This window comes from Taudactylus pleione, unplaced genomic scaffold, assembly GCF_031769625.1.
Source record: "Taudactylus pleione unplaced genomic scaffold, aTauple2 ptg000061l, whole genome shotgun sequence".
In the NCBI taxonomy this organism is placed as follows: domain Eukaryota; kingdom Metazoa; phylum Chordata; class Amphibia; order Anura; family Myobatrachidae; genus Taudactylus; species Taudactylus pleione.
In genome coordinates this window covers 14487193-14631371 of record NW_028284463.1, presented here as the reverse complement: position 1 = coordinate 14631371, position 144179 = coordinate 14487193, and positions in this window count along the sequence as shown.

Below are 144179 nucleotides of genomic sequence, written 5' to 3'. Positions count from 1 at the left end.
AGTGTGTTTTATTCCTGTGGAGACCAATGTAGTGTGTATTATTCCTAAGGAGACCAATGTAGTGTGTATTATTCCTGAGGAGACCAATGTAGTGTGTTTTATTCCTGAGGAGGCCAATGTAGTGTGTTTTATTCCTGTGGAGACCAATGTAGTGTGTATTATTCCTGAGGAGACCAATGTAGTGTGTTTTATTCCTGAGGAGGCCAGTGAAGTGTGTTTTATTCCTGTGGAGACCAATGTAGTGTGTATTATTCCTAAGGAGACCAATGTAGTGTGTTTTATTCCTAAGAAGACCAATGTAGTGTGTATTATTCCTGAGGAGACCAATGTAGTGTGTTTTATTCCTGAGGAGACCAATGTAGTGTGTTTTATTCCTGAGGAGACCAATGTAGTGTGTTTTATTCCTAAGGAGACCAGTGTAGTGTGTATTATTCCTGAGGAGGCCAATGTAGTGTGTTTTATTCCTGAGGAGGCCAGTGAAGTGTATTTTATTCCTGGGGAGGCCAGTGAAGTGTGTATTATTCCTAAGGAGACCAATGTAGTGTGTTTTATTCCTAAGGAGACCAATGTAGCGTGTTTTATTCCTGCGGAGGCCAGTGAAGTGTGTATTATTCCTGAGGAGACCAATGTAGTGTGTTTTATTCCTGAGGAGACCAATGTAGTGTGTTTTATTCCTGAGGAGACCAATGTAGTGTGTATTATTCCTGAGGAGACCAATGTAGTGTGTATTATTCCTGTGGAGACCAATGTAGTGTGTTTTATTCCTAAGGAGACCAATGTAGTGTGTATTATTCCTGAGTAGACCAATGTAGTGTGTTTTATTCCTGAGGAGGCCAGTGAAGTGTGTTTTATTCCTGAGGAGGCCAGTGTAGTGTGTTTTATTCCTGTGGAGACCAATGTAGTGTGTATTATTCCTGAGGATACCAATGTAGTGTGTTTTATTCCTGAGGAGGCCAGTGAAGTGTGTTTTATTCCTGTGGAGACCAATGTAGTGTGTATTATTCCTGAGGAGACCAATGTAGTGTGTTGTCTTCCTGAGGAGGCCAGTGAAGTGTGTTTTATTCCTGTGGAGACCAATGTAGTGTGTATTATTCCTAAGGAGACCAATGTAGTGTGTATTATTCCTGAGGAGACCAATGTAGTGTGTTTTATTCCTGTGGAGGCCAATGTAGTGTGTTTTATTCCTGTGGAGACCAATGTAGTGTGTATTATTCCTGAGGAGACCAATGTAGTGTGTTTTATTCCTGAGGAGGCCAGTGAAGTTTTTTTTTATTCCTGTGGAGACCAATGTAGTGTGTATTATTCCTAAGGAGACCAATGTAGTGTGTTTTATTCCTAAGAAGACCAATGTAGTGTGTATTATTCCTGAGGAGACCAATGTAGTGTGTTTTATTCCTGAGGAGACCAATGTAGTGTGTATTATTCCTGAGGAGACCAATGTAGTGTGTATTATTCCTGAGGAGACCAATGTAGTGTGTTTTATTCCTAAGGAGACCAGTGTAGTGTGTATTATTCCTGAGGAGGCCAATGTAGTGTGTTTTATTCCTGAGGAGGCCAGTGAAGTGTATTTTATTCCTGGGGAGGCCAGTGAAGTGTGTATTATTCCTAAGGAGACCAATGTAGTGTGTTTTATTCCTAAGGAGACCAATGTAGCGTGTTTTATTCCTGCGGAGGCCAGTGAAGTGTGTATTATTCCTGAGGAGACCAATGTAGTGTGTTTTATTCCTGAGGAGACCAATGTAGTGTGTTTTATTCCTGAGGAGACCAATGTAGTGTGTATTATTCCTGAGGAGACCAATGTAGTGTGTATTATTCCTGTGGAGACCAATGTAGTGTGTTTTATTCCTAAGGAGACCAATGTAGTGTGTATTATTCCTGAGTAGACCAATGTAGTGTGTTTTATTCCTGAGGAGGCCAGTGAAGTGTGTTTTATTCCTGAGGAGGCCAGTGTAGTGTGTTTTATTCCTGTGGAGACCAATGTAGTGTGTATTATTCCTGAGGATACCAATGTAGTGTGTTTTATTCCTGAGGAGGCCAGTGAAGTGTGTTTTATTCCTGTGGAGACCAATGTAGTGTGTATTATTCCTGAGGAGACCAATGTAGTGTGTTGTCTTCCTGAGGAGGCCAGTGAAGTGTGTTTTATTCCTGTGGAGACCAATGTAGTGTGTATTATTCCTAAGGAGACCAATGTAGTGTGTATTATTCCTGAGGAGACCAATGTAGTGTGTTTTATTCCTGAGGAGGCCAATGTAGTGTGTTTTATTCCTGTGGAGACCAATGTAGTGTGTATTATTCCTGAGGAGACCAATGTAGTGTGTTTTATTCCTGAGGAGGCCAGTGAAGTGTGTTTTATTCCTGTGGAGACCAATGTAGTGTGTATTATTCCTAAGGAGACCAATGTAGTGTGTTTTATTCCTAAGAAGACCAATGTAGTGTGTATTATTCCTGAGGAGACCAATGTAGTGTGTTTTATTCCTGAGGAGACCAATGTAGTGTGTTTTATTCCTGAGGAGACCAATGTAGTGTGTTTTATTCCTAAGGAGACCAATGTAGTGTGTATTATTCCTGAGGAGACCAATGTAGTGTGTTTTATTCTTGAGGAGACCAAGGTAGTGTGTTTTATTCCTGAGGAGGCCAGTGAAGTGTGTTTTATTCCTGTGGAGACCAATGTAGTGTGTATTATTCCTAAGGATACCAATGTAGTGTGTTTTATTCCTAAGGAGACCAAGGTAGTGTGTATTATTCCTGAGGAGACCAATGTAGAGTGTTTTATTCCTGAGGAGACCAATGTAGCGTGTATTATTCCTGTGGAGACCAATGTAGCATGTTTTATTCCTAAGGAGACCAATGTAGCGTGTTTTATTCCTGTGGAGACCAATGTATTGTGTATTATTCCTGAGGAGGCCAGTGAAGTGTGTTTTATTCCTGTGGAGGCCAATGTAGTGTGTATTATTCCTAAGGAGACCAATGTAGTGTGTTTTATTCCTAAGAAGACCAATATAGTGTGTATTATTCCAGAGGAGACCAATGTAGTGTGTTTTATTCCTGAGGAGACCAATGTAGTGTGTTTTATTCCTGAGGAGACCAATGTAGTGTGTTTTATTCCTAAAGAGACCAATGTAGTGTGTATTATTCCTGAGGAGACCAATGTAGTGTGTTTTATTCCTGAGGAGGCCAGTGAAGTGTGTTGTATTCCTGAGGAGGCCAGTGTAGTGTGTTTTATTCCTGTGGAGACCAATGTAGTGTGTATTATTCCTGAGGAGACCAATGTAGTGTGTTTTATTCCTGAGGAGGTCAGTGAAGTGTGTTTTATTCCTGTGGAGACCAATGTAGTGTGTATTATTCCTAAGGAGACCAATGTAGTGTGTTTTATTCCTAAGGAGACCAATGTAGTGTGTATTATTCCTGAGGAGACCAATGTAGCGTGTTTTATTCCTGAGGAGACCAATGTAGCGTGTATTATTCCTAAGGAGACCAATGTAGCGTGTATTATTCCTGTGGAGACCAATGTAGCGTGTTTTATTCCTAAGGAGACCAATGTAGCGTGTTTTATTCCTGAGGAGACCAATCTAGTGTGTTTTATTCCTAAGGAGACCAATGTAGTGTGTTTTATTCCTGTGGAGACCAAAGTAGAGTGTTTTATTCCTGTGGAGACCAATGTAGTGTGTATTATTCCTGAGGAGACCAATGTAGTGTGTTTTATTCCTGAGGAGGCCAGTGAAGTGTGTTTTATTCCTGTGGATACCATTGTAGTGTGTATTATTCCTAAGGAGACCAATGTAGTGTGTTTTATTCCTAAGGAGACCAATGTAGTGTGTATTATTCCTGAGGAGACCAATGTAGTGTGTTTTATTCCTGAGGAGACCAATGTAGTGTGTTTTATTCCTGAGGAGACCAATGTAGTGTGTATTATTCCTGAGGAGACCAATGTAGTGTGTATTATTCCTGAGGAGACCAATGTAGTGTGTTTTATTCCTAAGGAGACCAGTGTAGTGTGTATTATTCCTGAGGAGGCCAATGTAGTGTGTTTTATTCCTGAGGAGGCCAGTGAAGTGTATTTTATTCCTGCGGAGGCCAGTGAAGTGTGTATTATTCCTAAGGAGACCAATGTAGTGTGTTTTATTCCTAAGGAGACCAATGTAGCGTGTTTTATTCCTGCGGAGGCCAGTGAAGTGTGTATTATTCCTAAGGAGACCAATGTAGTGTGTTTTATTCCTAAGGAGACCAATGTAGTGTGTTTTATTCCTGAGGAGGCCAGTGAAGTGTGTTTTATTCCTGTGGAGACCAATGTAGTGTGTATTATTCCTAAGGATACCAATGTAGTGTGTTTTATTCCTAAGGAGACCAAGGTAGTGTGTATTATTCCTGAGGAGACCAATGTAGTGTGTTTTATTCCTGAGGAGACCAATGTAGCGTGTATTATTCCTGTGGAGACCAATGTAGTGTGTTTTATTCCTAAGGAGACCAATGTAGCGTGATTTATTCCTGTGGAGACCAATGTATTGTGTATTATTCCTGAGTAGTGTGTATTATTCCTAAGGAGACCAATGTAGTGTGTTTTATTCCTAAGGAGACCAATGTAGTGTGTATTATTCCTGAGGAGACCAATGTAGTGTGTTTTATTCCTGAGGAGACCAATGTAGTGTGTTTTATTCCTGAGGAGACCAATGTAGTGTGTATTATTCCTGAGGAGACCAATGTAGTGTGTATTATTCCTGAGGAGACCAATGTAGTGTGTTTTATTCCTAAGGAGACCAGTGTAGTGTGTATTATTCCTGAGGAGGCCAATGTAGTGTGTTTTATTCCTGAGGAGGCCAGTGAAGTGTATTTTATTCCTGCGGAGGCCAGTGAAGTGTGTATTATTCCTAAGGAGACCAATGTAGTGTGTTTTATTCCTAAGGAGACCAATGTAGCGTGTTTTATTCCTGCGGAGGCCAGTGAAGTGTGTATTATTCCTAAGGAGACCAATGTAGTGTGTTTTATTCCTAAGGAGACCAATGTAGCGTGTTTTATTCCTAAGGAGACCAATGTAGTGTGTTTTATTCCTAAGGAGACCAATGTAGCGTGTTTTATTCCTAAGGAGACCAATGTAGTGTGTTTTATACCTAAGGAGGCCAATGTAGCGTTTTTTATTCCTGTGGAGACCAATGTAGTGTGTTTTATTCCTAAGGAGACCAATGTAGTGTTTTTTATTCCTAAGGAGACCAATGTAGTGTGTTTTATTCCTGAGGAGACCAATGTAGTGTGTTTTATTCCTAAGGAGACCAATGTAGTGTGTATTATTCCTGTGGAGTCCAATGTAGTGTGTTTTATTCCTGTGGAGGCCAATGTAGTGTGTTTTATTCCTGAGGAGGCCAATGTAGTGTGTTTTATTCCTGAGGAGGCCAATGTAGTGTGTATTATTCCTGAGGAGACCAATGTAGCGTGTTTTATACCTAAGGAGACCAATGTAGTGTGTTTTATTCCTGTGGAGACCAATGTAGTGTGTTTTATTCCTGAGGATACCAATGTAGTGCGTTTTATTCCTAAGGAGACCAATGTAGTGTGTTTTATTCCTGAGGAGACCAATGTAGTGTGTTTTATTCCTGAGGAGTCCAATGTAGCGTGTTTTATACCTAAGGAGACCAATGTAGTGTGTATTATTCCTGAGGAGACCAATGTAGCGTGTTTTATACCTAAGGAGACCAATGTAGTGTGTTTTATTCCTGTGGAGACCAATGTAGTGTGTTTTATTCCTGAGGAGACCAATGTAGTGCGTTTTATTCCTAAGGAGACCAATGTAGTGTGTTTTATTCCTGAGGAGACCAATGTAGTGTGTTTTATTCCTGTGGAGACCAATGTAGTGTATATTTTTTTATGTGGGAGCCAATGTGTATTGTTTTTCACTTGTCACGCATGCTGCATAGCCGGATGGTGTGCCTTGGCAATTTAAAAAACTGTGCCTCGAGCTGAAAAAGGTTGAAAATCACTGCCCTAACCCATTAGACGGTGATTCATGATCTCATGATTGCGCAATATAAACAGTTGGTGTTCACATAATGTGAACTATGGAGATGTATAATAGTTAATGAGTACTTCACTGATAAGAATAAATACTGTACATAAATATATGTAAACCACAGGCACTGAGATAATGCTTTTGTTTATGCAGAAAATACATATTTAATGAGATCACAAGCTGCCGAAAGAGGAAATAGAATTAAATATACAGTCGGGAATATCCCATCAGAGGTAAAGTATTGCCATAGGTTATGTTTTATTGGAAATGAGAAGTGACATGGAAATAAATTCCAGCTCTATAGAAAGACACCTGAGATGGACAATGAAGTTATAATACCGCCCCTGTATGTAGTGTCAATTCTAATATGAATTCTTGGTTTCCCAACATCTAATATCCTTGCGCTGGATTTGTATCTGTTTTACTCCACCTGAATAGCTGCTAGTCCAACTTGCCAGTAACCACCTGGCCCAATTAAACCACACACTGTAGAAAAATCTGCAGGTAATGTATTGCACTGCTGTAATATTGTGCTCCAGCACTCGGGGGGACCTCAGCCTGGCTGTATAAAGCAACACAAATATATAAGTGCTGTGCAGACCAACTCTAGATATGCAGCATAAGTGTAATACCACAAAAAAGTACAAAAAAAAAATGAAACATGAATACTGTGTCAAAAGATAATATATAATGTATCAAAAGACAAATATTTGCTATATTGCTCTAAAATAAAAAATACAATAGTAAAAACACATATAAAAATACACCGATGTATTGCTAAATATGATATCTCAAGATAAGAGATACAATGTGTCTGTATTTCAATAATAAAACCAAGTGTCACAGGGGCAAACGCAGGATTTTTATGGGGGGGGTTTCCATATATATAAATAATATATTGTGATATAGTCGGGGTAGGGGGTCCCTCTCCTGGGGTAGATGGACACCTCCTTACACACAGCAGCCAGGAAACAGCACACCGGTCCAGGGTTTTCGTGCAAGCTGGTTGGAACCAGTTTTATTGTGCAATATACACAACAAAATAAACAAAACATAAAAATAAATCCTAGCCCGTCTGGGCACTAACTAGACAGGTTATTCCCTCTCTACAAGTGGCAGGGCCTACTGCCTTACCATAAACACAAACACAGAACTTTCAAATATCACAGTGTCTCTGAACAAACCTCAGTGTCTGTTCTTCCCAGCATATGTGAGACACTGAACCAAAACCTAACACAGCTTATCTGAGCCACTTCCAGGTGCGACTACTAATCAGCCTGCTCTCATACTGAAAGGCCCAACACCTGGAATGGCCTGTGGATGGAGCCCTCCCTCTCTTCTCACATCCACACCCCCAAGGACACATTAACGGCTTTTACCAAAAGCCGACACTTCTGGTCTGTTTGGCATAACAGACTTTTCCTGGGGGTTTTAAAACACATATGAAATGAATCTGGGACACACATATATACCACTTCTCCAGTGCTTCTATCACTATATATATATATATATATATATATATATATATATATACTGTACATATATTTGTATACACATACATACATATATGATATGCACACACATATATGCATAGACACACACATATATACATACACACATACATATGTCACATACCTTACACACACACACACACAAACATATGTCACATACATTACAAAAAACTTACCTTGCAGCAGATCTGACAGGAACAGGATCTAGCAGGCTGCCACCATGTTATTAAGCCCCGCCCCCTCACTGCAATTTTGCCGCGATTCACAGGTCATTCGGGAGGGGGCGGGGCTTAAGAACACGTTGCCTACACTCCAGTCTGTCAGGGGGGTTTCTGGGTACTCAGAAACCCCCCTGTGTGCGCTACTGTGTCAAAAACCAGCCTTGAGATTCTGTAGTGATAGTCACTTGTGAGAAAAAAATATAAAAGTAATCCTCTTAATACATAGTGGTCACTGCAAGGAGGATATATTGCAACATGGAATCCTGTGTGAAGGAGAGAGAAACCAGGGTTATCCTGAATAGATGCACGGGAGCCGATATGGATATTAACAGAACTCCTTTATAAATTTTCAAGTCCCGGAATAGTCCAGTTAATGATATATTAAAATAGTAACTGTATATAATGAGTTTACCACAGACGTAAACCACAGCAACTGCCGGGTACTAACTCACGCTTCTTGAATGAAAAGCTGCAGCTCTGTATGAGTGGGGCCACGCTTGTCCGAGCGTCCTGGGGCTGTGCAGAGAACGGTCCTTCTGTGAGCAGCTGTAGGGGACTCGGCCGGGATCGTAACAGAGTGAAATGGAAATGGATTTAACTAAAAACCAGTAGGTGGAGTCCTTAACGCGTTTCGTCACGCCCACGTGACTTTCTCAAAAGGTATGACTCCACAGTCTCAAGTGAGCTTATTTAAGCTCCAGGGAGCATCAAGATTAACAGGTGAAGCTGTATAAAGTGGCCGCTCCTTACACCGGGTACTCCCCTCTATGCTTCTTTACCTTGGTCCGAGTGATAAACCTTCGCCACTTTATGCTCTTAGAATACCCAAACTGAAGGTTTATCACTCGGACCAAGGTAAAGAAGCTCAGAGGGGAGCACCTGGTGTTAGGAGGGCTGCTTTATACAGCCACACTGAGTTCCCCCAGGAGTGCCGGTGCACAATATTACAGCAGTGCAATACATTACCTGCAGATGCGGGCCTTGGAGCGGTGAGGAAACTGCAGGATAAACCAAGCTATTTAAGCCATTACAAAAGAGACGATACCTTTGGATACATATATCATACAGATGGGTAAGAGCACTTAAACATCCAGCATATATTGTATTAATGAGCGAATTAGAGACTATTTGTCTTGAACATTCAAAATTGTTGCCTTATTGTCCACACTATTTAAAGGCTCTTTTGGATACAAGCATTTGAGCATCACATGTGGCAGAAATACAAGCTACAATTGCTATTTTGCATGTTATTGCATTTTATTGTTTTATATACAGTGTGTGTGTGTAATGTAATACTATATGTGTTGTTTATGTGGTACATGTTTATTAAAAACTAATAAATAGAAATTTATTGAGAGAAGCCTTGTTCAATATTTTTAATTGTCTGTCAAGCAATACTATTAATGTTACTGATAGACACACCAACAGCACAGTCATATTCCTGATTTTTTCTAGACTGTACGTAGAGTATGTTTGGGAACTGGTTGGTTCATCTGTTGCCTTAACTCACTGGAGGCAGCGATGGCATTGGCTGAGCCTACGTTCTATCAGTTCACTAGGAACCAATGATTAATCGGTGATTACGAGGCACTGGATCCTAATAAATATGTGAGATACATTGTGATTAATATTGCCACACGAGTAGCCAATAATTGCACAGGGGATACATTTGTCTATTTAGCAAAGGCAATAAGAAGAGGCAGCTCCAGAGGTGGGGCTGCAGCAAAGTCCAAAATTAAAATAGGGGAGCCGCACCAACTGCCAGACGGACGGTGATGTTGCTCAATGTTTGGAGTGGCAGTTGGTGTGGCTCCACCATTTGAATTTTGGACTGCACTGCAATAATTCTTAAATCCTGCAAAAAATAAAAACATTCCCAAAGGATTTAGATCTTTTGACCATCAAGTACCCACGCTGTCCTCCATTAGCCAGTGCTAAAGATGGCATTAGCTGGGCGTGCAATACAAAAAAATTAAATAAAAATTTATAGGGGGGTGTTTATGTGTAGTTTTGCCCCCCCTATGTTTTACTTTAAATAACAAAAATAATATTCACCAAAAAAAACGTTATTCTAATTTTTTGGGAACCTGGAAGTGGAAGCCAGTTCACACATTTGGGTATATTTACTAAAGTGAGACATTTTAGAAGTGGAGATGTTGCCCATAGCAAACAATCAGATTTTAGCTATTATCTTGTAGAAGGTGCTAATTAAATGTTAAGTAGAATCTGATTGGTTGCTATGGGCAACATCTCCATTTCTAAAAACTCTCACTTTAGTAAATATACCCCCATTGTGCCTATAGCATGCTGACTGGCCTGGCGATTGATAAGGCTCCACTTACTGCTGCTGACCAGTGTCGGCGAGGATATAGGCATACCGCAGCTCGGCTGCCGATGTGACTTTTTTCTTTCTTTTATATTCGCGTGAAAAAGATTTTATATTTTTGCATTCAATGGGTCTTTTTTGGGTCAATTTGATAAATAGGCCCCTAGGTTATTATTACATCAAGGCCATGCTTCAGAGGTGGACGGAGTGACGATTTCAGATGTAAGCGCCTGATGCTTTCAGTCTGCACATGCGTCCAGCTCTCACTGCGCAGGTCTGCCCATGGTTAGCACCTTGCACACCCTTAGTTACGGCACTGCTGGTCACACCCACATAGCACTGGCCACACCCACACAACACTAGTCACACCTCCTGCAATTCTCACAATAGGCCCTTAATCATGTTCAACCCCAGTTAAGGATGGCTATCGGTGGGTTAACCATTATGGTGCAATCAGTGGTTAACATCGAGGGCAGGAAAACATCTATTGAGAATGATCGATGGCTTGCACCCATCAATGGCCATCCCTGCTGTGGGGCACGGCGGGCCTCAGACCAATCAAGTTTGGGTGTGGACCTTAGTGGTATGATGCAGGGGTGGGACTAAGCACTGTGCCCCTTGCATTCTAGGGGTGAAAAACTATTGCTGTCAGGATGGCATTGATGGCGGAGAACCACTGGATCCCTGCCATTGATGGCTAAAGCAGTGACCATTGGTGACAAACCATCAACGACCATCAATGGGCATCCTTAGCTCCAGACCCATGTGGCCCTTAATCCGGACTATAGCACTTCAGGGTGGACAAAACATGTAAAATAACTAAGCCACAATCAAACACATTTTAAAACGTCTTGTTGTTGACAGTTAAGACTTTTATTGGCACTCAGAGCTAGTAAAAGGTAACGTGATTTTTCCTATCTGTACCACCATTTCCTTATTATGTTACTAAATTGTGCCACTAAATCTATGATTATCACGCAAGATACAATACAGGGTGACATTGAATGACACCCTGCAGTCAGTAGAGATTTTGCAGAGTCATCCAGTGCGTTCAACGGACTTACATGCCACAAATTAAGGGGCGTAACTAGGTATTTGAAGGCCCCATAGCAAAAATGTATATAACACATGTAACTTTGACACAGAAGATGGGCCCCCCACAGCTCTGGGCCCCATAGCAGCTGCACCCCCTGCACCTATGGTACTTACGCCCATGCACAAATTCCATTCAGTGCCGGAGCAGGGCTCTGTGTCGCTCAGTACTGTCCCCGCCCCCAAAACACGCAACATCATGATGTCACACCAAGGGGGCGCGGGGCCCCCAGAAGCAGGAAGTAAGGCTCTACTCGGAGCGTTTTTTGGACGTTACAGGGTGATGTTCCAGGCACCCTACAAGACAAATGTAGGTGCTGTGGGGCAGCATTGGTGCCACCCCCGTGCCGTGGATGCTGGCACCATTTGCACTCCCCTAGTTTTGGCCCAGATTTCGTTTGTATGTGAGACAAATCACTTAATCAAATTGCCCGAATGTGATGCAATGTGCATCACCATATACTTGGCACTGCCAGTTTAATTATAGAAATTGTGTCATCAAGCTCCTTACCTCACCTCTTCTTTTCATACCATGCTGTAGCCTGAGCCTCATGCTCTCAGTTCTGATCTTGGCAAATTCTACTTGTGGTTGACTCGGGAAACTCCCAGCCCAACTCTCTACAAAGGACTTTTCAGAGCCCGCACACACCAGGATAACAATATAAGCCACTTGGCACGTTTATAGAAAGGTCGGTTAACTCAAAGCCGGGTAACTGAAACCTGATCGCTTGTGGGTAACATATACCAGGATTAATCTCTGAAAATGATATAGTGGTAGAGAACAATGTAACTGTAAGACAAAACAGCACACAATAACAATTATACAGAGTCATTGTGGATAAAGTTTATCTGAATAACAATAATAATAATAATAATAATAATAATAATAGCACTGGATAATGACATACGTATGAAAAAGACAATAAGAGGTGACATCTTAAAATATCTGGTGACTCAATAAAACAATAGAAGCAATGATTGTGAATTAGCAATTTCAAAATATGTAACAAGAAAACGATTTTGTCTATTGTGTGGCGCACACTGATAATATTCTTATATTAAAAAGATTAATTAGATATGCATTAAAACGCCCCTTTTGGAGACAAATAGAAAGAAGTAAATGTGAATTAGATTGAAATTGTGTAAATAAAGATTAAAAGAAAAAAACCCTGCTGTTCTTTTCTGTTCATTTTAAACAGAGATGTCTATATAATCATAAATGTGTTCAAGATCTGGGCTGTACATACAGTACAGCACAAGAAGTTCTCAATTATATATATATACTGTCCCTGTGCTTAACACATATTTCAGGTTGTAGGTAAATGCATAAATCTTTATCATTCGTATATCTCAACCTTTAATATCATTGCATGTATTCTATTTACTTCTTGGGACGGATTATCTGGCAATTTGCACACTGTGTTAAGATTATATTGTCATCCCTTCTCATGTGGATAATACGATGTGATCCTTCTATATTTATCAATGTTTGCATACTGTCATGCACTTTTCCAAAATATAGTCTATATGCACATAGGGCCTGATTCAGACCCACTCGCGAGCGGCTGTCCGCTCGCAAGTGGGTCGATGGTCTGCACTGAGCATGCGCACGACGGAGGGAGCTCCGTCGTGCGCATGCGCCAGACACGACGAGCGAAGGACTTTCCTTCGCTCGTTGTGTCCGATCAAAGGGGGCGTGCTGTCAATGTTGATTGACAGCACGCCCCCTTTGGTGGGCGTGCCGGGGGCGTGCCTCCCTGACGGGGGCGTTCCCACGGGAACGCCTCCCGTCAGAAGCCGGCCCACTGACATCACTAGTGATGTCAGTGGGAGTGATTTTGGCTCTGATAGAGCCAAAATCACTCCGGAGCTTGCGGTTGAAAACCTCAACCGCAGGCTCCGGCTCGCAATTTCGATGGTCGCGATGGTCACGACCATCGCGGCCATCAAAATGCACGCTCGTATAGCCTGTGGGTGGTGACCCACAGCTATACGAGCGTCCAGGAGGACGCTCCATGAAAATGGAGCCCGGCCCTCATGCAGAGCGTGCGCTCTGCTCAGAGCGTACGGCTCTGAATGAGGGCCATAATGTCAATTGTTTTAAATATTTTGTCGGTCTTCACATTGACATATCATATATAGGTATTTGTTGAGTTTTAGTTAGTTATATAACTTATCTCACTTGATTTTATTATAGCGATCTTAAGATTCAAACTCCCCAAAGCTTCTTAATGAATTCTAAGATCTTATTTATTTTGGCTCTTGAATAATATAAATCATTCATTCCTCTGGGTTTATGTCACATGCATGTATAGGTTTGCTGTAATGAATCCAGCTAAATATACTAGAGAGGTATGCGTGGTAACAATGTTGCCAATATCCACTGTGTTAGTAATTACCGTATATACTCGAGTATAAGTCGATCCGAATATAAGCCAAGGCACCTAATTTTACCACAAAAACTGGGCAAATTTATTGACTCGAGTGTAAGCCTAGGGTGGGAAATGCAGCAGCTACTGGTAAATTTGAAAAATAAAAATAGATACCAATAAAATTACATTAATTGAGGCATCAGTAGGTTAAATGTTTTTGAATATTTATTTCAAAGAAAAACAGTAAACTAGCTCTGTAAGTGGAAAAGAGAGTCTTTTTGTTTTTACTTTACTCTACTTTTATACATTCAGCTGAGACCCCAGTGGAAGCACATTCATTAGAAGCAGCGGCACCAAGCAGTTATGCTGCTCTGGATAACAGTGACCCCACTGTCAGGATGTGCGCATTGCAACTAGTGAGGGCATCTCGGCTTCTCTTCAGCACCCCTCACTGCTAACTGCTCTGGCGCACGGTCCACGGGGGGGGGTTTGCGGGCGCCGCTCACCTAGCTCACCCGGAAGCAGACAGACCAAATGGCTCCACAGGGGAGGGCGGGGGTTTGCGGGCGCCGCTCACCTGGAGGCATACAGAGCAGAGCAGGTCACCAGCGCAGTGCAATCAGACAGGGCAGCGTACCCCGGGGATATGTCACACTGCTACCGCTGGCCACCTCAAGCAGGTACTTTTCATTGTGATCCTGGAGCATCACTCGAGTATAAGCCGAGGGGGGGCATTTTCAGCACAAAAAATGTGCTGAAAAACTCGGCTTATACTCGAGTATATACGGTATGTAGCCCAGAAACATAGACGCATTCGCTTGTCTCTTTGCAATGTAAGCTTCACATCGTCACCCCGCTATTTCACATAGTAGTTAAATGACATTATAATGGGGGTTAGAATCAGGGCACACACAGCGGGGGTGCCGACGCGCGTTTCGCTGTCGTAGGCTTTTTGAAAATTGGCTGCAATTTAAGGAGCACCAGCTAAAATCTAATGCACTAAATTGGTCAAAATTGGTAAGAATGCGGGCTAGCATGGTCTTATACCTACAGGTACACTACATAAAATGCATGTGTCACAATACAGGTGCACAGATGTAATGGGGAAACTAACATTTGGTGAATAAGTGTTCTGGCCTATTGGGAACTTCCTAAATTTAAACAAGATGAAGCAGGCTCGTATTGACGGGTTATGTAATAGGTTCCGAGATTACAAAACCAGCCTTACAATTGATTGCTGCTATAAATTTAGTTGTGAACTTGCTGAATTCATGCCCGGTTCCATAATCTCAGAAGCTATCACATTATAACCCCCATAATGTTGGAAAGCTCTTTGCAACTGTAAAACCCTGGACTCAGGGCTTATCAGGGGGAGGAGCGGGTCCATAGAGTTGACTGACCAGTTGGACAGAGGAGCCTCTGCCGAGAGGGGGCAGTGTAACTCAGCCCCGGGTACTGAAAACTTTATTTCCCAACAAACCCAAGATTTGAGGAGTCAGGAAACTGCATCAGAGCCAGGCAGAAATTGGAGCTTTAGCAACAGAATGACAAGAACAGGGGATATGCAGGACAGTGGCAGAGGAGGAGCTAGGCGTGGCCAGAGATAAGTCTGAAGCCTTACCCAGAGGAGCCAGAGACCAGTGGCTGTATGTCTGCTGACCCTGGGAAAGGGAAAGAAACATGCAGCAAGAGTCTGGTGCGTGTTTAGGAGTCATGGAGCTGGTCAGAAGAAGAGAGGGGATTGGTATGAAATCCCGCCGGATGTGAGCCCGACGGATGTAATACTGACGCCAGAAACTCGGCAGGACTAGATCCCGACACGGTAAGTATCTCATCTATACCTAACCTTTCCCCCCCTAACCCAAACCCTCCGTTAGGGGTGCCTAACCATAACCTTCCCCCCAAGTGCCTAACCCGAACCTCACCCCAGGGGTGCCTAAACCTAACCCCCCCTCTCCGCACCCTAGACCTCACTCTCCTGGGGGGTGTCTAAACCTAACCTCCCCCCAGGGGGTGCCTAACTCTAACCCCCCTTCCCCTTGCTTAACCCCAACCCTCCCCCCAGGAGCCCTTAACCTAACCATCCCCCCCGCGGCTGCCCACTGCCGCTGCCCAGCTTACCTTTGTTTGGTATGCCGGGTGTCGGTCTCGCAGTGTAGGGCTAATGACAGGCGTCGGGATTTCCAAAACTATCATTAGTACCTTGCCGGCATATGACAGTCGGGAAGCCAGCAGTCGGCATTTCCACCGTTGGCTTCCTGACTGCATACAAAATAGGGACCCTGCACAGCACTCAGGGCCTGATAGATGGTTAGCGCACATCTCCGATGGTTGGAGATCTGTGCAGGATGTGTACTGTACATGTGCAGCCCTCCATGTGCAAGTTCGCTCGCAGAGCCTCCCAGTTTTGAAGGAGAACTTTTCCTGCGCAGCCCCGCTTTTCACCCTATTCAATTCCAAAGGACGCGAAAACGGGACCCGGCGAAACTCAAACAGGCGAAAGGTGCTGTCAGATTTGGGGAAATCAGCCTGACACCCCCAAAAGATGCACTAACACTGGGGATCAATGTAGGTGCCCCTGAGTAGCCCTGCTGAAGCTATTTGGGGTACTTAAATGCTCTCAATAGCTCCTAATTAGCGTCTTTGCACAAGTGGTGAAGAATAGCATTTAGCAGGGTTTTTTGGAGAAAATAACTAGCCCCAGCAAATTTGGGGTACATGAAAATGGGTGCAAGTATGGTTTAAAGTCACTAAAGTAAAGTTTAAAAAATCCTAAAAACGCACCTTCAGCAAGAACCTGCAAACAAAAAAACACCTCCCCCATACTTGCAGACCCCCCAAAAGCTTATTTTGCTAGTTTTTAAGTTTGTACCCCAAATTTGTACTTTTTCGCCCCCATTTTCAAAGTCATTTTTTGGGGTGTTCTTCAATTTCTTTTTTAGGATTTTTTTTTATGCAGTTAACCTTTGGGGGCCTGTCCCAAGGGTGCAGGGTGGTTTCCACGCCTTTGCACCCCAAAATCGCAATTCAGCACTTTTTTCCGCCTGCTTTCATAGGCGAATATTTTTCGCCTATTCCAATGCTTTGACTTTCCGCATAGGCGAAAAGTCTTTGGAATAGAATACGGGGATAAGTTTTCACCTGGCGAAATGACATCATCAGCTAAACTTTTCGCGGCTAATTGAATATGCCCCTTAAAGCGAGTATGGTACAGTACGTTTTTACTTTGGAGATCTATAAATAGTGTTTTATGGTGTATCCATCATATGTTATTGAAATGACTACACATTGTTGGCTTTCTGTTCATTTTATCAGCTATCACTGAGGGAAAGAATATTCTGAGAAGAAGCTGAAATCAACTACAGAAGGCAGTTATTGAACCTGCTAAAGGATATCTTCTCAGAGGTCATTTTGCATAAGGACTTTATTATACTATAGACATATGGTTTAGCGCCTTTGATCTCCACCTTTTGTTTTGGTTTGTATTTCTGTGATTCTCCTGTTTTTGGGGCAGGTTCTGGTGTTGATTGGGCAGCTGATAGAACCATTTATTGTATCCAGACCCTCCTCTTTTTATCTTACAATCAGGGGTCAGGGCTGGCGGCAGGCAAAAATAATCAAAACAAGCAGTCAAACAACAAGTAAAATAGCAAAGCAGTACAGTAACTCTACAGGCCCTTTCTTATGTTGGAAGATTTCTGTGGTCAACAAGGATCAGGTTATTTGAAACACAGGCCAGTGTGACCCAAGTGAAAGCAAGCAATACTTGTATATCCAGTTGGGAAGGCCTGCAAAACTTTTCTTTTTCTCATGACCAACCTAAGACATACAAGTGTAATACACTCATTTTGCGAATGGGTATTTGTGTAAAATTACAGAGGAGGATGGATTATATTGGGACTTTTATAGACTTCATTTGTTTTGAAAATAATCATTAATATAAGGTTTTCTATGTGAGGGCAATGTTGGAACCAATTGCTTTATTTCTGCTACAGTGTTTGACAGTCTTATGAGTTATTGAGCAATCCAAATAGCAAACTTCATTATACCTCACAGTCCTTGCTTCCTGATACCCTGCCCCCATTCGCTTGCCTGTTTTAATGCTCTTGGAACAAACTTTAATGCTCTTGGAACAAACAAAGCAGCTCTTTGGAGGGGTGCCCAAATTGGTCCAAAGCACAGGAAGCTAAGTGGCAATGTGAGGAGCTCAGTGTTTGTAGATAGAGGACGGGTGGTTGGAGCTGGTCCATGGCACTTTTAATATTATGTATATGGTTTAAAAGCATGGAGTCTTGTAATGAATATGCACACTAGTATTAGGCACAATTCTAGGTAAGTCCTACAAGTTTTATATACTGTAGTGCAACTTTGGTTCATTTTAGGGGCGTGGGTCCCCCTGGATTGCCTTTGTTGATCTGTTTCAGGGCACTGCATTATAACACATTTTTATTTTATAACATATTTTAACCCTTCACTGTTTGTTTATTATATATATACCTCACTTTTTATTTTCATTCTTTATATGCAGCAGTAGCTGCTCCTAACTATCTTTTTCACACTGCACTTTTCTTACTATGGCGGTGCCCTGGGGCGGCTTAGCTGGGCTAGTTTGGGAGTGTCCTGTGCTCTGGATTTGAATCGTAGTATGTTAGGGACCTACCCTACAGAGGTTACCTGGATATGGTGGGTAGGCCCATAACCTTGGCCAAGATTATGCTAAAAACCTCTATTGATTGCAAAATTTTATTACGTTTATATATTATTAATACTTTGGAGTTGTGCACCTGAGATTTGTTTGTTTTTGCACTTTTAATATTAATAAGCTGGCTGGTCCTTAGGAGAGGACCAGCCATCTGGAAGCAGGAAAGATTGATACCACCCTGACCATTGGCGACATGTCTCAATCAGCTTGCCCCTACAGGATAAAATAATATGTCCTGCTAGTCAACCAGGAAATTTCCCAGTAAGGCCTATGGCCAATCCACCAATGAAAATGAGTGACTTGTGTAGCCTAATAAACCAGCAGTCACCTATCCCAGCAGCAGATTAGTCCGTCTATCACAGCACTGATTGGTAATTTTGAGCACCTAAGTGTCAAGGCAAAGAGGGTAAACACAAGAAACAGACTGAAATGCAATTCGTAAGAAAGAAAATAACCAAACCTTTTGAAGTTCTCTACAGCGAAACGCGTTAGTTGGTCAGTTAGTGACTCATTGTAATGATTGTAGCAATTAATTACTCTCAAGTGACCTAAGAGCCTACCAGGATGGAAAGTTTACTATTGAGTAGACCGAAACATCTTTGCAACACTGTGGTGCCAACAAGGGCTCACATTGCAAGGAAATTGGTAACAATATTCAGTATTGTAACACACCATCATACGTTTACACCCAGTATACACACTGTCTGCATTATCAGAAGGCTCTCTATTGATTTAGATCTATCCAAATCCTCTAACACTTGTTGAATATGTATCTGAAGTTTGTTACAAGTACTAAAATAAATTCAGGTGGAGAAGAAATTTGACACATACAGTACTATTCTGGATTGCCATTTAGAAATATATATTGTATACAATACTGTTACTTGTTTGACACTACCAGGATATATATTTAGAACAATGCCTGACTTTTACTAGTTCCGTTAGCAGTCATTACAGCGTGTACATATGAACACTCGGATTTATAACATAAGAGCATTATATATATTTTATTAATCTCTTTTTTTCATACATTTATTTTAAATAAAAGGTGTCATTAGCTGAACAGTATATGCATTTCACGTATACATGTTTTATTACGTTTTTCTGAGAAAACGTGCTGGCTGAATATAATGTTTTAATGGCTGCTCTGGTAGCACCATCTTTCCGTGACATGTTCAAAAGGATGGTACATGAGCAGAGGAGAGTAAAGCTGCGTGGAGACATCGTTCCGAATATATCTCTGTAATATATCACTGGAAAGATGGCGTCTCCAAACAATTATGGGGGAGGGGGGAAGAGCATGTACAGCTGCAGTCACAAAACCCTTGATGCAGGGTGTGTGGCACCAATGAGCAGTTACATGATGTACAATAACCAATTATAAATGCTAAGGATGAGAAGAGCAGTCATGACAGTGTAAGGCAGTTCAAGGCCAGTCATGTGGTTCACGTAGGCCACAGTATTGCCACTCAGATCTCTGTGTGGTGTTGTGTAGTATATGGTGGGTTACTTACACTTGCCACAGACACTTCTGACAGCTCACTCTCTGGAGCTCTGCTCTGGAATTGTCAGTCTGGCAGCTTTAATTAACCTTGCAGCTGTTGCTGAAAGACCGGCAGCCTTCCCTGGCGATCACGTATTTTCATTTGTGAACATGCAGCTCTGCTTCAGGGATTGGTAACCCGTCTCAACTCCTACCGACTCTCAATGCTGTGGGTACACTGGGCCTGATTCAGAGCCGGACGCTCTGACAAGAGCGCTCGCTCTGAATCAGGGCCCTCCTACATAAAATTGGAGCGGCCTCCTGGCCGCTCGCATAGCTGTGGGTGTCCACCCACAGCTTATGCGAGTGGCCAAAAAGATGGTCGCGATGGTCAAAACCATCGCGACCATCGGGCTTGCGACGAGACCCTGCGGTAGGGTCTCGCTGCCACAAGCCCAGGAGTGCTTTTGGTTCTATCAGAGCCGACAGCACTCCCACTGACATCACTAGTCCCATGGGAACGCCTCCATCTGGGCAGCAACTCCCCCGGCACGCCCACCAAAGGGGGCTTGCTGTCACTCACCATCGACAGCACGCCCCCTTTGGTGCGAGCTCCCTCCGTCGTGCGCATGCGCACTAGGGCACCATCGACCCACTTGCGAGCGGGTCTGAATCAGGCCCTCTGTTTGGACCTGACTCAGAGGTGCCCGCAAGCCCGCTCTGATGAAAGATCTCACAATTTTTAGCAACTGTGCATTGTGTTGGTGAATAGAATTACCAGGCGCCAAGCAAGCACTAATCAAGTAAAAAGCAGTGTAGGCTGCTGCTTACCACCTGGGAATATTGCCACACTTCCCAACAACAAGAAATATATAAAAAAGTAGGTGGAATATCGCTGCACAAACACACATTAATCAAATGTATCGTTAATAATGAGACATTTTAATACATGATGATGTAAATGAAAATATATACTGGTGTATATCCAGATATCTAGTATTAGAGCTCTTATATCACAAAGGACATAATAAAATACTTACAACAATCTAATAGATATATCAAAATTTGCAGCAGCAAGGAAAAAAAAATACTGTTAATAAAAATTGGTGACAATCCTAAACAAAGATATAGGGCCAAATGTAATAGGGTGTCTGTTTTGGTAAATTGCGAGTTTGGTGCTAAACTCGCAATTTTTCACAAATCTCCAATGTAATGGAGTGTCTGTTCACTAAAACTCGCATTTTTCAGAGTTACTAAAACTCTCCATTCTCAAACTCGCATTCAGATGTTTTCACATTGAAAACAATCAACTCACCCAATGTAATAGAGTGTCTGTTTCAGACTCGCAAAAAAAAGATTACCAAAAGTCCCCAAATAATAGACCTGCTTCAGGCTAGCGAGTACATCCTGAGCAGGTCAGATTAACACAGAAACATGCACATATCCATGAGATATGTACATGTCTCTGTGTGTACTTATGTAAAATGTGTTTAAATAAAAAAAAAATGACGTGCACCCCCTCCCTAAAAGCATAACCAGCCCCGGGCTTTATAAAGCCTGTTCTGGTTCTAAAAATACAGGGGCCAAAATGCGTAGGGGGCCCCTGTATATTAAGAACCAGCACAGGGCTTTGTTGAGCTGGTCCTGGTTCTGGAAAATCAGGGGACAAAACAAGTAGGGGTCCCCTGAAAATTCCAGAACCAGCACCGAACTCTTTCTAGCGGGGGGATAATACCACAGCCAGGGAAAACCTTTCACCGGTTTCCCCGGCCAAAGCATTATCCCTGACCGCTAGTCAGTCCAGGCCGGGGATCCCTGGGGAGTTGGGTACCCCCCCAATAAAGGGGTACCCCTCTACAGGGCACCCCAGGCCTGGACTGATAGCCCGGGGCTATCCCCGGCACCCTAGGGCGGTGGCTGCTGGGTTGATAGTGTAAAGTGTAAAAAAAAGTTTTCCATATTGTCTTTAGTTGTAGAACCACAAGTACCAGCAAGCCTTCCCTGCATGCTGGTATTTGGAGAACCACAAATACCAGCATGCGGGGCATTACGGGCCCGCTGGCACTTGTAGTTCCACAACTAAAGAAATACGTAAATAAACAAACATACCCCGTGAAAGTAAAATTTTAATAATACATACATGCACACTCACACTCACACTCACACATACTCATCTAGTATCCGAAGTAATCCATAGGGGTGTACCTGAAAAAAAAATCCATACTCACCTCTCCTATGCGTAGATCACGTCCTCTTCTCCAAGTAGGCAATCCAGGGGTTAAAATAAAAAAACGCAAAAAATCCCGATCCATACGGACTGAGCAAAGGTATGTGTGTACACATACCTTTGCTCCGCGTAAATGACCGGGGCACACGTGTGCCCCGTCAGTGAAGGGGCCGCCAGCCAATCAGGGAGCATCTCCGTCGGAGCAGCTCCCTGATTGGCTGAATGCGGCCAGCCTGTGTCTCCCATAAACGTCTATGGTGAGAAATCCCCATAGCCGTCTATGGTGGGAACCGCTACATCGTAGCCGCAAGATTAATTGAGGTTAATCTTGTGGTTACATCAATGATACAATGTCGCGACATCGGGATTTTTTTTCGACACCTACCTTTAGTCCCGTGTCGGGATTCCGACAGCCGGCATTCCAGCCGCCGGTAATTTAGCCCTTGTGATATTTGGCATGCGGAAGAAAATGCAAAACTCACTTTTAATAGTAATGCCTCTTATGAGTTTAGTTTCCTCTTAACATACAGTATCTCTATATGTGATCCATAATGGCGGTTGGCGGAGATAGATTGATAAAACGGAGAATGTAAACGTTAGGTATAGTGAATAACAGATTTTAACAAAGATAAAATTTTTTTATGGGAGTCAGTTAAAATGTTCTAGTTTTTATTTTATTTGCTTGGTGTACACAAAGGCTGGAGAGATAAAGAGTTTGAATGAAGTCGCTATTCAATAATGATTAAAATAGCAACACGACACATGTCTAGTCTGGATCCTGCATTTACTGCACTTTAACAATTTACAATAATTACACTGGGAGAAGGTAATGCAGATAAAATACTACATTGCTTCTTCTTAGTATTTTGGGCCTCGCAAGCAGGTCGATGGTGGGGTACTGCGCACGCGTGGCGTGCGGCGCACGCATGCCCCGGAGCAAGAGAGAAATTCTCTCGCTCCGGGACTCACTACAAAAGGGGCGGCTGTCCATGTTGATCGACAGCTCGCCCCGTTTTGTAGGCGGGGAGGGGGGTGGCTACACAAACGGAGGCGTTCCCGAAGGAACGCCTGCCGTTTGTGGGAGGCACCTCTGACATCACTAGCGATGTCAGTGGAGAACTTCCTGCTCTGTTAGAGCAGGAAGCTCTCTGGGGCTTGCGACGGACGGACGAGACCCTACCACAAGGGTCTCGACGCAAACCCCGATGGTCGCGATAGTCACGACCATCGTGACCATCACCTGGCCGCTCACAAAAGCTGTGGGTGGTCACCCACAGCTTAGCAAGCGGCCAGGAGGCCGCAACCCTGAAAAAAAAAAAACATGGCCTGATTCAGAGCGAGCGCTCTTAAAGAGCGTCCGGCTCTGAATCAGGCCCTCTGTTCCATACTAGACCTGCCGGCTTTAAGGGGCCATTTATCATTTTATATTTGCAGGAAACACCTGTTTTCGGGGGGTAACAGCAAATATTAAGGTGTAGGGCTAAAAAACTCTCATGGGTTATACATAAACAAATGTATAAGAGAGAGGTGCTACCATATTTACACAAAGGTTATCAAGACTAAAAAACAAGAGCAGAACTACAGTGCACTACTAGGCAGATCAGATATGTCATTTATCAATAAAGCTGGTTAAGTTCTCCATACTGGATCATATAGTAATCTGCACTCCTGGACTGGAACTGATTGTTTCTTTTGTAGTAAAACAAAACAAAATCTGTAATTAGGATAATAGATAGCGAAAAGTGAAATATTAAAAATAAAGTGATAGGTGATTCAAAAGCGGAATATGCCATAGCCGTCCCCTATATTTATCCATTTACTAAGTTTGTAAGATGTTCATGAGAACAGAGGTTTGTGCGTTGATTATGTCTCCTGTAGTATAATAGTTTATGCTCTGTTATACCCACTATAATAGTACTGTACTGTATAGCCCCTTAATGAGCACCAGGGAACCCAAAAGAAATACCTGATTTCATATCTGATAATACAGAATAGGGATCTGTACGGTTACAAGCGCTAATGAAGTAAGAAAAATAATGCATAAAATAAAATCGATGTTTACAGCCCCTTTTGGGGGATATGTGATTGGAGCAAGTTGAAGGGGATAAGGAGCGATGTTGCTCCGTGTCCACACAATAAGTTCCGATCTTGGTCTGGTGAGTGAAGCCCTTGACAAAGCACCGGCAGTGGCGCGAAACGCGTTGGTCCAGTGAGGAGTGCAGAGAAGGAAGACATTTAGGAGAACCATCCGTTTTACCGCACGAGGTCCGGGCGTCTGACATCATCAAAACAGCACTGCGGCAACACACTATTTGGCTGGCAGAGATCCCCAGTCTGTGAGGACGGCAGACTCAGAGGTAGGGAAAGCGTTAGGGCTTCACTCACCAGACCAAGGTCGGGACTTATTGTGTGGACACGGAGAAACATCGCTCCTTATCCCCTTCAACTTGCTCCAATCACATATCCCCCAAAAGGGGCTGTAAACATCGATTTTATTTTATGCATTATTTCTCTTACTTCATTAGTGCTTGTATCTTTTATCTATATATATTAACTTTATCAAGCTGCTTACACTCCCCCCCCCTTTTTTTACATATAGCGCAGATCACTGATTTTTTATAGGGATCTGTACGGGATCCTAACCCTCCCCCCAACCCCGCTACTTACCTTCGGAATTCCGGTGGTCCGAATGACAGCGTTGGGATTCCAGGGGTCGGGATGACCACGCCGGTATTCAGACAAGTATCGGGATTCCGGCGCCGGAATCCACAAAGTCGGGATATTGACCACATCCCCAAGCATATATTCTTGGTTATCTTGTAAATGAGGATGGTCACACCCTTTAAATAATGTGGTCTGTCCAACTGACCCCCCAATAATAAACGTTAGCAAATGACGGAGAAGTTATCAGTAACCAGGGATAGTGGAAACCACAGCGTGTCTCATAATGAAGTCACAATATGAACTATGTTAGACGCAATTTCCCCACAGTTATAGACCATACTGGGAGATAATGGGCCTGATTCAGACCCACTCGCGAGCGGCTGTCCGCTCACAAGTGGGTCGATGGTGTGCACTGCGCATGCGCACGACGGAGGGAGCTCCGTCGTGCGCATGCGCGAGACGCGACGAGCGAAGGACTTTCCTTTGCTCGTTGTGTCTGATCAAAGAGGGCGTGCTGTCGATGTTGATTGACAGCACGCCCCCTTTGGTGGGTGTGCCTGCCAGACGGAGGCGTTCCCAAGGGAACTCCTACCATCAGAAGCCGGCCTGATAGAGCCCAAGGGAACGCCTACCATCAGAAGCCGGCCTGATAGAGCCAAAATCACTCCTGGCCTTGCGGTTGAGAAACTCAACCGCAGGCTTCTGCTCGCACTGGCGATGGTCGCGATGGTCAAGACCATCGCGACCATCATCCTGCACGCTCGTATAGGCTGTGGGTGGTGACCCACAGCTATACGAGCGTCCAGGAGGACGCTCCATATTTATGGAGGTGGGCCCTGATTCAGAGCGAGCGCTCTGGTCAGAGCGTCCGGCTCTGAATCAGGGCCCATATTCTTTGGTAATCACTGCCTAAGGGTAAATTAGCTGGAGTTCCATATATTATCTAATTTGTAATTATAGCAGGGCCCTCTTACCTTTATGTGTGTCTTTTCCGTATGTTTTGTATGTATGTATGTCTTTTACAACCCAGTCAAATGTTAATATTGATTCAAATTGTAAAGCGCAACGGAATTTGCTGTGCTATATAAGAAACTGTTAATAAATAAATATGAGATAGATAGATATTAGATATATAGATATGAGATAGATAGATAGATATGAGATAGATATAGATATGAGATAGATATTATATAGACAGTTAAATAGATATGAGATAGATAGATAGATAGATAGATAGATAGATAGATATATAGATATGAGATAGATAGATAGATAGATAGATATGAGATAGATAGATAGTTAGATAGATTTGAGATAGATAGATAGATAGATAGATAGATAGATATGAGATAGATATGAGATAGATAGATATAGACAGTTAAATAGATATGAGATAGATATATAGATAGATATATAGATAGATATGAGATAGATAGATAGATAGATAGATAGATAGATAGATAGATAGATATGAGATAGATAGATAGATATGAGATAGATATGAGATAGATAGATAGATAGATAGATATGAGATAGATAGATAGATAGATAGATAGATAGATAGATAGATAGATAGAAAGATATGAGATAGATAGATAGATAGATAGATAGATATGACATAGATAGATAGATAGATAGATAGATAGATAGATAGATAGATAGATAGATAGATATGAGAGATAGATATGAGATAGATAGATCGATATGACATAGATATTAGATACAGTACCTTGCAAAAGTATTCACCCCCTTTGCATTTTTCATGTTTTGTTGCCTCACAACCTGGAATTAAAATGGATTGTTTGAAGGTGTGCATCATTTCATTCACAGAACATGCCTAAAACTGTGAAGTTGTGGTTTTTTTTATATTGTGAATCAAACAACATTTAGGACAATATAACAGAAAACTTCAGCGTGCAAAAATATTCATCCCCTAAAGTCAGTACTTTGTCGAGCGACCTTTTGTGGCAATTACAGCTGCAAGTCACTTTGGATAAGTCTCTATGAGCTTGCCACATCTTGCCCCTGGGATTTTTGCCCAGTCCTCAAGGCAGAACTGCTCCAGGTCCTTCATGTTGGATGGTTTCCGCTTATAAATAGCAATCTTCAAGTCTGACCACAGATTCTCAATTGGATTGAGATCTGGGCTTTGATTAGGCCATTTAAACACAATTAAATGTTTCCCCTTAAACCACTTGAGTGTTGCTTTAGCAGTATGCTTTGGGTCATTGTCCTGCTGGAAGGTGAACCTCTGTCCATGTCTCAAATCGCAGGCAGACTGAAACAGGTTTTGCTCAAGAATATCCCTGTATTTAGCACCATCCATCTTTCCCTCGACTCGAATCAGTTTCCCAGTCCCTGCTGCTGAAAAACATCCCCACAGCATGATGCTGCCACCACCATGTTTCACTGTGGGGATGATGGTGTTCTTGGGGTGATGGGATGTGTTGGGTTTGCGCCAGTCATAGTGTTTTCCTTGGTGGCTGAAAAATACAATTTTAGTCTCATCTGACCAGAGCACCTTCCTCCATACATTTGGGGAGTCACCCACATGCCTTTTGGCAAACTCAAATTGTGTCTTCTTATTTTTATCAATAAGTAATGGCTTTTTTCTGGCCACTCTTCCATAAAGTCCAGCTCTATGGAGTGTACGGCTTATTGTGGTCACATGCACAGATACACCAGTCTATGCTGTGGAACTCTGCAGCTCCTTCAGGGTTACCTTTGGTCTCTGTGCTGCCTCTCTGATTAATGCCCTCCTTGCCCGGTCTGTGAGTTTTGGTGGGCGGCCCTCTCTTGGCAGGTTTATTGTGGTACCATGTTCTTTCCATTTGATGATGATGGATTTGATGGTGCTTTGGGGGATCATCAAAGATTTGGATATTTTTTTTATAACCCAACCCAGATTTGTACTTCTCAACAACTTTGTCCCTGACTTGTTTGGAGAGCTCCTTGGTTTTCATGGTGTGATGCCTCTTGCTTAGTGGTGATGCAGCCTCTGGGGTCTTTCAGAAAAGGTGTGTTTATACTGACAGATCATGTGAAACTTAGATTTCACAAGGGTGGACTTCATTTCACTAATTATGTGACTTCTGAAGGTAATTGGTTGCGCCAGAACTTTCGAGGGGCTTCATAGCAAAGGGGGTGATTACATATGCACATGCCAATTTTCAAAATGTTATTTATCATTAAATATTTTTATTTCGAGACTACATTGTACATTTTATTTTTTCAACCAATTATTACATTTATATGCATACTTTATCCTATGTTTATCCACCATTTACATAATTATTATTACATTCTTCACATTTATCATTTTATAATCTTTACATATTTCATAAAATTGTCATACATCAAAATATTTTCTCCCCTAGTTGTATCTTTTCTTCCTCATACCATTTTGTTTGTCTCGCTCCTTCTCTTTTAACAACTCATTTTTAACTTGTTCTTTCAACTGTTTGATATATAATACCCATATTGATAAAATCCTTTCACTTTTTTTTCTTTATCCTTTGACATTTCTTATCCATTCCATTCTGAATAAATATATAACTCTTGTATGCATTGGTGTTATATCTATTGGATTTTTCGATATCCATTGTGCTAATATTGGTTTTTTGTAGCTGTGATGATTTTACTTATCCATTTTTTTTCCCCTGTTGTCAATTTATCTTTGTTTTTTTTGTTTATGACATCCCATATTGCCCATTCTGACGTTAGTTCAACTGTTTGACCTAACACTGTTCTATTATACATTTGTACTCGTGTCCAAAGTGCTTTTACTTCCCTACATTCCCATATACAATGCATTATCCCCGCTTCAGGTTGGTTACATGTAAAACATTCAGAATTTAATGCCAGCCCCATTTTATATTTCACTTCTGGAGTTATATATGCATTATATAGTATTTTAAGATGCATCTCAGTGTATGCTGCCGTTGTAAGTTGTTTATTTAATTTTACTATATTTTTGATCATATTTTCTATGGTTATATCTGAGAATATCTCCTTCCATCTAGCTATTCCTACCTTTTCCGTTTCCATATTTATTATACTACGTATCTGACTGTATATTTTTGATGTTGAAATTACCTGTCCCGAGCGGCGGAGCAGCATGTCATCTAAACCATTTTCTAGACCCACACCAAGTGTTTTTGTGATTATAATATTAACATAGCTTCTTACTTGAAAATACATAAATAAGGACATTTCTATTTGTAGAAATTTCTCCTTAATGTGTTCATGTGTAAAAATTGTTTTATTTGTCTTATCAAAAATCTGATGTATATATCTTAGTCCTTGATTATACCATTTCATGTACAGTATATTACTAAGCCCCAAGTGAAATCCCGGATTATGTCCAATAGGTAAAAATAGTGATATATTAGAATTTAGACTATTTTGTGCTCTTGCCTGTTTCCATGCCAAATATGTGGTATATAGTGAAGTGTAAAGTATAGATGTGTAAAGATAAATCAATAAATGTTAATATAATGAGAAAGAGTTAAAATTACATAAATAATAGACAAACAAATATAAAAGTGATGACAAAATATCTATGTAAATTAAGTGGTGATGCCCTGAAAAGGCCCAGCCAAAGAAACTCCGGGGGCCCCACGCCCAAACGCTCACCCCAAAATAATTGTTGCTACCTAATAGTAGCACCCACTCTGGGTCATATAATTACAAATGAACGTACTGCATGATAACAGCACATGTATAAGCCGAGAGCTGACTCAGCTAGGAGTTACCCCAGAAACCTCCAAATGGCACTATAAGGACCAGCACATCCTCCCAATGCTGGCTCCCTTCATGCCTCACAAAACTGCAAACAAAAAGTATGGTGGTCGCTCACATCAGCTTAATGACATTGCACAGGTGCTTGTAAAGGGCGGGGTTTACACTGAACACAGAAAGAAATGGATTTGCCCTCCAGCATACTGCAGCAATATCAACAAAAATACTTGAATCCTACATAATAATAGAAATTCAGAGGTATTAGTTACATACATTTGCAAATATATTAATATCAACACTTAATTCACATAGATATTTTTTCATCACTTTTATATTTGTTTGTCTATTATTTATGTAATTTTAACTCTTTCTCATTATATTAACACTTATTGATTTATCTTTACACATCTATACTTTACATTTCACTATCACCTTTTTTCCCTTTTCGTGTGATGCCCTGGGGATGGTCCTTGGCTAGATTCTTTTGGGGTTCCCTGTGCCTCGGACATGAACCCCATAATATTAGGGATGCCAGTATAGAGGAGCCTTGACGCTGGCCTGGCGCTTATTCATATATTTGCAAATGTATGTGACTAATAAATCTGAATTTCTATTATTATGTAGGATTCAAGTATTTTTGTTGATATTGCTTCAGTGTGCTGGAGGGCAAATCCCTTTTTTTTCTGTAGTTCAGTGTAAACCCCGCCCTTTACAAGCACCTGTGCTATGTCATTAAGCTGATGTGAGCGACCACCGTACTTTTTGTTTGCAGTTTTGTGAGGCATGAAAGGAGCCAGCATTGGGAGGATGTGTTGGTCTGAATAGTGCCATTAGGAGGTTTCTGGGGTACCTTCTAGGTGAGTCTGCTCTCACCTTATACATGTGCTGTTATCATGCAGTACATTAATTTGTAATTATATGACCCAGAGTGGGTGCTACTATTAGGTAGCAACAATTTTTTGGGGGTGAGCATTTGGGCATGGGGCCCCCGGAGTTGCTCTGGCTGGGCCTTTTTCAGGGCATCACCACTTAATTCACAGATATTTTTAATCACTTTTATATTTGTTTGTTTATTATTTATGTAATTTTAACTCTTTCTCATTATATTAACATTTATTGATTTATCTTTACACATCTATACTTTACACTACACTATCACCTTTTTTCCCTTTTCGTGTGATGCCCTGGGGATGGTCCTTGGCTAGATTCTTTTGGGATTCCTTGCGCCTCGGACGTGAACCCATAATGTTAGGGACGCCAGTATAGAGGAGCCTTGATGCTGGCCTGGCGCTTATTCATATATTTTCAAATGTATGTAACTAATACCTCTGAATTTCTATTATTATGTAGGACTCAAGTATTTTTGTTGATATTGCTGTAGTCCTGGAGGGCAAATCCCTTTTTTTCTGTAGTTCAGTGTAAACCCCGCCCTTTACAAGCACCTGTGCAATGTCATTAAGCTGATGTGAGCGACCACCATACTTTTTGTTTGCAGTTTTGTGAGGCATGAAGGGAGCCAGCATTGGGAGGAGGTGCTGATCCTTATAGTGCCATCTGGAGGTTTCTGGGGTACCTCCTAGGTGAGTCAGCTCTCAGCTTATACATGTGCTGTTATCATGCAGTACATTAATTTGTAATTATATGACCCAGATTGGGTGCTACTATTAGGTAGCAACAATTATTTGGGGGTGAGCATTTGGGCATGGGGCCCCCGGAGTTGCTCTGGCTGGGCCTTTTTCAGGGCATCACCACTTAATTCACATAGATATTTTTAATCACTTTTATATTTGTTTGTTTATTATTTATGTAATTTTAACTCTTTCTCATTTTATTAACATTTATTGATTTATCTTTACACATCTATACTTTACACTACACTATCACCTTTTTTCCCTTTTCGTGTGATGCCCTGGGGATGGTCCTTGGCTAAATTCTTTTGGGATTCCCTGTGCCTCGGACGTGAACCCCATAATGTTAGGGACGCCAGTATAGAGGAGCCTTGACGCTGGCCTGGTGCTTATTCATATATTTGCAAATGTATGTAACTAATACCTCTGAATTTCTATTATTATGTAGGACTCAAGTATTTTTGTTGATATTGCTGCAGTGTGCTGGAGGGCAAATCCCTTTTTTTCTGTAGTTCAGTGTAAACCCCGTCCTTTACAAGCACCTGTGCAATGTCATTAAGCTGATGTGAGCGACCACCATACTTTTTGTTTGCAATAATGTAATTCATTTCATAAATTCCTCACCAAATTTTTGCATATATAATACTCTCAAAAGATGTAGCCATGAGACCCTATTGAAAGCCTTATTGGCATCACAACTAACTACAATGGTGTTTTTATGTTTGTCTTGCTGCGTTTTAGTTAATACTGCAATTAAGTGTCTCATATTATGAACGGATTTCCTACCTTTTATAAACCCTGTTTGTATAATCCTGAGGATGCTCCGAGAACCTGTACGGGCAGCAGTGTGACCGTCTGAAGTGTCCTAAGGATGCTCAGAGGGCCAGACCAAATGATTCTGGGGGCCTTATATGGCCCCCAGGCCTGAGGTTCCCCATCCCTGCACTATGGCTATATGGGTGTCATCCAGGACCCCTATAACGAGTGGAAAATCTGCAATTTTCCTAAACTCAGAGGCATCACAAGGGGGGTGCGGACCACACCCAAGTTCTCACTGCAATGGCAGTTTAATATAAACTATACAATGCTATAGAATGTTTTCATTAATGAAGAACTAATAGCCTAAAAGTAAAAGCCTAGTAGAAAATATAATATATTACCAACACAATACTCCAAAGTGGCTAGTCTAGATACTGCTGGTAGCAGCAAAATAGTTAAATTTAAAAATAAAAAAAATGTGGGGTCCTCTCCCCAAATCAATAACCAGTACTCGACCTCTAAGCCTGGTCTAATTTTGAGAAATAGGGGCAATGAACTGCTTGGGGTTCCCCCTATTTTTCAATATCTAGCACCAGGCTGAACCAGCTGGGGGTGGGGCTGACGCTGTAGCCAGGGTTGGACTGGCCCACAGGGGTACAGGGGAAATCCCCGGTGGGCCCCACTACCTGTGGGCCCACCCCTCTCTTCTAGATGTCAGGTTCCAGAACTCAAATGATAGATTGATACTCTATTAGATGGTCATTTATTTTATGGTGCAGGACCACTGACCAACATGGGGGTTTGGTTCCCTCCTATGGAAACTACATCAAGATTTGCTTAATGGTTAGCCAAGTGTCTGCGGTGGCTGGCCACACCCCCTCTGGTGGATGACCACTCCCCTTAAGCATGGGCCCTTACCACTGCATTCACCCAGTGGGCCCTTCATGCCCCAGTCCGACACTGGCTGTAGCAGGGAAACACACAGCATTGGGTCCCCCTGCCATAACGGCAACCAGCTCCAAACTGGTCAGCCCAGGGCTGGAATTTTTCAGAAAGTGGGGAGCCCAAAAATATAATGGGGTCCCCCCCTCCCGAGGAACAACCAGCACCACTGGACAGTGGGTGTGCAGTTAATAGTAAAAAAAGAATAGAGCCTTGTGATTGATGTGGTGCTTGCACTCTTTTCCTGCACAGTTGACATATTGGAATTAGTGAGTGGTGATTGGTATGTGTTGGGTATTGTGGGGGAAGAGATATATTAGGGATAAAAATTTAAAAAATGTACTCTCCCTAATTTTAAATGTTTCTGATATAAAGGGACATATAAGAACACTAACGCATACTAGCAATCAATGGGGAGCACTGGCAAGAGCAGAGGAGACAGAAGGAGAGCAGGGATCTTTTCTGCAGCTGACTACAGGACATTGCTAAGAGCAGAGGAGACAGGAGATCATGTGCTAGTGATGTCGGGCTGAAACAGCGCCCCCTCAGCCGGTGACCCTGGCAAGGGCCATCCAGGCCAATAGGAATATACGCTCCTGAGGGGGGACTAGGGTTAGGCACCCCCTGGGGGACTTAGGTTTAGGCAGTGGAGAAAGGGGGGTTAGGTTTAGGCACTCCTAAGAGAGGATTAGGGTTGGGGCTAGAAATAGGTTAGTATATACTTACCTGGGGACAATTGGGATTTCTTCCTCTGCCGGGATGCCGCTGTCGGGATTCCAAGCGCCGGGCATGGGTCCGGCGGTAAATCATACCGATTCCACACAGACAGCTGAAGGTTGCAAAATAAAAAAAATAAGTCATGGTAAAAAAAAAAAATAGACAAATAGACCTCGCCCAGCCTCTGGGTTGCCACATCAGGCCAGTTGTCTACTGGGTCCTAGTATGCGAACTCTACGATGGAATATTAAAATAAATTATGTGCTCATAATGTATAATTTACACTAAACCCTTCTAACCTTTTTACTCCTAGAGCGTGCATATAAATAGCATAGAATAAATAATTCCATCCATCCCAACATTCAAGGAATTTGGTGAAACATCTTTTAATAGTTGCTAAATTTGCATATACAGGTTGAGTCTCTCATATCCAAATATTCCGAAATACGGAATATTGCGAAATACGGAATTTATTTGGCATGACTGAGATAATGAAACCTTTGATTTTTGATGGTTCAATGTACAAAAACTTTGCCTAACACACAAATTATTAAAAATATTGTATAAAATTACCTTCAGGCTGTGTGTATAGGGTGTATATGAAACATAACTAAATTTAATTTCTGTACACAAACTTTGCTTGAGCCAAAAAATTATTGAAAATATTGTATAAAATTACCTGCAGGCTGTGTGTATAAAGGCATATATAACACATAAATGCATTCTGTGTGTATATTGGGGTCCCATTCTCAAGATATTTCATTATGATATGCAATTATTCCAAAATACGGAATATTCCGTTATCCAAAATGTCCCTGGTCCCAAGCATTTTGGATATGGGAGACTCAACCTGTAATTATCTGAAAAGGTCATTAACATCTGTTCTAAATCATTTCCATTTCCACCGCTCATGTAATAGTTACTGTGGTTTAACTAGAAATTACTGCACTTTGCCAAATGCAAACTTCCCAAATTATTTCTAATTCTTGATAAAAGCCGTAACACCCATCAAGGTCAGATCCATTCCGAGCCAGTTACGTAAATGCGCTAATTAATGTACATTGTTATTAATGTCACATGCTTCCCTCTGCATTCCACCTAGTTGTCCTGATTTAGGTGGGACAGTCCCAATTTGAGGTCTATGCTCTATCTGCAGACATGTGTGTCCTGTGGGGGGGGGGGGGGGGAGTAGGGAGGTGCTACATATCCCATTCAGATCAGTGGTGTTTGGTGGATAAAAAAAAGGGCAGGTTAAAAGCTACATAGCTTCAAGAGTGCTATGCACGCCTCTTTGGCTCTAGCCACATCCCCATCGTGATGCAGCCACGCCCCCTTTCCTGCTTCATGTGTCTGCTATATTGGGAGGTATGACTGTGCCTCCTGGGTGCGCTGCATTAACATGGGACTATCGGCCTGATTAATTACGTTATGCAATATTCCGTACGCAGGCAGTTTCACTATGATTATATGCAATTCCATAGCGATCGCAATGATCAAACGATCTTATATGTGTATCAATATAAAATCCTTTTGGAAAATAATCAATTATAATTTTTTATATCATCTGTCAGTCGATAATTAGTGCATGTGGTATAATTTGCTTAGCGATATTTAATACGAGACCTATGAGTTTGTAAGGGATACTTGTTACACTAACAGAGGTGGACATACATATGGTACCATGATACTGGAAAATTAATCCCACAGAAGACATAATAACCTAATATTGGTAGTGCATGACCCAATATATACCACTCATATTATATGTGATATTTTCTGTATTATGACCAATTGGGAGCACTAAATGTAGTGAATTATTTATACAGTCTAATTTATGAACAGTGCATTTCAGAAATCATAAATACATTAGACACAATGATAAAACCAGATAGTTTTTTTAATTTATTTTTATTTATTAATTTTTTTTTGTTTGAGCACCAACACACATTTTTTCACATCATAAGAAATTCCCTTTTTAGCTATATAATTCACTGATCTCCGACCTGAACCTAGTGATATGGTTCTGGTTTATTAATGGAATAAATTAATAAGTTATATTTTAGTTGTTTATTAGAGCGCCTGTCAGATACAACCTCTTTTCCTCTCTTTCTTTACATTTCTAGTAATGGTTGTCTAGGTAGCACCCCCTACTACAATATTTACAGTACAAATAAGGGTTTTTTCAGGAGGCATTTGACCACAATAGAAATGTACTGTGTGCAGAAATATATTGATTGAAGTCACACCAGAACAAAGCTGATGGTCTGTCTAACGTAAGGTTTGTTTAGCCCGCATCTACGTGGCGTTTTCATCATACAGAATTTCACAATCTGACATTACTGATCAATTGGGGCAATAAAGATAAAAACATTACACAATAATGTACGTGACATAGAGTGAGATGTCAGAGATGACGCTACAGGAAACAGCATAATATTTCTGTCATTTATGTTGTAAACTCTATTGTACTGTGTGTTTAAGTTGTGATAGTTTGACTCGGCATAAAAACGTATAAAACAATGAGAGGACTTTGTTCCTGTATATGCTACGCCACAAGAATAATGACTGCATCTCAGTATTTTTGCTCTAATTTCTGTTGATTATACTGTAGAATATTATATTATATTGTAGATTATATATTGTGTAATATATTGCAGTGGTGTTTCTATCACAGCTCCCATTTTGCAGGACGGTACTATGGGCCTGATTCAGCTGTGCACAAAAGTGTGCTGCTCATCGCAGATTCCCGATTACTGGTAATCTGCGTGTGCGCAGGACCCATTCTGCTAGTGTGCAGAATGGGTCCTGCGTAGTCGCACGCAGACCATTTAATGCCTCTGCCTGATTGACAGGCAGAGGCATTTAAGGGGCGGCGCAGGGGCAGCCAGCATTCCCTGGAATGGGGACATGTCCTCCCCATTTTCCGGGAGTGGCCAGCCCAGAATCTGCGTTGATCAAGGCGGCCAGTCTGAATAAGCTGAGGCTTACTCAGCTAGCCGGAGGCCTGGCGCCTTCCATCAGCTTGATCCCGGCCTGCGACCTCCGTCCCCTGTAGCAGTGCCCCTAATGCAGTGCCCCCCGTAGCAGTGCCCTTTATGCAGTGCCCCCAGTAGCAGTGCCCTTTATGCAGTATCCCCAGTAGTAGTGCCCCTTATGCTGTGCCCCTTATGCAATGCCCCCTTTAGTAGTGCCCCTTACACATAAAACACACAGACATACAAAACACAAAACTATACCATACTTGACTACTTTTGAAAAACACTTTTAGGGAGATTGCAGGTGGTAGTAGAATGCGCCGCTCGTAGTGCGGCGCGCCATTGTGGGGGCGTGGTCTGCTATGCCCAATGGGCATGTCTAGCTTCACCTATGGGCATATATATTCCTATAAGCTGACACCCTAGCTCCCCCACTGACATATATATCTCTGCCCTGCCACATTCACATGACTAGATCCCCTCCACACACACACACATATTAATAGATCTCCCTACACACACAAATTAATAGATCCCACCCACAATCACATTAATAGATCCTCCTCCACATTCCCATTAATAGATCCCCCTCCACATTAACACTAATAGATCCACATTCACACTAATAATCCTCTCCACACACACACATTTACATGAATAGATTCTCACACACACACACGCACACACACACACATTAATAGATCTCTCCCACCATCCCTTTCCTCTCCTCTCCTGCGACACTGACATTAATAGATTTGCAGGAGATACAGTCTTATGCAGCTCGTCAGTCCTCCGGCGTCGGCTCCTCCTCCCTCCGTTATCACTGGCTGGCCAGGGAATGCTGGGAGCATTAGTCTCTCCCAGCAGTCTGTCTGTGTTTGGCCGGTGAGTGAGCTGGATGCAGGGGGAGACGTCTCCGGGCCCAGGCGCATGCGCAGTCCATATTTTTATACGGGGCAGTGGGAATGCGGGGGATTCAGGCTACTTTGCGGGGTAGCGGGAGCTACCACCCTAATTCGGGAGATTCCCACGAAATGCGGGAGAGTAGGCAACTCTGAACTATACTTACCTGAATCTCTGCTTCTGTCCGTCCACTCCTCCTGTCCCACTCGAAACTTTGGGAGAGATGTCATGATGTCAGTCCCTCCACCCACTGCGGAAGCCAGAAGGCGGAGCTTATGGGTGAGCTCCAGCCCGGCGTTGGCCCTGGGTGCAGCAGCCAATAAGAGTCTTTCTGATTCTTATTGGCTGCTAAAACATACACACTGCCACCACGTAGTACACACACTGTTAGCGGTGTATTTGTTTTAGTGTATAGTGCCACTGTCATACCCGGCAGCTGGGGGGCATAACCGGCCATCATCCAAGGCAAGTGCAGTCTGCGCCTCCTCCGCTGAGTCCGACAGCTCCCAGGGCACGTGCCCCACTTGACCCCCCCTAGTAATGCTACTGTGTAAGAGTTCCATCCGACTGACTACTCACGTGAGTAACGAAGGTGCCACCCGACATGTAGCCCCATCCCCTGCTTCACAATACCGGTAATCTCTGCATTGTATAGCGGGGCTGCAGTGATGCAATCGCCCTGCCACGCCCCCACACTGCCCACCATTGCCACCACCACGACCCCTGCTGCGCTAACCTGGCCAGCCAGAAAGTGGGCAAGTATGGTCTTATCTTCAAGATAAGAAACAGCCAATCACTACCTCTCTAGCCAAAAGGCGTTGTATTTCCCACATAGACTGCCGTTGCCGTGTTATGTGTAATGAGGAAATAATAGAACTGACTATATATATTCTTCACTACAGGTCAGTCTGCATTTTATTTATATCCACAGTCACACCGCAACTCGCCTGCACCAGTAATCATTATTCATTCTACACATAAAATAATATTGGAATTTATCACATTTCTTGCTCTAGGGATGGAGAAAAGCAGAAAATGACAGATGAACTAATCAGCTCGGGGCTGCGGGAGATGTCACTGCGCTCATGTCAGCACCTATTATGAAAGCTACAGGTGCGACTGCCCCTCTCTGTTTAGAATAAAGAACCTTATTCATGTATGATATTAAACAATTGGCTTTTGTAATTAAATATCAGCATACATCTACAGTGCCATCTTAGTGGATTATTTGGCAGTGTTAAAGTTACGCTGTAATTAAAAATAACTTCTAAGATATTACTGGGGCACAATGTCCCTGTTTCCTGGTAAACTGATAGACTGTATCCTTCATCTCACACAATTATGTGGCATGTACAGTAATAAGTGACAGATACATTTCAGTGTCTTCCCGTAAAGCAGATGTCCTACATATTGGTCACATGAAATGCAGAAAAATCTCAGGTAAACATAATCATCTGAGCACCAGTTACCCAGCAGGTTTGGCTCTGTGAGCAGCAGCATAGGGCTGTGTTAGCCTTTGGTAAGGAAAGACTTGGAGTTCTGGCACGCTAAATAGAGATATCTAAGTGGCCTGAAAGCTTACAATCTAAGTAAATAGGGGCTGATGCTAAGTTGAATGTACCCCATTTGAGGAGCATATCTTGCATGTTTTTGCTCTCTACATGCTTTGGAACCAAGGCCCTGATTCAGAGGCTCTGAATCAGGGCGGGCGCTTGTGTTTTTAGTTGCGGCCTCTTGGCCGCTTGCATAGCTGTGGGTTACCACCCACAGCTTATGCGAGCGGCCAGGTGATGGTCGCAATGGTCAAGACCATCACGACCATCGGGCTTGCGATGAGACCCTTGCGGTAGGGTCTCATTGCCGCAAGCCCCAGTGGACTTCCTGCTCTAATAGAGCAGGAAGTCCACCTATTGACATCACGAGTGATGTCAGTAGGGCCGCCCACAAATGGCAGGCGTTCCTGCAGGAATGCCTCCGTTTGTCCAGCCACCCCCCCGCCCTGCCTTCCAAACGGGGCAAGCTGTCGATTGACATCGACAGCCGCCCCTTTTGGATGCGAGCGCTGGAGCGAGTGCTTTTTGCGCTCGCTCTGGGGCTCATGCACGCGCAGTGTGCATGCCACGCATGTGCATTGCCTAACAATCGCCCCGCTTGCGAGCGCATAGCACTTGCGAGCGGGTCTGAATCAGGCCCCAAGTGTACTCAAGCACGGGCGAGGTGAGTTGAGCACAATTCACTTGCATCTAAGGTGTGTAAAATGGGCTGTAATGGGTTGTTCTATAGGGGTAGTAAGGGAATTCAGAGTTGGCCAGAAGTACTAAATACATCTGCATATAGATGATGTTTGAGCCAAGGACAGGGCTAATATTGACGATGGATATCAAACCAAATGTATGGAAAGGGGCAGTGATGATAAGGGGATGATACTGTGTGGAAGTCACAAAAATACTTGATTACAACAATCACTTTGATACTATGTGCATTGTATGGTGTCACATGGATGCTCTGTGTATTGTATGGTGGTTGCAGGGATTTGTGTATTGTATGGCTGTCCCTGTGATGCTCTCTGTATTGCATGGCTATAACTTGGTGCTCTCTGTATTGTATGGTGGTCACTGGGATGCTCTGTGTACTGTATTGCAGTAACTGGACTGCTCTGTTTATTGTATGGTGATCATTGGGATGCTCAGTGTTGTATTGTATGGTGGTTACTGGGATGTTCTGTGCATTGTTTGGCTGTCACTGGGGTGCACTATGTTCTGTATGGCAGACACTGAGATGCATTGTGTATTGCATGGCAGTTACTGGGATGCTTTCTGTATTGTTTACTATATGGTGGTCACTAGGTTGATCTCTGTGCTTTATGGCAGTCACTGGAATGCTGTGTGTATTGTATGATGGTTTACAGTATGCCATGTGTATTGTATGGTGGTCACAGGGATGCTATGTGTATTGTATAGCCATCACTGTGATGTCCTCTGTATTTATGTCAGTTACTGGGATGTCTTCATTGTTGTATGGCAGACACTGGGATGATGTGTGTGTTGTATGACAATCACTGGGGTGTTCTGTGTACTGTATGGTGGTCAATGGAAAGCTGTGTACTGTATGGAGGTCATAGGGCTGCTGTCTGTATTGTACAGCAGTCAATGGGATGCTCTCTGAACAGTGGGCATGGCTATGCATCAGGAGCCTTGATCAAAGCAGTGCCTCCTCTCCCCAAAAGAGGTCTGGGTCCAGGTAACCTGTACCCAAACATGCCACCCCCCACCTTGGCTCACTTGGGTATAAAAAAAATATTTACACTTAAAACAAAATACAAACCGCCTGCGCCCTGTGACTGCAGCCCAGTACAAGCTTTAGGAGCACCACTCCTCCAGGTACACAGATAGACAAAAATAAGCGTTACACAGGCGCTGTCACAATATTCAAATCCTCTCCCATTCTCTTGATGTGGTATTCTCAAGTAAGGAAAATAAAAATATATAATTAAGCTCCAAACAGATATGATGCTGTTATGTGATAGAATAACTTTGTAGGGATTCACCTATTTAAGGTGCCCTATATTCCTACAAGGGTTTCTTCAATTCTTTTCACCACAACCAATAGTGATATCTCCACTGCATATGATACAAATACTCCCCATAGGGATTTAACTCACCTGGGATCACGTATTGATATTCCCCAAAAGGTTTCTTTGTGTCCCTCAGTACTTCAAACAGAAGCTTTGCAAGGTAGGAAATCAAGAGTCCTTTATTGAAGATCTTCTTTCCATTTAAAACATTTATTGCAAGTTAAAAATTCCGTATATAAGAATAAAAAAGTGGACCAAAAAACAGTTCTGGAAATCACATGTAGCAAACAGAGTTACTCCATCCGGATTGGAGATGCTCCAAGCTTTTCCTAAGATCTTAATATAGGATAGATCCAGTACTGTAATAAAAAAGTCCTAAAAGATACATACACCAACGCGTTTCTGACCTTCCTGGTCCTTCCTCAGGGTGAAGTAATAATGTTCATCTCATATCACAATTTTATACCCCTTCTCCTCATTAGAGGGGAGGGGCATCCTTTAGATACCAATAAAACCTGGATAATTCCATCTCACAGATAACTAAAAATTCTCCCTATGTATACATAAAAAGTCTCCAATTTACATCAAACCATATTAAAACAACATTCTCAAAACCATACATATACATAAATGTAAACATATAACAAACCATAAATACTTTATTGCACAATCCATATTGCCCAGTCCGTTAAAATCCAGTCCTTATTGTTAATAAACATGGCTTGGCGCCAAATTGTCCTATAGTCGTATATCCACGTGGACCGCTGGAGAACAGGAATGCATATACACTCTGTGTTGTTAAGCCGCATTCCTTCCGGGTTGGTGGGCCGCAAGCCGGAAGTCGTCAGATCGTCTCTCCGGCATGAAAGGCTACCTATCTTTCCCCACCTCAGCTGTTTACTTCCGGATAGTTGAAATGCAAGCCGGAAGTTGTCAAAGAGTCTTATGCGGCATGAAGAGCTGTCTTTGCTTTCCCCGCTCTAGTGTTTGGGGCGGGCGTCATTTTGTGTGCAATCAATGATGATAATAAGTCCCGAATCTCCGTGTATCCAGAGAAGTAAAGAGGGGGGATGTATTCAGCCATGGTATATAGAAATAAGATATAAGATGCAATTAATCATCTATTCAACCTTATACATACATATATCAAAAACACCTATGGTGTATCTAAAATAAATATAGTAGATATATTATATTTCATAAAAGTATATATAATAAACATTATAAAAATGAATCATAATAAACATTATAAAAACCACTTCATTTCAAAGTCGATATTGAGACCCCTTGGTGTTTGAGTTTTTAATTCGTAGATAATTTTAATTTCTTCTTGTGCTAATCTACTTTCTCTATTGTCTGTGCGCCAATTTGGTTCCACAATTTTTATGCCAGAGAAGGAAACCATATTTTTAATATTACATTGATGTGTAGTTTTAAAATGTAGTGAGACATTGTGGGTTTCTAACCCCTTTTTAATATTTCTCACATGTTCCCCTAATCTGGTTTTCAACATTCTTGTGCATACAAAATGGCGCCCACCCAAACACTAGAGCGGGGAAAGCAAAGATAGCTCTTCATGCCGGATAAGACTCTTTGACGACTTCCGGCTTGCGTTTCAACTATCCAGAAGTAAACAGCTGAGGTGGGGAAACATGCCGGAGAGACGATCTGACGACTTCCGGCTTGCGGCCCACCAACCCGGAAGGAATGCGGCTTAACAACACGGAGTGTATATGCATTCCTGTTCTCTGACGGTCCACGTGGATATACGATTATAGGACAATTTGGCGTCAAGACAAGCCATGTTTATGAACAATAAGGACTGGATTTTAACGGACTGGGCAATATGGATTGTGCAATAAAGTATTTATGGTTTGTTATATGTTTACATTTATGTATATGTATGGTTTTGAGAATGTTGTTTTAATATGGTTTGATGTAAATTGGAGACTTTTTATGTATACATAGGGAGAATTTTTAGTTATCTGTGAGATGGAATTATCCAGGTTTTATTGGTATCTAAAGGATGCCCCTCCCCTCTAATGAGGAGAAGGGGTATAAAATTGTGATATGCGATGGACATTATTACTTCACCCTGAGGAAAGACCAGGAAGGTCAGAAACGCGTTGGTGTATGTATCTTTTAGGACTTTTTTATTACAGTACTGGATCTATCCTATATTAAGATCTTAGGAAAAGCTTGGAGCGTCTCCAATCTGAATGGAGTAACTCTGTTTGCTACATGTGATTTCCAGAACTGTTTTTTGGTCCACTTTTTTATTCTTATATACGGATGTTTTACTTGCAATAAATGTTTTAATTGGAAAGAAGATCTTCAATAAAGGACTCTTGATTTCCTACCTTGCAAAGCTTCTGTTTGAAGTACTGAGGGACACAAAGAAACCTTTTGGGGAATATCAATACGTGATCCCAGGTGAGTTAAATCCCTATGGGGAGTATTTGTATCATATGCAGTGGAGATATCGCTATTGGTTGTGGTGAAAAGAATTGAAGAAACCCTTGTAGGAATATAGGGCACCTTAGATAGGTGAGTCCCTACAAAGTTATTCTATCACATAACAGCATCATATCTGTTTGGAGCTTAATTATATATTTTTATTTTGCTTACTTGAGAATACCACATCAAGAGAACGGGAGAGGATTTGAATATTGTGGCAGCACCTGTGGAACACTTATTTTTGTCTATAAAAAAAAATATTGTCTTTATAATGGAATTAGTCTGACATAATATTTACCACCTACTTTTAAAACTCTTTCTGATGCATGATAACACTATACACTTATATTTAGACTATAGAGGGGTCACTGCCAAGTTCTACAAGCCCCCGATAGTCTTAATCCAGTTCTGTTTATGGGTAATATGTAAGCACCACCTTTTTAAGTGCCCTGGCAGAAAATGCGCAGTTGTTAAATATTTACAATACAATAGCAGCCGTTACTGCCAGTTTATCATACATTTCTGCATTCCCTTCATTACTGTGTTAATGTGACATGTCTTAAAATTGTAGCATGAGTGTAGGGCATACTTGTTAGTATTGCTTGGGGAGGCACCAATGGTAGGTATGCCTTAGGGTACGTCTGGGCCTCACATGAGATCTTTCCCTGTCTGGTTGATTGAAATTGTTGTTATGTACACACCAGCAGTTGCCTTATCTCTACAGACAGCTCACTCGCTTCACCAGTATGTTGGTTTATTGGAGGATACGTGATGCACAGCCATACTCACTGTGATACACTGGTTTTGTTGGAGTGGAGCTTGAGCGGATTGGGGTGTGTTACAGACCACCAGCCGGCGACTGTGTATAGCTTGCCGGGGGGGGGGACGTTTTAAGAGAGGAGAGGGCTTGTGTGCAGACTCAGTGCAGGCCCTTCCTCTCTGGCAGTACAGTAGATTCTGGCCTGGTGCCAGAATCTACTGCGCATGCGCGGGTCTCCGGGAAAATGGTGCCCATCCCTTATTCCCAAAGTCACCAAGTCATCGGGAAAATGGCCGCCGCCATTTTCCCTGTGATTTTTGCTGCTCTGCATTGTTTACCCAGCACTGCAGAGCAGCATTCTGGAAACTGCAGTGAGGTAGGTATAACTATATATGGATGCAGGGTGTGCGGTATGGGGTCCCCTGGACTCAGAGGTCCATGTGCACTGCACACCCTGCACCCATTGAAGATGCACCATTGTAGCTTGCAGGTAATGGTGCAGGATGCTGGGACAGCTTTAATAACTGCTTAACATGCCGGGTCTCTCAGAGCTAGGTAGGAGAGATTTGTCTCCACTGTGTCACTTTTTCACAGTAACAAGATGGCGCCGCTCATGCACGGTACTAATCTTGGTGGCCATCTTGGATTAGAGGAATGAAGCCTCCCTGGATGTACTTTAAGCATGTAGTCTGTGCAGTAGCGCACTCCTTTATCAACAGGGATTATCCAATGTTGGTAGTCTCATTTACTAGAGTTGATCCAATTAGCAACAGTACCTTGAAAGTGAGGAATGGCTTACACGTATATTTTCTCTGTTTTTTTTTTGTTAAAAAGACTTCTGCTTTCACTACTTTAGAGGCAGCCTTCAAATGATATCTTCTGACCCTGTTTTTTGTACTTGTAGTGACTTTCCTGCTTTTGGTATTTATATAATTGATTTATGGTTCAACTAAACTTTGGCAACACCCTTCTGACACTTTTTGCAGTACTAGACTATTGAGGCAAATAAAAATGTATATAAGAATATAATTTTATTTCTTGATTATACAAGGGTAAATGCCCCACCAATGACAGTTTCCTCAGTGTTGTAACTAACCTATGTTAAAGGTATACAGCACCTATTTGGTTGGCTATTACTGCAAGCTTATAAGTTTCTACTCTGAAATCCTCCCAGTATTGTCCTTTTAATGTAAACATATGGGGCAATACTACTCTATTCTGCACCACTTACTTGTTCAAGAAAGAAAGGATTGCTGGAATATTAATTCAGGAGCTAATAGGCATTTCAGCTGCAATTAAGAGTGGTTCTCTACATTAGCCATGTGTGATCCTATAACAATTAAAGGAATTGGAAATGAAGTGCCTACAGCTATAAAAGTTGGGACAGTCATTACCCACTTGAAAATAGGGACTAAAACCAAAATCACTGAACTCCAAGATGTGCTTTATGTACCAGATATGGGAACAGATCTCAAAGCCATCAGTGTCCTAAAGCAAAGAGGTCATAGAGTCCAGGTTGCAAAAGTAAAGTGCATTGTATGGAACAAAATAAGGACAGTAATAGCAACAGGTACCCAGTGCCATCAATTATATGTCCTGGCACACAACAGTGTTATGCAATGATGACGTCTGACTCACAGTTTATGGAACACAGATACTTCATAATGTGCATAGATTATTTCACAAGAATCACTCACATTTAGTTAATCTAAGAAATGAATGAAGTGATGAAGAAAATTGCAGACTATAAGAAATTAGTGAAAAATCAAACTGGTCACAGACTGAAGGTCTTGAGGTCTGACAATGGAGGAGAATATCTAAACAAAGATGTGGAATTTTTTCCTATAGAAGCATGGAATTGAGCATCAATTGATCCTTGAGCACACATCAGAGCAGAATGGTGTGAGCATGCAAATCGCACATTAGTGGAGAGAGCCAGATGTATGCTGAAAGATGCAGGCCTAAACAAGTGTTTTTGGGCGGAAGCAGTGTCAACAGCAGTTTATCTAAAAAATAGTGCTCCCACAGTTGCCTTAAAAGAAAAAAAAATAAGAATGAAAACGTGGTCAGGAAACAACAAGTGTCGAACATGTAGAGTTTTTGTGAGTATCACCTATGTACACATACCCAAGTTGGATTCAAAATCAATGAAGTGTATCATACTTGGCTATTGCCATGAGAGTAAAGGATATAAACTCTGGAATCCAGATACTAGAAAGCTTGTCAAATCAAGAGATATTATATTCCAAGAAACAGTACTACTTAAAAAAAAGCTGTAGTTGGAAATGCAGAACACTTATGTGTCATTGGATAGGCCAGCAGCTGGAGACATATCTAATGTGGACATCCAACCACAGACAAGAACTTCTGGAGATCAAACAGTGGAAAACCACCAAGGAGATATTTTGAGGAATTTGCTAATTTTGCACTCAGCACATTTCCAGATATCCAAGGGGGAAGGAGCGTGGCTTAGCTACTGAGTGAGGAAGACATGGGACACAACAGAACTTTCTGGGATCTCCCCATCCCAGGCTACCACTTACCAGTATACACTGGTCCCCTGTCACCATGGGGGCCTATTTGAAGACCTTTGGGGTCATGATAGTGGTGCTCCATAATCGAGGCCTACTCTCTAGATCGAGCCACAACCTCAGTTGGAGGAGGGCAGGCACCACGGTCGCTGCTGGCGCTGTCACAGCTGCTGCCACTGTTGTCCTTCTCTAGGTGGGTTTGCTGGCGACTATATTCCCATACTCTACACCCGCCAGTACACCAGAGGCTTTGCTATTGCCCCGGCAGCTGCCGCCATCTTGCATGAGCAACCACTTACGGTGGGATCTATAAGACAAGTTTTGCCATCCTTCAAGGCTGACATCACGATGGAATTTCGAGCTGCACTTCAGTGCTGTCAGCAGTCGATTGATGATTGGGGGCCGAACTAACCACCAAGAGACCAAGATGGAGAAAGTGGTGGAGTCTCAAAATTATTTGATTGTCCTACATGAGCAACTTCAAGTTGAATTTATGGCTTTGCGGGATATAGTCAGCGATTTAGAAGACTGGTCACGCTGTAATAACAAAAATGCTGGGCATTCCGAAATCGGTCTAATATATGGGACTTAAGGACATTGTTACTAACCTCTTTATGAAGCTCCTTCCCACCACCCCTATCACAGACTTTTTAGATAATTGTGTACACTGCCTTCCTTGTATGAAAAACGCCCCGGCTGGGGTTCCTTGGGACACGCTTATGCAGCTACACTATTTCCATGTCAAGGAAGCTATTCTTTGAGCCGGTCGCTTGACTTTTTCTCAAGGTTACTCGTATACTAGCATATTATACATTGTTTTATATACTTTTATATTGTTTACCCTTCATCGTTTGCTGGGCTGTCACCCTAACTCACCCCGAGATCTCTGGACTGTAAGCTGTCTCTGGCAAGATGTATAAATGGAGGCGAAGGCCTTAAGGTATTCTGTACCCTACATACACTTTGGGTCACATGTTTTGTTAGATTTTACTGTTTTCGTTTTATTCACTGTTATCTGGCATCTTTAACACGTTTTGTTCGAATAGTTGTTTAACTACAATTGGAGAGGTGTGTCACCTCGGTTTGTGACCCCCCTCTAGCTCCTTATGGGAGTTATTGCAGTTCACCTTTTTTTTGTAATGTCTCTTTCCCTGTTGACATTTTTCCCTATTTTCCCCAGTCCATCCTTCTTGGGTACACAATCAAAACACACTGGCAAACTCTTGTTCTCTATCTTGATTTTCCTGGCTTATGGTCAAATGTAAAAAGTTTAAACTCCCCAAATAAAAGACTTGCCTTGCGTTACTTTGCAAAGGCAAAGGCGCATGTTGTGGTTGTCAAAGAAGTCCACTTTGCAGCACCGGCCCCTATCGGTTCTCTGACCATAATTATTCTCTTGGTTACACTACTAAAGGGCCACTAAAGAAGGCTGGATTGGCCATTCTTGTTTCCCATACATGTAACTTTACCATACTTAATTAGCATGCAGACAAAAATGACCTTTAATTAACTTTAATTGGTAAAATAGAAGATCAGGCAAGGCAGTCACCCTGGTGTATGTATATACTATATACCTAATACTAAGTAGGTAATGTTCTGTAGAAGATTTGTAATGTCTTACAGAAATTTTGTACAGGGCTCTTATAATTTTGGGGCATTTTAATATGGTCCTTGACCCAGTTATTGATAACTCCTCTCCTACTGTTAAATGGAGGCCTATTCCTCCGCAGGGTCACTCACAAACTTTTTAGAAAGTTTTAATGGAATATGACTTGTTTGACATCTGGAGAGCAAATTACCCGACTGTTCATGATTATTAATTTTATTCCCATGTCCACAGGTCATATTCCCAGATAGATCTAGCAATAACGGATTAGTGGACCTTACAGCAGATCAGGCAGGCTTCTATCCTATCTATAGCATGGTCTGACCATGCACCTCTCAGTTTTGAGTGTGCTGTGGGTTCTCGTAGATCGCATAGGCCTTGACATTTAGGCGACTATTTATTGACTGACTTTAAATCTAAGCAGACCCTTTCCCGCACTCTATCTATGTACTTGGAAACTAATAAACCAGCAGAAAGCTCCACCTTTAATTTTTGGTGTACATTAAAGCAATGATACTAAGTACATTACGGATATTCAATTGGCTGCACGTCTTAAGAAAGCTAACCAGTAACGCCAAATAGAGTTGGAAGCTCAAATAGCAGACTTAGAAGCTCCTCATGAATGCTATGCTTCTGATACCGGTCTTTCAAAGAATTGCTCCAGGTACGAGATAAATGGAATGTTTTTGCGTGAGGTAAAGAAGAATTTGTTTAGGTTGTAACAGAAGTTTTATGTTCAAGGCGATAGGGCGGGCTGAATGCTGACGGGGAAATTAGTTAAAGAAAGTATTTGTGCTATTTTTTTGTAATAAGGTTGGGGCAAAGGTGACGGATCCTCTCAATGTAGCAAATGCTTTTGCTGAATATTACTCCAAGTCAGTGTTGGGGCTGCAGCACAGTCTAAAATTCAAATAGGGGAGCAACACCAACTGCCAGTGAGTCCCAGTCAGCGATATTTGGCAGCGTTTGTGGTGGCAGTTGGTGTGGCTCCCATACTTGAATTTTGGACTGTTCTGCAACCCCACCTCTGGAGCCGCCTATTGGATGCTGCAGGAAGTCTCATGGTTAGGTCGTATTGCTGTCTTAAAAATAGTTCTTTTACCTAAGTTAGTGTATTTATTCCGTACCTTACCCAAGTTACTCCCCTTGTCGCTCGCTATTCACTAAATTTTATGGTGTACTAACAAAATATGTTTGGAAGTCAAAGAAACCTAGATTGGCTAGACGTACTAGATGTCCTTACCTAGGTCTGAGGGGGACCTTGCATTCCCAGATCAGGAACTAAACCACATGGCATGCCTTTTGTGCCAAACTAGGGATTGTTTTTTACTAGTAGATCATCTTAAACCATGGGTTCTCTTAGGGCAGGGCATGTCTCAACTATTTTCATTAACTGATCTATTATGATCAGGGCTGCGATCAAAAATTGTTGGGCCCAGGATTGGTAGGTCCCCCTGCTTCTGCAACTTCAACCCCACAATGTCTCCCCAGCGAGCACCCTTTCTGTATCTCCAGACAGCAACCCTTCTAACTTTCCAAACAGCCCCTGCATCTTGCCCTCACAGCCCACAGACACTTACCTTCTCTTGTGTCTTCTGGCTGCTCCTCTTCACACTTCAGCTGGTTCCTGTTGTTTGGTGCATCATGACATCACATGCACCGTGTCTCAATAAGAAAAACAGTAACTTTATTGTACCAGGCAGCTGCAATCCTCCCCACACATTTCTCTCTGTGATCCCCTCACATTCCCTCATCTCAGTGACACCCCCATACATTCCCCTCTCTCTCAATGATCCCCTACAGATTCTCCTCTCTCTTAGCGATCCCCCCACATTCCCCTCTCTCTCTCAGCGATCCCCTTCACACTCCTTTCTCTCTGTCAGCGATCCCATCCACATTCCCCTCTCTCTCAGCGATCTCCTCCATATTCCCCTCTTTCAATGATCCTCCCACACTCCTGTCTCAGTGACACTGCAATACATTCCCCCCTCTCTCAGCAATCTCCTCCACATTCCCCCCCTCTCAGCGATCCCCCCCACATTCCCCTCTCTCAGCAATCTCCTCCACATTCTCCCCTCTCTCAGCAATCTCCTCCACATTCCCCCCTCTCTCACCGATCCCCCCACATTCCTCTCTCAGCAATCTCCTCCACATTCCCCACTCTCTCAGCAATCTCCTTCACATTCCCCTCTCTCTCAGCAATCCCCTCCACATTCCCCTCTCTCTCAGCGATCCCCTCCACATTCCCCTCAGTGATCCCCTCCACATTCCTCTCTCTCAGCGATCTCCTCCACATTCCCCTCTCTCTCAGCGATCCCCTCCACATTCCCCTCTCTCTCAGGGATCACCTCCACATTCCCCCCTCTCTCAGTGACCCCCTCCACATTCCTCTCTCAGGGATCCCCTCCACATTCCCCTCTCTCTCAGCAATGCCCTCCACATTCCTCTCTCTCAGTGATCCCCTCCACATTCCCCTCTCTCAGCGATCCCCTCCACATTCTACTCTCTCAGGGATCCCCTCCACATTCCCCTCTCTCTCAGTAATGTCCTCCACATTCCGTGATCTCCCCTCCACATTCCACTATCTCTCGGCGATCCCCTCCACATTCACCTCTCTCTCAGCGATCCCCTCCACATTCCCCTCTCTCTCAGCAATCCCCTCCACATTCCCCTCTCTCAGCGATCCCCTCCACATTCCCCTCGCTCAGCGATCCCCTCCACATTCCCCTCTCTCAGTGATCCCCTCCACATTCCCCTCTCTCTCAGCGATCCCCTTCACATTCCCCTCTCTCAGTGATCCCTCCACATTCCCCTCTCTCAGGGATCCCCTCCACATTCCCCTCTCTCTCAGTAATCTCCTCCACATTCTTTGATCTCTCAGCAATCCCCTCCACATTCCACGATCTCTCAGCGATCCACTCCACATTCCCCTCTCTCAGTGATCCCCTACACATTCCCCTCTCAGCGATCCCCTCCACATTCCCCTCTCTCAGCGATCCCCTCCACATTCCCCTCTCTCTCAGGGATCCCCTCCACATTCCCCTCTCTCACAGTAATCTCCTCCACATTCCATGATCTCTCAACGATCCCCTCCACATTCCCCCCTCTCTCAGCGATCCCCTCCACATTCCCCTCTCTCAGCGATCCCCTCCACATTCCCCTCTCTCTCAGTGATCCCTCCACATTCCCCTCTCTCTCAGTAATCTCCTCCACATTCTTTGATCTCTCAGCAATCTCCTCCACATTCCACGATCTCTCAGCGATCCACTCCACATTCCCCTCTCTCAGTGATCCCCTACACATTCCCCTCTCAGCGATCCCCTCCACATTCCCCTCTCTCAGTGATCCCCTCCACATTCCCCTCTCTCTCAGGGATCCCCTCCACATTCCCCTCTCTCACAGTAATCTCCTCTACATTCCATGATCTCTCAACGATCCCCTCCACATTCCCCTCTCTCAGCGATCCCCTCCACATTCCCCTCTCTCTCAGTGATCCCTCCACATTCCCCTCTCTCTCACTGATCCTCTCCAAAATCCCATCTCTCAGTGATCCTCTCCACAATCCCATCTCTCAGTGATCCTCTCCACAATCCCCATCTCTCTGCGATCCCCTCCACATTCCCCTCTCTGCGATCCCCTCCACATTCCCTTCTCTCTCAGTGATCCTCTCCACATTCCCCTCTCTCAGCAATCCCCTCCACATTCCCCTCTCTCAGTGATTCCTCTCCACATTCCCCTCTATCAGCGATCCCCTTCACATTCCACTCTGTGTATAAGTGATCACCCCACATTCCCCTTTGTATGTAAGTGACCCCCCACATACACACACACATACACTCCCCTATGCTTGTCAGTTACCCGACCCACACACACACATTCCCCTATGCCTATCAGTGACCCCCACACACACACACTCCCTGATGCCTGTCAGTGACCCCCCCACACACACACACTCCCCAATACCTGCCAGTGACCACCCCACACACACACTTCCCTATGCCTGTCGGTGACCACCCCACAGACACTCCCCTCTGTCAGTGACCACACACACACATCCCCCTCTGCCTGTCAGTGACACCACCTCCACAGACACATTCCCCTCTGCCTCTCAGTGACTCCCACACACACTCCTCTCTGCCTGTCAGTGACGCCCCCCCCCCCCCCACACACACACATTTCCCTCTGCCTGTCAAATTTATGCAACACACAGTACTATAGCAGTGCATCGGCGCTTGCGACCGACTCTGAATGAGGTCCACAGTACCTTGATCCCGAACTTGAGATTCAATAATTGGAAGGCAAATGGGGCAACTTCACGTCTAATTGCGCGATCCTCCCTTTTTCTCAAATTCAGGATCAGTTTTCAATTTCCTCTAGAGATATCTATAAATATTTACAGTTACACCACAGGTTACAAAGCTTACAATTGGGCTCACAACCATTGATAGCCACCCCAAAGTATATTTATTCAGTCAGGTACACGAGAGGTAGTTCTTGGTGGTATAGCCTATTGTTACATGCATCTAAAATTTTACATTTTCCGCCTTATTAAAATGGGTAGCAGACCTCTCCAGCTCGGAAGATGAATGGAGCTCTGTTTTCAAAATATTTCTAGCTGAAATGTTTTTATCACCTGCTGGTTGCCAGAGAATCAGGTCTCACTGGACCTGGTTCACTACCGATCGCAACTGTGATTACGCACGTAATTGGCCGATTTTTGTGTTCTGCGCATGCGTATGCATCGCATTGCGCAAATCAACTGCAGTGACCACGCAGAACCATCGCAGAGTGATTAACAGGAGGTGCCGTTTGTGGCTGGTGGTTATGGTGGGGTGGTCGGGGAAATGCAGGCGTGCCAGTGCTTTTGAATGCCGTTGCAGGGGCGTGCATTAATTATCCACTGCGATGCCCTGCGCAGCCTGAGGACTCATAGCGTGCGTGGAAGTTAGCAATTTCTGAGTAATGTCTGACATTGTGCAAGTGTGCGTGAGGCTGCGATGGTACACGCTTGTACCAATAGTTTTGCAGTCTTGCTATTGCAGTGGATTAGCATATCATCGCAGTGAGACTGCATGCGTAATCGCTATTGTAATCGCAGTTGTGATCCTTGCTGAATCAGACCCTCTGGCAATTTTCATCTCTGGTATTCCCTGATAGATTTGCTTGTATAACTCCTCCCGCTAGTCTGACTTCGCTGCTACATTACTTCTCGTGTATCCTGCTTATCTCTAGTTTGCCGACACTTCATGCTCCTAACTTCATTGCTGTGTGATCCTCGTTATTCCTAGCACTGGCTTCACTAGGGGGGTGCGGGCAGCACCAGGTGACACCATCTGAGGGGGTGACGCCAAAATAGCAGAGCTGCTCGGCTATTTTGGTGTCACCCCGTCGGATGGTGTCACCGAGAAGCCAGTACCCGGAGAGAGGCAGGGGAGAGACTGTGGGCTGCCCCAGCAACTGCTGGAGCGCTGGGTAAGCCCACTGTGTGCCAAAAGAGTGGTGCACAAAAGGGGGAGTGGCTTTGCTGGGTGAAGTCACGCCCCTTCTTTGAAACAACACCCCTTTCACTCACGCCGTTTGCACTCGGAAAAACACCATCAGCTAAGCTGCCGCGGAAGCTGCCTCACCGGGTGTCAACCAGGTAAGTGATGGTTCCTAGTGGTCTTCTTAGTTCAAACCTGCCTCCTGTGTGGATCCTTTTCCTCCCTGTGTCCAAATGCACGGTCGGTCAGCACTGATCAAGTTATATTCTTTAGGCCAGTGATTTTCAACCTTTTTCAACTCGCGGCACACCGAACAAGATTTTAAAATTGCTACGGCAAACCATCAGTCCCCCACGGGAAAAACACACACACATTGGCCCCCATGGGAAAAAAACACTCACAAATTGGCACTGCACAGGAAAAAGAACAGACATTGGCCCCCACAGAAAAACAAACACCCACATTGCCCCCCCACAGAAAAAAAATAAAACACAGTGACCCCCACAGAACAAAAACAAACACTTTAGGCCCCACAGAAAAAAATAATAAAAAAACAAAATGGTCCCCACAGAAAGAAAACAAACACACACATTGGTTGGCCCCACAGAAAAAAAAAAATCTCATTGCTCCCCACAGAAAAAACAAACAAACAAATTGCTCCCCACAGGAAAAAAAATTACTTTGGCCCCCACAGAAAAAAATAAAATAAGCAGCTGAGAAGGCTCACTGCTCTCCCTGTCCTTTCCCTCATCAGCTGGGGTTGCTCAGTCACACTCAGTGACACTAGCGTGCTACGTCACAGTGGTTGAAAAACGCTTCTCTAGGCCTTGCGGTGATACTCCTCACCCCAGCTGTCCTGAGGAACTCTCCCATCTTGCTCGCCATGTGCGAACTGGCTTCAGCATGTCTGTCCAGACCGGATGCAGACCCATCGGGATGCTTGCTAAATACGTAAAGACTCATCTCCTAAAGTACAAAGGAGCGTCACGTTAGGGAGGGGGGAGATTTATGTAGGTGCAGTTTTTTGGCAGTTTTGTAACTGCAGCATCTGAATAATTGCTGTACTTAGCGTTTATGTACTCCAAACAGCCAGATTTATTATCTGCATTAAAATCCAAAAAAAGAACCAGGTGCTGAATAGCAATGCAATGTAATGAAGATTTCTCAAGAACTGTTACTGTGATAGTAGCTGCAAAAAAAATCCCAGGGGCGCTGTGTACAAAAATTCCCCCAATAATCAGCATAAACTATATGTCACTCACCGAGGGTTGTACTAATCTCTTCTTCTGGACAGAGAGGTGAATTACAAAATTCTCTAACACTGTAAATAACACTTTACACTTCCATCAATGAATATATTTTAAACAATATACACACAAGTAAAGTAGGTAACGCTTTACAATAATCAGTTTTATTAGACAGGAACTCCGGAACTGGAGCTATGAATGGAAAAGTTATCATGTGACAGAATTAACAATAACAATACATGTCATTTCCAAATAACATTGCTTCATAAATAAACATTCTTCCACTTTCAATTTTACCTTGCTAACTATCTACTAGTAGTAGAGATAACAATAAGATACCAATAAGATAACAATGAATATTTCTAACTCAACTTATCGTTAACTTTAAACCTTAGTCCGGACTAATGTAACTCTCCCTTAAAGTCTACACTTATTGGCCAATTTGCTGTCGGTGGTGCACAGTTGAGGTAATGGACAGTTTGACAAACTGAAGAATATTAACTGAATCCTGAGCTTCCTGACAGCTGATATCGTGCTTAATAATAATGTCAAGTTATTACGGTTCTAACAATCCTGAGCTCAACTTAATGTTATTAAATCTTTCCGGTGTGAATTTGATCACTGTGTGTGTGTGGCTTGTTAAACAGTTCTCTCCTGCTATGAAGATATTTCACAGTAACTCTCTACCTTCTGGCTAATAAGGGGTTATCCGAGCACTACTATCCTGGCTTTGTTCAGTGAAGAAGTTTTCTGTTACTTTTGGGGCTCATATATGTGGAGAAGTGATTATAAAATAGTCTCTATATCACTGCCTAATAATTTCTAGTCTGCTTTTGCCTAGGTAATTATTTCTCAGTCTCTGAATGTTATCTCCTGTATCTTCTAACAAATGCTGCAGTAGGAGGAGTAAAGTAATTCGTCCCCTAGTACTCACAGATCAGAGCCTGTTATCTCCCCTTCAATCAGCAGGGATTCCATGCAGAAGCAGTGACAGCTCCTGCTGTCACTCACTGGAAGCTAGACACTCCCCTCCAGCTCTATTGGAGTCCGGAGTCCGCCTCCTCTCACCAGGCCACGCCCGTCAGTCCCCTCCGGTCGCTGATAGACAGCTGTGCTTCCACCCCCGGCTGTTAGTGATCGATCGGGAGGCGGATCAACAAGCCTGGTTCCACCCACCTAATGGCCGCCGAGATGCAGGGTGAACCACCGCACTGAGATCTCCAGCACAGCTCCGCTTTCCGCACCCCAGCCGCACAGTCACCTCCAGAGGATCTCCCCAACCGACCCCACCAACGGTCAGTCCACCTATTTAACTCCGGTGCTCTTGTACCCGGATGTTTACCGCTGGGCCCGCGGGACACTGTGCAACTGAGCACGTGTTGCTCCAGCATCCCCACACTCATGCCGGCTCCCGCACCCGCCACTCCAGTGCCCACTGACACCAATACACCCCAACGCAAGGCTGCATATGTTTAATAAAATCAATAGGGCATACATGCTCCCATGGGAATGCACCAATCCCAACACCCAACCCTCTAGTGGGGTATCACATACTTCCTTGCTTGAATTTTGCGTGTCCTCACGCAACTATCAATTGTCAAAGTTCATTAAAGAATAGTTTGTTCACATATTTTTCATGAAACATATTTACAAGGAATACATATAATCATATCATACAATTTGTATCAGAATGTTACCATTAAAAGTAGGAATTTTAGCATCTGTATCTGAGAGGTAGAATTCCTTTGGTAGTTCGTTCTGACCTTCTCATCACAGATGTAGGATCTGAGATAACATGACTCTCTATTGACACATCACACTCTGAAACATCTGACATGGGAGTAAATTCCTTACTAGCAGGACTTAGAATATTCCCCACAACAGGCCACAACATATGCATGGGGTTAATTAGGGTAACATCAAGGGGTTGTCCAGTTATTAACGTCAACCTCTCTGCCTCATTGTACTCATTGTCTTTCTCATCTTCTTGTAAAGGGGCCGAATGGATGCATTTCTTAAGTTGGTTTCGATGGACCACCAGAGAGTAACGTCCATCATTCTTGGTGATTCGGTATACAGCAATATCAGGTCTTGGTATCTCAGTTACAACGTAAGGGTTTTTTTCCCAATGACTATCTAGTTTGCTACATCGTTGGTTGTTTTTCTTCAAAACAGTATCACCAATAACCAAAGGTGTGGCCAAAGCGTTTTCATTATAATGTTCAGCTTGTCTCTGTCGCACCTGGTCCATTCTTCGACCTACAATAGTTTGCGCCGCTTTCAATCTTCGTCTGTGCTCTTTTACCCAGTCAGTCTGTGGAATTATTTCCTGAGCAACCTCTTGAGGTACTTCTAATCTTACATCCACTGGCAATTTGCCTTCCCGTCCGAACAGTAAATAGAACGGCGTGTATCCAGTCGAACTGTGCTCTGTATTATTGTAGAGAAAGGTGATCTCTGTCAGTAGTGTAGGCCACTCCTGTCGTTCCGGCGATGGGATAACTCTCAGCATATTTATCAAGGACTGATTCATCCTTTCACATAGGCCATTACACTGCGGGTGGTAGGCAGTAGTCCTCAATTTTCTGCATCCGTATAAGTCACACAATTCTTTGAACAATTTTGACTCGAATGCGGGTCCCTGATCTGTTAAGATATTTTCCGGATATCCGTAGGGGCGCACCAATGCCCTCCAAAATATCTCAGCTGTTGTTTTGGCTGATAAATCTCAAACAGGGAGAGCCACTGCAAATTTGGAAAAATGATCTATCATTGTTAGCGCATACTGATATCCGGTTCGACTGGCCTCCAATTTCACATGATCAATGCATACTAATTCCAGAGGATGACTGCTGACGATGGGATGTAATGATGCTTTCTGGTTAATCCGTGATTGCCTTCGAATGGCACAGTTGAGACAATTTTTGCACCATCTTTCGATATCTTCACGCATGCCAATCCAGAAGTACCGCTTACGTAAGTGGGCTTCCAATTTTTGGGTACCGAAATGACCCGACTGGTTATGATATGCCTGAAGAAGGAAGTGGGTCTTTTCACGAGGTATGATAATCTGAGTGGTAGGACAGTGTGTTTTAGGGTTGACACTACGGCGGATTAAGAGACCCCTTTGAATCCGAAGGCGCTCTCTCTGTCTCCACAGCTTCATAAGTTCAGGATCCGTGTCCAGTCTCTCTTGTTTTGTTAAAATCCTTCTAGAGTGTAAGAGAGTCTTTAGTTGAGAAAGTAGTGGACTCTCTTCCTGTAGCTGTCTCCACTCCACAGGAGGTTCTTTTTTAGCCATTTCTTGACATTTACCCTTAGATGGGGAATTAACTTTTGCTGACACTGATTGCTGATGGGTGAATAATGCGTAGAAGGCTGGCATCTCCACTTCCTCCCACTGATCTTTCTCCTCTTCTCTTTTGCCCTCGTGAGGAAGTCGTGACAACGCGTCTGCATTAAGATTACTTTGCCCACTTCTATATTTAATGGTAAATTGGTAGTTGGCCAATCGCGATGCCCACCGTTGTTCCAGTGCTCCCAGATGGGCAGTTGGCAGATGGGACAGCGGGTTGTTGTCTGTAAAAGCTATAAAAGGGGTGGCCGTCAAGTAATATTTAAATTTCTCGGTGACGGCCCAGACCAAAGCCAGAAATTCTAGCTTAAAAGCGCTATAATTGGAGTAATTACGTTCAGTCCTTCTTAAGCTTCTACTGGCATAAGCGATGACACGCTCTTGTCCATTCTGCATCTGAGATAGAACAGCTCCTAATCCCTGGTTACTGGCATCGGTGTGTAGAAGGAAGGGCTGACTATAATCAGGGTAGGCCAACACTGGCGTTTCAGTCAACAGATGTTTTAGTTGATCGAATGCGGCCTGCTGCACCTCTGTCCAAACCACTGGGGCATTTTTACTGTGCTTAATATTAGAGATTCCACGGAGTAGTTCATGCAGAGGGGCTGCAATCTCAGCAAACCTCTTCACGAACCTCCTATAATATCCGACAAACCCCAGGAATCTGCGTACTTCTTTAAGAGTCCTTGGAACTGGCCAATCTCGAACGGCTGAAATTTTCTCTGGATCCGGGGTAACTCCTTCTTCGCTCACAACATGCCCAAGGTATTGTACACTGGTCTTCAAGAGATGACATTTGGAAGGCTTTACTTTGAGGCCGTATTCTGCCAGCCTGATGAAAACCTCCCGGAGGTGCTGTAGATGTTCATGGTAAGTCTTTGAGTAGATTATGATGTCATCTAAATACAATAAGACCATTTCGAAGTTCTTGTGGCCCAAACAGTGTTCCATCAGTCTTTGAAAAGTTCCCGGGGCATTACATAGGCCGAAGGGCATCCGATCAAATTCATACAATCCCATTGGAGTAATGAATGCTGTTTTTTTTCTATCTTCAGGTGCCATTGGGATTTGCCAGTATCCACTTGTTAAATCGAGTGTCGAGAAATAGGTTGCTGATTTCAGTGCTGTTAAAGACTCCTCTATTCTGGGCAATGGATAGGCATCTTTATGGGTAATTTGATTCAATTTCCGGTAATCTACACAAAAACATAGACTCCCATCTTTCTTTTTCACAAGGACCATAGGTGCTGCCCACGGGCTATGGCTTTCTCGTATAACTCCCGTGGCTTTCATCTCTTCTAACATTTTACGGACCGGCTGATACAATGCTGGTGCCAGAGGTCGGTGTCGCTCCCTAATTGGAGGGGCGTCTTCCGTCGGAATATGATGTTGAATATGGACGACTCTCCCAAAATCGGATGGGTTCTTGCTGAAAGTGACGGAATTCTCCTTCACTACACGCAAAACACCTTGTTTCAATTCTTCTATTGTGTCGTGGTCCCCGACTTCAATCTCCTCCCACCATGCAAACTCTTTTTCACTTCCTTGGTTCTTCTCAGCTGTTATGCTCATTTGAATTGTGTCTGGAACAGGGTCAATTACATCTTGGAATGTAGTCCAGGTCAGTTTTGCCACTGCATGGTTACGATATAACTTCACTGTATAATCATGAGGATTGAGAATCCTCATCGGAACTCTTCCTTTCTCTACAGTGACTAGAGCACGGGCTACTATCACATCATCTCTGGAAGAAATAATACAAGGTTCCACTAAAGCATAATAGCTTCTTCCTTGAGGGCCACAATGAGCTTTTCCCCAAACTATGGTTTCTGTGTTAGGATGTAAGATCACTGGTCTTCGGTCCGTAATTCTTACTTTTCCAACATCTCCTGTGGGGCTGACAAACTGCTTCTGATTTTTAAGAACTTTAATGGTCTTTTGCATAACCTGTCGAGCTACAGGGGATGCATTGGACAGCTCCATTGTCAGAGCAGTGATTAGTTCCTCTAAACAATTTTGTAGTACGTTCATCCCTATTATAATAGGCGGCATAGTATCATCATCTACTTTTGTGATAATACAACCTTGCCGTGATAGATTAACTTTTCCGATCTTGATATTGGCTTCACAGTACCCTTGGTAGGCAATACTCATCCCATTGCTGGCCATTAATTGCATCCAAGCAGGTGGTGGGGGAATCACTTCTTTCTCACCCCACAGTTGTTGAAAGGTCTTTAATTGAATGGTTGTTACTTGAGATCCGGTGTCAAGGGTGGCAGGAACTTCAATCCCATCAATTTGGATTCTGATAACGGGGCATTGTCCCACATAACGGGGCCACCAATCTTCTCGACGCGGACCTATTCCATCTGTTCCCCCCGAGGAGTGGTCTCCGGCCTCGGGGTGCTGGCGTTTAAAGTCTCTCGGTTACACACCCGCTCCACATGGCCACTTCGGTTACATCTCCGACAAATAGGCCTTCCCTGCGAATCAAAGCGGTCAGTTGGTCTACGCCCTCTCCCTTGAGGTGGTTCCCACCAGTCATTCTGAGATCTACGTCTCTCTGTTCGCCAGCTGGATTCAAATTGCTCTTGAGGTTGACGTTGGATTAACTTCTGTAGTCCTTTACTAATTTCAGTCACGCCCAAGGTAAGTTCCTCCATCTGTCCCTTTAGTGCATTAATAGGGTCTGGTGCTTGAGTCTGTGCGCTTTGGACTATAGCATTTTTTATCTGGTGTAAGTCTCCTGAAGTACAATAATTAGTTGCAGAATCGAAGTTTCGTTCTTGGTATCCCGGCATTTCAGGGAAAGATGTTTCTTTAACATGAGTATGGCCGACCATCTTAATGGCTGCTTCCTTAAAATCCAGAAATTCACTATTAGGCATTTGCATCTGCAAGAGACGTAACTGAGCTCTAACAGTTTCACAGCTGGTCCCTTCTATAAACTGATTTACTAGTGTTTCGTTTACTCTTCTCATTTCCGTATCGTCAATTTCTTGAATAGATCGTAAAGCTCCTTGTAGACTTAACGCAAAGTCTCAAAGTGATTCTCTGGGCTGTTGTTTTCGAGCATAGAACCGAGACTTTAACTCTGCTATTGTATTAACATCAAATGTTGTTGCTAATCTCTGAAATATTTTATCTACAGTATCTTTTTCTTCTGGAGGCCAAGAGGTCACCTCCCTTAATGCTGATCCTTTAAGTTGACCGATTACGATCTCTACTTTCTGCTGCTCAGATAGTGGGTACAGGCGGAACATAGACTGAATCTTCGTTTTAAATTCTCTATATACATTCGAACTTATCCCGCCTATATCTCCCGAGAACGTGGGGAGCCATGGGGCCCCAAAATAATAGGGCAATGTAATGGGGTTAATATTAGCCATGGCTGGACGCACGTTTGATGAATCTCCTATCGACATGCTATATTAAGCTTTTCCTTCACCTTCTGTTCTGCTAATCCTGTTCGGGGACGCCAATTTTTTTATGTCACTCACCGAGGGTTGTACTAATCTCTTCTTCTGGACAGAGAGGTGAATTACAAAATTCTCTAACACTGTAAATAACACTTTACACTTCCATCAATGAATATATTTTAAACAATATACACACAAGTAAAGTAGGTAACGCTTTACAATAATCAGTTTTATTAGACAGGAACTCCGGAACTGGAGCTATGAATGGAAAAGTTATCATGTGACAGAATTAACAATAACAATACATGTCATTTCCAAATAACATTGCTTCATAAATAAACATTCTTCCACTTTCAATTTTACCTTGCTAACTATCTACTAGTAGTAGAGATAACAATAAGATACCAATAAGATAACAATGAATATTTCTAACTCAACTTATCGTTAACTTTAAACCTTAGTCCGGACTAATGTAACTCTCCCTTAAAGTCTACACTTATTGGCCAATTTGCTGTCGGTGGTGCACAGTTGAGGTAATGGACAGTTTGACAAACTGAAGAATATTAACTGAATCCTGAGCTTCCTGACAGCTGATATCGTGCTTAATAATAATGTCAAGTTATTACGGTTCTAACAATCCTGAGCTCAACTTAATGTTATTAAATCTTTCCGGTGTGAATTTGATCACTGTGTGTGTGTGGCTTGTTAACAGTTCTCTCCTGCTATGAAGATATTTCACAGTAACTCTCTACCTTCTGGCTAATAAGGGGTTATCCGAGCACTACTATCCTGGCTTTGTTCAGTGAAGAAGTTTTCTGTTACTTTTGGGGCTCATATATGCGGAGAAGTGATTATAAAATAGTCTCTATATCACTGCCTAATAATTTCTAGTCTGCTTTTGCCTAGGTAATTATTTCTCAGTCTCTGAATGTTATCTCCTGTATCTTCTAACAAATGCTGCAGTAGGAGGAGTAAAGTAATTCGTCCCCTAGTACTCACAGATCAGAGCCTGTTATCTCCCCTTCAATCAGCAGGGATTCCATGCAGAAGCAGTGACAGCTCCTGCTGTCACTCACTGGAAGCTAGACACTCCCCTCCAGCTCTATTGGAGTCCGGAGTCCGCCTCCTCTCACCAGGCCACGCCCGTCAGTCCCCTCCGGTTGCTGATAGACAGCTGTGCTTCCACCCCCGGCTGTTAGTGATCGATCGGGAGGCGGATCAACAAGCCTGGTTCCACCCACCTAATGGCCGCCGAGATGCAGGGTGAACCACCGCACTGAGATCTCCAGCACAGCTCCGCTTTCCGCACCCCAGCCGCACAGTCACCTCCAGAGGATCTCCCCAACCGACCCCACCAACGGTCAGTCCACCTATTTAACTCCGGTGCTCTTGTACCCGGATGTTTACCACTGGGCCCGCGGGACACTGTGCAACTGAGCACGTGTTGCTCCAGCATCCCCACACTCATGCCGGCTCCCGCACCCGCCACTCCAGTGCCCACTGACACCAATACACCCCAACGCAAGGCTGCATATGTTTAATAAAATCAATAGGGCATACATGCTCCCATGGGAATGCACCAATCCCAACACCCAACCCTCTAGTGGGGTATCACATATACACCAAGGAATAAGGATTCCTGATTAATTTATATGGCAGAAAAAGAGCAGAGCACGCTTTTAAAATACGATAAAAAGATCTATATTTATTGTCTTATAATAACATTTCTGATAAGCAACATTGTAGTAAAATGCAATATATCACAAATATGAGTAATTTAACATTTACCTGATAAAATACAAAAAAAAAAAAGAGAGGGAAAAATGTCCATATATAAAAAATGAATAAAAATCTTGTTGTTACAAGCATCCTGTCTTGTTGTTACAAGCATCCTGTCTTGTTGTTACAAGCATCCTTGTTGGAGCATCCTGTCCTGATAATTAGCTGTGGTAAAAATCCTTAATAAAAATTAGAATATCGTCTCATTGTGGAAGGTGGGAATATAGTAGTTGAAATTCAGAGTTGGGCGCTAATGCGATCGCAGTTGCGATTTTAGCATATTGAAAATATGCTAATACTGTAGTTACAACTCTTACCCGAGCATAAGGACGCCCACCGCTGCCTTCTCATCTGCGTCCAATGTATCTTACCTGCGTTATTGCCGGAAACATCAATGCACATACAGCGGCCATCTTGCCCTTGTGGCAGGTCTGCTCAGCCGCAGACTCGGCAGCGCTCCTGACACGCAGAGGGCTCTCATGTTGCATAGGAGATTGCAAGGGCATATTTATGCACACCCATGTAATGGCGTTTAAACGGTCAGACACAGCCTGCGTTTTTTTTTTACCACCCCCTTGTTACCTGCCCCAAATGCTGACAACCTGTCACTCACTTTGCAAATGGGTTCTCTGTGTGTGCGTAATCCCAAGACAATTGCAGCGCGTGTGCTTATACACCTGCACAATAGCAAACAATTGCTCGATCTACGTAAACATCTCCATTGCGCCTGTCTCTGAATTAAGCCCTATAATAATATCACACAGGAAAGGGGAGGATGTACTTCAGCCAGAGACTGAAGGCTATCTATCCACTATCCTTCAGCCAGTGACTCCCATGAGAGGACTGCCATTCCTCCTCCTTCCTCCACCCTGTAAACATCTGCAATCCGGGATCTTTGAATAGTGAGGTTACTGCTCACAGTTGTTCTATGTAAGTGCTGGATGTGTCGATGGGCAGATGGTATACGTTCAGGAAGCCGGCTGACGCAATGCTGACAGCCGGCTTCCCGACTGCTGAATCCCGGCGAGGGTTAAATGACAGATGTCGAAATCTAGACACCTGTCATTTTACCTACGCCAGGAGACAGCCGCGGGGGGGTTAGGTTAGGGGCTCTCGGGGGGGACTTAGGGTTAGGCACTCCCCCGGGAGGTTAGGGTTAGGCTATGGGGGGGGTTAGGGTTAGGCACCCCCCCGGGGGACTTAGGTTTAGGCGGCGAGGAACAGGGGGTTAGGTTTAGGCACAGAGGGGGGATTAGGGTTAGGCACAGGGGGGGAGGTTAGGGTTAGGCACCCTAAAGGAGGGTTAGGGTTAGGCATACTTGCCTACTTTTGAAAAAGCATTTCAGGGAGACTGTGAAAGCAGCACCTATGAGCGTGGCGGTAAAGTGGGCGTGTCCTGCTACACGTGAGAGGCGTGTCATAAAACTGATTTACATCCAAATGTAAACAAGCTCAAAAGCAGTTACTAAGATCTATTTGTTAATGAAAACACACTGATACTTTTCAGAAAATGCAAGTAGCTATAGGGATCATTGGGCATGATTCAGAGCCAGACGCTCTGACCAGAGCGCTCGCTCTGAATCAGGGCCCACCTCCATAATTATGGAGCGTCCTCCTGGACGCTCGTATAGCTGTGGATCACCACCCACAGCCTATACGAGCGTGCAGGTTGATGGTCGCGATGGTCTTGACCATCGCGACCATCGCCACTGCGAGCCGGAGCCTGCGGTTGAGTTTCTCAACCGCAAGGCCCGGAGTGATTTTGGCTCTATCAGTGCCAAAATCACTCCCACTGACATCACTAGTGATGTCAGTGGGGCCGGCTTCTGACGGTAGGCGTTCCCTTGGGAACGCCCCCGTCTGGGAGGCATGCCCCCGGCACGCCCACCAAAGGGGGCGTGCTGTCAATCAACATCGACAGCTCGCCCCCTTTGATCAGACACAACGAGCGAAGGAAAGTCCTTCGCTCGTCGCGTCTCGTGCATGCGCAGTGCACACCATCAACCCACTTGCGAGCGGACAGTCTGAATCAGGCCCATTGTCCCTTATAACCAATACAGGGATTATCACCAATAACCAATACTAATTATCCTATTTAAATGTAAATATATCTGTTTATTTTTATATATGACATCTTCATAAGGGGGGTAAGGTGTAATCAGGGAGATTGCTAGCATCTTCAGGGAGACAGAGAGATTGATGCTATTTCAGGGAGTCTCCCTGACAATGAGGGAGAGTTGGCAAGTATGGGGTTAGGGGGTAGAATTAGATTAGTTTATACTTACCTTTAGGATGATCAGGATTTCCTCCTCTGTTGGGCTGGCGTTTGCCGGGATTTGAACCGCCGGCCATGCGGCCAGCGGTAAATCATACCGAATACGGGCAGATACCTCCCGAGGGCCGCATATAAGGTGGTCAGGGCAACAAATGGCCACTGAGGAGGGCACATTAAATTTTGAAGGGTAACATTTTGGCTGGAATGTATCTCTAAGGGACCTATTTACCAAAACACCAGTGTGATATCAGCAGCTTTGCAGTATACCCTGAATGTATCTAGGGGGGGGACTAAAGCAGATATTAAAGAGATCTGCTGTGATTCCCCATTTTCGATAGTAATAGCAGCCCCCATAGGTTTAAATGAGGGCTGCAATTTCTGAGACTTACCAAGCTCCGGAATAGGAAGCATCCCGAAGCGTGGCACAGTAGCGAATGCCATGTTTGGATAGCATTAGCCATTGCAGTCTATAAGCTATTTGCTGCAAACGTTACTGGGAGAGGCAGTGGCGGAACTCCCGGAGACAATGGAGTCAGTTGCCGCGGGGCGCCCAGCCCTGAAGGGGGCATCTGGCTGAGCTGCCTCCATTGTCTCCAGGGTCCCGGTCGTTCCACTTCCTTCCACCGCATCTACCCCTATACCGCTACCGCCGGCTTTGCTGTAAATAAAAGAAAGCCAGAGAGAGGAGCCGCTGAGCTGAGCGCCAATCAGCATCAGCGGCGCTCCTCCTCCGGCTCCACTACACTACATACTCAGTGCTCTGTGGTCTTGGCGGGCCGCGGACATCACCACGTATCATGTGACCGCCCGTGACCTCACCCTGTGCCTGCCCCATGCCCCTTACTCTGAAGAGCCGCCCGACACTGCAGACTGTGTAGAGTGCGGCCGGGACCCGGGAGACAGAGGATCTGTGTGGGCAGCGCAGCGGGCTGTGGCACTGTGACTGGGGAGACAGGCAGTAAAAATCAAGTAAGTCTGTCTGTCACAGTGTCTGGCAAGCCAAGCAAGTGGGGTCGTTGCCTGGCGTTGGACTCGGCGGCGGGGAGGGGGGTGTTGAGGGAGGGGGGTGGATAATATGTTTCCAAAGCAAATATTCTATCACTCTGCCATGTTAGGGGGGGGGAGGGGTGTGCTGAGGGAGGGGGGGGATGATATGTTTCCAAAGCATATATTTTATCACTCTGCCATGTTAGGGGGGGGGAGGGGTGTGCTGAGGGAGTGGGGGGGATGATATGTTTCCAAAGCATATATTTTATCACTCTGCCATGTTAGGGGGGATATATGATACATTTCGGCTTTATTGCTGAGATGCAGGAGATTCGTGGATCAGGTCTCATCTCTATAGATCTGGTCTGCCTCAATATAGTTAAATATATATCAAATTTAAATTTTTCCAACATTTTTTGAGACGATGGTGCATTTCTGCACAAGTCGCATGCATTGAGGTTGCTTTAAAGTACGGCTTACCATCATTAACATGTGATAAAAACAGCTAAAATCATGTAACTTGGACCTGGTTATGTTTTTATAGTATATTAGTAACATCAGTAACATTAATTTCCAGTCATTTCTAGGGATGAGCGGTTCGGATTCTGTGGAATCCGAACCGCTCCGAACATCGGGGATCCGAGTCCACCTAAATGCTGTTCAGGTGTTCCCCGCCTGACTCGGATGCTCGCAAGGATCCGAACGTCATCCTCCTGACGTCGGATCCTCGCGAGAGGATCTGACGTCAGGGCTCCACAAGTGTTGGGCAGAGTGCCCTACACAGTAACAAACACGCAGCCAATGAGAGTCAGACAGACTCATTGGCTGCTACGTCCACGGAGGGAGCCGGCTGGAGCTCACTCATGAGCTCCGCCTTCCGGCTCCCCCCCTGCGGACGGCAGCAGTCGCGGCAGGAGTGGGGATTTAGGTACGTTTTTTTTTTCCTTTATGTGTGTGTGTGTAAGGGGCCGCTACTGGGGGCAATGCAGCATAAAGGGGACTACTAAGGGGGCAATGCAGCATAAGGGGGACTACTACTGGGGGCAATGCAGCATAAAGGGAACTACTACTGGGGGCAATGCAGCATAGGGGGGACTACTAAGGGGGCAATGCAGCATAAGGGGGACTACTACTGGGGGCAATGCAGCATAGGGGGGACTACTAAGGGGGCAATGCAGCATAAGGGGGACTACTACTGGGGGCAATGCAGCATAGGGGGGACTACTAAGGGGGCAATGCAGCATAAGGAAGACTACTACTGGGGGCAATGCAGCATAAGGGGGACTACTACTTGGGGCAATGCAGCATAAGGGGGACTAGTACTGGGGGCAATGCTGCATAAGGGGGGCTACTACTGGGGGCAATGCAGCACAGGGGGGACTACTACTGGGGGCAATGCAGCATAGGGGGGACTACTACTGGGGCAATGCAGCATAAGGGGGACTACTGAGGGCAATACAGCATAGGGAGGACTACTACTGGGGGCAATGCAGCATAACGGGGACTACTGGGGGCAATGCAGCATAATGGGGACTACTACTGGGGGCTAGTGCATCATAATGGGGACTACTACTGGGGGCAATGCAGCATAATGGGGACTACTACTGAGGGCAATGCAGCATAATGGGGACTACTACTGGGGGCAATGCAGCATAATGGGGACTACTACTGAGGGCAATGCAGCATAATGGGGACTACTACTGGGGCAATGCAGCATAAGGGGGACTACTACTGGGGGCAATGCTGCATAAGGGGGACTACTACTGGGGGCAATGCAGCATAGGGGGGACTACTACTGAGGGCACTGCGTATGGGGACCATTACTGGGGGCACTGCTGTGAGGTGGTCTAAATTGACTGTAAATGACTGGAAATTAATGTTATTGAGGTTAATAATACTATACTTTAAAAAAAAAAAAATCCTAGCCAGTCACAGCAGGTTTGGCAAATCCAAATCCAAAGCCGGACGACGAATCAGAGCCAAACCCAGATCCAGCAAAAATGGTCCGGCGCACATCCCTAGTCACTTCCAGTCAATTATGACCACCTCACAGCACCTGAAATCACGAGGATAAGACTTAAATGCAATCCAAAGTACGCAAGTTACATTTTTTTAGATCCGAGTTGCGAACTTGTTGAGAAGATCCGAGACGGGACTCAGTTCTACTCGGAACCCCCAAAGTTTAGGTGTGTTCTGTTTTCAGCAAAACTGAACCGCTTATCTTTATTAATTATGCTATCTTATTTGCCTGTGTTTACTACATAGTAACAGAGCAGACTATTTTGTTTTTATACTTTATATTCAATGACTAATTAATAAACTTATCTGACTAACGAAAAAATATATATATATATCACAGAATCGATGTTGCCCCAAGCCTAAAGGCAACACTCAGTCAATGAACTATAAATAAAGAAAAATTATCTTCTGGTCCCCATAACTGCACCTAATATTGAAAAAAGTACATATATGTCTAGACATATTTATATGGCTGTTATAAGCCAAAACCACTACTTAGGGGCCTATCATCATCACTTAATTTCGACAAAAGCAGGTGAAAATTAACATTTTCACCTGCAATTGTAGGAAAGAAGTTATTGGGCCATTCATTACGCTCAAAAGTCAATAAAAAGAATGATGGGAGAAAGGCACCGGCGCACAATTTATGAAAGATGGATGCCAAAATATAAATAATGTAAAAATAGACAATTTAATATATAAAAAACATACACATATCAAAGTAACATAGTGCAATGGAAGGGAGATGATTCCCATAAGCGTCACAGATATTCTAATTAAAAGTGACGACGTGCAAATAAAAAGGAACTTCTCTTTAAAAAGATATGAGTTCCAATAGATGGATGGTTTATGTATCTCACCCCTCTTTGTTGCTGCGGTGGGCTAGCCCTATAACGGCCAATAGGTCCCGGGCTGGAAAGCTCGGCACCACCGCAGAAGATTTTCCAACCACAAATCCTGGGGGGAGTTCAAAGTCCTCAAAGTATGCTCCGTGCAATGCGTTTCGGTTATTCAACCTTTTTCAAGAACGGATAGCATACCTGCATTTGGTCGGGGTATTTATACCCCTCTTCTCATTATTTCCGGTCCGGCTCTGCGTTCCACACGCGGTCCACAATGAACGTCTACCGGATATGACGCATTCGTTCCCTAACATCATTTCCGGTTTCTATCTTCCAGGTAGTGGCCGGATATTTCGCGTCTCATATGTGACGCCTCCTCCGGTACAGGTCACCATTTTGTTGGTTTCTTAGCTGTATATACCAGCGCGCTCATGTGACCTTAAGTCATGTGTGTCTTTGGAACAGAAGTTATTTAATGACTTTGTTTCCATGACGCCCAGTATCTTTTTCCGCCATCTTGGAATCTGGCAAACAACTTTATACTCATTTACTTCTTTTTGAAGTGGTATTTCCACACCTTTCTTCAATCATTTATGAATGAGCAGTACTCGTCCCTCCTCTCACCATATCATCTACTTTCGTACTTGGTATTCCCACAGAGTCTTACCCTATACCAGAGGAGAGGTTTTCCATACTCATTATGAATCCATAGATACATGTAAAATAAAATAAAACATAATTAATTAATACAGTATATAAAATTATTCTAAAAACCATTTGACCTCAAAATCAACATTATGTCCCATTGGTTTGAGTGAATTTAATTCGAAGATCCACCTCATCTCTTTTTGTGCCAAAGTTTTTTCAGCACTTTTATTTTTCCAATTGGTTTTTATTTGTTCTATTCCTATGAAGCGCTTGATGTGACTCTCACATTTGGCATGTTTTAAAGCAAAATGTTCTGATAAAGGGTGCGATACTAACCCTTTTCTGATATTGTATACATGCTCTGCAGATCTAATTTTTAGGGCTCTAGAAGTTTTTCCTACATAGAGGAGACCACAATCACATTCTAATATATATTACATTCCGCGAATGGCAGCTGATAAAACCAGATATCTTATATTTTTTCCATTTACTTCAAAATCTACCATTTTCCTTTCTATATATAAGGTTTAGTTGTAGTTCTGCACATCAAACATGCACCACATCTGTGGAATCCCTTGCTGCGAATCATTCTCGTAGTGTTTTCTTGTAGACTACTTCTTACTAAATGGCTTTTCAATGATTCTGCCTTTTTATATATAAAAATTGGTTTAGGAGGTATATATTGTCCTAGGATAGGATCATCCTGCAAAATTCTCCAATTTTTTCTAATAATATGCTCGATGTTCTTATAGTGTGCTCCATATTTAGTAAGAAAAGCCCATTCGTATGGAGTTTCACCCATTTTTATTTCTGATTTTTCTTTCATAAGGTCCACCCTTTCAATATCTTTCACTTTTTGTTTGGCTTCCAAAATTGTTTCTCGTTTATATCCTTTTTCTAAGAATCTTTCAGACATCTCTTCTATTTGTACCTCCAAGATGGTTTTATCAGTGCAATTTCTTTTAAGTCTTTTAAATTGCCCTGTAGGAATGTTATTCAGCCATCTATAGTGATGTTCACTGTTAATATGGATATATGAATTTGAGTCTGTGGGTTTTCTATGTGTTTTGGTACATATTTTCCCTTTTTGGATATATATAACGAGGTCCAAAAATTTTAATTCTATTTGACTCATATTGAAAGTAAGATGAATATTGAACGAATTAATATTCAGACCTTCACACATAATCTTCAGTGATTCGTCATCACCCCTCCATATAAAGAAAATGTCATCTATAAAACGCCACCAGCACACCAGGTTTGCCCCCGCTATTCTCATGGCCTCAATGGTGAGATGTTCCCAGTAGGCCATGAATAAATTAGCGTAGCTGGGGCAAACCTGGTGCCCATCGCGGTGCCCTTTTGTTGCAGATAATATGAACCATTAAAATAAAAATAATTATTCATAAGTATGAAAGATATAGAATCTAAAATAAATTCTTTCTGATTCTCCGTATATTGGCTATTTTCTAGAGCAAAGGAAATGGCTTCTTTCCCCTGGTTCCAATCTATAATGGTATATAACGTGCTAACATCTGCACTTACAAGTGAGCAATTTTCGTCCCAAATAACACTTTCTAATTTTCTTAGGATATCGCCTGTATCTTTTAAGAAGGATTTGGTGACAGTTACTAATGGTTGAAGAAAAGAGTCTATCATTGCTGAGAGATTCGATGTAATACTGTTTGTTCCAGTTATAATTGGACATCCTGGAGGATTAGTGGAACTTTTGTGTATCTTAGGTAATATGTAAATCGTTGGAGTCGAGGGATCCTTAACATTAATAAATTCCATCTCCTCCTTGGATATTGTGCCGTTTTCTGCTGCCTTCCTACTTAGTTCCAATAATTTCTTGGTGATTCCCATAATAGGATCCCCCTTTAGTTTTTTATATGTTGTTGAATCTGCCAATTGCCTTTCTATTTCTGCAATATAATCTGATTTGTTTAATAAAACCACTGCTCCTCCTTTATCTGCTGGTTTCAAGATTAACTCAGAGTCTGCTTTCAACGATTTTATAGCTAGAAACTCTTTTTTAGTAATATTCATCTTTTTAGGTTTTGGAATATTTCTTAGTTCTTTACTAACAATTGAATTGAAGCAATCTATGCTTCCACCTTTTACATGTTTAGGATAAAATTTGGAGCGAGGTTTGAAATTGGTCTTTTTCTCAAGTGGTTGGCTCTCCTTTGGCACATTTTCCTTAGATAGGAAGAATTTTTTTACACTTAACTTCCTTATGAATTTTTGGAGGTCTACAAAAATATCAAAAGTATTAGGGGTCGCTGAAGGTGCAAATTTTAATCCTTTGGTTAAAATACTAATTTCATCCTTATTTAGGATGTGACTACTTAGATTAAAAATCTTGCTGGTATTAGTCCCTTCTTTTTTAGATTCCTGTAATCTTTTTGAGGAGTTGTCCCCTTTCTTTTCCTTTTTCTTTTTCTTTTCTTTCCCTCCTCTTTTCCCCCTTTTGGTTTTCCCCTTATCTTGTTTGCTCCTTCCTAGTCCCTCCTGGGGGACCAAGGGTCCCGCCTTAAAAAAGGGCGAATGGGGTATCTCTCAATTACTTGCTGTTCATCCCTTAGACCTTCAAATCTATTTTTAGTAGGTATATGAAACCTCCTAGGTTCATAAGATCTTTTTCTTGGTGTGAATCTAATATCTTAATTTTTTGTTGATTTAACATTCTTTATATATTGATTCTTTCTAATATTATTTCTATATGCTTGACCTCTTGGGACATATACATCATTCACCTGTGTATCCTCTTTTTGATATTTAGATTTAGCGAAAGGTTTATTTCTCCTCCAAATTAGAGTTTTTAGATTCGGAGTGGGCACTTTGTCATTCTCTTTTTCTTCTGCATTAATACCATGGAGAATACACAAATCCCTCTGGTATGTTTTCTTCTTTTTTATTTTCAATTCCTTAGTCTCCTTTTCTAATTTAGATAGAATATTTTTTTCTTTTTCTTTCACATCTTCTGAATCTTTAAACAAATCTATATAGGTATTCAATTTGTCAATTTCTTTATTAATGCCATGTAGTTTCTTTTTCCTCTCTCTCACAATAAGTTCTATGAGTGCTAAACTGCAACTATTTAGAATATTTTCCCATTCTCTTTCTAAGGAAAATGTGCCAAAGGAGAGCCAACCACTTGAGAAAAAGACCAATTTCAAACCTCGCTCCAAATTTTATCCTAAACATGTAAAAGGTGGAAGCATAGATTGCTTCAATTCAATTATTAGTAAAGAACTAAGAAATATTCCAAAACCTAAAAAGATGAATATTACTAAAAAAGAGTTTCTAGCTATAAAATCATTGAAGGCAGACTCTGAGTTAATCTTGAAACCAGCAGATAAAGGAGGAGTAGTGGTTTTATTAAACAAATCAGATTATATTGCAGAAATAGAAAGGCAATTGGCAGATTCAACAACATATAAAAAACTAAAGGGGGATCCTATTATGGGAATCACCAAGAAATTATTGGAACTAAGTAGGAAGGCAGCAGAAAACGGCACAATATCCAAGGAGGAGATGGAATTTATTAATGTTAAGGATCCCTGGACTCCGATTTACATATTACCTAAGATACACAAAAGTTCCACTAATCCTCCAGGACGTCCAATTATAACTGGAACAAACAGTATTACATCGAATCTCTCAGCAATGATAGACTCTTTTCTTCAACCATTAGTAACTGTCACCAAATCCTTCTTAAAAGATACAGGCAATATCCTAAGAAAATTAGAAAGTGTTATTTGGGACGAAAATTGCTCACTTGTAAGTGCAGATGTTAGCACGTTATATACCATTATAGATTGGAACCAGGGGAAAGAAGCCATTTCCTTTGCTCTAGAAAATAGCCAATATACGGAGAATCAGAAAGAATTTATTTTAGATTCTATATCTTTCATACTTATGAATAATTATTTTTATTTTAATGGTTCATATTATCTGCAACAAAAGGGCACCGCGATGGGCACCAGGTTTGCCCCCAGCTACGCTAATTTATTCATGGCCTACTGGGAACATCTCACCATTGAGGCCATGAGAATAGCGGGGGCAAACCTGGTGTGCTGGTGGCGTTTTATAGATGACATTTTCTTTATATGGAGGGGTGATGACGAATCACTGAAGATTATGTGTGAAGGTCTGAATATTAATTCGTTCAATATTCATCTTACTTTCAATATGAGTCAAATAGAATTAAAATTTTTGGACCTCGTTATATATATCCAAAAAGGGAAAATATGTACCAAAACACATAGAAAACCCACAGACTCAAATTCATATATCCATATTAACAGTGAACATCACTATAGATGGCTGAATAACATTCCTACAGGGCAATTTAAAAGACTTAAAAGAAATTGCACTGATAAAACCATCTTGGAGGTACAAATAGAAGAGATGTCTGAAAGATTCTTAGAAAAAGGATATAAACGAGAAACAATTTTGGAAGCCAAACAAAAAGTGAAAGATATTGAAAGGGTGGACCTTATGAAAGAAAAATCAGAAATAAAAATGGGTGAAACTCCATACGAATGGGCTTTTCTTACTAAATATGGAGCACACTATAAGAACATCGAGCATATTATTAGAAAAAATTGGAGAATTTTGCAGGATGATCCTATCCTAGGACAATATATACCTCCTAAACCAATTTTTATATATAAAAAGGCAGAATCATTGAAAAGCCATTTAGTAAGAAGTAGTCTACAAGAAAACACTACGAGAATGATTCGCAGCAAGGGATTCCACAGATGTGGTGCATGTTTGATGTGCAGAACTACAACTAAACCTAATATAGAAAGGAAAATGGTAGATTTTGAAATAAATGGAAAAAAATATAAGATATCTGGTTTTATCAGCTGCCATTCGCGGAATGTAATATATATTAGAATGTGATTGTGGTCTCCTCTATGTAGGAAAAACTTCTAGAGCCCTAAAAATTAGATCTGCAGAGCATGTATACAATATCAGAAAAGGGTTAGTATCGCACCCTTTATCAGAACATTTCGCTTTAAAACATGCCAAATGTGAGAGTCACATCAAGCGCTTCATAGGAATAGAACAAATAAAAACCAATTGGAAAAATAAAAGTGCAGAAAAAACTTTGGCACAAAAAGAGATGAGGTGGATCTTCGAATTAAATTCACTCAAACCAATGGGACATAATGTTGATTTTGAGGTCAAATGGTTTTTAGAATAATTTTATACACTGTATTAATTAATTATGTTTTATTTTATTTTACATGTATCTATGGATTCATAATGAGTATGGAAAACCTCTCCTCTGGTATAGGGTAAGACTCTGTGGGAATACCAAGTACGACAGTAGATGATATGGTGAGAGGAGAGGCGAGTACTGCTCATTCATAAATGATGGAAGAAAGGTGTGGAAATACCACTTCAAAAAGAAGTAAATGAGTATAAAGTTGTTTGCCAGATTCCAAGATGGCGGAAAAAGATACTGGGTGTCATGGAAACAAAGTCATTAAATAACTTCTGTTCCAAAGACACACATGACTTAAAGTCACATGAGCGCGCTGGTATATACAGCTAAGAAACCAACAAAATGGCAACCTGTACCGGAGGAGGCGTCACATATGAGACGCGAAATATCCGGCCACTACCTGGAAGATAGAAACCGGAAATGACGTTAGGGAACGAATGCGTCATATCCGGTAGACGTTCATTGTGGACCGCGTGTGGAACGCAGAGCCGGACCGGAAATAATGAGAAGAGGGGTATAAATACCCCGACCAAATGCAGGTATGCTATCCATTCTTGAAAAAGGTTGAATAACCGAAACGCATTGCACGGAGCATACTTTGAGGACTTTGAACTCCCCCCAGGATTTGTGGTTGGAAAATCTTCTGTGGTGGTGCCGAGCTTTCCAGCCCGGGACCTATTGGCCGTTATAGGGCTAGCCCACCGCAGCAACAAAGAGGGGTGAGATACATAAACCATCCATCTATTGGAACTCATATCTTTTTAAAGAGAAGTTCCTTTTTATTTGCACGTCGTCACTTTTAATTAGAATATCTGTGACGCTTATGGGAATCATCTCCCTTCCATTGCACTATGTTACTTTGATATGTGTATGTTTTTTATATATTAAATTGTCTATTTTTACATTATTTATATTTTGGCATCCATCTTTCATAAATTGTGCGCCGGTGCCTTTCTCCCATCATTCTTTTTATTGTCTTATGATTGAAGATTTGTGTTTATCTTATTGGGATTAGGACCAGCTGCCATTTTTATGTTTACTGCGCACCTATTGTGATATTTTTCTTCATTACGCTCAAAAGTAGCAAGTACCAACAGGTAACAACACAGTAGCGAATCTGATGGGGGCAGTATAGATACACCACTGTCTGGAGCTGTAATTTTCGACTCCTCCACAGGTCTACTACATGGGGAGAAATAATCAAGTGGACAAAAACATTATGCAGAGCATTCACTAATGTTAACATATTATTGCAGTATGTTTGTCCATCAGTATATACACATCGGTCTTCTGTACTATTTACCAGTGTTTTCCACAGTGTAGGAGATTAACATGACCACAAAATGAAACCTGGCAATTCATTCATTAGTTTCTAATGCACAGAGGGGAGGCAACCATTTTGGGGGCTGAAGTGATTTTCATAAAATGGCTGCCTGCACTTTGGCATACCGCCTACCCTTTCTGCATTTTGATTTACAGGGAAGGAGGAGTCGAGGTATGAAAAATGTCATGTTTCTGCGACAAAAATCTCGCCATCCCGGTTTCAAAAGCTCTGGTGTTGAGAGGCATGCTGTGGGTAAGGCCACAAAATGGCTGCCTGTACCGTGGGTAAGCCCACAAAATTGCTGCCTCCACTGTGTGCAAATGACACTCAATACCCCTAAATATCCGTCTGCATTAATAAATCAATTAAACCCAAGCATCCAAATGTCTACATGGGCCACGATGTTCAATCAATACCAAATAAGTGAATATCAGAAGGTGGTTAAAGGGCCCTTATACTGTAGATGGTTTCCTTGTACTCTAATGTACCAAATTCACAGACAAATACATTACGTTTCCTGTGCAAAAAACAACCCATGTTTCAATGTTTTACTAGATCATACTGTTAATCAGTTTATGGGTTTGTGTACCATGTTCTTTCAAGATTGTGTAAGTTTTATAGAAATCAATAAAGAACATCCCTACATAAACTTATATTGTGGTGATCAGCGAAACTACACAATTACAGCTTTCTCCAGGGTTAGGAAACAGAAATGACTATACTGATGTCATATTCTGTAACTTTATTATCAGTCCTGCCTACACAAATAAATTCCCCTATTGTAAAAAGGAGAATATTTCCTTGTAGTCATAGGATACAGGCATGTGTCACTTAAATTGTGTTTTATTTCAGTGATAGTGTATTGTAATGAGAAGCTGAGGACTACTCCCAAAAACACTAAGGATACTGAATTTATACCTCTATGCGCTCCTACCTATACCTTCTAAAAGCCTGCCTATACCTTCTAATATTGACGCTATTTGCGTACGCAGTCATACAATAAAATAAAGACTTTAGACCTTGAACATGTGTTTCCAAAGCACAAAGTATTATTCAAGTAAAGTACAGTCAGTTAAACGCTGTGATCTAAGTACAATTTAGCGCAAAGAATTATACAGACCCAAGATACAGTTATACATACGCACGCGCTCTGGACCAGATACTGGCATCAGCAAGAAACCTCCGTCAATCAGCAATCAGCAAGAAGACTCCAGACTGGGGTCACAACACACACATTTATACCCTTACAGAAACAGACAACACAATAGATAGGTTTGTTGCTGACCCCATTGGTTCCCCATCACGGTGCATTTGTTACAGGACATTTAACAGGTTGATTCAAATGGACACAGGTCAGCCTCCGACAGCCTATTGTCTCCTCTATTCCCCCTGCATGCAAATCTAAGCTGTTAGTTTCACAAAATACATTTTGGTGCTTTATATCTCTACGAGCCATAAGTTGAAAATGCATGTTGCGATCTTCACACCGATGATACCGGAAAGCTGTTGAGAAAGTGCAGATCAGTATAACACCAAACACGGCTTACTTTTCACGTATTAAACCTTAGATACCAAAATAGCCTTTATTTCACAGCATTTGTAATAAATGAATAAAACTTGGATCTTATACTTTAAAGCTATGGAACCTTTTAAGTAAGTGTGCATTATGTAAGTATTAGGGGTTTGGGAAAAGATGCTAGTTAGGTTTATCAGATTTGGTTCAGATGTGCACGCATGCAGCTAATAAACAGCGTTCGCATGCAGGATATTGTGCATTCGCTAATGTGCGTCATGTTAACAGCGCAACTGTGCGTAATGTGCGGTGTTTATGCATGTGATTCTATTTATGATGGATTTAATATATATACGTACATATATATATATATATATATATATATATATATATAGTCAGGTGCATAAATATTGGGACATTGACAGAATTTTCATATTTTGGCCTCTATTCACCACCACAATGGCTTTGAAATGAAACAAACAAGATGTTCTTTAACTACAGACTTTCAGATTTAATTTAAGGGTAATTACATCCAAATCCGGTGAACGGTGTAGGAATTACAACGGTTTCTATATGTGCCTCCCACTTTTTAGGGGCCAAAAGTAATGGGACAAACTAAACAATCCTAAATCTAACTTTCACTTTTTAATACTTTGTTGCAAATCCTTTGCAGGCAATTACAGCCTGAAGTCTGGAACACATAGACATCACCAGACGCTGGGTTTCATCCCTGGTGATGCTCTGCCAGGCCTCTACTGCAAATGTCTTCAGTTCCTGCTTGTTCTTGGGGCATTTTCCCTTCAGTTTTGTCTTCATCAAGTGAAATGCATGCTCAATCGGATTCAGGTTAGGGGATTGACTTGGCCATTGCATAACATTCCACTTTTTAGCCTTAAAAAACTCTTCGGTTGCTTTTGCAGTAGGCTTCGGGTCATTGTCCATCTGCACTGTGAAGCACCGTCCAATGAGTTCTGAAGCATTTGACTGAATATGTGCATATAATATTGCCCGAAACACTTCAGAATTCATTCTGCTGCTTTTGTCAGCAGTCACATCATCAATAAATACAAGGGAACCAGTTCCATTGGCAACCATACACGCCCACGCCATGACACTACCACCACCATGCTTCACTGATGAGGTGGTATGTTTTGGATCATGAGCAGTTCCTTTCCTTCTCCATACTCTTCTCTTCCCATCACTCTGGTACAAGTTGATCTTTGTCTCATCTGTCCATAGGATGTTGTTCCAGAACTGTAATGGCTTTTTTAGATGTTGTTTGGCAAACTCTAATCTGGTCTTCCTGTTTTTGTTGCTCACCAATGGTTTACATCTTGTGGTGAACCCTCTATATTCACTCTTGTGAAGTCTTCTCTTGATTGTTGACTTTGACACATATACACCTACCTCCTGGAGAGTGTTCTTGATTTGGCCAACTGTTGTGAAGGGGTTTTTCTTCACCAGGGAAATAATTCTTCTGTCATCCACCACAGTTGTTTTCCGTGGTCTTCCGGGTCTTTTGGTGTTGCTGAGCTCTCCGGTGCGTTCTTTCTTTTTAAGAATGTTCCAAACAGTTGATTTGGCCACACCTAATGTTTTTGCTATCTCTCTGAGGGGTTTGTTTTGATTTTTCAGCCTAATGATGGCTTGCTTCACTGATAGTGACAGCTCTTTGGATCTCATATTGAGAGTCGACAGCAACTGATTCCAAATGCAAATGTCACACCTAGAATCAACTCCAGACCTACCTGCTTAATTGATAATGAAATAACGAGGGAATAGCCCACACCTGTCCATGAAATAGCTTTTGAGTTGATAGTCCCATTACTTTTGGCCCCTTAAAAAGTGGGAGGCACATATAGAAACCATTGTAATTCCTACACCGTTCACCGGATTTGGATGTAATTACCCTCAAATTAAATCTGAAAGTTTGCAGTTAAAGCACATCTTGTTTGTTTCATTTCAAAGCCATTGTGGTGGTGACTAGAGGCCAAAATATGAAAATTCTGTCAATGTCCCAATATTTATGCACCTGACTGTGTATATATATATATATATATATAAAGTCCAGTATTAGTCCACACTCACGTCTGAAAATCCAATTGCTGGGGTAGCCACCCAAAAGGGATCACCTGTATCCCTGCATACAAAAAATGAACAAAGGGGGTGCACTCACCAGTCTTCTAAAATGAGTTTTTATTTAATCTTTTTAAAAAAAAATTTTAGCTTGTGAGTTATAACTTAAAATGATGCTGTAAAATTTTTTTTAAAAAAAGATGAAATAAAAACTCATTTTAGAAGACTGGTGAGTGCACCCCCTTTGTTCATTTATTTTATATATATATATATATATATATATATATATATATATATAATATATATATAATTTCTTACTAACATTTTTAAACTGCAATGCAAATGTGTTATGGGCAGTGAGCTTCACTCTCAAACAGGGTGGAGTCCCCCAAACGTGCTGGTGCCAGCCTGTCTGACAGTGAGTTTAAAAGAGCAGATTTCTTACCATTGTTCATTCAGTCAAATTCAAGTGTCTGGGCCATATTACAATTGCCACAGCTACACCTGTCCACATGTGGGGTCTCTCCCTTTACATGCAAAACACCCACAGTTCCTGGTGTATTGTCTTTTCTATTTACTTTTCTCAGGAGGCTGTTTTTCTAGTTGTTTTGGTATTTCTCTATGCAAGGTTGTCCCCAGAATGGGCCTGTCATGGCTTCTAAAAGGATTATCAAAAACATTGCCATCTGTACTTAGCTTGTGAGTTATAACTTAAAATGGCGCTGGTCGCAAAATGGCGTCTTGCAGATTCTTATTTTTAAGATGGAGTCTGGTTGCCATTCGCAAGATGGCATCGCTCCAAGCTAATTTTACACTGATTCTGTCTCAGCCACTAAACCAGCTTCGACAACACAATCTACCGCCCTTAGGCTTGTGATAAACTCTACTTCTTACTTGCTGATCTGTGTTGTGAATTAGTAGTTGTCTTATTAATTACCTGACAGGTGAGGTTCCTGGCTTGAGTAAATCCAAAAGGTGCATACACACACAACAATTTAGTAAATGAACGATTTTAGTAAACGATTTTCGTTCATTTTGTCAAGGGAAAAATTAACGAAAATCGTTTATTAAAATCGTTCATGTACTAAATGTAATGAACGATTTTTTTGAACAACAAATGATTTTTGCATATTCCATTACTGAAAATCATTGAGTTGGTATGTCTGACTAAACTACAAACTACAAAGGAGAACGCGCATAAACGATAATCGTTCATCGTTTTAACTCAGAAAGTGAACGATTTTTTCAATGATTGAACGATAAACTATATCGTTATTGATAATCGTTCAAAAAATCGTTGTGTGTGTATACACCTTAATTCTTTGAATTTACAACTAACTTTTATTGGCATACATTAACACAGTGGGTCTGATTCAGACCCGGACGCTATTTGCGGACGGTCGTTCTGATAAGGGGGTGGCTATTTAAATGAACCGTTCGCTCTTTGCGGTCTGTTGACGCCTCTATGTCTGAACGAGCGAACAAAACATGCGGTCGTTTTTTGGAAAAATACGCCCCCTGGCCGCTCGCACCATACGTCATATCCGCTATTTAATAGATTAATCGAGTACATCGAACAGCGTATGAACTGCTCGCTATTCTTGTGGTTGGTTTTTCCTACCGCAATCTTGCGAGCAGTTCTGGCTATAAAATAACCAAGTGACGTGGTGATGACGCTGCTGTTTTAATTATGCACACCCTAAAAACGCCCGTTTTGACCTTTAAGCACGCCTGCGTTCTGATCTCCACTCCCCGTTTTCAAGCACCTTCCCCTGTTACCACCCACATACGCCTCCTCCTGTCACTCAAAATAGCAGGCATTCGCTATTTAGCGAGCACACGATTTTCGTCCGCACTGACTGGTTCGCGCATGCGTATTACAATCCGTACGCATGCACAGATGTGCTAACATCGCTCCGAACGAGCGAACGGCCGCTTACGAACGGCTCTGAATGAGACCCAGTATTTTGATATAATCAGACATATATCTTTAGAACAACGAAAAGAACAACAAAATTAAATAATCCATTTGTTACTATACTACAGTACTTACTTTAGTTCACACAAATAAGCAAGAACACCTGGTTCATTTTATTTTACAGGAACTAACTGGAACCTGCTGCTGCAATTTTGCACCGGAACTTCTGTAGGTGGAAAATATTACTGCATCCAACACCATATAAAATTATAACATATGGAACACTCAATAAGTATTAACTCTCTAAATGGCCATAGAACTAAATTAAGTTAATCTGCAGTCTCTTATCTTTCTTGACCTAAATCTATATATTTCTAAAATGGTATATGAGCTCACTACAGTAATAACAGTCCAGCGCTATTCTCACTTTTATGCATGCAACGTTGCCCGGGTTGATGACTCTGACAAGGGGCTATTTTATACTAGATAAGACAATGGCCCGTATTCAATTTGAGTCAAAAAGTCTGGATCCGCAATACTTTTTTGCCAATGACGTCATTTTCGCCTGTTTTGCTTTTACCCCGTATTCAATTTGAAAGACTTTTTGCCTAGGCGGAAAATCAATGCAATGTACTAGGCGAAAAAGTTTCGCCTATGAACAGCAGGTGGAAAAAGGTGCAAAATAGGGGTTTTGGGGTGCAACGTTGCAGGAACCCCCGTGCAGCCTTCACACAGTCCCCCAAAGGTAAACTGTGTCAAAAAAAAAAAAAAAAAACACTTAAGAACACCCCAAAAAATGACTTTGAAAAAGGGGGCGAAAAAAAAAAAGTTGGGGTACTAAGTTAAAAACTAGCGAACTTGACTCTGGGGGGTCCCCAAGTATGCCCCAAGTGTTTTTTTGATTGCAGGTGTTTGCGGCAGGTGGATTTTTCTCAATTTTTTCAACTTCACTTTAGCAATTTTTAAATATGCTGACCCCCATTTTCAAGTACCCCAAATTTGCTGGGATAAGTTATTTTCTGGAAAAAACACACCTGAATACTATTCTGCATCACGTATTGAAAAACGCTTTTTTAGCAGCTATTGAGCCCGTTTAAAAACACCAAATACCTTTAGCAAGCCAAATCGGGGGGTACCATAGTGAACCCCCATGTAGGAGCGTCTTTTGGGGGGTGTCAGGCTGATTTCCCCAATTCTGACAGTACTTTCCGTCCGTTCAAGTTTCGCCGGGTCCCGTTTTCGCGTACTTTCAAATTGAATACGGGGTAAAGCGGGCGCGCGCACGATACTTTTCCGCCTGCAAAACAGGCGAAGTAGGTGAAAAGTCCGGGCCGTGAAAAAGTATCGCGGCTCGGCTCAAATTGAGCCAAATTGGGCTCAATGTCCCTGGTTAGGAGGTGCAACTTGTCCTATCTCAATTTAAGTCTCCATTGTGCTATTTTTCTCTCTAACTCCACTGTTGTAGCAATCTGGCTGGCAGTATTTCTTAATAGGGTGTCTCCCAGTGTTACTATTCAGTACTGAGGGGAGGGGCTCTGATACTATAAGGGTGGATGGTAGTTAAGCTGCCGTCTTACGGACTTGAGGCTCACAGTCTACCTGCTGACTGATTGTCTGAGGCTTTCACAAAGGGTCCGGTGTCTCCGCTTACCGCTCAGCCGGCACCACCAGGATATCATCCAACCTCTGCACAGGATCACGGCAGACTCTGCGAGGTAACTGCCTCTCCGTTCCCAGTCAGTCCCGGTGCTCCATCTGCAGATTATCGCATCTCTGGCTGCCGACTGCTGCCAGGTAGATGCGCAGGTCTGGTCCTCTTTTACCTCAGGACTGCAACTGCCACTCCCTTCCAACTGTCACCAGCCTGACACTGGTCATATGACCTGCTGCTCCTGACCTCTTCAGCAGCTGCAGAGGCTGCTGGGAATTGTCTGCCTATGTAATGCCAAGTCGGACGTAATAACTCACATAGTGGGGTATTACAGGCTACTGTGGATACTTAAAGCGCCGGTAGACATGTTAGACAGAGTAGGGAGTGAGAGGCTAGTAAGAACTAGGAAGGAGGTGCCTTGACAATGGGTCTGATTTAGAGATAGACGCTAATGCATGCGCGGCTGCAAATGTTTGCGGAATCGCAGTAACAGTAATATGTAAATGTTCGTTTCAGCCCTCCTTGTGCACTAGCGTACGACGGACAGTTCAAGTCCTGTGACTGCCACTTTTAATGTTCATGGAGAGTGCAATTCCACCGGTGGTTGTGCACATTCACCATTGGCGCACCATCGCTTTCACCATTGACACTTACAACGCCCTGTGGCTGGCGCAGCGTCTCCTGCTACAAATCCTGTAAACATGGCTTCTGTGGCTGCGGCTTTGCGTTTTCAAAACAAAACATTTGAGGTTTCAGAGTTAAAAAAACTAAATATATTTATATTTGTACACTGACTTACATGTGCACAGTCAGGTGTTATTTACAAAGGGAAGGCGTAAGGGAAGCCCATACCATGATACTCCCATGACACACCCGCGAGACGGCCCTTTTTTGGCATTCACTTCAGGTCGCCTTCCAGTCACCGCCCAGGAATGCCCATGACTGTCTGCCGCCAGCTCATCCCTTACACAAGTGTTCTCTGTGTACACTCAGTGGTACGCATGCGCCTTAGGGGTTTCCATTAATCTTTGCGCCATACAAGCCTACTCTCCCCAAAGTCGCGGGAGGCTCCCGATATTTTGGGTAACCTCCCCCGCACCCCCGGGAGATTAGGCATTTCTATCACATTCTGCCCACTTCCCAGTGAAGTTGGCAGAATGGGGAGAATTTCCGCGGCGATTGCGGGTCCCCATGTAGGGGGCGGAGTTTAATGACATGACTCTTCATTAATTGCGTCATTAAGTCCCGCCCCCTATATAAATTTGCACCAAATACGACAATTCACCACAAAGGGGGCAGGGCTTAATGTCACAACCCATCAGGCCCCGTCCCCATTGCAACCCACCTGCTTCTCTTCCCGGACTTCTCCAGGGGAGGAGAAAAATAAAATAGGCAATTATGATTTGCACATGCCCCAGTAACAAGTACTGTAATTGCAATAATCAGGCCCAATGTGGAGTTGTAAGTTAATTGGGCATAAATAGCTCACATAGAATGATTAGGGGGAACAAAAATGTGTATATTCGCCCATGTGCAGAGCTGGATGCATTTTTTGAGATGCAACTGCATGTATAGCCTGTGCTTCTGGTTTTGAGTCTTACCTGTTCTAGGTGTAAACAATACGCCTCCAAATGGCGCATATTCACTATATTCATGTGCAGGTCTGCATGGGCCGCATTTACTTCTCCTGAAATGCCTACATCAGATCGCCCCCTTCCACCTCTCTGGTCTTCAGTGCAGATGTGACGGAAACGTTTTTAACTGTGCATTGTCCATACTTGCGTGCGCCCATTTTCGGAGTGCGCGCAGTGCAAGCAAGTTCACACAGGATACGCACTGCAAATGGGCGGGTGCTCAGCTCTGCAGCAGCCCCACTGAGCGCATTCATGTTCACGGTGGGATCGATAGTCACACCTGAAACTACTACATTGCACCAAGCCGTGCGCAGTGCTGGATGACAGAGATCCGAATCCCATGGAAGAGAGCAGGTTGGAGGATGACACATGTCCAGAGATACCATCAAATGTAATGTAAGCCAATGGATAGTGGAGAGATCAGCAGAGAGGCGGATACAGAGGGCAGTACACAGAGTGGGAATGACTATACCCAAGGCATGAAGCGTCAGCTTTAGGGTAACAGCATTAGTATATAAAGCGAGGAGTTTTGTGCTCATAAATATATGCGGGCTGTACTGATGCCAGGACTCACAATAGGCCAATGTCTACCGGGTTCTATGGTGGCATGTGCAAGGGCCCCTTTTCTACATCGTCACCACAGAGCTTAGGGATATGTGAATAGTCTGAGCTAGCCTAAACGTAGTCTGTGGCCTGCCCCTGCCCTAGATCCAAGTGGCGACAGAAAAAGAATCATTTGAAAAAGCCAACAACTTTTAGTGGCCCCATCTGAGACCAAGATAGAGCCCTTTCCTGTTACTATGTAGAGCAGCAGGGTGTAGATGCAGGAGAAGGGAGGAAAATCACCTAGTGCCATTACAAAAAATACACTGCTGGGGCGTAAACTGGGTGTAGGACCCTGCACCAGAGCAGAGCCCCATGCAGTCCTGGCCGACCCTGTCCCAATCATGCCAAGGGGGCTGGACCGCTGGCACTAGGAAGTAAAGCATTGGCCAGAGTTTTCTTAGGATGCTCTATGCAGCTCTGCAGGGAGCTTGTCCTGAACTTCCAAAGGAGGTTCCAAACAGCTCCGCAGCAGCACTACTTGCAGCCTTATGTATATGCTATTGGGCAGCGATGGTACCGCCTCCAGAACCCTGCTCCCTGGGCAACAGCACTGCTCATCCACCCCTAGTTATGGCCCATGTAGGATCTCACCAAAGCCTGCCCAGAGACTTTGTACTAAGGCCCTGATTCAGAGCCGGACGCTCTGACAGAGTGCTCACTCTGAATAAGGGCCGGGCCAATTTTTTGTTTGGAGTGGCCTCCTGGCCGCTCGCATAGCTATGGGTGACCACCCACAGCTATTGCGAGCAGCCATGATGATGGTCGCGATGGTCAAGACCATCGCGACCATCGGGCTTGTGACGAGACCCTTGTGGTAGGGTCTCGTGGCCGCAAGCCCCAGAGAGCTTTTGGCTCAAATTGATTTGGAAGCTCTCCACTGACATCACTTGTGATGTCAGTGGGGCCGCCCCCAAGCGGTAGGTGTTCTCATGGGAACGCCTCAGTTTGGGCAGCCACCCCCCCGGCCCGCCCACCAAAGGGGGCGAGCTGTCACTCAACATCGACAGCTCGGCCCCTTTGGTGCGAGACCCGGAGCGACGGATTGCCCATCGCTAGCCAGGTCTCGCGCATGCGCACGACGGAGCCGGCTACGTCGTGCGCATGCACTGTGGGCCACCATCGACCCGGTTGCGAGCGCTCAGCGCTAGCAACCGGGTCTGAATCAGGCCCTAAGAACCTCACTTATACTAAATGTTCATTGTGAAGTTTATCAGAATTCTTTTGACTATCATTGTTCTTAGGGCCTAAGGGCCTGATTCAGCAAGGAGACGCACGGATGCAGACGCGAGCACCTGGCAGCTGGGAGAATATGCTAATGAATGCATACACACGGCAATCGCAGCACAAAGGTGCAGACGCCCAGCACTACATAATGCCGTCCCCTTTACCGTCTACTAACACTAGTACTGATGCGCAAGGCTGATAAAACATCTGACCCTGCCGCAGGAGTTGAGAGACTTCCAGCACGCAGAGGACGCCAGGCTGCGTCCGTCATCTCAGTAAATAATTTATGCACGCCCCTGTAACGGCGTGCGAATGATTTGACACGCCTGCATTCGGCTGGCCACCGAATGTCAATCACTCTGCTGAGGGTGTCAAAGTCAAATAATTGGATATGATCGCTTACAATTATTATCTGACGATCTAGTCGTCTATAGTCTGATGGCGAGTAAATTGGATGCTACTTGGCGTTGCACAATTCAATGCGCACAAATGCGAACCCAACACACACATACACTGATACACATAGTGCACACACATAGACGCTCATATGTGTATCCACATACATACACATAGACGCTCATACGCGTATTCACATACAGACATACGCACATTTGCTATTTTCAATACACAGACGCACACATGCGAACGCATACATATAAGATGGTTCCCACACATTATAGTTAATAACCAGAGTTATTAAAGGTATTTGTTAGCTAATAATTATAATGTATTATTTACTTAAAAGAGATCTAAGGTTCAGAATACAGTGGACATGTCATGTTTGGTATCATACTAAATCCCTGTTTATTTGCAGACATCCGTTTCTATCGGCGAAGTATTCGCATCTTGTGTTCGCTAGTTATGGATTATAGGGAGTTATTGGTTAGAATGCTATTACTTGTATGCAGTGTCTGTAGCCAGTTTTAACTAGTTCTTCGGCGGGAAGCTACACAAAGAAGCCATTGCAAAGCTGAGCCATACCTCTGATGACACCGTATGAACTGACCAATGACCAGATTTCCAGATGCAAGAACCAATGAAAACATGCCAACTTGTCCCTTTGTTATCCTTGTAACTTGTACTGTATGTATGCTGTGTGCTGGTCTCCGTGTTCAGTCATTCTCCATTTTGAGTGACCGCAGGATTCAGGATTGAAGGACTGTATCGGCTGTTACTATTTTCATTGCTTTTTATTCTAATTGTTAAATCTTTCCATGCTACATAAATAACTTTTTGTGCTTTGGAACCACAAGATTGGACTGGAAAGCAATTCTTTCTTAAGCGACTTGCAGCGCTAAATAGCGACTAATTAGAATCAATAAGGGTCTGCGTACTGATTAAGTACGCACTTCACGACGCAGTGTGCGGTTTGCACATGCGCACTGCGACTTTGATGCATGTGCAGATCGCGAACATTGGCCGATTGCGTGCAAATGCATCCGTGCGTTCCTTGCTGAATCAGGCCCTAATTCAGCAGTGTTCACTAGTGCACTGCTGAACGCAGATTCCCGATTATTGGGAATCTGCGCAGGCGCCAGACCCGTTCAGCGCATGTGCAGAACGGGTCTGCGAGCCCACACATAAACTGTCAGTAGACTGTCAGAGATTGACAGTCTGCTGCCGTTTGGGGGCGGGGAGGGGGCGGCGTTAGCCTCTGTGAGATGAGCAGCTTAGCTATTCCGTCTGCAGCTGAATCAGGCCCTTAGTACTTAGAGTGTGCACCTACATTCTTTGTTCCCTGCATTGTACTACAAGTCTGAGCATGGTAGCACCTCTTATTATGTTTAAAATTAGGGTGTGCAGTCCAAGCCCCCTCCAACTGGAGCTGGTTTAGGCCGTATTCAATTTGAGGCGAAAAGTCTGTATCCGCGATACTTTTTCACCGATGACGTAATTTTCGCCTGTTTTGACTTTACTCCGTATTCAATTTGAAAGACTTTCCGCCTAGACGGAAAGTCAATGCAATGTAATAGGCGAAAAAGTTTCGCCTATGAATAGCAGGCGGAAAAAAGTGCAGAATTGGGGTTTTGGGGTGCAATGTTGCGGGAACCCCCCTGCAGCCTTCAGACAGTCCCCCAAAGGTAAACTGTGTCAAAAAAAAAAAAAAAAACACTTAAGGACACCCCAAAAAATGACTTTGAAAAAGGGGGCAAAAAAAAATAAAAAAATTGGGGTACAAAGTTAAAAACTAGCAAACTTGACTCTGGGGGGGTCCCCAAGTATGCCCCAGGTGTTTTTTTGATTGCAGGTGCTTGCGGAAAGTGGATTTTTCACGATTTTTTCAACTTTACTTTAGCAACTTATAAATATGCTGGCCTCCATTTTCAAGTACCCCAAATTTGCTGGGATAACTTATTTTCTGGAAAAAATACTCCAGAATACTATTCTGCATCACTTATACAAAAACGCTATTTAGCAGCTATTGAGCGCGTTTAGAAAGACCAAATACCTTCAACAAGCCAAATCGGGGGGTACCATAGCTAACCCCCGTGTCAGAGCATCTTTCCGTCTGTTCAAGTTCGCCAGGTCCCGTTTTCGCCTACTTTCAAACTGACTACGGGGTAAAGCGGGCACGTGCGCGATACTTTTCTGCCTGCAAAACAGGCGAAGTAGGCGAAAAGTCCAGGACGCGGAAAAGTATCGCGGCTCGGCTCAAATTGAATACGGCTCATAGTTGTAACTGTCCAAAGTGTTGTATAGCCAAATGCCTTCCAAGCTATGGCAATAAAGCCAAATACAAACTCAGCCTCCTATGAGACTTCTGGAAGACTGTTGGAAGTTATGGTGAAGGGAGAACAAAGTGCACTGTTGGAACTGCTGCAGTGAATGTGATATTAGGCTGTGTGCTCTCAGCAATTATACCAGTCTCGTATGAGACAACATCACAATCTGTTGGTGCAACCAATCACAAACAGTTAAAAAGCATTGCCTCTAACTAGCTGACATAACAAATATTGTGCATGGACATAATAAACCTTAGCATAAAGAAAAGCAACATTGTGGAGACCAGGAGGTTGAGACCGACATGTAAATGGAATCCGGGCTGTGAGGGACCTCTGATGTACTGGAGAGGGTTCTCACATGTCAACATCAACCTTAACAGTCTCATTTACGTAGTCCATCGGGTTGATGAGTTCGAATCTTGTGGGTCAAATGTAATGGGGTCCGATTTTGGCAAATGTACAAGTATAGAGCTATACTCGCATATTTTTAGAACACGTCCTATGTAATAGGATGTGACAACATGCAAACTCTTGTTTCTCACCCCCCGCAGCTTGCAATGGAAAAACTCACATCCAGATGTTTTGACATTGTGATGATACAACTCGGCCAACGTATATGTGTGCAAGTTTTTAGCTCACACACTAATACTTACCTAAATTCTTGAAAAATAATAATAGCCTGAGGAGGGATTACACAGAGGCATGCACAGATCAGTGAGATCCGTGCATGTTTCTGTGTAAAAACCCTGAAAAGTGAATCCTGTGATCTGTTAGATAGACAATGATTATTAGTGTAATACCCGTAATGAAGTACTAACCTTCCCATAACCGCTTCTTCAGATATTCACCTATAGTAAGTAGGGGTGTGCACCGGCCACTTTTCGTGTTTTGTGTTTTGGTTTTGGATCTGGATCTTTCTTCGTGTTTTGGATCTGGATTGCTTTTGCCAAAACCACCCTTCCGTGTTTTGGGTTCTGGGTTTTGTGTTTTGGATCTGTATTTTTTTTTTAAAAAGCATAAAAACAGCTAAAATCACAGAATTTGTGTGTTTTTCTGCTCCTATGCTATTATTAACCTCAATAACCTTAATTTCTACTCATTTCCAGTCTATTCTGAACACCTCACACCTCACAATAGTGTTTTTATGTCCAAAAGGTTGCACCGAGGTAGCTGGATGACTATGCTAAGCGACACGAGTGGGCTGCACAAACACGTGGCCCATCTAGGAGTGACACTGCAGTGGCAGACAGGATGGCAGTTTGAAAATCTAGGCCCCAAACAGTACATAATGCAAAGAAAAAAAAGAGGTGCAAGATGGAATTGTCCTCCCACCCACCCTTATGTTGTATAAACAGGACATGCACACTTTAACAAACCAAACATTTCAGCGCCAGGGTCTGCCACACGACTGTGGCTGAAATGATTGGTTCGTTTGGGCCCCCACAAAACAAGCTGGCATTTAATCTGTCCCTGCACAAACTGGCTCTACGGAGGCAAGATGTCGTCCTCATCCTCCGATTCCTCACCCTCTTCAGTGTTGTGTACATCCTCATCCTTAGAGTATTAATTCATCCCCGCTGGAATCCACAACCACAGGTCCCTCTGTACGTCCTGGAGGCTGGTCTCCCTGGAAGAGTTGATAATTCATTTTATGAACATCATCTTCTCCACATTTTGTGGAAGCAACCTCCTACGCCTTTTGCTGACAAGGTTCCCGGCTGCACTAAACACTCTTTCAGAGTACACACTGGAGGGGGGGCAACTCAGGTAAAATAGAGCCAGTTTGTACAGGGACCTCCAAATTGCTTCTTTTGCCTGCCAGTACAGGTACGGACTGTCTGACATGCCTACTTGGATGCTGTCACCGATGTAATCCTTTAACAGACAGACGCACACTTGTCGCTGCTGCTTTAAGGATGCAGGTGCGGCTACAGCCCACACATTTCACAAAGACAGAAAAAAAAAGAAGAATTTTTTTATTGTTTGTGGAGCGCACTTTGAGGGTTACACCACCCTTTAACAGACAGACACACGCTTGTCGCTGCTGCTTTAAGGATGCAGGTGCGGCTACAGCCCACACAATTCACAAAGACAGAAAAAAAAATAAGAATTTTTTAATTGTTTGTGGAGCGCACTTTGAGGGTTACACCACCCTTTAACAGACAGACGCATGCTTGTCGCTGCTGCTTTAAGGATGCAGGTGTGGCTACAGCCCACACATTTCACAAAGACAGAAAAAAAAATAAGAATTTTTTAATTGTTTGTGGAGCGCACTTTGAGGGTTACACCACCCTTTAACAGACAGACGCACGCTTATCGCTGCTGCTTTGAGGACAGTATCATATGCAGTGACAGTAGACTTGTCAGAAATTGTTGGCACGTCCTTCAGTCCGGACCAGATGTCCAAACCGGCCCTTGACTTATGACACAGGCGCACGCTTGGCACTGCTACTGTGTTGCTGCATGTGCGGCTACATCGCACACAAGTCACAAACACATAAAAAAATTATTTTTTATTTTTTGGAGCACTTTGAGGGTTACACCACCCTTTAACAGACAGATGCACGCTTGTCGCTGCTGCTTTGAGGATGCAAGTGCGGCTACAGCCCACACAATTCACAAAGACAGAAAAAAAAGAAGAATATTTTTATTGTTTGTGGAGCGCACTTTGAGGAGTACACCACCCTTTAACAGACAGACGCACGCTTGTCGCTGCTGCTTTAAGGATGCGGGTGTGGCTACAGCCCACACACTTCACAAAGACAGAAAAAAAAAGAATATTTTTATTGTTTGTGGAGCACACTTTGAGGGTTACACCACCCTTTAACAGAAAGACGCACGCTTGTCGCTTCTGCTTTAAGGATGCAGGTGCGGCTACAGCCCACACATTTCACAAAGACAGAAAAAAAATAAGAATTTTTTAATTGTTTGTGGAACGCACTTTGAGGGTTACACCACCCTTTAACAGACAGACGCACGCTTGTCGCTGCTGCTTTAAGGATGCAGGTGCGGCTACAGCCCACACATTTCACAAAGACAGAAAAAAAAAGAAGAATATTTTTATTGTTTGTGGAGCACACTTTGAGGGTTACACCACCCTTTAACAGACAGACGCACGCTTGTCGCTGCTGCTTTGAGGATGCAAGTGCGGCTACAGCCCACACAATTCACAAAGACAGAAAAAAAAGAATATTTTTATTGTTTGTGGAGCGCACTTTGAGGGTTACACCACCCTTTAACAGACAGACGCACGCTTGTCGCTGCTGCTTTAAGGATGCAGGTGCGGCTACAGCCCACACATTTCACAAAGACAGAAAAAAAAATAAGAATTTTTTAATTGTTTGTGGAGCGCACTTTGAGGGTTACACCACCCTTTAACAGACAGATGCACGCTTGTCGCTGCTGCTTTGAGGATGCAGGTGGAATCTAGATGGGATTTGGAACCGGGGACACACTACCTCCATCAATTGTCTAAATCCCACTGCACTAATGGCGGATACCGGACCCACGTCTAACACCAACATAGCAGTCAAGGCCTCAGTTATACATTTTGCTTCAGGATGACTGCTGTCGTACTTCATCCTCATCGCTAGGGACTGTTGGAGGGTCAATTGTTTAGTAAAAGTGGTGGTGTTCCTACTTCCTCTCTGGGATGATGAACAACTCCCAGCAGCAGCAACAGCACTAGGAGGAAGTGGTTCTTGATCTTTCCCTATTTTATTTTTATCGGAGAAAGTTTGGTCCTCCTTTTATGTTATATTGATATATACATGCGGCTAAAGCGCACACAAACACAGAAAATATTTTTTTATTTTAGCTGGAGAGTAGTGCACTTTGTGGGTTACACCACCCTTTAAGAAATGAGCCAGCCAGCTCTTTACTTAGGGGACACAGGCGCACGCTTGGCACTGCTCCTTTGTTGATGCACGTGCAGCCACAGTGCACACAATTCACAAACACAGAAAATATTTTTTTATTTGGTTTGGAGTGTACTTTGGGGGTTACAGCACCCTTTAACGGTCAAGCCAGCCGGCCCTTTACTTATGACACAGGCGCACGCTTGGCACTACTTTGTTGAAGCACGTGCGGCTACTGCGCACACAATTCACAAACACAGAAAAAATATTTTGTTATTTGGTTTGGAGTGTACTTTGGGGGTTACAGCACCCTTTAACGGTCAAACCAGCCGGCCCTTTACTTATGACACAGGCGCACGCTTGGCACTACTTTGTTGATGCACGTGCGGCTACTGCGCACACAATTCACAAACACAGAAAAAATATTTTGTTATTTGGTTTGGAGTGTACTTTGGGGGTTACAGCACCCATTAACGGTCAAGCCAGTCAGCCCTTTACTTATGACACAGGCGCACGCTTGGCACTACTTTGTTGATGCACGTGCGGCTACTGCGCACACAATTCACAAACACAGAAAATATTTTTTTTTTTGGTTTGGACTGGAGTGTACTTTGGGGGTAACAGCACCCTTTAACGGTCAAGCCAGCCGGCCCTTTACTTATGACACAGGTGCACGCTTGGCACTACTTTGTTGATGCACGTGCGGCTACTGCGCACACAATTCACAAACACAGAAAATATTTTTTTTGGGGTTTGGACTGGAGTGTACTTTGGGGGTTACAGCACCCTTTAACGGTCAAGCCAGCCGGCCCTTTACTTATGACACAGGTGCACGCTTGGCACTACTTTGTTGATGCACGTGCGGCTACTGCGCACACAATTCACAAACACAGAAAATAATTTTTTTTTTGGTTTGGACTGGAGTGTACTTTGGGGGTTACAGCACCCTTTAATGGTCAAGCCAGCCGGCCCTTTACTTATGACACAGGCACACGCTTGGCACTACTTTGTTGATGCACGTGCGGCTACTGCGCACACAATTCACAAACACAGAAAAAATATTTTGTTATTTGGTTTGGAGTGTACTTTGGGGGTTACAGCACCCTTTAACGGTCAAGCCAGCCGGCCCTTTACTTATGACACAGGCGCACGCTTGGCACTACTTTGTTGATGCACGTGCGGCTACTGCGCACATAATTCACAAACACAGAAAATATATTTTTTTTTGGTTTGGACTGGAGTGTACTTTGGGGGTTACAGCACCCTTTAACGGTCAAGCCAGCCGGCCCTTTACTTATGACACAGGCGCACGCTTGGCACTACTTTGTTGATGCACGTGTGGCTACTGCGCACACAATTCACAAACACAGAAAATATTTTTTGGGGGGTTTGGACTGGAGTGTACTTTGGGGGTTACAGCACCCTTTAACGGTCAAGCCAGCCGGCCCTTTACTTATGACACAGGCGCACGCTTGGCACTACTTTGTTGATGCACATGCGGCTACTGCGCACACAATTCACAAACACAGAAAAAATATTTTGTTATTTGGTTTGGAGTGTACTTTGGGGGTTACAGCACCCTTTAATGGTCAAGCCAGCTGGCCCTTTACTTATGACACAGGCGCACGCTTGGCACTACTTTGTTGATGCACGTGCGGCTACTGCGCACACAATTCACAAACACAGAAAATATTTTTTTATTTGGTTTGGACTGGAGTGTACTTTGGGGGTTACAGCACCCTTTAACGGTCAAGCCAGCCGGCCCTTTACTTATGACACAGGCGCACGCTTGGCACTACTTTGTTGATGCACGTGCGGCTACTGCGCACACAATTCACAAACACAGAAAAAATATTTTGTTATTTGGTTTGGAGTGTACTTTGGGGGTTACAGCACCCTTTAACGGTCAAGCCAGCTGGCCCTTTACTTATGACACAGGCGCACGCTTGGCACTACTTTGTTGATGCACGTGCGGCTACTGCGCACACAATTCACAAACACAGAAAATATTTTTTTTTTGGTTTGGAATGGAGTGTACTTTGGGGGTTACAGCACCCTTTAACGGTCAAGCCAGCCGGCCCTTTACTTATGACACAGGCGCACGCTTGGCACTACTTTGTTGATGCACGTGCGGCTACTGCGCACACAATTCACAAACACAGAAAATATTTTTTTTGGGGTTTGGACTGGAGTGTACTTTGGGGGTTACAGCACCCTTTAATGGTCAAGCCAGCCGGCCCTTAACTTATGACACAGGCGCACGCCTGGCACTACTTTGTTGATGCACGTGCGGCTACTGCGCACACAATTCACAAACACAGAAAAAATATTTTGTTATTTGGTTTGGAGTGTACTTTGGGGGATAAAGCACCCTTTAACGGTCAAGCCAGCCGGCCCTTTACTTATGACACAGGCGCACGCTTGGCACTACTTTGTTGATGCACGTGCGGCTACTGCGCACACAATTCACAAACACAGAAAATATTTTTTTATTTGGTTTGGACTGGAGTGTACTTTGGGGGTTACAGCACCCTTTAACGGTCAAGCCAGCCGGCCCTTTACTTATGACACAGGTGCACGCTTGACACTACTTTGTTGATGCACGTGCGGCTACTGCGCACTCAATTCACAAACACAGAAAACATATTTTGTTATTTGGTTTGGAGTGTACTTTGGGGGTTACAGCACCCTTTAACGGTCAAGCCAGCCGGCCCTTTAGTTATGACACAGGCGCACGCTTGGCACTACTTTGTTGATGCATGTGCGGCTACTGCGCACACAATTCACAAACACAGAAAATATATATTTTTTTGGTTTGGACTGGAGTGTACTTTGGGGGTTACAGCACCCTTTAACGGTCAAGCCAGCCGGCCCTTTACTTATGACACAGGCGCACGCTTGGCACTACTTTGTTGATGCACGTGCGGCTACTGCGCACACAATTCACAAACACAGAAAAAATATTTTGTTATTTGGTTTGGAGTGTACTTTGGGGGTTACAGCACCCTTTAACGGTCAAGCCAGCCGGCCCTTTACTTATGACACAGGCGCACGCTTGGCACTACTTTGTTGATGCACGTGCGGCTACTGCACACACAATTCACAAACACAGAAAAAATATTTTATTTGGTTTGGAGAGTACTTTGGGGGTTACAGCACCCTTTAACGGTCAAGCCAGCCAGCCCTTTACTTATGACACAGGCGCACGCTTGGCACTACTTTGTTGATGCACGTGCGGCTACTGCGCACACAATTCACAAACACAGAAAATATTTTTTTTTTTGGTTTGGACTGGAGTGTACTTTGGGGGTTACAGCACCCTTTAACGGTCAAGCCAGCCGGCCCTTTACTTATGACACAGGCGCACGCTTGGCACTACTTTGTTGATGCACGTGCGGCTACTGCGCACACAATTCACAAACACAGAAAATATTTTTTTGGGGGTTTGGACTGGAGTGTACTTTGGGGGTTACAGCACCCTTTAATGGTCAAGCCAGCCGGCCCTTTACTTATGACACAGGCGCACGCTTGGCACTACTTTGTTGATGCACGTGCGGCTACTGCGCACACAATTCACAAACACAGAAAAAATATTTTGTTATTTGGTTTGGAGTGTACTTTGGGGGTTACAGCACCCTTTAACGGTCAAGCCAGCCGGCCCTTTACTTATGACACAGGCGCACGCTTGGCACTACTTTGTTGATGCACGTGCGGCTACTGCGCACACAATTCACAAACACAGAAAATAATTTTTTTTTTGGTTTGGACTGGAGTGTACTTTGGGGGTTACAGCACCCTTTAACGGTCAAGCCAGCCGGCCCTTTACTTATGACACAGTCACACGCTTGGCACTACTTTGTTGATGCACGTGCGGCTACTGCGCACACAATTCACAAACACAGAAAATATTTTTTTGGGGGTTTGGACTGGAGTGTACTTTGGGGGTTACAGCAACCTTTAACGGTCAAGCCAGCCGGCCCTTTACTTATGACACAGGCGCACGCTTGGCACTACTTTGTTGATGCACGTGCGGCTACTGCGCACACAATTCACAAACACAGAAAAAATATTTTGTTATTTGGTTTGGAGTGTACTTTGGGGGTTACAGCACCCTTTAACGGTCAAGCCAGCCAGCCCTTTACTTATGACACAGGCGCACGCTTGGCACTACTTTGTTGATGCACGTGCGGCTACTGCGCACATAATTCACAAACACAGAAAATATTTTTTTTTTGGGATTGGACTGGAGTGTACTTTGGGGGTTACAGCACCCTTTAACGGTCAAGCCAGCCGGCCCTTTACTTATGACACAGGCACACGCTTGGCACTACTTTGTTGATGCACGTGCGGCTACTGCGCACACAATTCACAAACACAGAAAATATTTTTTGGGGGGTTTGGACTGGAGTGTACTTTGGGGGTTACAGCACCCTTTAACGGTCAAGCCAGCCGGCCCTTTACTTATGACACAGGTGCACGCTTGACACTACTTTGTTGATGCACGTGCGGCTACTGCGCACTCAATTCACAAACACAGAAAACATATTTTGTTATTTGGTTTGGAGTGTACTTTGGGGGTTACAGCACCCTTTAACGGTCAAGCCAGCCGGCCCTTTAGTTATGACACAGGCGCACGCTTGGCACTACTTTGTTGATGCATGTGCGGATACTGCGCACACAATTCACAAACACAGAAAATATATATTTTTTTGGTTTGGACTGGAGTGTACTTTGGGGGTTACAGCACCCTTTAACGGTCAAGCCAGCCGGCCCTTTACTTATGACACAGGCGCACGCTTGGCACTACTTTGTTGATGCACGTGCGGCTACTGCGCACACAATTCACAAACACAGAAAAAATATTTTGTTATTTGGTTTGGAGTGTACTTTGGGGGTTACAGCACCCTTTAACGGTCAAGCCAGCCGGCCCTTTACTTATGACACAGGCGCACGCTTGGCACTACTTTGTTGATGCACGTGCGGCTACTGCGCACACAATTCACAAACACAGAAAAAATATTTTGTTATTTGGTTTGGAGAGTACTTTGGGGGTTACAGCACCCTTTAACGGTCAAGCCAGCCAGCCCTTTACTTATGACACAGGCGCACGCTTGGCACTACTTTGTTGATGCACGTGCGGCTACTGCGCACACAATTCACAAACACAGAAAATATTTTTTTTTTTGGTTTGGACTGGAGTGTACTTTGGGGGTTACAGCACCCTTTAACGGTCAAGCCAGCCGGCCCTTTACTTATGACACAGGCGCACGCTTGGCACTACTTTGTTGATGCACGTGCGGCTACTGCGCACACAATTCACAAACACAGAAAATATTTTTTTGGGGGTTTGGACTGGAGTGTACTTTGGGGGTTACAGCACCCTTTAATGGTCAAGCCAGCCGGCCCTTTACTTATGACACAGGCGCACGCTTGGCACTACTTTGTTGATGCACGTGCGGCTACTGCGCACACAATTCACAAACACAGAAAAAATATTTTGTTATTTGGTTTGGAGTGTACTTTGGGGGTTACAGCACCCTTTAACGGTCAAGCCAGCCGGCCCTTTACTTATGACACAGGCGCACGCTTGGCACTACTTTGTTGATGCACGTGCGGCTACTGCGCACACAATTCACAAACACAGAAAATAATTTTTTTTTTGGTTTGGACTGGAGTGTACTTTGGGGGTTACAGCACCCTTTAACGGTCAAGCCAGCCGGCCCTTTACTTATGACACAGGCACACGCTTGGCACTACTTTGTTGATGCACGTGCGGCTACTGCGCACACAATTCACAAACACAGAAAATATTTTTTTGGGGGTTTGGACTGGAGTGTACTTTGGAGGTTACAGCAACCTTTAACGGTCAAGCCAGCCGGCCCTTTACTTATGACACAGGCGCACGCTTGGCACTACTTTGTTGATGCACGTGCGGCTACTGCGCACACAATTCACAAACACAGAAAAAATATTTTGTTATTTGGTTTGGAGTGTACTTTGGGGGTTACAGCACCCTTTAACGGTCAAGCCAGCCAGCCCTTTACTTATGACACAGGCGCACGCTTGGCACTACTTTGTTGATGCACGTGCGGCTACTGCGCACATAATTCACAAACACAGAAAATATTTTTTTTGGGGATTGGACTGGAGTGTACTTTGGGGGTTACAGCACCCTTTAACGGTCAAGCCAGCCGGCCCTTTACTTATGACACAGGCACACGCTTGGCACTACTTTGTTGATGCACGTGCGGCTACTGCGCACACAATTCACAAACACAGAAAATATTTTTTGGGGGGTTTGGACTGGAGTGTACTTTGGGGGTTACAGCACCCTTTAACGGTCAAGCCAGCCGGCCCTTTACTTATGACACAGGCGCACGCTTGGCACTACTTTGTTGATGCACATGCGGCTACTGCGCACACAATTCACAAACACAGAAAAAATATTTTGTTATTTGGTTTGGAGTGTACTTTGGGGGTTACAGCACCCTTTAACGGTCAAGCCAGCCGGCCCTTTACTTATGACACAGGCGCACGCTTGGCACTACTTTGTTGATGCACGTGCGGCTACTGCGCACACAATTCACAAACACAGAAAATAATTTTTTTTTGGTTTGGACTGGAGTGTACTTTGGGGGTTACAGCACCCTTTAACGGTCAAGCCAGCCGGCCCTTTACTTATGACACAGGCGCACGCTTGGCACTACTTTGTTGATGCACGTGCGGCTACTGCGCACACAATTCACAAACACAGAAAATATTTTTTTGGGGGTTTGGACTGGAGTGTACTTTGGGGGTTACAGCACCCTTTAATGGTCAAGCCAGCCGGCCCTTTACTTATGACACAGGCGCACGCTTGGCACTACTTTGTTGATGCACGTGCGGCTACTGCGCACACAATTCACAAACACAGAAAAAATATTTTGTTATTTGGTTTGGAGTGTACTTTGGGGGTTACAGCACCCTTTAACGGTCAAGCCAGCCGGCCCTTTACTTATGACACAGGCGCACGCTTGGCACTACTTTGTTGATGCACGTGCGGCTACTGCGCACACAATTCACAAACACAGAAAATATTTTTTTATTTGGTTTGGACTGGAGTGTACTTTGGGGGTTACAGCACCCTTTAACGGTCAAGCCAGCCGGCCCTTTACTTATGACACAGGTGCACGCTTGGCACTACTTTGTTGATGCACGTGCGGCTACTGCGCACACAATTCACAAACACAGAAAATATTTTGTTATTTGGTTTAGAGTGTACTTTGGGGGTTACAGCACCCTTTAACGGTCAAGCCAGCCGGCCCTTTTTACTTATGACACAGGCGCACGCTTGGCACTACTTTGTTGATGCACGTGCGGCTACTGCGCACACAATTCACAAACGCAGAAAAAATATTTTGTTATTTGGTTTGGAGTGTACTTTGGCGGTTACAGCACCCTTTAACGGTCAAGCCAGCCGGCCCATTAGTTATGACACAGGCGCACGCTTGGCACTACTTTGTTGATGCATGTGCGGCTACTGCGCACACAATTCACAAACACAGAAAATATATATTTTTTTGGTTTGGACTGGAGTGTACTTTGGGGGTTACAGCACCCTTTAACGGTCAAGCCAGCCGGCCCTTTACTTATGACACAGGCGCACGCTTGGCACTACTTTGTTGATGCACGTGCGGCTACTGCGCACACAATTCACAAACACAGAAAATATTTTTTTATTTGGTTTGGACTGGAGTGTACTTTGGGGGTTACAGCACCCTTTAACGGTCAAGCCAGACGGCCCTTTACTTATGACACAGGTGCACGCTTGGCACTACTTTGTTGATGCACGTGCAGCTACTGCGCACACAATTCACAAACACAGAAAAAATATTTTGTTATTTGGTTTGGAGTGTACTTTGTGGGTTACAGCACCCTTTAACGGTCAAGCCAGCCGGCCCTTTACTTATGACACAGGCGCACGCTTGGCACTACTTTGTTGATGCACGTGCGGCTACTGCGCACACAATTCACAAACGCAGAAAATATTATTTTTTTTGGTTTGGACTGGAGTGTACTTTGGGGGTTACAGCACCCTTTAACGGTCAAGCCAGCCGGCCCTTTACTTATGACACAGGCGCACGCTTGGCACTACTTTGTTGATGCACGTGCGGCTACTGCGCACACAATTCACAAACACAGAAAATATTTTTTGGGGGGTTTGGACTGGAGTGTACTTTGGGGGTTACAGCACCCTTTAACGGTCAAGCCAGCCGGCCCTTTACTTATGACACAGGCGCACGCTTGGCACTACTTTGTTGATGCACGTGCGGCTACTGCGCACACAATTCACAAACACAGAAAAAATATTATTTTTTTAGCACTTGGGGGGAGCACCTCTGATGGACAGAGCACCCCCTGGACAACACTACAGCACCCCTTTAGGACTGGGACACTGCACAGGACTTTGGAGTGGACACAGCCCCTATGGAGAACTGACTGCACAACACAGTCCAGCCAGCCCCTATGGACTTTGAAGTAGTGGACACAGCCCCTATTAACAACAGCAGCACAGCACAGCCAGCCCCTATGGACTTTGAAGTAGTGGCAACAGCAGCACAGCGCAGCGCAGCACAGCACAACACTACTCTGCACTACACTACACTACACTACACAGCCCAGCCAGCCCTAACTCCCACCCTCCCTCTTCACTGTCCACAGCCGAGTGAGAAAATGGCGCCGACGCGGGTACCTTATATAGGATCCAAAACCCGCGAGACCCGGAAGGTGGGATGATGACATTTTGCCTCGATTTCAGATCCGAGTCAGGCGGGAAAAGTCGAGCCTGACTCGGATCAGCCTCGGATCGGGGGGGCTCGGGGGGGTTTGGATTTCAGAAACCGAACCCGCTCACCCCTAATAGTAAGCCACTTTTCCCATAATACTCATAGCGGTACTCGACTACCCCCATTTGTTTAACTCCGTATTGTAGGGATTTACTCACGGTACTACCAGTATAAAAATTACGTGAGGTACCCTCCTAAAAGCAGAACCAGCACCAGGCTTTCTGAGCTGGTCAAGGTTATGAAAATAAAATAAAGGGGAAAAAAGTCATAGGGCTGCTCTGTATTTTCATCAACCAGCACTGAGCTCAGTGAGCAAGTCTTGGTAGTGGAAATAGAGGGGTCAAAGTATGGGTCCCCTTTATTTTAAACAACCAGCACTGGACTCTTTCTAGCGGGGGGTGTAATGCCGCAGCCGTGGGACTCTTTCACCGGGTCCCCTGTTATTGGGCTTGCTGGTACCTCTAGTTTACCTGTAATGGAAATTGAAAAAAAACCTACAGAATACGGACACTGAAGCTTTCTATATTTTATTACACATTCACTCACTCATTCACTCACTTACTCACACTACATACTTACCTTGTCCCTAGCGCTGGTCTGTCCCCTTCTCCAGTAGAATCCTGTGATCGGGACCTGTAAAAAAAAAATACCATACTCACCCCTTGTTCTAGTCCTTTCTGTCCATGTAGGCATCCACCGTCTTCAGAAAAAAATATCAACAACATATTGAATGTTGACTTATTGTCACAGCGCGCCTGACACCGGCTGTCACTTACTGGGTCCGGCGATGCTGGAGTTCCGGGCGGCGGGCGGTGTGTCCCCGGCGCCCGCTGCTCGTGTGTGTGGCGTCCATGGAGGATGGCTGCCGCTCCCCCTGCTGGGCGGCTGGTAACTACAGACAGTTGCGGCTCCTAGTAGCGTGCGTGCCAACCTGTAAGGAAATTTAAAGGGCCATACACATGTAGGGGTGACGTCACAGTAGGCGCCAGTTTCAAATCTGCCTATTTAAGGAAGTCCCTTGGAGCACTCCTGTGCCAGAGTATAGGCTCCATTACCTTACTCCAGCATTCCAGTGTATATCCTCTAAACGTCCCCGACCTTTGGCTTGCCTGTGACTCAGATTTTGCCTGATCCTTGGTACTGCGTTTATATCTGGTTCTGACCTTCGGCTATTCCGTGACTTGCTTTTCGTCTGCTCCCTGGTACCGTATTGTCTGTTTGGTCCTGACTCGGCTTGTCGACTACGCTGAATATTCCCTACGCTCCATCCAGAGTTTCCCAGCACCTGTATAGGGGAACCTATCCTGGGGGCCGCGACCTGTGTGTCGGATGCAGTCAAGTCCATACCTTCTTTGCGAGGGTCCCTGGTGAGAAACGCCGGCACATTAGATTCCGCGCCTCAATAATAGGTCACGTCAATTCCCTAAATTCGTCCCGCATCCATAATCTACCCTAGAGTTGTGACACTTATCATACCACACCTGTCCTCGTGTCCATTTTGATTAGCTGTCACTGGTCATCATAGTCATACTATGATGATTATGATCAGTGACAGCTAATCCAATAATTTGGCTGGATGAGAGAGGGGGTGGGGTCACACTTGTGCTCTGGCAAGTTCAGAACTGGAAAAAGAAATAGCCCCACTGAGAGAACTCTGTTAGATAGACAATGATTATTAGTGTAGTACCCGTAATGAAGTACTAACCTTCCCATAACCGCTTCTTGAGATATTCGCCTATAGTAAGCCACTTTTCCCATAATACTCATAGTGGTACTCGACTACCCCCATTTGTTCTAACTCCATATTGTAGGGATTTACTCACGGTACTAACGGTGGTACATAGATGGGTGGAACACATGAGTAAGAGTAGATGAGACAAGCACAGGATACTAGAAGACTGAGAACAGCATATGCAACTTACACAAAGTCCAGTGCACATGCTCATGTCAGTGTTGAACGTAAAGGCAAAACGTTAGTAAACAATCTGAGGTCAGGGCTGGCAAGGAAAAGTCAGTACACAATCCAAGGTCAAGGCTGGCAGCAACAATCCAGAAGACAAGTCAAGGTCAGGGCATTCAAATGTGGATGCAAATGCCATCGCAGCTGCAATCTCACGGATTTGCAATTGCGAAAATATGCTAATCAGTGACTCGCCGCCCAGTGCCATTGGGTTTACACACTAACCTGAATCAGGCCCAAATTGCGTAATGACTTTCCTTTTATTAAGAAATTTAGGGGTCTATTCATCATTACATAATTACCACTTGTGATAATTTGGAGGCATGCCTCATTAACAAAAGTATCACTTCCAAAAAGCTGCTCTTTTTGCCTAGTCAGTTTTTCGGAAAAGTGATACTTTTCTCCCTATACCCAGGGCCAGATTAAGGAGGGGGGGCGACAAGGGCGGTTGTCCCGGGGCCCCCACATACAGAGGGGCCCCCACCACCAGAGCACACAGGGGGGTTTCTGAGTACCTAGAAACCCCCCCTGAAGGACCAATTCCCCCTTCTACCATGGCTAAAATAGGGGCGGAGCCAACACAACAAGTTCCGCCCCCATATGATCCACAGATCGCGGCATTACGACATGAGGCGGCGAGGCATAATAAAGTGAGCAGCAGCAGCTGCATGGAATGTAAGAATGTAAGTATACTGTTTTATTGTTTATATATGTGTATGTTTATGTGGATATATGTGTATGTGTTATTGTATATACAGTATGTGTTAGTGTGTGTATACTGTGTATGTTAGTGTGTATATATGTGTATGTATGTGTATTGTGATAGAAGCACTGTAGAAGTCTGGGATGGCATATATGTGTGTCCCAGATTCCTATCATATGTGTTTTAAAAACCCCAGGAACAGTCTGTTATGCCAAACAAGACCAGAAGTTTCGGCTTTTGGTAAAAGCCGGATAATGGGTCCTAGGGGTGTGAAGAAGAGAAGGGAGGGCTCCATCCACAGGCCATTTCAGGTATTGGGCCATTCAGTCTGAGAGCAGGCTGATTAGTAGTTGCACCTGGAAGTGGCTCAGATAAGCTGTGTTAAGGTTTTGGTTCAGTGTCTCACATACCCTGGGGAGAACAGACACTGAGGTTTGTTCAGAGACACTGTGACATTTGAGAGTGCTGTGTTTGTGTTTATTGTAAGACAGTAGGCCCGGCCACTTGTAGTGAGGGATTAACCTGTCTAGTTACTGCCCAGACGGGCTAGGATTTACTTTTATGTTTTGTTTATTTTGTTGTTTATATTGCACAATAAAACTGGTTCCGACCAGCTTGCACGAAAACCTTGGACTGGTGTGCTGTTTCCTGGCTGCTGTGTATAAGGAGGTGTCCATCTACCCCAGGAGAGGGACTCCCTACCCTGACTATATCACAAGTGGTGGAGAATGCGGGCAGACACACGGAAAACTGCAGCAACTGGAAAAGTTTTGCATTGAAAATTTAAAGAGACAGACACCAATTTGTTGTTTGGATGTCAACCTGTGTTTTATGAAATCCAAGAAGGTGGCGTCGGTAGATGCTTAGAGAAGCCAGATTCCGCTTCCAACCTACACCTAAAGACAACATGGAGGACATTGTTAAGGCCTTGCTCCAAGCTAACAAATCTCAGCAGGAAACTAACAAAGCTCAGCAAGAATCTACCAGGGCTCAGCAAGAAGCTACCAGAGCTCAGCAGGAAACTAACAGAGCTCAGCAGGAAACTAACAGAGCTCAGCAGGAATCCACCAATGTGCAATTATTGGACTTGGAGACTGCCCAGAGGCAACAACAAGTCACCATAGAGGAAACCCACCAGGCCTTAAGAGAGGAGGTACAACAGCTAGTAGTCCGGTCTGGAGATGCTTCCCCTGATCTTCCAACTCACACCATATGGGCCAGTCACTTTCTGCAAAAGATGACCCAGAATGATGATGTGGAAGCGTATCTTACGGCCTTTGAAAGAACCGCAGAAAGAGAGAATTGGCCTAAAGAGCAGTGGGCAAGTCTGGTGGCACCCTTCCTGTCGGGAGAACCACAGAAAGCCTACAATGACTTGTGCCTGACTGATGCGAAAGACTATGTTAAAATGAAACAGGTAATCTTAACTCGATTGGGAGTCACAGTATTTGTTCACGCCCAATGGGTCCACCGCTGGGAGTTCCAAACAGAAAAGCATCCACGCTCGCAAATGCATGACCTCGTCCATCTTACCACAAAATGGCTGCAGCCAGAGACTCTAACAGGACCACAGATTGTGGAAAGGGTCATTATGGATCGATATCTGCGGTCTCTACCTGCAACTCTGCGCAAGTGGGTGAGCCATGCAGACCCTAATACAGCAGACCAATTGGTTGAACTGGTGTAGAGATATGTGGCGGCTGAGGAACTGTTGAGTGTGCCCCACTGAGCCCCGATTCCGCAACGGCGATCTCCCGTGATCACTGGTAAGACTGTTCCAGGGGAGAAGGGTGCTGGGTGGTGGAATGTACTTAAGACTGAGGGTTTGTAACCTGGAGATAGGCCAGCCAGGCCAGAAAGGTTCCTACACCGTAATAGACTTGATAATAGTATGATTCAATATTTCTGATGTGGTGATTTGGGCCATATTTCTGAGAATTGTTCACTTACCTCTGAACCTATGCAATGTGATACTGCTTACGTCAATCGCAGAAAGTCTTTCTTTGCACAGCCAGCCTGTACTGCTGACCGACAGGCTGGGACAGATAAGAAAATGTGTATAGTTACTGTAGAAGGTAACCGAGTAGAGGCTCTATTAGATTCTGGTAGCCTGGTTACACTTATGAATACCCTTAAATTGCTGGAGAGAAATAATCGCTGTCCAGACAATAATTGTGGTTCCAACGCACAAAAAGTTCTTATTGCAATAAAAGAAAGTTACACGCTTTCATCTAGCACAATTAGCACAAAGACAATTAAATACAGAATATATACGATACAGCCCAATACATACGTGTGCGCACTGGTCCCAGCATACAGTCATCAATCCAGAAGCCTGTGGTCATCCAAGAAGAATGGCTGTATACTATAACCATTACGCAAGCTATATACCCTCCCAGAACAAAGAAACTAGTTAACAGATTTCCATTGGGTCTTGCTCGTGGACATTCTGGTATGATGCAGGTCATTGGATGGTTCATATAGCATCACTAGGGGTATGTCCCAGTTCCTCAGATGTTGCTTTGTGTGGTTTTTCCGCCAAAGAACTGGTTTAAACTAGTAAAAAACACTTCATACAGCTTCACATTCTAACCACTAATTTCATATAGTTCATATCTTGCGAACGCATGATGCGATTTCCTTGCGGGTCAAACCGGAAATCTGCAAATAAACAGTGATTTAGAATGGTACCAAACATGATATGTCTACTAGCTTATGTACCTTAAATATCGTATACATTACATTTCACAACATAAGTATTCGCTAAAATAACCTCTAATATTAAGCTTTTAATGTGGAGGAACCTTTTTATAAGTTTTGGTTTGTGTAAGTGTGACAATATTGAGTAAAGTCGCTAATATGCGTGGTGCGTTTATGTGTAGAGTGCTTTGATAAACAGCGCAACTGTGCGTCTTATATATTTTATTTAATGTGCGTATGGGGTATGGTAGGACTTTCAACAATATGTGGTAGCAATGCAGACACACAACGCTAATAATTGCATATAGCATCGCACACAATGGTTTCATGCTGACGACGCAAGATGGCGTCGTCAGGGGCAACACAAGATGGCGTTGTCCGATACTGACTTAAGATCTGGTCTCAGCCAATCATCCGGCTCCGACACACTTGTGAAAGCTGAACTGGTGAACCCCTTGAAGTGTAAGGGAAAAACTCGCTATTATGTTACTGCGGAGGTGAACATAGAAACACAATGTGGTTCCCGTAAGTCTCTGTGGGTTTGGTGTATGGCTTGATGTATGATGCAATATTGGGGAGAGACTTTGCTCACTTCTGGAAGTTGTGGGAAAGCCGATTTGTTGTAGAAGTAAATAACCCCGACCCATTTGAGAAGGTTACTGATGCAGTAGCAGAGGAGGTTTCTTCAGAGTCTGAGGTGTTCCCCTTTTCTAGCATGGTTGGCGAACCAGGAAATGCCAAGAATGATGGTGGCTCACCAAGTGATGTGCCTCCTACTGAGGTGGGAAATGTTATTGAGCCAGTTGGTCGTCTGCCTGATCTGGAAGTCAGAAAAGAGGTCTTTGCCGTGGAGCAGTTAAATGACCCTACTCTGGTAAAAGCAAGGGAAAATGTAAACGTGGGGGAGGTTAATTATAAAGTTTACCAGCCTGGGAAAAGAAAGCCAGAACAGATATACCATGTAAATCTTATAAAACCTTGGAAGGATAGAGCAGCTCTGTCAGCCATCCCAGCCCCTCCAGTAAACCCAGGGCCCTTGGTTCCCGAAGCGACAGTAGCTAAAACCCTGTCGGCAGCTCAACAGCAGGAAGTTAAGGAATTTCTTAACAGAAATAGAGTTTTGTTTTCAGATAAACCGGGCAAAACCACAGTCATTAAACATGACATAATCACTGACCCAGGGGTTAATATTAACCTAAAGCCCTATAGGTTACCAAAAGCCCAAAGAGAATCAGTATCTAAAGAAATTAAAAAAATGTTAGAGTTGGATGTAATTGAAGAATCGCATAGTGAGTGGTCAAGTCCCATTGTGCTTATTCCAAAGCCTGACGGGAGTGTGCGTTTCTGCAACAATTTCCAAAAACTGAACAGTGTGTCAAAGTTCGATGCCTACCCTATGCCTAGGGTGGATGAACTAATTGAAAAACTAGGAACAGCCAGGTATTTAACCACTCTAGACTTAACCAAAGAGTATTGGCAAGTGCCGTTAACTGAGAATGCCAAAGAAAAGACAGCCTTTTCTGTACCAGAAGGGTTGTTCCAATACAAGATGTTGCCCTTTGGGTTACATGGGGCACCGGCTACCTTTCAAAGGGTGATGGATAGAATTCTAAGGCCCCATAGACAGTATGCTGCTGCTTATCTAGGTGATGTGGTCATTCATAGTCCTGATTGGCAGTCTCACTTGAACAGAGTGCAAGCTGTGTTGGACTCCATCTCTAGGGCAGGATTGACAGCCAACCCCAAAAAATGGGATGGAAGAAGTAAAGTATCTTGGATACACCATTGGCAGAGGGTTGATATAGCCACAGCTTAATAAAATTGAGGCAATACAAAACTGGCCACGACCCCTGAATAAGAAGCAGGTGAGAGCCTTCTTAGGGATTACTGGGTATTATAGGAGATTTACACCCAATTTTGCCACCATTGCAGTCCCACTAACTGACCTTACCAAAGGCAAACAGGAAGTCATGGTTAAATGGAGTCCTGAAGCAGAGAAGGCTTTTCAGGGGTTAAAAATTGCATTGTGTACCCAACCAGTTCTGATGACCCCTGATTTTGACAGGGAGTTTGTTGTGCAAACTGATGCATCAGATGTAGGCATAGGAGCGATCCTGTCCCAGAGTAAAGAAGGTGAAGAACACCCTATTTGTTACTTAAGCAGGAAGTTGAATGTGCATGAGAGAAACTATGCTACGGTCGAGAAAGAAGCGTTGGCCATAAAATGGGCATTAGAAACTCTCAGGTACTACTTGGTGGGAAGGAAGTTCAGGCTGATCACTGACCATGCCCCTTTGAAATGGATGACAGATAACAAAGTGAGCAATGGGAGAATAACAAGGTGGTTCTTGGCACTGCAGAACTTTAAGTTTACAGTCGAACACAGGTCAGGAAGTTGGCCGATGCAGGTGCTTTGTCGCGTGTTCATTGTTTGGAGGCTGCAATTGTTCCGCCCCACAGGTCGAAAACAAAGGGGGGGGGGGGGATGTGATAGAAGCACTGGAGAAGTCTGGGATGGCATATATGTGTGTCCGAGATTCCTATTATATGTGTTTTAAAAACCCCAGGAAAAGTCTGTTATGCCAAACAAGACCAGAAGCTTTTCGTAAAACCCGGATAATGGGTCCTAGGGGTGTGGATGTGAGAAGAGAAGGGAGGGCTCCATCTGCAGGCCATTTTAGGTATTGGGCCTTTCAGTCTGGGAGCAGGCTGATTAGTAGTTGCACCTGCAAGTGGTTCATATAGCTGTGTTAAGGTTTTGGTTCAGTGTCTCACATACCCTGGAGAGAACAGACACTGAGGTTTGTTCAGAGACACTGTGACATTTGAGAGTGCTGTGTTTGTGTTTATGGTAAGGCAGTAGGCCCTGCCACTTGTAGAGAGGGAATAACCTGTCTAGTTAGTGCCCAAACGGGCTAGGATTTACTTTTATGTTTTATTTTGTTGTTTATATTGCACAATAAAACTGGTTCCGACCAGCTTGCACGAAAACCCTGGACTGATGTGCTGTTTCCTGGCTGCTGTGTGTAAGGAGGAGTCCATTTACCCCAGGAGAGGGACCCCCTACCCCGACTATATCACAGTATATATAGTATGTGTTAGTGTGTGTATACTGTGTATGTATATGTGTTAGTGTGTATACTGTATATGTGTGTTAGTGTGTATGTTATATATAATATATATGCTTGCTACATATATATTATATATATGTGTGTGTGCGTGTTTAACATGTGGTGGGAGGGGGAGTAGGCTCCATGTGGCTTGGTGGCCCTAGGGCCCCCACATGCCTTAATCTGGCCCTGCGTATACCTGCCATGTTCCAATGGATTTCCCCCGCAGACGCCAGTGTCTGTGCCCCCCCCCCCACCCACCCACAGTTGCAGCCCACAGCTGCCAACTTTTGTGTAAATTAATGGGGCTAATTGAATTCGGCCTTTAATGATCTTAAAATTACTAAACATGATCAAATTCTATGTACAGACAGTATTTTGCCTTATCGGCAATATATTTCCCATATTATGGAGTTTATGTAATAGGAGGCTGATTCACTAATGTATGCAACTGCGATTATGCACGCGATTGCGCATGCATAGCAGTGCACGTGTGCAAACTAGGGGTGAGCGGGTTCGGATTTCTGAAATCCGAACCCCCCCGAGCCCCCCCGATCCGAGTCCGATCCGAGTCAGGCTCGACTTTTCCCGCCTGACTCGGATCTGACATCGAGGCAAAACGTCATCATCCCGCCTTCCGAGTCTCGCGGGTTTTGGATCCTATATAAGGTACCCGCGTCGGCGCCATTTTCTCACTCGGCTGTGGACAGTGAAGAGGGAGGGTGGGAGTTAGTGCTGTGTAGTGTAGTGTAGTGTAGTGCTGCTGTTGTCCACTACTTCAAAGTCCATAGGGGCTGGCTGTGTTGTGCTGTGCTGCTGTTGTTAATAGGGGCTGTGTCCACTACTTCAAAGTCCATAGGGGCTGGCTGGACTGTGTTGTGCAGTCAGTTCTCCATAGGGGCTGTGTCCACTCCAAAGTCCTGTGCAGTGTCCCAGTCCTAAAGGGGTGCTGTAGTGTTGTCCAGGGGGTGCTCTGTCCATCAGGGGTGCTCCCCCCAAGTGCTAAAAAAATAATATATTTTCTGTGTTTGTGAATTGTGTGCGCAGTAGCCGCACGTGCATCAACAAAGTAGTGCCAAGCGTGCGCCTGTGTCATAAGTAAAGGGCCGGCTGGCTTGACCGTTAAGGGTGCTGTAACCCCTGAAAGTACACTCCAGTCCAAACCAAAAAAAAAATTATTTTCTGTGTTTGTGAATTGTGTGCGCAGTAGCCGCACGTGCATCAACAAAGTAGTGCCAAGCGTGCGCCTGTGTCATAAGTAAAGGGCCGGCTGGCTTGATCGTTAAGGGTGCTGTAACCCCCGAAAGTACACTCCAGTCCAAACCAAAAAAAAATTATTTTCTGTGTTTGTGAATTGTGTGCGCAGTAGCCGCACGTGCATCAACAAAGTAGTGCCAAACGTGCGCCTGTGTCATAAGTAAAGGGCCGGCTGGCTTGACCGTTAAGGGTGCTGTAACCCCCGAAAGTACACTCCAGTCCAAACCAAAAAAAAAATTATTTTCTGTGTTTGTGAATTGTGTGCGCAGTAGCCGCACGTGCATCAACAAAGTAGTGCCAAACGTGCGCCTGTGTCATAAGTAAAGGGCCGGCTGGCTTGACCGTTAAGGGTGCTGTAACCCCCGAAAGTACACTCCAGTCCAAACCCAAAAAAAAATTATTTTCTGTGTTTGTGAATTGTGTGCGCAGTAGCCGCACGTGCATCAACAAAGTAGTGCCAAGCGTGCGCCTGTGTCATAAGTAAAGGGCCGGCTGGCTTGACCGTTAAGGGTGCTGTAACCCCCAAAAGTACACTCCAGTCCAAACCAAAAAAAAAATTATTTTCTGTGTTTGTGAATTGTGTGCGCAGTAGCCGCACGTGCATCAACAAAGTAGTGCCAAGCGTGCGCCTGTGTCATAAGTAAAGGGCCGGCTGGCTTGACCGTTAAGGGTGCTGTAACCCCCGAAAGTACACTCCAGTCCAAACCTAAAAAAAAATTATTTTCTGTGTTTGTGAATTGTGTGCGCAGTAGCCGCACGTGCATCAACAAAGTAGTGCCAAGCGTGCGCCTGTGTCATAAGTAAAGGGCCAGCTGGCTTGACCGTTAAAGGGTGCTGTAACCCCCGAAAGTACACTCCAGTCCAAACCAAAAAAAAATTATTTTCTGTGTTTGTGAATTGTGTGCGCAGTAGCCGCACGTGCATCAACAAAGTAGTGCCAAGCGTGCGCCTGTGTCATAAGTAAAGGGCCGGCTGGCTTGACCGTTAAGGGTGCTGTAACCCCTGAAAGTACACTCCAGTCCAAACCTAAAAAAAAATTATTTTCTGTGTTTGTGAATTGTGTGCGCAGTAGCCGCACGTGCATCAACAAAGTAGTGCCAAGCGTGCGCCTGTGTCATAAGTAAAGGGCCGGCTGGCTTGACCGTTAAAGGGTGCTGTAACCCCCAAAGTACACTCCAGTCCAAACCAAAAAAAAATTATTTTCTGTGTTTGTGAATTGTGTGCGCAGTAGCCGCACGTGCATCAACAAAGTAGTGCCAAGAGTGCGCCTGTGTCATAAGTAAAGGACCGGCTGGCTTGACCGTTAAAGGGTGCTGTAACCCACAAAGTACACTCCAGTCCAAACCAAAAAAAAAATTATTTTCTGTGTTTAGCCGCACGTATATATCAAATCGATATAACATAAATGGAGGACCAAACTTTCTCCGATAAAAATAAAATAGAGAAAGATCAAGAACCACTTCCTCCTAGTGCTGAAGCTGCTGCCACTAGTCATGACATAGATGATAACATGCCATCAACGTCGTCTGCCAAGGCCGATGCCCAATGTCATAGTAGAGGGCACATACAATCCCAAATGGCAAAGTTCAGGAAAATGACCTTGAAAAAGACATTTAAATCAGCTGAAGAGAAACGTAAACTTGCCAATATGCCATTTACGACACGGAGTGGCAAGGAACGGCTAAGGTCGATCCCTAGTATGTTCATGACTAGTGGTTCAGCTTCACATGACGATGGAAGCACTCCTCCCACTAAAAAAATCAAAAGAGTTAAGCTGGCAAAAGCACAGCGAAGAACTGTGCTTTCTAAGAAGATATCACAAATCCCCAAGGAGAGTCCAAGTGTGGTGGTGGTTGCGATGCCTGACCTTCCCAGCACTGGACGGGAAGAGGTGGCTCTTTCCACCATTTGCACGCCCCCTGCAAGTGCTGAAAGGAGCACCCACAGTCCACTTGCTGATATGCAAATTGAAGATGTCACTGTTGAAGTACAACAGGATGAGGATACTGGTGTAGCTGGCGCTGAGGAGGAAGTTGGCGAGGAGGATTCTGATGGTGATGTGGTTTGTTTAAATCAGGCTCCGGGGGAGACAGTTGTTGTCCGTGGGATGAAAAAGCCCATCACGGTCATGCCTGGGCAGAAGACCAAACATTCCACCTCTTTGGTCTGGCAATATTTCTATCCAAATCCGGACAACAACTGTCTTGCCATATGTACCATATGTAAAGGTGAAATAAGTAGGGGTAGGGACGTCAACCACCTAGGAACATCCTCCCTTATACGGCACCTGCAGCGCGTTCATAAAAAGTTACTGTCAAGTTCAGAAACTTTGGCTCAGACCGTAAGCAGTCCAGGGACACCTAAATCCCGTTGTCCTGTTGTATCCAAGCGCCTGCAAACCACACCGTCAACTCCCTCCTCGTCAATTTCCTCCTTAGTCAGGATCGGAAGTAGTCCTGCAGGCCATATCACTGGCATGACTGACTCTCCTATCCGGGATTCCTCCGGAGGATCCTGCATTGCTACGCCTACTGCTGCCGCTGCTGCTGTTGCTGCTGCTGCTGGGAGTCGTTCATCATCCCAGAGAGGAAGTAGGAACACCACTACTTTTACTAAACAATTGACCCTCCAACAGTCCTTAGCGAGGAGGATGAAGTACGACAGCAGTCATCCTGAAGCAAAACGTATAACTGAGGCCTTGACTGCTATGTTGGTGTTAGACGTGCGTCCGGTATCCGCCATTAGTGCAGTGGGATTTAGACAATTGATGGAGGTAGTGTGTCCCCGGTTCCAAATCCCGTCTAGATTCCACTTCACTAGGCAGGCGATACCGAGACTGTACAGAAACGTCAGAAAAAGTGTCCTCAGTGTCCTGAAAAATGCCGTTGTACACAATGTCCACTTAACCACGGACATGTGGACAAGTGGAACAGGGCAGACTAAGGACTATATGACTGTGACAGCCCACTGGGTAGATGTATCACCTTACGCAGCAACAGCAGCAGCGTCACCAGTAGCAGCATCTCAGAAACGCCAGCTCGTTACAAGGCAGGCTACGCTGTGTATCACCGGTTTCAGTAAGAGGCACACCGCCGACAACCTCTTAGAGAAACTGAGGGAAATCATCGCCCAGTGGCTTACCCCACTTAGACTCTCCTGGGGATTTGTGATATCTGACAACGCCACCAATATTGTGCGGGCATTACATCTGGGCAAATTCCAGCACGTCCCATGTTTTGCTCACACAATAAACTTGGTGGTGCAGAATTTTCTGAAAAGCGACAGGGGCGTGCAGGAGACGCTTTGGGTGGCCCGAAAAATTTCTGGCCACTTTCGCCATTCAGCGACTGCGTGCCGAAGACTGGAGCGCCAGCAAACACTCTTGAACCTGCCCCGCCATCACCTGAAGCAAGAGGTTGTGACGCGGTGGAACTCAACCCTCTATATGCTTCAGAGGATGGAGGAGCAGCAAAAGGCCATACAAGCCTATACATCCACCTATGACATAGGCAAAGGAGGGGGTATGCACCTGACTCAAGCGCAGTGGAGAATGATTTCCGTGTTGTGCAAGGTTCTTCAGCCCTTCGAACTTGCCACACGTGAAGTCAGTTCAGACACTGCCAGCTTGAGTCAGGTCATTCCCCTCATCAGGCTTTTGCAGAAGCAGCTGGAGAAAGTGAAGGAGGAGCTAAGACGGAGCGATTCCGCTCGGCATGTGGGACTTGTGGATGAAGCCCTTCATTCGCTTTGCCAGGATTCCAGGGTGGTCAATCTGTTGAAATCAGACCACTACATTTTGGCCACCGTGCTCGATCCTAGGTTTAAAGCCTATGTGGTGTCTCTCTTTCCGGCCGACACAAGCCTGCAGAGGTGCAAAGACCTGCTGGTGAACACACTGTCAGCTGAAGCGGAACGTGACACGTCAACGGCTCCTTCTTCATTTTCTCCCGCAACTGGGGCTGCCAGGAAAAAACTTAGGTATCCTAAGCAACCCGCTGGCGGTGATGCAGGGCAGGCAGGACCAAGTTTGGACATCTGGTCCGGACTGAAGGACCTGGCAACAATTTCTGACATGTCTACTGTCACTGCATATGATACTGTCACCATTGACAGAATGGTGGAGGATTACATCGGTGACAGCATCCAAGTAGGCATGTCAGACAGTCCATACCTGTACTGGCAGGAAAAAGAGGCAATTTGGAGGCCCCTGTACAAACTGGCTCTATTTTACCTGAGTTGCCCCCCCTCCAGTGTGTACTCCGAAAGAGTGTTTAGTGCAGCCGGGAACCTTGTCAGCGAAAGGCGTAGGAGGTTGCTTCCACAGAATGTGGAGAAGATGATGTTCATCAAAATGAATTATCAGCTCTTCCAGGGAGACCAGCCTCCAGAACGTACAGAGGGACCTGTGGTGGTGGATTCAAGTGGGGACGAGTTAATACTTTGTGAGGATGAGGATGTACACACTGAAGAGGGTGAGGAATCGGTGGATGAGGAGGATGAGGATGACATCTTGCCTCCGTAGAGCCAGTTTGTGCAGGGACACATTAATTGCCAGCTTGTTTTGTGGGGGCCCAAACGAACCAATCATTTCAGCCACAGTTGTGTGGCAGACCCTGGCGCTGAAATGATTGATTTGTTAAAGTGTGCATGTCCTGTTTATACAACATAAGGGTGGGTGGGAGGGCCCAAGGACAATTCCATCTTGCACCTCTTTTTTTCTTTGCATTATGTACAGTTTGGGGCCTAGTTTTTCTAACTGCCATCCTGTCTGCCACTGCAGTGTCACTCCTAGATGGGTCACGTGTTTGTGCCGCCCACTCGTGTCGCTTAGCATAGTCATCCAGCTACCTCGGTGCAACCTTTTGGACATAAAAACACTATTGTGAGGTGTGAGGTGTTCAGAATAGACTGGAAATGAGTGGAAATTAAGGTTATTGAGGTTAATAATAGCATAGGAGCAGAAAAACCTACAAATTCTGTGATTTTAGCTGTTTTTATGCTTTTTTTCAAAAAAATACAGATCCAAAACACAAAACCCAGAACCCAAAACACGGAAGGGTGGTTTTGGCAAAACCAATCCAGATCCAAAACACGAAGAAAGATCCAGATCCAAAACCAAAACACAAAACACGAAAAGTGGCCGGTGCACACCCCTAGTGCAAACCAGCCACTGTGGTCAGGACTGTGATCGCAGAGGCTACACAGACCCATCGCAGAGTGACAGGAAGTGCCGTTTGTGGGTGGTGACGGGGGGGTGGTCGGGGAAACGCAGGCGTGCCAGTGCGTTCGCACTCCATTGCCAGGGTGTGCATAAATCATCCACTGCGATGGCCTACGCAGTCTGAGGTCTCAAAGCGTGCGTGGTTGTTAGCAATTCCTGAGTAAGGTCAGAGATTGTGCAAGTCTACGCGAGGCTGCGATGGTACTCGATTGTACCGATGGTTTCGCAGTCTTGCTGAACATTACCGATGTGTGCTGGGTGAAGTGGGCGTCCTTGTGAAGTGCTGCGTGGGAATAGCGATCGCAATGTATTAGCATACTTTTGCAGTTGAACTGCGTGCGTAATCGCTATTGCATATGCAGTTGCATACGGTAGTGAATCAGCCCCTGGGTGCGGGTCCAGTTGACTGCAATAGCGTGATCCTCGCGAATGTGTCCCGTATTTTTATTTTTTAAATAAAGCAGCCCTACCTGCATTTACCAATTGCATTCTGTTATTGTTTCAGCACCTGATACAGAGATGGGAATAGAGTAAGAAATAGCAAGTAACTGTTTACCTGGGGCAAACCATGTTGCAATGCAAGGGGTGCAAATACATATATTTTCCTTTTACATGCAGGGTAAATACTGGCTGCTTTTGTATGTAGCCCAGAAATTCTGGTCTGCCTTATATTTACATTGCAATTTAGATGTCAGTTTGCACACACCGCTCCCAAATCTAACTCTCTCTGCACATTTTCAGTCTGCCCCACTTGCAATGCAGCATGGTTTTACCAAGATGCCCAGTTACTTGACCTATCTTACTCATACAGTACATGCCGACTTTTAATCTGCCCTCCCCGGGAGAAGCCCAGGGAGAGGCAGCAGTCGGGCAGTGCTGGGGGCGGTGCCGGGCCATTCGCGTCATTAGGCCCCACCCCTTCGCAGCGAAACTCCCGCAAATCATGCATATTTTAAAAGGGGGTGGGGCTAAATTACGGAATTATAATAGAATTGCCCACTTCACTAGGAAGTCTGACGCGGCGGCCTCAGGGCATGCTGGGAGGGATCCGATCGGATCCCTCATACCAGCGTGATGCGATAGAAGCCCATAGGCTTCTATAGGGTAACGCCAGCAAAAGCTGGCGTTACCCTCCGCACCGGAGAGCCGGCGGCCAGGTGATGGTACATACTGAAAATGTGGTAAAAAGCCCCGAAAACGGGGGTTTTACCGCATTTTCCATTTAGTACATCCTGGTCCCTGTGTCATCAGCCTGCTTAAAGTACTAGCATTATTTCTGCAGTGTACCCTGTGAGATAATAAAACCTCATTGGTTCATCTATACCTTAGTAATGCTATATTATTCCTGACCAAACACACACAAACAGGGGAATTCCCCAGAGACATGACAGACTACCATAGCAGTGACTTTAAGGACTGACATCAGTTATCAGCGATCTTCTGACAGTAATATTCTATACTGAAGACAGATTTCGGCCTCTGCTCCGTGTCCACACAAGACCTCCTTTGTGGTTTTTTTTTCCTTTGTTATCATGGTCCTCAAAGTAATAGCTACCGGCATCACTTCACCCATTCATCTCTATTTTTTGGAAATGTTTGCTTCCTCGTAGAGAACAGACCAAGGAGTGTTTGTTTAAGGTACAGTAGCGAGAGTTCACTGCCCCACTTGTTAAATAATACATCCACTTCCTTGTGATAGAACATACAATGCACACAATCTCGGTTGCAGCATGAAGCCGCTAAGAGTCGGCATTATATATCTGACAACTGGATGAAAATTGATCTCGTTTACCAGCGTGAAGCTGGCCTGCACTTCCTCATTCATTTCTTAGTCATCAGGCAAATATTTCACAGTGCATCGGGATGTACTAACCATACATGTTCTAACTTCCAGCCACAGAAATGGATTATCATAAAAGTCACCCTTCCGGCTCTCCGCAACTTTATGCAAATGAAATGATCCGTACTTACACGGCTAAGAAAAAAACGCCCTGTCATTTTTCAGTATTACAATTTTAAAGCCTGAGCCGGTGGCTACATTTGTAAATATAATATTAATGACATGTACAGTATGTATTGCAAAACTAATCCTTGATTGGGTAAAGCTGCATACACAACGATTTTGTTACCAACGATTTTATGAACGATTTTCTGTCAGATTATCTGTTTTTTTAAAGTGTAATGAATGATTTTTTGAACTACAAACGATTTTTGTAACTTCCCTTAATAAAAATCGTTCAGTTGGTCAGTCAGAATGAACTACAAACTACAAATGGGAACGCGCATGAACGATAATCGTTCATCGTTATAAGTCAGAAACTGAAGGTTTTTTCAACGATTGAACGATAACGACGTCGTTATAGTTAAATCGTTCAAAAAATCGTTACGTGTGTATGTACTTTTAGTATTAAAGAGATTTACATGCGTTGCACTGTGTAATTTGTGCTACGTCATTCCTGATTCAGAGATGTACGCAATGGCGATTTTTTTTTACACAGATCGTGTGATTATTTGCCACTGAGCATGCGTGACACCTGCCTGCACACTCGTAGTTGTAGTTTTTTTGCGATTACACCCACACAGAGGGTCCATCTCTGAATCAGGCCCTTAGACCATACATGCCTACTCTCCCGGAAGTTGCGGGAGACTCCCAATTTTTCAGGTAACCCCCTGCATCCCCGGTAGAGTAGGCATTTAGCCCGCAATCTACCCACTTCCTAGTGAAATGGTCAGAGTGTGGAGAATGTCTGCGGTGATCGCAGGTCCTTGTGTAGGGGGCGGGGCTTAATTATATGAATCTTCAAAAATGGCATCATTTAGCCCCTTATTTAAATTTGAGCCAATTGAGTCAATTTACCACGAAGGGGCAGGACTTAATGACTCGAACCGGCTTCTCCCAGGGAGGAGGAAAAAAAGTAGGCAAGAAAGCCTTAGGGGTCTATTTACTAAGCAGTGTTAGGAGAGTGAAAAGTGATAAGCAAGTGATAAGGTGCCAGCCAATCAGCTCCCAACTTTCATTTTTCAAACACAGCCTGTGAGATGACAGTTGGGAGCTGATTGACTGGCACCTTATCACTTTTCACTCTGCCTCCTACTGCTTAGTAAATAGACTCCTTAGACATGTATATGACATGCAGCCTTAAAACTGTCATACGGAAGGGAAGGAGAGCACAAAATGAAGACATTGCACACAGATTAAAATATTACATTTATGTACTTGAATAATTACATTTAGAAGGAGTGGTGAGGTGGTAGTGTGTAACTGCAGGTCTAGAAACCCATCATATCTGTAGAAGATGCACAGCCATATAAAATTACTATATGGATACAAAAACACAGAAACCTTACTTGGGACAGTCCAGATTCTTGGGGCCAAATGTATTAGGGTGAGAGTTTAGCAGTAAACTCTCGGGTAAATTTACGAAGATGTGAGTTCACTAAGAAGTGATGTTGCCCATAGCAACCAATCATATTCCAGGTATTATCTTCTAGAAGGTGCTAGATAAATGAGAAGGCGAATCTGATTGGTTGCTATTCTTAAATAGAACTCCCATCTTAGTAAATTTACCCCTCACACTCTTTAAAGTCGCCCAATGTAATTGAGTCCGAGAACAGGCAAACTCACATGTTTTTAGACTCAAAAAACGGTCACGATTTAAACTCTCATCCAGATGTTTTCCCAGATAGAACTTGACCGATGTGAGAGCTTACTGCTAAACTCTCTCATTTTCTAAACTCTCACCCTATTACATTTAGCCCTTGGACTCTTGTACCGACTGCCAAGTCTGTTGGAGTTATCAGCCTAATGTGCAGTCTAGTTGGGTAGCAGGTTAGCTGGGGTGGCTGAGAAGACACAGACATCGAAAGACTTGAGCCTTGGTGAATGTTGGTCTTTAAAGCTCTATTACCATTTAAAATGAGCAATAGAAGGACCAATCAGAAGCCTGGTTTTCAAATGTGGGTGAGGACCAAACCACCGATTCCCGGGCTCTGGCGGGAGCGCAGGGCCAATAAGCTCATACTTCCCTACACTCCCGGAAGTCGCATGAGGCTCACAATTTTTCGAGTAGCCCCCCCACACACCAGGAAATGTAGGCAGATCTCCGGCATCCTGCCAACTTCTAAGTGAAGCGGGCAGGATGGTGAGATTTAATGGGGAATTCGCAGGTCCACGAGGATTTGCGTCATTTAGCCTCATCCCCTCCTCGCGGACCCACGTATCGCAGACTTTTCTGGGAAAGGGATGAGGCCTAATTACGGCAACAGTCCGGCACCGCCCCCCCCGAACCGGGCTGCTCCCAGAAAGCGCTTATACAAAGTCGGTAAGTATGAATAAGCTGCAGGTGGCACGTTCATAGAGATAGAAGGTTGCTTTTGTGTTCAAAAGATTATGAAAATAAGAGCAAAGTTCCAACAGACATTTGTTAAAGAACGGGATTATTAATTATGCATGGTCTGTCCTGAGTCAGATGTGCCTTGGGAGCCAGGACCATAGAGAGCAATGACAGGCCCAGGTCGGAGAGGGCAGGCGTGGTCAAATCACAGAGGTGTGGCCAAAAATGAATGAAAACTACTATGCGTGCCACCACTGTGCCGAGGAGGTGGGCATTCTTCCCCTACATTTAACGAGCCCGGGTAATTGGTAAACTGTCTTTGTTGGGGCAAATTTGTAGTGAAAAATAAAAACAAACGTTACCGTCTTTTGCCGCAGTCGCATCTGCAACTCTATGTAACCTTACGCAAATGCTAATATCAGCCCTTCCCTGGTGTACAAGCGTGCGTCTAAATGGCTGAGATGCCCACTTTGAGCATCTTTAGACGCAGTAAAAACTCTTGGTGCACCTTTAGACGCCGTCGGTTACACCACTGAAACATGCACCTGTCCCATGCTGGCTGCAGATCCGATGTCAGAGTATGATTTTCAGTGTAAGCAATTATGCGCCTGACTAGGAGATATAGGGAATATAATTACTGTAGTAAAAAACACACTAGAAACGTAAAGTCACTTAGATAACATATAAATGTCAGTTTCCCAAAAGCAGTGAAAACTGGTTTCTTTTTTAAAAATTCCTTAATAAATCCTTAATAAACAGTGAAAACTGGTTTCTTAGATCCTCCTAGTTATCACAATCGCTTCTTTGAAAACTTCTTCGCATATAACAGCACCTCAAAAAGATCACAAAATGGATTCCACCATGTGAAGTAAAGTAACATTTATTTGTACATGGTCTAAAAAAAGATGAATTGACCAATTCTGGTACGCTGCCATCTTTATTGTATTTCCTGAATTGATTTGGGGATTTTTTTTTAGACCATGTAAAAATAAATGTTACTTTACTTCACATGGTGGAATCCATTTTGTGATCTTTTTGAGGTGCTGTTATATGCGAAGAAGTTTTCAAAGAAGCGATTGTGATAACTAGGAGGATCTAAGAAACCAGTTTTCACTGTTTATTAAGGATTTATTAAGGAATTTTTAAAAAGGAAACCAGTTTTCACTGCTTTTGGGAAACTGACATTTATATGTTATCTATGTGACTTTACGTTTCTAGTGTGTTTTTTACTACAGTAATTATATTCCCTATATCTCCTAGAGGGGGCGCTGGCATTTTCATTTACCTTGTTTGTACTTTGGGTGACGTGTGTAGGTCACCAGATATATACCAGCTGCATTCTTTAGTATTTGGAGCGCAGAAATTTATTGATTTTTCTTTTAATTGTGCGCCTGAGTTTGTAACTAGTTCAGCAGCTCGCCCGCGACACTCCCATCACATGCTTATAAGACGCTTATCTCTGGGCGTCTCTTTAGCCATCGCCCAGTCACCGCCCAGCGGATTTCTGATACTTCGAGTCTCGATCCGAACAGCGCCTTTGCGCAATCACAAAGTGGAATTTTTGCGCATACGCAGTAGAAACATTTCTCAACTCCGTGAGCATCGGCATTGCGCGCTGTAGCCGGTATGCCGATGTTTGCGAAGTCTCACAATATTTTTTTGTACTGCGCGTGCTTCAGAGTTGCACTGCGAATATGTTGCGATGAGTTACCAATGGCGGTCACAGTGAACATTAGAAAGCAGAGTGATTGGCAGTCAGTGTACGTTTATAGGAGGTAACGGGGGGGGGGATGGCTAGTCAAATGAGGTTGTGTCGCAAGCGTTTTTCTGGGCCTGTCGCAACCAGTTACTGCATCTTTGTACATAGCTTCACTGGCCCCGGCGGCTATTTCCGATGGTGCATGCGATGCTGAGCGCCGATGGTGGTGTGTCAATAATCGCCGGTGGTGTTACAGCATACAGAGACGCTGAAATTGACCGTCTCAGTCCTAGCACAGTCAGACGCAGGCTACTACGCCAGGGGAAGGCTGACACTAGCATTTCAATATTACGGCAGCCACGACCAGGGCCCTACAGAGCTGTCCTGGGCCCAGGGGGAAGGGGCGTGGCCTAATCTCTGAGGCGCGTGGCCACACACCCTTAGTAGAAAGAAAGAAAAAAAAAAGAGCTGGGCCCCTCCAACAAGCCCAGGCCCGGGTAATTAGTACCCGCTACCCCCCATCTCGGCGTCTCTACCCGCGACTCTGCAACAGACGCAAGAGCCGATGCAGCAACGTCCATCTTTGAATCAGGCCTGTAATAATTTAATTGTGATCAGCCAGAAATTACACATTTGAATACATATTGCTTTTCTGATTCCAAAATAATAGCCCCAAACACTTACAGATACTTTTTTTGCCTCTACAAAAGCTGTTAATATCCACAAGAAGTGTACAACACTCTAGATCCCGGCGCCTAGGAATTAACAGGTAAGGGTTTCTAATTCTACAAAATTCAATAGCAAACACAGGGCCTGATTCAGAGCCGAACGCTCTGACCAGAGCGCTCGCTCTGAATCAGGGCCCTCCTACCTGTTCTTGGAGCGGCCTCATGGACACTCGCATAGCTGTGGGTTACCACCCACAGCTATAGCGAGCGTCCACGATGATGGTCGCGATGGTCAAGACCATCGCGACCATCGGGCTTGCGACGAGACCCTGCGGTAGGGTCTCGCTGCCGCAAGCCCAGGAGTGATTTTGGCTCTATCAGAGCCAAAATCACTCCCACTGACATCACTACTGATGTCAGTTGGGCCGGACTCAGACGGTAGGCGTTCCCATGGGAACGCCTCCGTTTGGCAGCCACGCCCCTGGCACGCCCACCAAAGGGGGCGTGCTGTCACTCACCATCGACAGCATGCCCCCTTTGGTGCGAGACCCTGAGCGACGGCTTCCTCGTCGCTCGCCGGGTCTCGCGCATGCGCACGACAGAGCTCCCTCTGTCGTGCGCATGCGCATTCGGGCACCATCGACCCGCTTGTGAGCGTCCTGCGCTCGCGAGTGGGTCTGAATGAGACCCACAGTAATTTAAATAACATACTGCAAGTGTCATACAAGAAACTAAATTACTTATTCATATGAATGCAGACTTATGAATAATAATACATTTTTATATATATATATATATATATATATATATACACACACTTTTACAAATTCCAGCAAACTCACCTCTTCTAGACATTTATCCAACTGGGGTGCTCTTCAGGATGAAATATTCACCCATACATATCAGTCTTCACCTTCCCTTGTCAGGGATAATGGCACTCTCCACACTTTTTTTTATCAGATTTTGTAAATGTTATTATTTTATTCACAATTTATGTACCAATAAGTGCTTACGCCAACGTTTCAATTCATTATGAATCTTTGTCAAGGCATTAGCAACTGCATCACAGCTTACTTGGCTTCAAACATCTATTCACAGGCTAATGCCTTGACAAAGATTCATAATGAATTGAAACGTTGGCGTAATCATTTATTGGTACATAATTTGTGAATAAAAGAATAAAATGTACAAAATCTGATAAAAAAAAGTCTGGAGAGTGCCTTTTTGCCTGGTGAAGACTGATATGTTTCACCGGCAGCAAGTCTTTAAGGACTTCTTGCTAAAAGTCCAAAGACAAAGAAATGACTAGAAATAGTTTTAAGAAACACTGCGCCAGTGAGCCAAAATACTCAGTGAAATAAATCAATTGCATAAATTTATAGAGGAATGGCTGGATGATTAATTACAACAATAACAATTTATTGCTAAATAAGTATCAAATCACATATCACATATATCATTCACAGTATTAGCAGCATTTTTTTTTTCAAAAAATGTGTTAATTGAAGTCATCAAGCATATCATTATATACCAATAAATGTATCACAGAAATGTATCATTGTCATAACATATATACACAGAGGCGGGCTGGGCCGGGGGGCAGGGTGCCATGTGCCCCCCGGGCCGGTAAAATTTTAGTGGTCCAGGGCCACCCGCAGCTGTGCTCTGCATATACATAGCAGGCTGTGGAAGGCCGTCGGCTGGGGCTGGTCCTTTGCTCCATCGGACGTCCTACCTCTTGCTCCGCCTCCTGTTCCCCGTGCTGAGTGCACGTCATCACCCTGGGCCCCCCCCCCTCGCAGCGGATCCCCCGGCCATTGATAATTGCAGTCACAGTGCAGTGCAGTTCGAAGGAGGCTAACAGGGAGGCGGAGTCGGGGCAGGGAGCGGAGCTACACGGCAGTCAGAGGCCAGGCCAGCATCATGAAGGGAGAGAGGAGGTGATGGAGGAGACAGTAAAGTGAGTATACTGTACCCTGCTTGGCTGTAAGGTGATAGAGAGGAAGGGGAGGGGGGGAGGTTCTGTGACTGTGTATGTATTTGTGTGTATAAGTGTGTATGTATGCGTCTCTGTATGCATGTATCTGTGTGTATCTGTATGTATGTGTTTGTGTGTGTGTGTGTGTGTGTGTGTGTAACTGTGTGTATGTCTGTCTGTATAAGTGTGTGTATGTATGTCTGTGACTATGTGTGTCTGACTCTATTTAAGAATGTGTGTGTGTATGTGATTATATATGGACTCTGTATGTGTATTAATGTGTGACTGAATGTGTGTGTATTATTGTGTAACTATGTATGTGTGTATTGGTGTGTGACTGTGAATAAGTGTGTCTGTATGTATGTGTGTGTATGTGACTATGTATGACTGTGTGTGTGTGTATTAATTTTTGACTAAGTGTGTATTAGTGTGTGACTGTATGAATGTGTGTGACTGTGAATAAGTGTGTCTGTATGTACAGTATGTGTGTAATTGTATGTATGTGACCGATGGCTTCCTGACTACATCCCGTGCTGTACATACTTAATTTTTATGTCTCTGGGTGATTATAAAGATGCAGTCATAGTCATTTGTTTTTTAAAAAACTTTTCTTCATTTTATCCTGATTGTTTTGGGCTGTGCAATAGAGTAAATCTGCCTCTAGTTTTAAGGTGGCCATACACGGTGCGATGCACCGTGTAGTGCGACTGCTGATCTGCCAGCAGACGGATCGTGCTGTCACCGCCGGCAATCGTGCGGTCCCCGCAGACCGCACGATTTGCCGGCTCCCCCCTCCTCCATTTGAATGGGATCGTACATTGCATCCCAGATCAGATGGTTCTGCAGGAAGACCTGGGGATGCGATGTACGACCCCGCGGGAGCGCGCAGCACGATATTAGGTACGATATCGTGCCCATACACGGCACGATATAGCACCTATATCGTGCCATGTATGGGGGCCTTTAGACTTGTAATCCAGAATGTTGATAGAATGGGATAGAATGGTAAAAAGAGGTGGTAAGTTGCCATGTGAGGGTAGAAACGCCCGGGCCACTTGATTGTATGTGCCCCCCAGACTAAAAGTTGCCAGCCAGCCCCTGTATATACATGTTATTAATACATTTTAGAAAATGTAACTTCACTACAATTTTCTCTTTTTACCATTCCATAAAGGTAGAAAAAAAAATATATTCAAGAATTGTTATTATAACTTCAACCACAATAAAATAATAGAAAATAAAATAAGAAACGGGTATTAGGATAAAAAAGAAAAAAGAAAAGAGGAAAAGAAAAAAAAAAAACACCAAGGAGGGGATATGGTGGAAAGGGGGGTATGAGCCATGCACTCCAGGCTCCAAACCTACCACGCTCCATCCTCTCCGATAATTTTTTAAGTGTCATTTATTGGGGGATCTTGTAAAAGCAATCTAATTTCATACCATTGTGTTGATTTGAAACATTGTTGTATTTGTCTTTTAATTTCAGAGTTTAAAGTATCAATAAAACTCTCCCAAATTAAGAAGAACTGTTGTTTTTTTTGTCCTTGTCAAGGGAGGAGTCGACCCAATCCATTTTGAAAATATAAAATAATTTTTCTTTGAACATATTTAATGAAGGAGGGGTAGGAGCAATCCATTGTTGCAGGATACATTTTTTAGCTACAGCCGAGATAATTAATAATAGCTTTCTACATCCCTTAGAAATTCTAGTTATTCCTGGAATATATCCCAATACTGCCCATTCTGGTGTTAATGGCAAATAGTTAATCAAATCTGTGACTACATATTGCTTTACTTTAATCCAAAATTTCTTGATAGTACTACAATCCCATAAACAGTGATACAAAGATGCTTCTAATTGGGTACATTTTGGACATGCAGAAGAGGTTGTGATACCAATAAGATGACAACGTGTAGGAGAAAGATATCCCCTATAAAATAGCTTATAAAACATTTCTCTATAAGTTATAGCTGTCAGTGTGCGGAGGGAGTATTGTAAAGTACGTAAAATATTAGTTTCCGTAAGATTTGGAAAGCAGGTCTGGCATTTAGTGATACCCGTGGAGAATGTTCCCGTAAAATAAGGAACTCTCAATAGACTATAAAAAAGTGATATGGTTTTATACGGATCACCAGTAGATAAAAGGGCAGTATCTAATTTATTATCCCAATCCAAGGGAGATAAAAAGGATAAGATTTACTAGTATAATGCTGCGCTTGCAAAAAGGCCAAATTGTTAAAGGAAATCGTATTGTGTGTGTGCTTGTTCATATGTTAAGGGGCGTCTCAGCAAAGAACTAGTGAATTGCCTAACTGTGCGAAGACCCAATGAATCCCATCTTTGGAAGGGGTGTGTCGCTGATCCGTTCTGAAAGTCATTATTTCCCAGCAGAGGGAGATGCAAAGAATAAGAAACATGGAGTTTAAACTTGTTACGTATTAAATGCCATGTTGACCAAGTTGACATCAGGAGTGGGTTATCAAGCAAAGATAATGGTATATCATGTTTGGGCATATGTAAAAAATATACCAGGTCCAAACCAGATAGAAACTGTGTCTCTAAATCACTATGGGCAAAATGGTTTCTATGTAAAATCCAGTCTTGTATATATCTACAGATTACAGCTTGATTATAAAGAAAAATATGGGGAAAATTAATTCCACCCTCTTCCCTAGTGCGTTGGAGAATTTTCAAACTAAGCTTTGGTTTTTTATTATGCCATATGAATTTCCGAAATTATGCATCTATCTTTTTACTGTCATTTAGGGTGGGAAGTAACGGGAGGACCTGTAGAGGGTACAGCAGTTTAGGAAAAATTATAATTTTTATTAAATTGTCTCTTCTTACGTATGAAAGTTGAAAATGTTGCCAATTTTCCATTTCCATAAATATTTTATTCATTATTGAAGTAATGTTCAAAGAGTACAAATCATGAATATTTGTGGGTAATTGTATACCCAGATAAGGTATATAAGATGACGCCCATCTCAGGCCACCCAAATTGTCTTTAGGTCTAAAGGGTTTATTACCCAAAGCTAATGCCGTAGATTTGGTGAAATTAATTGTAAATCCAGAAATATTGCCAAATTGTTCCAATTTTTTAAATAGGGGGGTCAGACTAACTTCCGGGTTTGATATAAAAAGAAGAAGGTCATCCGCAAAAGCCATAAGTTTTAACTCATACTCTCCAATGAAAGCGCCCCGCAACATTGACCAATCTTGAAGAGCACGAATCAACGGGTCAAGTGCTAGATTAAATAAGAGGAGTGAGAGCGGACAACCTTGTCTTGTACCTCTAAACATATGTATTGTATTACCGAGAAGACCATTGACAAGTAACTTAGTACACGGATTCAAATAAAGATATTTGATCATATTTATAAACGACGTCCCAAATTCTCTGGAATCCAGGACTAGGAACAAATATTCCCACAAAAATTTGTCAAAGGCCTTCTCGGCGTCCGAACTCAACAGAATATTAGAGGATCTTTGGTTCATTGAGGAGGAGGTCAAGACTGCAATAGCTGAGCGGATAGCTAATACAGAATGACGACCTTTTGTGAATCCATGTTGATGTGGGGTAAGAAGTGTCGGCATCATATTGTGTAGCCTGATTGACATAATTTTTGCCAAGATTTTATAATCTTGATTAAGTAAACTGATGGGTCTATATGAAGACATCAAGGAGGTGTCTCTATCTGGTTTCGGTATCAAGATTGTTATTGCCTCATTAAATGAATGATAAGTAATTTTATCCGAGTAAATTTGTTGCAATAAATTAGTAAGAGTAGGTGCAATATCATCTTTTAATATTTTATAATAATTTGCTGTGAGGCCATCAGGACCAGGTGACTTGTTCAGTTTAAGCGATTCAATAGCCATAACAACCTCTTCTTCCGTGATACTATCCTCCAAACATTCCCTCTGCTGGGTAGACAATTTTGGTAGCACGATTACGTTAAGTTTCGGCTGTATATAAATTTTGAAAATATACTTCTAGAAGTTTTGATATGTTAGATTGAGAGGTAATTGTTGTTCCCGTTGTAGGATCGCAGAGACTAGTAATATAATGTCTTTTCTTTTATTAGCAGCATTTTAAAGCAAAATATAACAAAAAAATATATATATATATGTATATATATATATATATATATATATATATAAATAAATACACATATAACCACAATATGAAACATATATTTGGATCCTAAGTGAAAAAATTCTTTTGACTTTGTTAGAATAATAAGAGTATCGGGACTCCTGTGGTGATAATAACAGGTAGAGTCCTTTGGAGTATTCGTCTGTTTAATTCCAAAGAAAAAGTTCTTGTTTATTTCAGGAAAATGAACTTTGGGGTCGATTCAGACCCGGACGCTAAGCTGCGCTCTATCGCAGCCAAAAAGGACCGGGTATGCAAATTCCGCGATCGCACTGTCTGGTGTAAGGACGCCCTCTATGTCTTAGAGAGCGACGGCAGGGCGAACGCACGCCGGTATAAAGACGCCCACTTTCTTTCTTAACACACGTCATCTCCAGGAAATTTATGATTAATTAGAACCATCGAGAGCCATCGGAGCTGCACGCAACACTTGAGGTAGACCCTACCCCACCACAAACACTGCGATCACTGCAGGCTAAAATACAACCAAGTGACGTGTACAATCAATATGTACAAATATTTAAGCGCTAGCCTTCTGGGTAAATATTTCCAGCACTAATATGCGTATATCACATTTTATCTAAATAACCTTAAGGGTTAACTAATTAGACCGCTGCTCCCACAAAATTTGAGGGATACTGGATCACCCCAAGGCATTGGAATATATGCAAAAGAATTTAAGAGAAGCGCTGGTTAAATAAAATAACAATTTATTGCATAAAAAATTAAATAAAAAACATATCTGTGGACAATCCTAATGTAATGAAATAAAACCGTACTGAATCACATAAAAATAAAATATGACAAAACAATGACAAATGGCAATATGATGTAAAATGACACAAATATAAAAATGGATACTCCAATAGTATCAAATGCTGTCTAATCACATAATATGTCTGACCAAATCAGAAAAACGTTTACCGAAAAAACTTTTTTTCTCTGAATGTTTCCAATAGAGTCAATGTAACAGTTATTTCTCAATGAGAGATGTATATGAGCTAGCAGTTTTTTGTTGTTTTTTGTTTCAACTTGTTATTCCAACATTGTGATGTACTCTCAAGAGGGCAATGATGTAACCGATAATTGTAAAATCCTGTTAGTACTTAACAGATATTGTGGATTACTCAGCGCAGGTGAATAAACAAAAGATCCTTTCCAAATACAGTAGCATGCAGGCACAACAGAGGTTTTTTAGATGTCTCTCTGTACAAAGAATCTTTATGAAAAACCAGGGGACCCAGGAGCCCAGTAATTTCCTCTTACCACTGGTGTTTTAAAGGTATTTATACGTATTACCAGTCCGACCGGTTCCTAATATTCGTGCACGTGTGTTAGCGTGCTGTGGACTTAATGCCGGGAATAGCGCTATCCAACAGGGGAATCTTGTAATGATGCATGAATTCCTGTATCACCTGAGCCGCTCCACACATGGGTATGGTATTCAACGCGTTTCTCCGCCTGTTAGACCCGTCGGCGGCTTTTTCAAGAGTGTTCATATTGCCATTTGTCATTATTTTGTCATATTTTATTTTTTGTGATTCAGTACGGTTTTATTTCATTACATTAGGTTTGTCCATAGATATATGTTTTTTATTTAATGCTTTATGCAATACATTGTTATTTTATTTGACTAGCGCTTCTCTTAAATTCTTTGATGTGTACAATGACGCCTCCATGCTAATTATGCACACCCATAAAACTCAGTTTTGACGCCCAGACACGCCTGCGTTTGCAACACCACTCCCCCGTTCACAAGCACCTTCCCGTTACCACCCACAAACGGCGCAATCTGTCACTCAAAGTAGTGCTCAGTCTTTGTGCTAAGAGTGCACGATTCCTGATCACAGTGACTGGTTCGCACATGTGTATTTTGCCGCATACGCATGCGCAGACGGGCGACAATCGCCCATAGCATGCGTCCGTGGCTTATCGACCGGGTCTGAATTGGGCCCTTTGATCGATATCCACAGATGGCTAATGTTTTGGTACAATGTAACTTATGAAGCATACGCTGATGTTAGCAATGAGTGAAATAAAGTATCAAAAATACTCACCAGCCGCTACACTATTCTGTAGGCAATAGGAGCAGCGGTGGAAGATTTATGTGTCCGGGACAGGGTGCGCACCTCTTGTGTTTGGTAGCCGGCAAATGATGGGAAAGCCGGGCGGCCACGGGAGCGTTTAGCAGTGGTCTTCACGCTGCACTCCTCCTGTGGGAGGCCAAATTTTCACAGCCCAATGGTGTAGTATTAGGCTTCTATACAGGGCCAGCTCCAGCAGGAGCCATGCCCTGTGAGGACAGGGACTCCAACGCCCCATAACCCTGTGCGCGGCAAATCCGTGTGCGTCCAAAAAGGGGTGTGGCCTAATTACCATAGGTCACGCCCTCTAAATGATGCTATTTGGGGGCATGTCCGTATGGTACACCTCCCATTTAACGTCAGGCTGGCTGCCCCCAACCCTCTCCCTGTACTGAATGGATGCTGCACGGCATCCATTCCTCTTCTCCGGGACTGGCTCCGCCGCACAGCTGCGGCAGTGGAGGTGCCCAACCTCCCGACCACTGGCCCATGGGTGGAACAGTGGGGCAGTGCCCAAAAAACGGGACTGCCCTGCTGAAATCGGGATGGTTTGGAAGGGGTGCGCCTTCTATGGGGTGGAAGAACATGCCTCGAGCTGGCCCTGCTTCCATACTTGTGGGCTTGTATGTACGTAGAGGGAGTGGCTGCAAGTGTTTCTGAGGGAAAGCAGCTTGCTTCTCTTACACAAAGATCTTGAAAAAGTCCCCAAAGGAGGGACGAAACGCGTTGATCCAGACCAAGCTACCCACTATTTAAACACCACAATCTGTCTAACCCAGTCGGGGTAATACTATTTCCTTTTATCTGATCTGGATTGCTGTGTGTAAGAGAAGCAAGCTGTTTTCTCTGAGAAACACCTGCAGCCGCGGCCGGCGGTAAATCGTATGTATTCCCCTGTCCTGGACATATAGCGACAGCACATATATTTTCCAGCGCCGCTCCGTATTTTTGATACTTTATGTCACTAACATCAGCATATGCTTCATTGTACCAAAACATTAGCTGTCTGTGGATCTCAATCAAAGTTCTTTTACCTGACATAAATAAGAACTCTCTCTTTGGAATTAAACAAATACTTCAAAGGACTCTACCTGTTATAATCACCACAGGAGTCCCCGATGCACTTATTATTGCAGAGGCGCCCACAAGCTGCGGCGCTAATCTGCCGTACGCATTAAGACGCAGAATCGGACGCATCGGTCGCACCCTATGGCAGGTGCAATTTCTCTGACTGAACATGGCCACCAGGGTCAGTGCAATTGCGTCTTAAAATGCAGTCGCTGACCACGACATGCCCGCATCTGGCTTAGCCACTTCCCAACTAGAAACGCCCACCGATACTGCCTCTCTCTGGGCCTGATTCACAGATGGACGCTATTGCAGCCGCTGGTGCGTATGTATGTGCGTCATAGTGGCGATAATGTGCGAATGCTTGTTTTAGCCTTCCCCTGGTGTACTAGCGTGCACCTGAATGTGCAAGTCCTGAGACGCCCACTTTCAGCAATGCCGCACGGTGCAAAACCGCTGGCGATTCAAGACACTCCGCCGTCGGCGCATCATTGCGCGCACCAAACTCCTTCTAAACATGGCTATCTGAGAACGCAGCGGCTTTCACGGACATGCCTGGGACACTCCCATACCGCGCCCTCGCAGCGGATGTTTTTGCGTTCACTTCAGACCATCTCCCAGTCACCCAATTGGAAAGGGAGGGACCACCGCACCAGTCCATGACCTTCTCTTCAATACTCAAATGAAATGTATTACTCGCTGAAGAGGTGCTACCCACTATAAAAAGATATCAGGTATCAAATAAACAAGGATAGTGATGCGGTCCACTAGGCACACAGATAAAATATAACCTTTATTAAATTCCATCTAAAATTATAACAAAGAAATAACCCATAAAAAGGTGAAATATTAAAATAGAAAATAAAAAATAATAATTTTTAAAATAAGTGACAGGGAGTGTCTGAACAGACAAAAAGGGAGGTTATGCACCATAATTCACTAGGGTCCTCATTCAGACTCGCTCGCTAGCAAGCGGCCGCTCGTTGCAGACGATGTTTGCTAATCTGCGTATGCGTATAAATCGCAGTGCGCGTGCGCAAGCCAGTCTTTGCGATCTGTTTTTGGTTGCACGTAAGCCACTATCAGGTCGCTACTTTGAGTGACAGATAGCGCCGTTTGTGGGTGGTAACTGGGGAAGGTGCTTGTTAACGGGGGAATGGTGTTGCGGAAGCAGGCGTGTCAGGCCGCCAAAGCGCCGTTAAAAAGGGCGTGCATAATTAGCAAAGTAGTGACATTGGCCTCGTCACCTGCATGTATTTCAGGCCGCACTGATCGCTGTGCTTACGGCGGGTTAAGGTAACCTCAAGGGCTGCGAGCAGCTCCGATGGCTTTCGATGGTCCCAATTAATCCTACAGTTCCCAGAGATGACGTGTGTTGCGAGTGGCAAGTGGGCGTCTATATACACTTGCGAGCGCACTTTGCCGTAGATTGCTAAAACATAGTGGGCGTCCTTACGCAACACAGTGCGAGCACTTTATTTAAATATCCGGCCCCTTTTTGCCAGCAGGCAGGCACAACTTGCGAGCAGGTCTGAATGAGCTCCTAGGTGTATAAGAAGAAATAAATGTGAATTATTTATACCATTGATTTTTTAGATCACATATTGTTGATTGCCCTATTGGCAATTGTAACAGGATGATGTAACACAGTTATACAATGTTTCAAGGGCATGCGGTTATAATACCGACCAATGGGATGCATCCCGAAGGTAAGTAGCAGGGTAGGGTTTAGGGTTAGGCACTAGGGGGAGGGTTAGGGTTAGGCACTGACGGAGGAGGGTTAGGCTTAAGCACTCAGGGCCATATTAACAATGGGGCAAGTGGAGCTCCAGCTCCAGGCCACCCCATGAAAATAGGCCCACAGGACCTACTGCAGTGCATGCTGTGTTGACAGGAAAAAAAACTTTTTCTGTCACCAGTCCACTACAGCGTTTCCGAAGCCCCGTCCATTCTGCAGGATTATCTCCCATTCCTTCCACCCCCGCCCGTTACCTGAAGCCCCGCTTATCCTCGGGCCTGCTCACAGCTCCACCCTCAGACTGTCCGAAACTCCGCCTCCAGGCAGGCCGACAGTGCATTGTGAGTTGCGCTAAGCCCCGCCCCCAAATCACATTAAGCTCCGCCCCCTTCATCTGTATACCGAGATGCTCAAAACTCTGCCCCATGGTTTTCTAAAGCCCAGCCATTGACCCCTCACCCCACCTTGGCAACTAACCTGGCACACTGCAGCCGGACACTAGTGAGAAAACATCTTTCTATAGATGTATATATATATATATATAGATATATTGTAATGTGTATATAATATATATGTATCTAAATGTGTATATATGTATATTTTTGTATTTATGTATGTGTAAACATGTGTTTACAGTATATATATATATATATATATGTGTGTGTGTATATATGCATGTATGTGTATATATATATATATATATATATATATGTGTATATAAATCTAATATATATATATATATATATATATATATATATATACACATACACAGGAATCTGTATGATATACCGCTGGACAGGATGCGGCCGGTCGGAAGACCGACAGCGGCATCCCAATCTAAGTACCCTAACCCTTCCCCTTTCTTCCTCTAACCCTACCCTGGTGGTGCCTAACCCTAACCTCCCCCCGATGGTGCCTAACCTCCCCTCGGTGGTGCCTATCCCTAATCCCCCCTTCCCGCACCCTAAACCAAACCCTCCCGGGTTAGTGCCTAACCGTAACCTCCCCCCGGTGGTACCTAACCCTAAACCCCCCTCCCCGCAGCCTAGCCCTCCCCGGTCGGTGCCTAACCCTAATCCTCCTCGGGAGGTACCTAACCCCGCCAACACCGGGCTAACACTAACCCTTACCCGTATGCTTACTTTCAGGATACCGGTGTTCGAGATTCTGACATTGGTATCTTGATCCCTTTGGGATCACAGCATCGGCTTCCTGACGGGAGTCAGGATTCCAGCTTTGGTATACAGACGTCCGGCATCCCGTCCCCTGGCATCTTAACCGCAAGTGGTAAATTAAGAGGGTACAGGAGCTTGAGTTGCACATAAGGGGACCGATTCTTGACTTGGACCCAGAGCTGGGGGTGCAAGGAGTGGCAAGCGATATGGAAGACTTCAGAAGCCCTCCCTGCGTTGTATAGAGTACCACCTCTGCACATGTGTGATGTCACACCCACCCCACCGCTCCCAAATGGCCAGTGTCAGCACAAACAGGAAGAGCGACAGGCCCTGGATTAAGGTGTATAGGGGCCCCAGAAAGTTGGTTTATGAAGGTCCCTAAGATTCCACCCCTCCCCTTGTGCTCACCATCCCATCCCCTCTGCTGGTATGTCCAGTTTGCACTGTGCTGTGCAGTTATGTGTCACAGCGCATACATTCTGCTCTTTCAAGTCCCAGCTATACTGCACGGTCACTCTGTATATGTGTGCATCCGATCGGATCCCTCCCAAGGGGGAGCGTATCAATAAGAAGCCCATAGGCTTCTATTGGGTAACTCCACCTGAAGATGGCATTACCCATTGGTGCTTTGTACATATGGGGAATGCGGTAAAACCCCCAAAAACTGCATTTTCGGGGTTTTACCGCATTTTCCCCTTTAGTACATCCCGTCCTACCTGTTCTATTAGCACTATTTCAATATGGCAATAACAGATTGTTTGTTTTTTAAAATGTAAACAAAAAAGATATAATTTTAGACTTCTGAGTTTTTTTATAATTTTAAATATTTTTTTTTTTTATTTTAAACTTTAATTTTTATTTTTTTTTAATTAACAAAAAAAACTTATTGCCCAAACAAGCTCATGCATACACAGCTGTACAGTAAGGTAGCCCTTACTGCCCTAGTCCAGTATTACCATTGCAGATAAAGAAGGCAGTGACTAGGGATGTAGGATGAACACTTATAGAAATATGACAATGATCAATGAACAATTTTGATTTTTTTTCTTTTATTTAAACTATTCTAGCACTTAATGAAAGACAGACAATAGAGTTCATACCATTTCACACAGAGCGCAACTTTTTCTTGTAATTGCTCCACTATAGCCACACCCATGGCACTGTCCACACCCCCTGTGCAGACCACACCTCGCAGCTCACGCCCTCACATCTCTAGTTACACAATAGGCCAGTGATTCCCAAACTGTGTGCCGTGGCACCCTGGGGTGCCTCGGGACACTTGCAGGGGTGCCTCAGGTTAGTGGTTCACACCAAATCAAATTATTTATGGTCAATGTAATGTAAATATGTGGAAGCTCAAACCTGTCCACAACCACATAAATTAATTTAAGGATGACAGGTAAGCACGATTTACTTCACTTTACTACTTTACAATTTTTCAGGATTTCACAATAACAAATGTTTGGTTTAGGGGTGCCGTGAAAACAATGCTGATACTCTAGGGCGCCGTGATTCAAAAAAGTTTGGGAACCTCTGCAATAGGCCCTTCATAAATATCAGCTCCAGGCCCATGTGAACATTAATCTGGCACTGTAAGCACTAGCAATGCTGGTGCAGCCTAACTTAAGGACGCCCACTTCACCTTACACACATCCGTAATAGCAAAACAGCGAAACCATCGGAGCCTCACGCACACTTGCACTTATTCAGACATTGCTAACCACAGCGCACGCAGTGAAAGCCCAAGCTGCGTATGGCATCGCAGTGGCTAATTTATGCACACCCCTGTAACGGCATTCAAACTCACTGGCATGCCTGCGCTTCGCCGACCACCCGCAAACGCTCACTTCCTGCCAATCACTCTGCGATGGGTCTGTGTAGTCACTGCGATGTATACGCATGCGCAGAACGCAACAGTCGGCAGTCTGCGTGCGTAATCGCAGTTGCGATCGGTAACGAGTCAAGCCCTTTATTTCTTTATTTCTTATTAGGTCAGATACATAACATCTGCCGTGCTGCATGGCCGACGTAATACATCTGTGAACGACGTGGTTCGCAGATATATCGAGCCAACGGCCAGGACGATAGATCGTTCGCCGGCTGTACGAACAATATATATCGCTCAGTGGGTACCCAGCAGGAAATAAGAAATAAAGAAATACTCCTGCAATAATTCTGAATGTTTATGAAGCAGGAAATTAGTGAAGAGATAGTTACACAACACGGAAGATAGCTCTTATTATTATAGGCTAAAATATGTATATTCACTTAGGAATTAGCAGAAATAGTGACTATTTGTTACTGTCACCTGTACAGATGACTTCATGTTTGTGGATCAAAGTTGGCGGGTGAGCATTGCAATAAATCAAACGCACAGAATGTATATTCACATGTACAGTTTTCTATACAATAGCTTTGACTGTCTCAGGTGAACTCCCAGCACATGATGCTTGAAATTACATAAATTGTATAATTGTCAATACTTTCAAACAGCTTCCAGGGACTTATTGCTACCGAGCAGGTATTTCAAGTAAGGATGTGCACCAGACCATTTTTTGCTGGATTTGGATTTTGCTCTGATTCGTCGTCCGGCTTTGGATTTGGATTTGCCAAACCGCTGTGACTGGTTTTGGATTTAGATTTTTTACAAAAATTTACAAAAAAAAAGATAAAATCAAATAATTTGGGATTTTTTTTGTTCCTAGTGTATTATTAATCTCAATAACATTAACTTCGAGTCATTTACAGACAGTTTAGAACACCTCAAAGCTCACAATATTGTTTTCACCATTATTGGCCAATGGTTGCAGTGAGCTTGCTGGTTACTAAGCGACAGAGCAGCGGCACAGATACCGCAGTTTAAAGCACATCTATGAAACATTGCCACACAGCAGTGGCAGAAATTAAAGGTAGTGCAAGATGGAATTGTCCTTGGGCCCTCGCACCCACTCAGTGGGTTACGGCCAGCAGAGTCACAGTACTTGTATACCCAGTGGGCTACGGCCCAAGGAGTCACAGTGCTTGTATACACAGAGGGGTACAGCTCAAGGAGTCACAGTGCTTGTATACACAGAGGGCTATGGCCCAAGGAGTCACAGTGCTTGTATACACAGAGGGCTACGGCCCAAGGAGTCACAGTGCTTGTATATACAGAGGGCTAAGGCCCAAGGAGTCACAGTACTTGTATACACAGAGGGCTAAGGCCCAAGGAGTTACGGTGTTTATATAGAGTTACGGTGCTTGTATACACAGAGGACTAAGGACCTAATTTAGAGCTGCTCGCAAGAGTCCCGATGGTTTGCGAACGTGCATGCGCACGCTTTGTTCTGCGTGTTCGTGAACTACTCTGTACGATTGCAGCCCGCTCGCTCGCCCAGCAAAGACAGCCCAGTGGATTGAGTGACAGGAAAGGCCGTTTGTGGGTGGTAACAGGGGCAGTGCAGTAACAATGGGGGAGTGGAGGTGCGAACGCAGGTATGCCTGAGTGTTTTAACGCAGTTTCAGAGGCGTGCATATTTAACAGCCAGCGTCATTGTACACGTCACCAGTCTTTTTTTTACACTGAAGTCCTCGCAGTGCTTGCGGTAGGGTAAGGCAACCGCAAGCGCTGCGATCGCTTCCAATGGTCCTCAATGTACCAATGTTTTAATACACTTCCTGGAGATGACGTGCGCTAGTGGGCGTCTCTACATACGCTAATGGGTGTCTGCATTCACAGAGCGGTCGCTCACAAAGCCAAAGTGGGTGTGCTTATGCCTTGGCGAGCGATCGTTTCCCATGCATTCACTTTGTCATATTTGCATACGCTGGATGCAAGCGATTACATCTAGGGAGCGGCTCTGAATGAGGTCCATAGACCCAAGGAGCCACAGTGCTTGTATACACAGAGGGCTAAGGCCCAAGGAGTCACAGTTCTTGTATACACAGAGGGCTAAGGCCCAAGGAGTCACAGTGCTTAAATACACAGAGGGCTAAGGCCCAAGAAATCACAGTGCTTGTATACACAGAGGGCTAAGGCCCAAGGAGTTAAGGTGCACATCCACTAGGCGATGGGGCAACAACAGTACAATTACAACATGATTTGTTGTTTAGTTTGGGAACCCTCCCTCATCCTTGAACATGGTCAATCTGTCGTTATCAGCAGATTGACCAGCATGTTCAGGCGAAGATTGATGTCGGAAACGACCAGTGGGACCGTGCATCGCTGGTCGTTTCCAACATTTTGGTGCACGATTTGTTCACGATTAATGAGCGACTGAACGATTACAATGTTGTTATCATTCATTTGCTCATTAATACCGCCTTGTGGATGTGCGCCTTTACGGTGCTTGTATACACAGAGGGCTAATAAGGCCCAAAGAGTCACAGTGCTTGTATATAGAGGGCTACGGCCCAAGGAGTCACCATGCTTGTATACACAGAGGGCTACGGCCCAAGGAGTCACAGTACTTGTATACAGTACACAATGGAATACAGCACAAAAAAAAAGATTTTTTTTAAAATATATTATTTAACTTTTTTTTACACTGGAGCAGATGGGCATGAGTACAGCACAGCATACATCAGCAGGCCATGTACACACAGCCACTTGTGAGTCTGGACACAACCACTTTAATCAGCAGAGTAGCGCAGCATACATCAGCGTGCCGTGCAGTATGTCCCCCTATACACAGTCACTTAACAGCACAGCCACTTGTGAGTCTGGAGTCTGGACATAAGCTACAGCCACTTTAGTTAGCAGTGTAGCGAAGCATACATCAGCGTGCAGTGTGCCCCCTATACACAGTCACTTAACAGCACAGCCACTCGTTGTGAGTCTGGACACAGGCTACAGCCACTTTAATTAGCAAAGTAGTGCAGCATACATCAGAGTGCAGTGTGCCTCCTATACACAGTCACTTAACAGCACAGCCACTCCTCTTGAGTCTGGAGTCTGGACATAAGCTACAGCCACTTTAGTTAGCAGTGTAGCGAAGCATACATCAGCGTGCAGTGTGCCCCCTATACACAGTCACTTAACAGCACAGCCACTCGTTGCGAGTCTGGACACAGGCTACAGCCACTTTAATAAGCAGAGTAGCGCAGCATACATCAGCGTACAGTGTGCCCCCTACAGTCACTTAACAGCACATCCATTAGTCTGGAGTCTGGACACAGCCACCTTATTGCACAGCAGTGCGCAGCGTGCGTGCCGAGTAACAAATGGCGCCGAGTCCCGGTCGAGGCGCCTTATATAGAACCAAGTGTCGTGAGAATCCGACGTCGGGAGCAGTGGCGTAACTTCATCCCCGGAGGCAAGATAAATGTTGGTGCCGCCCACCCCCCAAATTAAAATTTACCACCCCCCAGCACCTATGCCAGCCCCAGCTGCCGCCGTCCCCCTATGCAGTTCCTCTTATACAGTGCCCCCAGTAGTGCCCCATATACAGTGCACCCCAGTAGTGGTCCCCCTATGCAGTGCCCCAGTAGAGGTTCCCCTATGTAGTGCCTCTTATACAGTACCCCTTATGCAGTACCCACCTTAGAGCCCCCCCCAGTAATGGTCCCCCTAAGCAGTGCCTCCAGTAGTGCCCCTTATACAGTGCCCCCAGTAGTGGTCCCCCTATGCAGTGCCCCCAGTAGTGGTCCTCCTATGCAGTGCCTCCAGTAGTGCACCTTATACAATGTCCCCAGTAGTGGTCCCTTATGCAGTGCCCCCAGTAGTGCCCTTTATTCAGTGCCCTCAGTAGTGATCCCCCTAAGCAGTGCCTTCAGTAGTGCCCCTTATACAGTGCCCCCAGTAGTGGTCCCCCTATGCAGTGCCCCCAGTAGTGCCCTTTATACAGTGGCCCCAGTAGTGGTCCCACTATGCAGTGCCCCCAGTAGTGGTCCCCCCTATGCAGTGCCCCCAGTAGTGGTACCCCTATGCAGTGCCCCTTATACAGTGCCCCCAGTAGTGGTCCCCCTATGCAGTGCCCCCAGTAGTGGTCCCCCTATGCAGTGCCCCCAGTAGTGCCCTTTATACAGTGCCCCCAGTAGTGGTCCCCCTATGCAGTGCCCCTTATACAGTGACCCCAGTAGTGGTCCCCCTATGCAGTGCCCCCAGTAGTGGTCCCCCTATGCAGTGCCCCTTAAACAGTGCCCAAAGTAGTGCCCCCAGTAGTGGTCCCCCTATGCAGTGCCCCCAGTAGTGGTCCCCCTATGCAGTGCCCTTTATACAGTGCCCTCAGTAGTGGTCCCCCTATGCAGTGCCCCCAGTAGTGGTCCCCCTATGCAGTGCCTCCAGTAGAGGTCCCCCTATGCAGTGCCCTTTATACAGTGCCCTCAGTAGTGGCCCTTCCTATGCAGTGCCCCTTATACAGTGCCCCGTTATGTAATGACCCCAGTAGTTGGTCCCCCTAAGCAGTGCCTTCAGTAGTGCCCATTATACAGTGCCCCCAGTAGTGGTCCCACTATGCAGTGCCCCCAGTAGTGCCCTTTATACAGTGCCCCCAGTAGTGCCCTTTATACAGTGCCCCCAGCAGTGGTCCCCCATATGCAATGCCCCCAGTGGTGCCCCTTATACAGTGCCCCCAGTAGTGATATCCCTATGCAGTGCCCCCAGTAGTGGTCCCCCTATGCAGTGCCCCCAGTAGTGCCCTTTATACAGTGCCCCAGGTAGAGGTCCCCCTATGCAGTGCCTTTTATACAGTGCCCTCAGTAGTGGCCCTTCCTATGCAATGCCCCTTATACAGTGCCCCATTACGTAATGGCCCCAGTAGTTGGCATAGTCCCCCCTATGCAGTGCTCCGTTATGTAGTGTCCCCCAGTAGTGGGTCCCCCCTATGCAGTGCCCCTTACAGATATAACACATAATACACACAGATTACTTATAGAAAATGGGCCTCAGACTGCACACCCTAAACATATATATATATATATATATATATATATATATAATTGGAGGTGCTACCTGTGGAGACTATTGATATATACATAATAAGAAATACAGGTGCTCAACTCCAAATTAACTGATTGTATATAAATAAATACATACATACAAGGTTATGGGCCTACCCGCCACATCCGGGTAACCTCTGTTGGGTAAGTCCCTAACATACTAGGGTTAAAATTCAGAGCGCAGGACACGCCAGATAGATAGACTCTCAGCTGCTTTATCCACGGAGGGAGCCGGGCGGAGCTGAGCTCCGCCTTCTGGCTCCCGCAGTGGTGATGGGAGAGACGTCATGACATTTCTCCCATAGTGCCGAGCGGGAGGACAGAGGAGCAGACGGTGGCGGGCGTACATAAGTAATCTGTGTGTACACAAAAAGAAATGCAATTGCTCAACTCCAAATTAACTGACTGTATATAAATAAAAACAATTTTGCACTGTATAGAGGTTTTTGGCATAATCTTGGCCAAGGTTACCACATCCGGGTAACCTCTGTCGGGTAGGTCCCTAACATACTAGGGTTCAAATCCAGAGCGCAGGACACCCCCAAAGTAGCCCAGCTAAGCCACCTCAAGG